The 126508-nt window shown below is 41.9% G+C and overlaps 1 protein-coding gene across 2 annotated transcripts; it reads right to left on the bottom strand.

Annotated features, from left to right (window-relative positions):
• Positions 1-63127: 63127 nt before the first annotated feature.
• epc2 (enhancer of polycomb homolog 2) lies at positions 63128-126026 on the bottom strand. Of its 2 annotated transcripts, none has more exons than XM_033024725.1 (14): positions 125465-126002; positions 95931-96090; positions 94692-94837; positions 92336-92542; positions 91095-91243; positions 90854-90989; positions 87402-87599; positions 84007-84096; positions 82490-82638; positions 78670-79010; positions 78106-78224; positions 75063-75222; positions 65468-65801; positions 63128-64050 (listed from the first exon to the last, which is right to left on the bottom strand). In XM_033024725.1, the coding sequence occupies exons 1-14, from the start codon at positions 125615-125617 to the stop codon at positions 63981-63983; spliced, it is 2412 nt and encodes an 803-aa protein (XP_032880616.1). In that variant the 5' UTR covers positions 125618-126002; the 3' UTR covers positions 63128-63980. The 2 variants fall into 2 exon arrangements, with proteins under 2 accessions (XP_032880616.1, XP_032880617.1); XM_033024726.1 differs by having other exon boundaries at positions 63546-64050; positions 87402-87596; positions 125465-126026.
• Positions 126027-126508: the final 482 nt, after the last annotated feature.

Here is a 126508-nt window from a genome sequence, read left to right as displayed (position 1 = left end):
TAACCATATATAACCATATAACAATTACAGCACGGAAACAGGCCATCTCGACCCTTCTAGTCCGTGCCGCACACGTATTCTCCCCTAGTCCCATATACCTGCGCTCAGACCATAACCCTCCATTCCTTTCCCGTCCATATAACTATCCAATTTATTTTTAAATGATAAAAACGAACCTGCCTCCACCACCTTCACTGGAAGCTCATTCCACACAGCCACCACACTCTGAGTAAAGAAGTTCCCCCTCATGTTACCCCTAAACTTCTGTCCCTTAATTCTCAAGTCATGTCCCCTTGTTTGAATCTTCCCTACTCTCAGTGGGAAAAGCTTATTCACGTCAACTCTGAGGCATAGTCTTAGAAGGCTTTTGATAAGGTTCCCCATAAGCGGTCCCTGTACAAGCTCAACCATGTAGGAATAGACAGCAACCTCTTAAAATGGATTGAGATCTTTTTGACAAGGAGACACCAGCGAGTTCTCTTGGAGGGGAGAGACGTCTATTGAAACTTCTGTGACATCAGGTGTACCACATAGACTGCCATGGGTCCATTGCTCTTCCTACTGTATTTCAATGACATCCCAAATGCAGTTTCGTCCAGAGTTCAACTCTTCGCAGATGATGCCGTAATTTATAGAGAGATTAAAACACCAGAAGACAGCTTGTCCTTACAGAAGGATTTGGATGCTCTCTGTGAGTGGGGAAAACCTGGCAGAGTTCAAGTTCAAGTGAGTTTATTGTCATTTGTCCCTATATAACCATATAACAATTACAGCACGGAAACAGGCCATCTCGACCCTTCTAGTCCGTGCCGAACACATAATCTCCCCTAGTCCCATATACCTGCGCTCAGACCATAACCCTCCATTCCTTTCCCATCCATATAACTATCCAATTTATTTTTAAATGATAAAAACGAACCTGCCTCCACCACCTTCACTGGAAGCTCATTCCACACAGCTACCACTCTCTGAGTAAAGACGTTCCCCCTCATGTTACCCCTAAACTTCAGTCCCTTAATTCTCAAGTCATGTCCCCTTGTTTGAATCTTCCCTACTCTCAGTGGGAAAAGCTTTTCCACGTCAACTCTGTCTATCCCTCTCATCATTTTAAAAACCTCTATCAAGTCCCCCCTTAACCTTCTGCGCTCCAGAGAATAAAGCCCTAACTTGTTCAACCTTTCTCTGTAACTTAGTGGCTGAAACCCAGGCAACATTCCAGTAAATCTCCTCTGTACTCTCTCTATTTTGTTGACATCCTTCCTATAATTAGGCGACCAAAATTGTACACCATACTCCAGAATTGGCCTCACCAATGCCTTGTACAATTTTAACATTACATCCCAACTTCTATACTCAATGCTCTGATTTATAAAGGCCAGCACACCAAAAGCTTTCTTTACCACCCTATCTACATGAGATTCCACTTTCAGGGAACTGTGCACAGTTATTCCCAGATCCCTCTGTTCACCTACATTCTTCAATTCCCTACCATTTACCATGTATGTCCTATTTTGATTTGTCCTGCCAAGATGTAGCACCTCACACTTATCAGCATTAAACTCCATCTGCCATCTTTCAGCCCACTCTTCCAACTGGCATAAATCTCTCTGTAGACTTTGAAACTCTACTTCATTACCCGCAACCCCACCTATCTTAGTATCATCTGCATACTTACTAATCCAATTTATCACACCATCGTCCAGATCATTGATGTACATGACAAACAACAGTGGACCCAACACAGATCCCTGTGGCACCCCACTCGTCACTGGCCTCCAACCTGACAAACAACCATCCACCATTACTCCCTGATAGGACAATGAAATTCTTGCTTTGCTTCAGCACACAGAACATAGTAGGCATTTACTACAAAACAGATAAGTGTGTCCATATCTTCGTATATATTACTAAAATTCTGTTCTTGACCAGTTTTGGCCATCTGTGCTGTGATTTCCAAGAGAACGCCGCCACCTACGGCCGTCATTTTTGGCCACCTTGCTCAAAGCCCCCCTCCGCCGTATGTGTGCTGAGGATTTTTCCCGTCGATGAAAAACGACAGAGATATTAATGTTTTTACAAAATGCCCCATTCTCTCTGCTGCCCTTGCTGGCGGCAGGGGGGAGGGACTATAAAACCAGGAAGTGGTGTGCCTCAATCAGTCTCTCCAAGTGGTGTGCCTCAATCAGTCTCTGCAAGTGGTGTGCCTCAATCAGAGCTATGAATAGCACTGAACAAATGTCTCCACAGCTGTGAGTACCCATTATGCGGTTTGAAAATGAAAATATGGTTAGTTTGAGGGAAAAAAAGCACTGCCTGCAAATGGTTGTTTGGGTTGAAGTAAAAAGGAACCCTCTCTCTCTCTCTCTCTCTCTCTCTCCCCCCCCCCCCACCCTCCCTCTCTCTCCCCTCCTCTCTCTCCCCACCTCTCTCCCTCTCCCTCTCCCTCTCTCTCTCTCCCTCTCTCTCTCTCTCTCTCCCTCTCTCTCTCTCCCTCTCTCTTTCTCTCTCTCTCTCTCTCCCCGTCTCTCTCCCTTTCTCTCTCTCTCTCCTCCTCTCTCCCCCCCCTCTCCCCATCCCCCCCTCCTCTCCCCCCCCCTCCTCTCTCCCCCCCTCCTCTCTCCCCCCCTCCTCTCTCCCCCCCCTCCTCTCTCCCCCCCTCCTCTCTCCCCCCCTCCTCTCTCCCCCCCTCCTCTCTCCTCCCCCCTCCTCTCTCCCCCCCCTCCTCTCTCCCCCCCTCCCCTCTCCCCCCCTCCCCTCTCCCCCCCTCCCTCCTCCCCCCCTCCTCCTCTCCCCCCTCTCCCCCTCTCCCCCTCTCCCCCATCTCCCCCTCTCCCCCCTCTCCCTCCTCTCCTCCTCATCCCCCTCGTCCCCCTCTCCTCCTCTCCCCCCCCCTCTCCCCCTCTCCTCTCCCCCCTCTCCTCTCCCCCCTCTCCTCTCCCCCCTCTCCTCTCCCCCCTCTCCTCTCCCCCCTCTCCTCTTCCCCCCTCTCCTCCCCCCCCTCTCCTCTCTCCCCTCTCCTCTCCCCCCTCTCCTCCTCCTCCTCCTCCCCCCCTCTCCTCCTCCTCACCCCCCTCTCCTCCTCCTCCTCCTCCCCCCCTCTCCTCCTCCTCCCCCCCCTCTCCTCCTCCTCTCCCCCCCTCTCCTCTCCCCCCTCCCCCTCTCTCTCTCCCCCCCTCCTCTCCTCTCCCCCCCTCCCCCTCTCTCGCCCCTCTTTTTCTCCCTCTCCTCCCCTCCATCCCCTCCCCCACCGTCCCTCCCCTAAACCCCCCTCCCCTCCACACACGCCTACCCACTTCCCTCCCCCTCCCTGCTCCCCACCTCTCCCCCTCACCCCCCTCTCAGCACCCCCTCTCTCTCCCCCTCACTCACCCTCTCTCTCTCCTCCCCCCCACCTTTCCCCCTTCACCCACCCTCCCCCCTTCACCCACCCTCCCTCTTCTCCTCCTCTCCAACCCCCATCCCTCTTGCCCCTCTCTGTGTCTCTGTCTTTCTCTCTGTCTCTGCCCCTTCTCTCAGCCCTCACTCTCTAACCCCCCCCCCCCCTCCCTCTCTAGATGTGACTGCAAGTTGGGGGCTATGCGTCAGTAGATAGGGTGGCTATGGGGTAAAAGGAGCAAATTAATAATATTAATATAATATCAAAGGGGGTAATTAGCGTGAGTGCAGGGGGGGGGGGGATAGTTAGTGTGTGTGATGCTGCATGCCGCCTCCCCCACCACAACCGCATGTGGGGGGAACAGACCCAACGGGTCTGCACTTGGTCTAGTACCATAATATAAATATATACACACATGGATAAATAAACTGATGTCATTCAATACAACCAAATGTCATACCATGCATGTCTCACACAAGATCAAACAACTTTTATTGGAATACTACATGGGTAGCCGTACATTGCTTGCTGTCAACCATCACCCATGTCTAGGAGTCGAATTAAGCAAAGATTTAAGTTGGGCGACGCATATTAATCAAGTGTCTAACAAGGCAAATAGAACTCTCGGCCTTCTCAAGATAAATTTTCACGCATGTAGTACATTTGTCAAAGAGAATGCATACAAGTCCTTGGTCAGGCCCAAATTGGAGTATTGTGGAGCCGTGTGGGATCCTTTCAACAACAACAACAAGATCACCCTGGAGAAAGTACAACGCCGTACAACGCCGAGCAGCCCGCTTTGTATGTAATGACTACAAGCGCAAATCAAGGGTGAATAATATACTGACTTCTCTCGGATGGGATACCCTAGAGCTCCGCAGAATCAGGCTAAGACATTGCAATTTACAAGGAGATTCACAAAATCACGCTATCAAATCTCCCGTCATCCTAGAGCTCCAACTGCATGGAGTCATAGAGACAGAGTCATAGAAACAATGAGGCATAGAGACATACGTTGTGTCATAGAGACATAGTCACAGAGATATACAGCATGGAACTAGGCCCTTCTGCCCAACCTGCCCACACCGGCCAACATGCCCATCGACACTAGTCCCACCTGCCTGCTTTTGGCCCATATCCCTTTGAACCTGTCCTATCCATGTACCTAAGATAGACACAAAATGCTGTAGTAACTCAGCGGGACAGGCACCATTTCTAGAGAGAAGGAATGGGTATTGTTTCGTCAAGACCCTTCTTCAGATTAGAGTAAGAGTCTTACAGCGTGGAAACAGGTTCTTCGACCCAACTTGCCATCACCGGCAAACATGTCCCATCTACGCTAGTCCCACCTGCCTACTTTTGGTCCATATCCCGCTAAACCTGTCCTACCCATGTACCTGTCCAATTGTTTCCAAAATGTTGCAATAGTACCTGTCTCAACTACCTCCCCTGGCAGCTCGTTTCATATACCCACCACCCTTTGTGTGAAAAAGTTAGCATCCAGATTCCTATTAAATCTTTCCCCCTTCACTTAAACCTATGTCCTCTAGTTCTCAATTACCCTACTCTGGACAAGAGACTCGTGCGTCTACCCAATTTATTTCTCTCATGATTTTATACACCTCTACAAGATCACTCCTCATCCTCCTGCATTCCACGGAATAGTGTCCCAGCCTGCTTAATCTATCCCTGCAGCTCAGACCCTCGGGTCCTGGCAACATCCTCGGAAATCTTCACTGTCCCCTTTCCAACTTGACAACATCCTTCCTATAGCATGGTGCCCAGAACTGAACACAATACTGTAAATGCGGGCTCACCAGCATCTTATATAACCACAACATGTCCTCCCAACTTCTATTCTCAATACTCTGAGCAATGAAGACCAATATGCAATGAAGACCAATACACTACCTTCAAGGAGCCATGCACTTGCATTCCTAAATCCCTCTGCTCTACAACACTCCCCAGAGCCCTGCCATTCACTGTGTAGGCCCTGCCCATGTTAGACTTTCCAAAATGCAACACCTCACATTTCTCTGTATTAAATTGCATCAACCATTCAACCCACTTGGCCAACCAATCAAGATTTTGCTGCAATTTTTGAGAACCATCTTCACTATCTGCAAAACCACCCACTTTTGGAGCAGCTAATCATCCCATGTGGCTGCAGAGCAAAGTCTGCAGAGGAGGAAGGCAAAGGGAAATGTTTGGCTGCTCTGAGAGTTTACTACTCCTCTCCTCTCACTCATCCTTCCCTACACCATTTCCTCCCCATCCCTTTTTCCACATTCTTAACCCAGCAATCCCTCCTCTCCCCCTTTTCTCCACCTTATCCCCTTCCTCCATCCTACCCTCTTCCTCCCGCCCTTTCTCCACCCCTCCTTCCTCCACCCTCCTCCCTTCCTCCATCCTGCCTCCTTTCTCCACCCTCTGCCCTTCCTCCCCCATCCTCCTTCCCTTCCCTCCTCCATCCTTCCTTCACCCTTTCTCATTCCATTACCCTTCCTCTCTCCACAACCCTTTCCTCCACTCTCCTCCCTTCCGCTAACTCCTCCCTCCCCCTTTCCTCCACCCCTCCTTCCATCTTCCCCTTCCTTTATCCCTGCCTCCTCCCCCTGACCATTTCTCCCTCCCTCCACCCCTCCTCCCTCCATATTCCCCAGCAAAACAATAAATTAGCAAATAATATTATAACGAACAATAGGACAACCTTCAGATAAACAGTTCCTTAGAGGTCGTGAACAAGGAATTAATAATAGAAAATAGAAAAATAGAAGAGATCCAATTAGTTTGCATTTATCTTCATGGTAGAAGACACTAAATGATTAATAATGATGATCCATGGACTTTGAGAAGGTACATACCTTGAACAATCCCTATCAGAGAAGAAACAAGATAGGCAAGGCTCTCGAACAGAACGCATAGAGTCAGAGGTATATGGTGCATGAAGGTTGGGTATGTATAGGTGTCACAATGCAGACAAGGTTCACCAGGTTGATGGATGACGGGGTTGACATGAAGACTTGCCAGGCCTAAACCCACTGGAATTTAAAAGGATGAGAGGTGATTTCAATGAAACATATGAGAAACTGATGGAGATGCTGAAAGAATGTTCCCTCTCCTGCAGATGTTCAGAACTTAGGAGGCATAGCTTCTGAATAAGGGGTCACATTTTAAGATGGATATGAGAAGGAATTTATTCTCTCAGGTGGCTGTGGTGCTTTGGAGCTGAGGAGACAGAGTGATAGAATGTACTGGACTCAAGGCAGCAATGAGCAGGCATTTGAACTGCAAGGGAGTTAAAGAGGTCGAGGAAAGAGCAGGACAGTGATGCTCAGCTAACCTGGTCACCCTGGCTCCGCAAGTCAATCCGTTCATCTCCAAAATCAGCCATGATCATACTGACTAGAGACAGACTCGGGCAGACCCCTGTTGCTGCCATTTCCATCTCTCCTTCCCTACCTTGTCCCTCCCAACCTCCATCCATCCATACTCATCTCTCCTCCCTAAGTCTGCAGCCTCAGATACTTGCAACATGAATCTGATGAATAATTCAGTGTCCTTCGCCTAATGCACGGCATTCATTGATGGGCATTTGAAAGTTCAAAGGCAGATGATGAAAGAATTACTTATTGCAACTCATTACCCTTAGCATTTCTAAGATTGAAAGGAACAGAATGGATTTGAAGGGATTTTTCATGTTGATGAACGTTGAATGTTCAATGCAAGAGCAGCAACATTGGCCTGGAATATTTCCCTTGGGTCCAACTGGACAGGTTGAAATTTGGCACATGCAATTTTGTGATGGGATACAATCAGGAAATGATATATGGGGCATACATGGGTAGGACAGGTTTGGAGGAAAGGTTTGGAGGGATATAGACCAAACGCAGGAAGGTGGGACTAGTGTAGCTGGTGTGAGCAAGTTGGGCTGAATGGCCTGTTTTCACTCTATGACTCTATGACTCTACCATTGTTAAGCTGACAGGGATCACTTTGGCCACACCTAGAGGCAGAGATAGGCCCAATCAAAATCCTAACAAGGGGCCCAATGCATGATTTAGGACCTAATTCATAAATTTATTGGCCTCTGATTGCAACAAACATTGAATTTGTCATGTTTTCACCCATATCAGGTCAACGTGTGGCCCAAGAGTAATTCTTGCAGAAGATAGGCACAAAATCAAGGGTTCAGGCAGCATCTCTGGAGAAAAGGAATAGGTGACATTTTTGGTCCAGACCCTTCTTCAGACTGAGAGTCAGGGGAAAGGGAAACTAGAGGTATGAAAAGGTTCAGGACAAATCAGAGCCATCATTGATGATAAAGGAAAGGTGGAGTTCCCAATGGTCCATTGTTGGCTGTGGAAGAAGTGATAACAAAGGGATATACTGTATTGATGCAAACAGTGGTACTGGCAGTTCGGCTAGGGTGGGGGAGGAACACAGAGAGAGGGAATGCAAGGGTTACTAGAAATTTGAGAAATCAATACTCATACTGATGGGTTGTAAGCTGCCCAAGCAAAATATGAGGTGCTGTTCCTCCAATTTGCATTTGACCTCACTCTGACCGTGGAGGAGGCCAGTGATTATTAAGAATCAGACCAATGATTGGCTTCAATTAAATAATTAAGTGTTAAAATATACTAGACCAAGTGGGACCCGTTGGGTCCCGTTCCACCAACGCAATATTCCACCACTCACCCATAGCCCCCAACTGTGCAGGCGCAGCTCATTTCCCCTCATCGCCCAGCACTCCCTCCCCCTCTTCTTCACTCTCCCTCTTCTTTCCCCTATCCTCCTCCCCTCCCCCTCTCCCTCCCACACCTCTCCCTCCCTCTCCTTTCCCCTAACCTCAGTCACTCCCTCTCTCCCTCCCTCCCTCCCTCCCTCCATCTTCCTGCTCCCCATTCCCTACCTCCCCCCTATCCCACTCCCCCACTAAACACAATGTTTAAATAATTCTCGCCCTTTCCTCTTCCTCCCTCCCTCTCCTTACAACAATGTAACAAAAGTCTCATTGCACTGGGAGTCTTGTCATTTGTTAACATTGTAATGGGCAGGGCAAGTATTTTATGTAAATGAGATTTGGGATCCCATTATGATGTCAAACGCTGATGTCATACGCATGGTACACAAAATTGCTGGAGGAACTCAGCGGGTGCAGCAGCATCTATGGAGCGAAGGAAATAGGCGACGTTTCGGGCCGAAACCCTTCTTCAGACTGATGGGGGGTGGGGAAAGAAAGAAGGAAAAAGGGAGGAGGAGGAGCCCGAGGGCGGGCGGATGGGAGGGTGGGAGGAGACAGCTAGAGGGTGAAGGAAGGGGAGGGGACAGCACAGGCTAGCCAAATTGGGGGAATTCAATGTTGATGCCATAAGGGCGCAAGGACCCCAGACGGAATATGAGGTGCTGTTCCTCCAATTTCCGCTGTTGCTCACTCTGGCAATGGAGGAGACCCAGGACAGAGAGGTCGGATTGGGAATGGGAGGGGGAGTTGAAGTGCTGAGCCACCGGGAGGTCAGGTAGGTTAAGGCGGACTGAGCGGAGGTGTTCGGCGAAACGGTCGCCCAACCTACGCTTGGTCTCACCGATGTAAATTAGCTGACATCTAGAGCAGCGGATGCAGTAGATGAGGTTGGAGGAGATACAGGTGAACCTTTGTCGCACCTGGAACGACTGCTTGGGACCTTGAATGGAGTCGAGGGGGGAGGTGAAGGGACAGGTGTTGCATTTCTTGCGGTTGCAACGGAAAGTGCCCGGGGAGGGGGTGGTGCGGGAGGGAAGGGAAGAATTGACGAGGGAGTTGCGGAGGGAGCGGTCTTTGCGGAAGGCAGACATGGGGGGAGATGGGAAGATGTGGCGAGTGGTGGGGTCACGTTGGAGGTGGCGGAAATGGCGGAGGATTATGTGATGTCATACGCATAACTGGCAGTGCAAGATTTTTGTCAAACTGGATTTTGTAAAGTTTAAAATGTGAATAACTTGTAAAATATACCATCAATCTGAACTAAACTTGATACCCCATGCCACAGGACAAAGGTGAGTAAGGTGGGCCAGAAATTGTACTGCTATTATGTACTGTTTTGGCATAATTTCAGGATCACACAGACAGACAGACAACATAACAAACAAGATGAAAGTTTTAGTAATATACTAGACCAAGTGCAGACCCGTTGGGTCACAGGAGGCGTGGTCCTACAACTCAAGCCATTCCCGAATGTAAGTGAAGCTGATCACTGCTAGCCGAGTCATTGTGATATCATCAGTTGAGGCTGGGTGTTTTAAATTCAGTCTTTTGATTTTTTTAAACTTTAATCAGTAATAAGTCGATAAATCAAGCATAAAATGTTCAGTGGTCTCTACCTAGAGGGGAAAAATGTGAATCAGAATATGTAAAAATCTTGTGAAAGTTGGTATTTTTAAAACCTTAATCGTGAATAACGTCAAATATAGGATGAAATCTTCAGTGAAGCTGATCACTGCTAGCCGAGCCATTGTGACGTCATCGGTTGAAGCTGGTCGTATTAAATTCAAAGTCTTTTGATTTTTTTAAACTTTTAATCAGTAATGTCGAGAATTAGTCGAGAAATAAAGCATTAAATGTTCAGTGAAGGTGATCTCTGCCTCGAGGGAAAAAATGTCAATCAACATATGCAAAAATGTAATTGTTACCACGTAGTGTTTTAGCAAAGTAAAGAAAACACATATACACACACATATACACATGTACAAGATCAGAATTTTATTAAGTATATGAAATGATAGATATATATGTGAAATTGTAGTTGAGAGAAGTGCTCCTCCTGGTCCACAATAGAGATGCAGGCTCTTGTGTGTCAGTAACCACTCAGTCCCCAATGCAATTACATTTCTTTCACCCCAAGGCTCAGGACTGATTACTGAGGGATACCCTGGAACTGGGTGCAAATTACACAGAGTCTCAATAGGAACAGGCCAGAGGTTCCTGTACTCCTGTCAGTATACACTAAGAGGTTGAAACCAGTACAAAATCCAACGTAACTCTAAGAATGAAAATTCACTGTAACATAAATATAAATAAATTTCACGTCTATATGTGCGGAGTGAGTGTGCGACATGGCATATACCATGCCTAATCAAGGTGAGCTACTTAAATGATGACATTTCGATTTATTTTTGGAAATATTTGGAGGACAGAAAATATGTTCCTATCTTTCCCAGCCACGTTTGCCCAAGTTTTATCCTCATTTCACTTTCTGTTCTTGGTTGGCATCCCACTAACTGGCAGGCTTCAGTTCACTAGTATGAAATTCATCAGTGAACCAGTTTTCAGTACCATTGGGTGCATTAATGACCCTGTCCCATGATGCGCGTTCATTCAAGAGCTCTCCCGAGTTTTAAAAAAATCAAACTCGTGGTACGCACGGAGAATGAACGTAGCGGGTACGTCTGAGCTCGGGTACGTCTCTTGGCGGCTTGTAACGCTGACGGCAGGTGCTCGGTAAAACTCGCTAGCAGCAGGTAAGCTCGGGAAGACTCGTGAAGATTTTTCAACATGTTGAAAAATGTCCACGAGAGCGCCGAGTACCGACGAGCGGCCATTACCGTAAATCTCCGAGTTCGAATCAGGGCAAACATGGGAGAACTCTTGAATTAGCTCGTACAGTGGGTCAGGGCTTTAAAGCTTTTCCTGTCCCCAAATCCATCCTCAGTTCAAGCTGGATTTACTTACATGGTCTTTGCCTGGTGGGGTAAAATATTGAAGTTTAACTCTCTTTTGCAAAGGTACCACAATTTATACTCTAAGTTTAGCAGATAAGCAGTACAAATAGGACCTTAAAATCAAATTGTTAATCTAAGCTACACTACAGCTAATGACTGTAATTTTATTTTCACCATTTTGTGCCTATTTGTCCACATGTTACATTTCATAATCATCAACATTAAATCTTATCCTCTTAAATCTGATTTTTGTATAAATGGAACAAATCCTTCATACATTTTTGATGCCTTTTTTTATCCCCTGCTCTCTTTATGTTGTCTGCATATTTATGCTCCACTCGTCACCATTAATGTGTGTGGCTTGACAGAGGCAGCAGGCTATACAAACCTATACCCTCACCTAATGTCTGCCCATATGCTGCACCTGTTGGTGTTGCTGGATGAGAAATGGAAATGTACTCTAGCCAAACTATCTTTGCCTCTTTTACAAGGCTACGCATATAGATCTCCAGCCAATTATCTGACTCAGCAGAAATAAGGGATCAAATCTTCGATCTTTCTGGACCCAGTCAGTCTCCTCTCAGCCAATCTATTCACTGAGTCATTAGGGAAGAGATACTGCCTTTCTCTTAGCCTTACTCAGCAGCATACCCCATCTTAGATTCACACGGCTTTCAGTTTAATCAGAAATCTTTCATGTGGAACTTTGCCAAAAAGCTTTCTGAAAAGTTTAACCAAACAATAACAAAACAAGTGTCCTTGGAACTACACATACAGTACTCAGAGAAGGTCTGGAAGCATTTCAGTCTGGGAATTTGATTATTGTGCACTAATTCCTTTTGCTGCAGCAACTCCTGTTGCAAACAAAAATGTTCCATGCGAACAAAAATGCTCCATGCCCAATGAATGCAAGGACAAGCAGATGCCATGTGAATGCTAAGGTACAAGCTTTAGAAGTAGGAACTGTTAGAAATATCATGCAAATCAGTAAGAACCTGCAGATATTGATCCACAGGCTTTGTTCGGAACACTGACTTCAAACTTTGACTTTTGTCTGAAGAAGGGTTTCGGCCCGAAACGTCGCCTATTTCCTTCGCTCCATAGATGCTGCTGCACCCGCTGAGTTTCCCCAGCAATTTTGTGTACCTTCGATATTCCAGCATCTGCAGTTCCCTTTTGAACACTTTGTCTACTCCACTGCGATATCTCCTCAAGGTATGCCTACTTTGAAGAAGTTCTCCTCCTCTCTCCGGAGACAGTTTCACAAAGAGTCTGAAGAAGGGTTTCGGCCCGAAACGTCGCCTATTTCCTTCGCTCCATAGATGCTGCTGCACCCGCTGAGTTTCCCCAGCAATTTTGTGTACCTTGACTTTTTTATATGTTTTTCAAACAAATTTTCCGTCAAGTATTCCACTTTTAATCCTTCAACTTTGGAGCCTCGTTACACAGTTCTGAGCTTGAATGCGATAACTTTTGGATATTGCAAATAGACACAAAATGCTGGAGTAACTCAGCAGGTCAGGCAACATCTACGGAGAAAAGGAATATATGATGTTTCGGACCAAGACCCTCTTCAAACTGAAGAAAGGTCTTGACCCAAAATGACACCTATTCCTTTTCTCCAGAGATGCTGCCTGTCCCGTTGAGTTACTCCAGCACATTTTTGTGTCTATCTTTGGTGAAAACCAGCATCTGCAGTTCCTTCCTACACAACTTTTGGATATTGTCTGCCAGTCCTCACCCTAATCCAGTTAAAAATACTCTTTCCATTTTATGAAACTCAAAAAACAGTTCCTTTAATTTTAAAGATGGTCTTAGCTAGATTTTTAGATAGTAAGTAATTGTGAGATATTGCATTATTTCAAGAAAGTGGCTTTGTGGTAGAAGTTTAACCCTTGTCTCTGCTCTTCCTACCTAAGCAAATTTTTTTTTTGTTTACCTTCAAATAATTCCAAAGTTAATGAACTCTCCAACCATCCCCTACCCCACTCATTCCTGATCTTGGTACATTTCAACATATATATAATTTGTTGTACTGACGTGTGATTACTCATTGTACATCTTTACTGTTGTTGGCAATGCTCTCGACTAGTCGGCCATTCTACCTTACAACTTTCTAAAAATTCTGCAACTTTCCTATTTATCTCTATTTTTACAATTTTCTTTCAGACTCCATGCTGTTCAACTGTCCTATGTAATCTTCTGCATTTCTGTCCCTCCATCAGGAATCTTTCTCTAGGAAATAAATATCCTACAATATTTGTTGGATGAAACATTTACCCCATTGTTCTATGACTAGCACGAAATTTATACAATGCTATCCCAAAATAACTAAAAGGTTTGGGTTTAGGTTTAGATTTTTTTATTGCCACAATGTACTGAGATACCATGAAAAGCTTTGTTTTAGATGTTATCCATTCAAATCAGATAAAACTGTACATAAATACAATCAAGCTAGCTCAAGTAAATCGGTAGAGCAAAGAGAAAGATACTGAGTACGGAATATAATTCTCAGCATTGTAGTACACCAGTCCTAAAGACAAATCCTGTGTCTGCAATAGGGTAGAGGCGTATCAGCTAGTCCCCCAAGTTTATTGAAGAACTGTTCAGAAACCTGATAACAGAGTGGAAGAAGCTGTTCCTGAGTCTGGCGGTAACTGCTTTCAAGCTTCTTTATCTTCTGCCTGACAGGAGCTCGGAGAAGAAGTAATCACTGGGAAGAGAATGGTGCTGTTGAAGTAATTGAAGGACTATTAATACAGAGGTCTGGGCTAAATATCCATAGCTCAAACCTCATCATATCTTCAGTTAAATTTAAATGTAATTGACTAAATAACCTTGAATTTAAAAAGAAGATTATTCTCAGAATTGGTGACTACAAAACCACTGATTTGTCATTAAACTCATCTGTTTTACTATTGTCCTTCAGAAAAGGAAATCTACTTCTTGACATGGACTGGCTTGTATGTCTAACAGGCCAATCAATTATATTAAAAGTGTTGCATGAAAATGTAATAAGAATAAAACCTAATAGACTGCCTGACATAGATCGAGGCACAGACATGACAAAGCCATTCCCAACCCAGCTAACCTGAAAAAGGAAGAACCAAATCCACCTGTTTAATGTTGGACAGGTTCCCCAAAGACAAACCAAACAACAGTGTGACGTAACTGTGTTCACTGAATTATATTTTGCAGCCAATGTACCAGACACTTTCATCACACTTCTGTATGTGTCCTCTCCGACATACTGGTTGGTCAGAGATGGCAACACAATATGTGGTCTGGAGGAAATGATTTTGGGAGTCTCCAACGCTGATTCCAAACTCTTTTATGACTTATGGCTTTCGGTCAAACGTGGACAAGGAAGATTGCTGATTAGCACCATCCCTCAGTTGATCAGCACTCCTCAATGTTGAATCATATTTGGAAAAACCATAGAAACAAACGGGAGCATAAATTATAATCTGGGTGGGAATTTCAAAATCCATTACCAAGAGTGGATCAACAGCAACACTGCAGAAGACACCAATTGAATTTTTCAGAATGTACCATAAGTGCTCTTAACAATCAATTTTCCATTTCAAACAATTGCTTACTACATAATCTAACATTTGATAGAATCTCCAACTCCAAAAGTACAGACAGGTTACAATCTTACATTTAGAAGATATCCAAGTGTACAAAAGAGGTTTCCGATCAAGATTCTAGCATCTGCAGTCTCTTGTATCTCGATTTCAAATGATCTCAGATCCCTTTTTTAATATTTTCCCTCTTATCTAAAATCTCCGCTCTCTAGTTTTGGACACATGTAGCCTGAGATAAAGACTACCCTACCTATACTCCTCATAACTTTACTAACCTCTATAAAGTCACTCTGCAGCCAAGTTTAACATAACATCCCAACTTGCATACACAATGTTTCAAATTACAAAGGCAAGCACACCCTAAGTTTTTTTTTACCAATCTGTCTACTTGTGTCATCAATTTTTGGTATCTATGTGCTTGTCTCTCAGGGTCTTGCTCGCCAAAAACACTCCTCGGGGCCTTGTCATTCCCTGTATATGTCCTAGCCTAGTACAACTTCCCAAAAAGCACCACTTCACACTTGCCTGAGTTAAATTCTATCAGCCATTTCCTTTTCCAATATCTCAGATGGTCTATATTTTGTTGTAATAGGCAATCTTCTTCATTGGCCACTATACCACCAATTTTGGTGTCAACTGCAAACTTACCATGTCATGTACGTTCTCTTTCAAATCATTAATATATATAATGAACAATAAAGCTCCCAGCACTAATTCCTGCAGCACACCACTTGTTACAGGTCTCCAATCTAAAAAGCAACCATCCACCACCACTGTTTGCCTCCTTCCACCAAGCCAATTTTGTGTCCAATTAACACCCAGGTATTCTAACCTCCCAGACCAGCCAAGCAAACAAGACCTTGCCAGAGGCCTTGCCAGAGACTGATGTCCATTGCCCCGCCCTTGTCAATCCTCTTGGTCATCTCCTCAAAAAATTCAACCAAATTTGTGGTAATGATCTCCCATGAACAAAGCATATACTGACTATCATTAATCAGTCTGTGTCATTCAAAATACAAATAAATCCTGTCCTTCAGAATCCTTTCCAATAACTGATGTCAGGCCTGTAGTTCCCTGGCTTGTCCTTGCAGTCTTTCTTAACTAAAGGCATAGTGTCGCAGCTGGCAGAACCACTGCCTTACAATGCCAGAGACCCAGTTACGATCCTGACCTCGGGTGACCACATGGGTTTTCTCTGGGTACGCCAGTTTTTTTTCCCACATCCCAATGATATGTGGATTTGTAGGTTAATTGGCCTCTGTAAAATTGGCCCAAATGTGCAGGGAGTGGATGTAAATGTGGGATAACAGAACTAGTGAGATTGGGTGATCAATGGTCAGCATGGACGTGATGGGCTGAAGGGCCTGTTTCCATGTGGTATTTTTAAACTAAAACTAAAACCCATCCTCCAGTCTTCTGGTACCTCACTCACACGGTTGAATAAGAATCGAGATCAGTGAAAACTTTTATTCCACCCTGGCATAATATTACCTACAATTACAATCCCTCTGCTGAAATTTGGCATGGACAGCCACAGTCACTTTCGACTCAAAGAAGAGGGAGAATTAAAATACAGATCCTTTTAGAAAACTGCAAATAGTTTCCTATTGTAATCAGAATACGAATTCCTCGTGGCAGCAACAACATCGGTAAATGAGAACCGAAGATGGTGGACATCAATCCAGACATCTGGGAATGAGCAGCAAGTCAGGACTACTAGACACAGACTGTTCAATAATGTAATTAGTTAAGTACATTTGGAATTACAAAGAAAATTAATAATAACAAAGCTAGTAATAATGCCACTTGATTGTTGTGTAAAAACCCACCCAGTTTTTCTCATGATGACTGAAGGAAATCTGCCGTCTTTATGGGCTTGTTCCACTTAGGCGTTTTTTAGGTGACTACAGGAGGCTATGCAGTCGCCACATGGTTACTACATGTTCGCGGGTAATTTCCGGGGAGTCGCCTTCATGGTCGTGAGTAGTTCCCGCATTCTCTGAACTAGTCGCAGCTTCATTCTGGTTGCCGCTAATTTTTCAACATGTTGAAAAATTAGCGGTGACCAGAATGAAGCTGCCATGGAGAGTAGCGAGAATTCTCGTGCCACAGGTGCAGTGATAGTGGGTTGCCAGGAGGTCGATGGTTGTCATAGGTTGTCATAAATTGTTGCTGGTGCTCACCGGTGAATTTCATTGGCTCATTGGGAAAAAAACGCAAACAGTAGTTTTCAGGACCAAGGATAACCGACCGGTAATGTTACACAGCTTCACAGTGTGTATCTCTGGCTTCTTAAAAGTTGTCGCCACTCCTTCTCCCCCCCTTCTACCCCTCCTCTCCCCCTCCCCCTTCTTTTAAAGGACTTATGTGACCCTTTCCGTACACTGTGCTTTCACCATCTTAATTACAGCGCCAACCTTCCTGATCATCGTGGTGTGTGTCTGTATCACATTGGCTTTGCACCGTGTGAATTTCACTCAGACAGCGCTCACCCCGCTTGCCCTGTCCCCCGCTTGCATAAATGGCTGGTGAAGGAAGCGATGTGTGTATGTTCCACTCTGACAGTCACTGTTCCAGTCGCTGGTTTTTCAGCAACCTGCTATGGTTGCCGGAAGTCGCCTGAAAAATCGCCTAAGTGGGACAGGCCCATTACTCAGTTCTGGCTAATATGTTTACGTTTTTACTGACCATCCCAATTCAGGTGCACTGCATGCCCTATCACTGACATTGACATCAATGAATTGAAATATTAGCAAAAATATCAAAAAGCAAAGGATACTTTTAAGGCAATCGGGAAAAGAACCGGAGGGAAATCAAATAATAAAGTTTCATACGATGCAAGCTGGTATGATCCGAAATGTGCAGCCTGTTAGGGATTGAATAATTAAGTGAAGAGGAAATATTTGCAGAGCCCCATGGGGTGGTGCAGGGAAGTGGAATTAGTAGGATTGTTCTTTCACACTGCCAGCAGAGACATGCTGCTGCAATTATGTCACATTGTCCAATAACTCTAAATTATTTAACTGAACTAGGCAGGTTGCAATGCCAATTCAGGAAATGGCATTTCCTTTAATAATGCACACTGATCGTGAATGCTAAAAACATGTTGAAGCAGCAATGGTAGCAATGTGGAAATGCATGCAAATAAAAAGCAGAAATTAAAGAGACATTTGGACAGGTAGTTTAGGTTGCGTATATGTGGAGGAAGGAACTGCAGATGCTGGTTTAAACTGAAGATGGACACAAATTTCTCGAGTAACTTGGCGGGACAAGCAGCATCTCTGGAGAGAAGGAATAGGTGATGTTTCAGGTCGAGAACCTTCTTCAGACCTGAAGAAAGGTCACAACCCGAAAAGTCACCCATTCCTTCTCTCCAGAGATGCTGCCTGTCCTGTTGAGTTACTCAGCACTTTGTGTCTATATTTAGTTTGTGTTTAGTTTAGTTTATTATCAGGTGTACCGAGGTACAGTAAAAAACTTTTGTCGCCTGCTAACCAGTCAGCGGTTAGACATGATTACAATCGAGCCATCCACAGTGTACAGATACATGATGAAGGAAATAACGTCTAGCGCAAGTTAAAGCCAGTAAAGTTTAATCAAAGATGGACTTTACATGGATACAAGGTTCATGGATAGGAACGGTTTAAAGGGTTATGGGCCAAGCGCGGGGCAGGTGGGACTAGTGTAGATGGGGCATGTTGGTCAGCATGGGCCGAAGATCCTGTTTCCACACAGTGTGACTTTAAGGCAGGACCACAACAGTAAATGGACATTTTACAACTAAGGACAATGTTGCCATGAGTCTGAAGAAAGGTTGCAACCCAAAATCTCATCTGTTCATTTCCGCTGCTGTTACCTCACCTGTTGAATCCCTCCAGCAGTTTGCATGTTGCTCTGGGTTCCAGTATCTGCAGACTCTTGTGGCTCCATGGATCATTGAGAGGATTGTTCTGCGGAGGCTCACTTCAGGGAGAAATATTGAGCTTTTGATCTTAAAGCCAATTTAATCCAAACAGAATTGAGAATCTGAAGAGAGGGTAATCTCACAATCCAACATCATAGACTAACCGATTGGCACTAAAACAGCTGGATTCACTGCACATAGCAATATCCCTTCATTGAAAGTCCTTGAGAATAGCGCAGGTGTTGTCAGTCCACGTGTTACTGCAGTAACTAAACCGTGCCACAGAACAAATCCCACTTGGCATGAAAATGGTACGAAGAGACACAGATGTCTCCCATTAGTGGGCTGAGACATCCAAAAGATGAAAAGCTCAGTAGGTCAGTACTTACTGAGATCTTCAGTGAGTATTGACTGACTGACTGAGTCATTACTTACTGAAATAAATGGGAAGGCTGCTTGAAGGATGGGCTCCACACCCTCTATTGAAACCACTGGCTCAATTAATGGTAGTAACCTACAGTGAAATATTGATTACAATGCAGCTTTTTATTGAAAATAACAGGAGCATGACTTCCAGAGATACACGTCTCTTTATTGTCAAAGGCAAAACCATTCACATCAAATACCTTTGTAAACTGCAAGAGTACCTGAAGCTTTAGTCTTGTTCACATAAAAATGGTTAAAAGTAACAAGCCATGATTGAGATTTGGAGGGAATTTAGGAGATCCAGGGTGAAATAGATTGGGCATAGAGTGGGAAGAAGTATGAGGAGAACAGTTCAAGGAGGTGATTGATAGTGTCCTTACCTGTTGCTCGGTCTCATTACAAATACAATTTGGTGATCTAGACCTGAATGTCTCTTCACTTAAAGTCATCGAGTCATACAGTACAGAAACTGACACTACAGCCCAACTCATCCATGCCGACCAATCTGCCCTACATAAGCTAGTCTTATTTGCCTGTGATGGCCCATATCCTTCAAAACCTTTCCTATCCATGTATGTGTCAAATTGCCTTTTAAATACTGTTATAGTATCTGCCTCAACTCCCTTCTGTGTCATCTCATTCAATACACCCACCATCCTCTGAATGAAAACGCAAAAAGAAAATAGTAATGTAATAATCAACAATTAAAATGATAACAATACTTTAGAAATTTGAAATAACTGTTGATGTTTGTACACAGAAGGTACACAAAAATGCTGGAGAAACTCAGCGGGTGCAGCAGCATCTATGGAGCGAAGGAAATATAACCATATAATAACCATATAACAATTACAGCACGGAAACAGGCCATCTCGACCCCTCTAGTCCGTGCCGAACACATAATCTCCCCTAGTCCCATATACCTGCGCTCAGACCATAACCCTCCATTCCTTTCCCATCCATATAACTATCCAATTTATTTTTAAATGATAAAAACGAACCTGCCTCCACCACCTTCACTGGAAGCTCATTCCACACAGCTACCACTCTCTGAGTAAAGAAGTTCCCCCTCATGTTACCCCTAAACTTCAGTCCCTTAATTCTCAAGTCATGTCCCCTTGTTTGAATCTTCCCTACTCTCAGTGGGAAAAGCTTTTCCACGTCAACTCTGTCTATCCCTCTCATCATTTTAAAAACCTCTATCAAGTCCCCCCTTAACCTTCTGCGCTCCAAAGAATAAAGCCCTAACTTGTTCAACCTTTCTCTGTAACTTAGTTGCTGAAACCCAGGCAACATTCTAGTAAATCTCCTCTGTACTCTCTCTATTTTGTTGACATCCTTCCTATAATTAGGCGACCAAAATTGTACACCATACTCCAGAATTGGCCTCACCAATGCCTTGTACAATTTTAACATTACATCCCAACTTCTATACTCAATGCTCTGATTTATAAAGGCCAGCACACCAAAAGCTTTCTTTACCACTAATAGGCAAAGTTTTGGGCCAAATCCCTTCTTCAGACTGAAGAAGGGTTTCGGCCCGAAACGTTGCCTATTTTCTTCGCTCCATAGGTGCTGCTGCACCCGCTGAGTTTCTCCAGCATTTTTGTGTACCTTCGATTTTCCAGCATCTGCAGTTCCTTCTTAAACACAGGTGTTTGTATACAAATAGGAAAGACTATCTGAATGTGACCTTTTAATCAGAACTGTTGCATGATATTTGAAAACAGCCCTGCAAGAGAAAATAAATGCAAATAAAACCAGTTTGTTTTCATTCCTGGAAGACATGAGTTTAAAATCTCATCATGCGAGGTAAAGTAAAATAATTAAATAAAGCTAGATTTAGTCTCAGTAAGTGATGGCCATGAAACTGTCAGATTGTTGTATATAGGAACTGCAGAAGCTGGAATCTTGAGCAAAACAGAGTGCTGGAGGAACTCAAGGAGCCAGGCAGCATCTGTGGAGGGAATGGGCAGATGATGTTTTGTGTCAGGACCTTTCTTCAGACCGTGTTCTCAAAGCACTATAAGTTTTGCTGCTGTAACATATATGTCTTGTTCACTAATGTTCTTCAGAGAATACAATTGTACATCCTGACCTGGTCTTAATGGTATGTGATTGACTCTTCTGTACTTTAAAGTGTGCTTAGGGACAAACATTGAATAATAAGACATACCGGCTTTTCCAGCATCATTCACAAACTACAGGGAACTTTTCTAATATAGTTTAGTTTAGTTTTGAGATACAGCATGGAAACAGGCCCTTCAGCCCATAACGACCAATGATAACCAGTTCACGCTAGTTCTGTGTTATCACATGTTCACATCCTACACACTAGTGGCAATTTACAGAAGCCAACTAACCTACGCGATCACAGGGAGAACGTACAAACTCTGTACATAAGCACCCGTAGTCAGAATCAAACCCATGTCTCTGGTGCTGTGAGGCAGCATCTCTACTGCTATGCCACTGTGCCACCCAGTAATGAATAAAGGGGTCACAGTTTAAGGATAAGGGGGAAATCTTTTAGGACCGAGATGAGGAAAACATTTTTCACACAGAGAGTGGTGAATCTCTGGAATTCTCTGACACAGAGGCCAGTTCATTGGCTATATTTAAGAGGGAGTTAGATGTGGCCCTTGTGGCTAAAGGGATCAGGGGGTATGGAGAGAAGGCAGGTACAGGATAGCCATGATCATATTGAATGGCAGTGCAGGCTCGAAGGGCCGAATGGCCTACTCCTGCACCTATTTTCTATGTTTCTATAAAAAATGAGACTCCTTTGTAACAAACTGATCGTGGATTGTGAATCCCCATTGGAAATTACTTTAACTTTGACATGTGGAAGAAGCAGTGTTTATCTCGGTGGAATGAAGGTTCGCAGGAGGAGGAGAGCATCCATTAACCATCGGTCTGCCATCCAGACTTACAGTATATACAGGAAGTGAATGGTGCTAACAGAAATCAACAGATTGTGCAATTATCTGGAAACCAAAACAGGAGCTATATAAACTGCCTCAGGCCATTCTCAGTGAAGGTAACCAAGGATTTTGTTTACTCATTGCCCTGTGGCATTCCGGATGCCAAAGGCAGCTGGTTATTAACACATTCACTAAATAGCCTGTGCATTATTCATCAGAGCCATCAATCCATCACTGCCATAGAACCAGAGCATCAGTAAGAAGATAAGACGCAAAGAGCAGGCGTAACTCGGCGGGTCAGACATCATCTCTGGAGAAAAAGGATGGGTGTCGTTTCGGGTCGGGCCCCTACTTGAGACTGAAAGTAGAGTTGATGAAACTGGAGAGAAGAAAAGGCCAGAACAAAGCAGGACCCCCAACAGTTGTCGAGGGCAGAGCCCACACTGGCCCATTGTTGGCTGGGAAAGAGGTGATAACGAATGGATACAAGGAAGCGAACAGTGGAACTAGTAGGATGACTAGGGTGGGGGACAGGGGGAGGGAGGGAGGGAATGCAAGGGTTACTTGAAATTAGAGAAATCAAGACCACTTGGTTGTCTTTGTATATCTGGGGAGGAGATGATAAGCATCCATTCTCTGCTCCTTCCTACCAAATGCGATGAGTTGCACTCAACTGCCTCATCTGCTGTCCCACCAGCAGCAATTATTGACACACCTGACAGCTGAATGCTATGAAGAAGTTCCTGAACTTGATGCAGTTATCAATCTTAGTCAATGTACTCCTCTGTTTACCATCAACCCCCCCCCCCCCCCCACCCCCCCCCCCCCCTGCCCCTCCCCTCGACTCAGCAACATTAAAAATATAAATTATTAATAAATGACACAAATTCTGCAAGTCAGTAAAAATAAACTATGCAAAAAAACAAGACATTAGTGCAAAGCACAATTAGAGATAGAAACAAGTCTATGGCAGTGCCAGAGATGGTTCATTGCGTTCGGTTGCCAATGTAGGATTAGAGTTGTCGATTCAAGAACATGCATGATAAATTGTGAAGTCCAGTAAATCTGGTAATTTGTGAGTTAGCGCAGTATGATCAAACATTAAATATCATCACTGTTGTTAGATTAATATCTTACAAGGAAGGGAATCTGCAACTTCGATATGTGTACAACTGCGTTATGTGTACAACATCCATCTAACACTACATGGTTGACCACTGTTAATTCAGGGTAAGGAAGACACAAGTGCTGCCGTCCAATGTTGTCCTTATCTCAAGAGATAATCTAACTTAAAAAAAGGCCCAGACAGTAATGGCATTGCAGGAAATTGTACGTATCACTTATGCTGCAACAATCAGATTGGGCGCACAGAGTCTCTTGCCCAGTAGGGGAATCGAGAACCAGAGGACATAGGTTTAAGGTGAAAGGGAAAATATTTAATAGGCATCTGAAAGGGTAACACTTTCACAGAAAGGTGGCGGGTATATGGAATAAGCTGCCAGAGGAGGTAGTTGAGGCAGGGACTATTGCACCATTTAAGCAACAATTAGACAGGTACATGGATAGGATAGGTTTGGAGCAATATTGACCAAATGCAGGCAGGTGAAACTAGTGTAGATGGGGCATGTTGGTCGGTGTGGGAAAGTTGAGCCAAGGGGTCTGTTTCCACGCTGTTTGACTATGTTTCTATGACTATGAATCATTTGGGCATCAAGAGGTGAAATTGCAACTAAATGCCCAGTTGATAGTTGTACAAGTAGCAGAATAAGACCAGATGTGCAGAAAAAAAACGATCTCTAAATACCCAAGGCTTAAAAAAGAATGCTCAAGATCCTTTTAAACCGTTGGTCTGTATGCAGATTGGGTATTGGAAGAACAAATAATCAATATAGCGTGCTTCCAGTTCAATTTATTATCAGATTCTCAACAGGCATTACTTCACTATGGGTGCGATAGGGAGTATTTCACTCTTGACTTCTCCTTTCTATTTATACAATGTATGCAGGGGCCTTAGTATTTGCCACGTTACTTCTGGAGAACAAAAGGCTTTCCAATTCTGGTTCACATTGTTCGTATCAAGCACCACAAGGTTAGGTGTGGATGGCCTGGTGCAAAATAAAATCCCAGGTATTCTGTTCAATTCTGTGCTTCATTGCCAAAATCAGACAATCGCCCAATCCATCTTTTTCTTGGTATTCCTTCCTTAGTCACTGCCCTTCATTGGGACTGTGAAATAATGTTATCTGGAAATAAAAACAGAAAATAGTAAATGAAGAGAGACATAGATGGAATAGCCAGTCGGAAAACCGTTTTCCCAGGATTGAAAAATCAAATACCAGAGGGAATAGCTTGAAGGTAAGAGGGGCAAAGTCTCAAAGGAGATGCTCAGGGCATATTTTTTTACCCAGAGGGTGGTGAGTGCGTGTAATGTGCTGCCAGGTGTGGTGGTTGCGGCAGATACGTTAGTGGCATTTAAGAGACTTTTGGATAGGCTTATAGATGTGCAGGGAATTGAGGGTATGAATTATGTGCAGGCAGATAAGATTTGGTCTTGGCATCTTGGGTACTAATTCTGGATGATCAGCCTTGATCATATTGAATGGCAGTGCTGGCTTGAAGGGCCGAATGGCCTACTCCTGCACCTATTTTCTATGTTACTATGTTTCTATGTTTCTATGTTCAGCACACATATGATGGGCCAAAGGGCCTTTTCTTTTGTTGTACGTTGCTCGATGTTGCCTATCCATTACATCAGGCAACAGGTTGATGACTGTTCATCGTTGACCTTAAACATTAATTCTATTTCCCTATCCATAAATACTGCTTAACCTGCTGATATTTTCAGCATTTTCTGTTTTTATTTCAGATATGCGGCATCTGAATGTTTCTTCTTTTCAGCAGTTGAATTAGGGCTATTCTATAGCTATTGGCCTGTGATCTTTAAGATGCCATTGAAAGCTGTTCAAAATGGCTTCTTCTTCAAAGAATCTTACACCCACAAACAGCTATGGCTTTGTTTCCATCAAACCTGGATGGATTATGAATCTATCCCCAGTGGTAAAGGGCACAACGCCTAATTCACCGCATTAAGGAATCTCACATTCCGATTGTTTATGTGATAATTGAAGAAGTGAAGCATAACCTTGTGGCACGGCTTCCATTTCACTGCCTTCAAAGTACCAGTGTCACATTTCATAAATTATGGACACCAAAGAGGCTGAAATTAAATCATTCTTCAATATGCTTGCCTCCTTTCTTCCAATTGCCATGACTTATCCTGCTCCGGTGCGAACAAAGGAAATAATTTTGTGCAACACTAAACACTGTCACCGCTGCTTATTGTATACTGTTTAAATGGAGTCCCACTCAGAAGATCTAAATATTTCTCTGCAGAGCTACTGTTCGCAGCTTATATAAACTCACGACTGGAGAGCATTGCCTACATACTCCGAGTTAATTAGGTAGTTTATAAGGATGACGCAGCCTAGCTGCTGTGCAGATACTAATTCCCAACTGCAGTCCTGTGCTCACAGAACCCAAATTAATATTTCAAAAGTAACAGCGGATGAAATGTCAAAGGTATTGTGCATTAATCAACCCTTTAATGACTACAGGGTATAAACCTGGAGGTTTCATTCTGGATTAGAACACCTGGAGTTAATTATAGTGCTTCCCTGTAATTCTAGGCTCTAATTCACCCTGTCTCTATTGCCAGCGTACAGACTTTGTACTTGTATCTTAAAGCCAACATACCCGATCCTGGTGTTTTTAGACCACGTGGATTTTGTGTTTTTTTTTGTTTCTTCTTAACCACACAATTTTGATGTTGCCAGACAGGAGACCTGCATTCAATGCAGTGATTGTTTGTTGCCAGAGCTACCAAGGGCCTTTGCTGCTTGCTGTCACTTAACGATCCATTTGGGATAATGATTTATTTCCATCCAGACGACACGCTCGTGAAACATATTTGCATCGGGTGAAGTCTCATAAGATTTTCCATTGACGTGACATCAGAACAATTCATTCCATCCAAATATTTATTTCAGAATGTGGAAATATCACATTCCCCGAGATATTGATTCCTGAAGAGTAAGAGATATAAATAAATAGATAAATAAATAATTGATATACATTATATTTCTCCAATCATAATTTTGCCTGAATTTCTTAAATACTGAAGGTAGAGACTATTTGGGACTCAAAACACACTGACACGGAAATTCAATTGTATGGCCATATTTGCAACAGCACAATGAAATTGATAATGTCTTTTTACCAGAATAAAAATCTATATTGATACTTCCTGGTCATTCATCGTTATTTCGAAGACTTGTCTGACCGATTCTAAGCAGATATTGTCGCTGTGCATCTGATACAATTTCAGCAACAGATGTTCATCCAGTAATGTGACTTTTTCTTTAGAGCAAGCCCAGGGAAATTAGGCCAAGTTCTGCTAGGAATGAGCATTGGCAACTGGCGGTCACTTCTGGGTCAACAGGTCGTTGTGTCATGCAGCATCGGCCTTGAAGTTTGCAGATATAATTCTTATACATATCTTCTACCCTTTACACAATTTACACCACAGGTTCCCTTACCCCCCCCCCCCCCCCCACCACCCCCCCACCCCCCCCCCCCCCACCCCCCCACCCCCCCCCCCCCCCCCCCCCCACCCCACAACCAACCCTCTGATTGACCCGAACCTCTAAAATCAGCTCAGTGCCTGGACAACCCATCCCCAAACACTGTGGTCCAAATCTCCTGGAGTCTTAATCTTCCAAATTCCTGAGGCCCTGATCCCAATTGCCAACGAGCCACAGCTCCAATCTTGATCACACTGCCTCAATCTTAATTTACTTGCTTTTGGCATCCTCTATAGTTTGCAGCTTTGGACTGAAGATCAAAATAGTCAATGGCACAGAGTGTAACAAACATGAAGTACAATACAATTAATACAATTGTATTATAACTGTATGGTTTAAATACATTTCCAGGTCATCTTCTTTTCCTTTCATGCAGGGTTTCCAATGGTTAAGATTCTGGGATAAAGGTTATAAAATAAAATTAGCAAGACTCTCACATCTAAAGAAAGAAGTAACATTGATAATTCTGGATTCAGGGACAAAAGGGTCGGCAGGGACCTTGGGACAAAGAGCCTTCTCCTCTGCTGTATACCTCTGTGATTCTATATGTTCAAGAAAGAAACTGAATGAATCCAACTCTCACCCACCACAGGAAGCAAACAAAAACTAGCAGGTACAGAATGAATCCCACATTCTCACACTACACCAGGGACTGGCAGGCACTGAATGTACCCTACATGCTCACACCAGACTGGAGACTGCCAGCTGGAAGAGTGCAAAGTGAATGCGACATTCCCAGAACATACTGGATCAAGAGTGAATCCCACACTCTGATATTCCCCCCCAAATGCTGGATACAGACAGAATTCCACACTGTCACACATTCCCAGATAATGTTAGACATGGAATGAATCCCACACTCTTGCACATTCTTGGAAAATCCCAGTTGTAGAGTGAAACGTACATTCGAATACGGATCACCAGCTGGAAAAGTACAGAGTGAACTACAGAGTGAACACTCCAGCAACTGATGGGTTCAGGATGAATACCACACGCTCATATTCTACCAGAGGTCTACACAAATTCCACTCCCACACTCAGGTACGGAACAAATCAGTTTTGCAGATAATTCTCAGTGACTGATGGGGAATGAGCCCCAGGCACATTCCCTACAAAGGCTGGGTAGACTGGGATTGTTTTCCCTGGAAATAAAGAAACAAAGAAACATAGAAAATAGATGCAGGCGTAGGCCATTCGGCCCTTCGAGCCAGCACCGTCATTCAATAGGATCATGGCTGATCATCCAAAATCAGTACCCTGTTCCTGCTTTCTCCCCATAATAGCTATATGGGGAGATTTCTTTCTTTCTTGTATACATCAAAGAGATTGAGGAGTGTTTTTAAAACCATGAGGGATGGTCACAGCCTTTTGTCCATGGTAACAGATTTCTAAAAGTAGAGGGAATTGGTTTAAGTTAAGAAGGGAAATGTTTTAAGTAGACCTGAGGAGCGAATTTTTCAAACAGCATATGGACATATGGAACAAGCTGCCAGAGGAAATGGTAGAGGTAGGTACAATTTTTCATAAGGAGCCTAAAAAGCAATCGTCAGTCCCAATAACGGCCTCTCTATATTCCAAACCTTGACAGCAGCAGCATTCACCACCAATTCACCTGTGTGATCATAATACAATGTATGAATCTCAAGGAAGGGTCAAGACCCGAAATGTCTATGTTCTCCAGAGATGCTGCCTGACTTGCAGAGTTGTTCCAGCCCTTTGTGCCCTGTTATGTATTTCCTATCATACATGATATTCATATCATCCTTTGATAAAATCTCAGTGGCTTGTTGTTTAAAAAAAACACACATATATATATATAATGTCAAGGGTTATGGGGAGAAGGCAGGATAATGGGATTAGGGGGGTGAGATAGATCAGCCATGATTGAATGGTGGAGAATGGGCAGAATTTTGCTCCTATCACTTATCACCTTTTGCCCTAATGATGTGTGTGTGTGTGTGTGTGTGTGTGTGTGTGTGTGTGTGTGTGTGTGTGTGTGTGTGTGTGTGTGTGTGTGTGTGTGTGTGTGTGTGTGTGTGTGTGTGTGTGTGTTTTTTATGTGTGTGTGTGTGTGTGTGTTTTATGTGTGTGTGTGTGTGTGTGTGTGTGTGTGTGCGCACGTGCACACGCGTGCGTGTGTTTACAGAGTACTATGTTTACATATCCGTTTTGCTACTGGAAGTAAGAATTTCATTGTTCCATTTCGGGACATATGACAATAATAGAAACATAGAAACATAGAAAATAGGTGCAGGAGGAGGCCATTCGGACCTTTGAGCCAGCACCGCCATTCATTGTGATCATGGCTGATCGTCCCCAATCAATAAACCGTGCCTGCCTTCTCCCCATATCCCTTGATTTCACTAGCCCCTAGAGATCTATCTAACTCTCTCTTAAATCCATCCAGTGATTTGGCCTCCACTGCCCTCTGTGGCAGGGAATTCCACAAATTCACAACTCTCTGGGTGAAAATGTTCTTCCTCACCTCAGTCTTAAATGGCCTCCCCTTTATTCTAAGACTGTGGCCTCTGGTTCTGGACTCGCCCAACATTGGGAACATTTTTCCTGCATCTAGCTTGTCCAGTCCTTTTATAATTTTATATTTCTGTAAGATCCCCCCTCATCCTAACCTCCAGTGAATACAAGCCTAGTCTTTTCAATCTTTCCTCAAATGACAGTCCCGCCATCTCAGGGATCAATCTCGTGAACCTACGCTGCACTGCCTCAATCACAAGGATGTCCTTCCTCAAATTAGGAGACCAAAACTGTACACAATAAAACTTGATTTGACTCTGAAAACAAAGTCTAGACTCTTGACTTTTGAACCCCATTGACTGCAACTAAAAGGAGCCATGAAAACAAAGACTGCATCCAAAAATGCTCCAATTAATATATTCCTGGCCATAAATATTATAAACCCTTATTAAATAAAATCAAATGCAAAGAACTACAATATATTTCAAAGGATTAGATTGTAATCTTATGTGTCACAAAGTCACAGACAGATACAGAGATAAATATGCATTAAAGATCTTGCTTCAATACAAATTAAATTACTTTAATATCAAAGTAATTACTTTATTTATTATTTATTTAATTCTTTATTTCGAAAAGAATAAAAGAATAAAAAGCAAGTGTGAACCAGCATACAAAAAAACAAAACAAGAATATTTATAACGTGTCATAAACAATATCTCTGGAATTCTCTGCCACAGAAGGTAGTTGAGGCCAGTTCATTGGCTATATTTAAGAGGGAGTTAGATGTGGCCCTTGTGGCTAAAGGTATCAGGGGTAATGGAGGGAAGGCAGGTACAGGATACTGAGTTGGATGATCAGCCATGATCATATTGAATGGCGGTGCAGGCTCGAAGGGCCGAATGGCCTACTCCTGCACCTATTTTCTATGTTTCTATGTAATATCTATAAATAAATGAAATCGGATGTGGCTGAAAAGGAGCAGGAAGAAGCCAAAGCTTATTAATTCCCACCCCTTATTCAACTGCTTATAATTATCTTATACAAATTTAGCAGCTATATGAACACCATATGTACACCAGCAGCTATATGTACACCAAATTATTTACATTTATACACTAATCAAATATTTACAAAGCCATACAAAAAAAGAGAGAAAAAAAGAAAAAAGAAAAGAAAAAACCCTTATACAGGTACTATACAGTATATCTTAGTCATATAAAAGTCATTTAATCATTTAACATAAACAAAATGTTCCAACATGACAGATCGACAGCAAGAAAGCCCATATTGTTTAGGTTTAAAGAATAGATGGAGAAGAGACCACTGAGTCGCAGCAGTAGCAGCTGAACCTGATCAAATGTTCAGGTAGCAGGGTAGAGGGATCAGAGCAAAAAGGTTACAGAGCAAAAAAAATTTAAATTGGCACCTCCAAATATGGAAAGATTCACATGAAAAGTCCACGTATTTTTGTTTGCACTATAATGAGAATTCTACAGGTGAAACATTTAACGCAGAAGATATTTAATGTAGTTGAATAATTTCTTTAAGAAATATTAAAGTCGCATTCATGTTTATTGAATAGATATGGTCATTGCCTGGATCTTTGAAGTAAGATTGAGTTACTTTTATTGTCACATGTGACAAGTCACAGTGAGATGCTTTGTTTTGCATACCTGGGCATACGAAGAGTGACCACATAAAGGGGGCCGACAAAGTTACAAAATATCCTTTTTTTGCCCCAATGGTCCCCCCCCCCCCCCCCCCCCCCCCTTAATTCTCTCCCCCCCCCCCCCCCCCCCCCCCCCCACCATTGCTTACAACCCATCACCCCATGACACCCCTCTTTCATGGACAAATGAAGAGCAGCCACAATGAAATAATTTTTAAAATCCCCAAGCATCCACCTAAATGGACACAACAGTGAAGTAGGTAAATTACTCAGTTATGTTATGGGAATCATCAAAATGTAGTGTGCATTATAATGCTTCTTGGATAACACGTTGAAAGTAATTTTGCTTCTAATGATTGCAAAGGAATGGGTCTGGAGTGTACATTTGAAAAACTTCATGGTGCCAATAACGTTTTGTGGAATGTTGGATTTTAGGCTCCTGCCCGTTCAGTGCCCCACAGGTGTAATTCTCGGCAGAGACGATCAAATAGACGATCGAACAAATTGATTTCTGCATATAACCAGCTGTGTGGAAAAACTACTATTATTTAAAACAATGCATCCCCTCCTAGTAAACCTGCTTTGCAATATGAAGCATTTTATTGTGCATATTTGTATTTTCCTGCCAAAAATAAACTAATCGTTAGGAAGTATTAGAAACATAGAAACGTAGAAAATAGGTGCAGGAGTAGGCCATTTGGTAATTTTAAGCCAGCAACGCCATTCAATATGATCATCTAAAATCAGTACCCCTGCTTTTTCCTCATATCCCTTGATTCTGTTAGCCCTAAGAGCTATATCTCTCTTGAAAACATCCAGTGAATTGGCCTCCTCTGCCTTCTGTGGCAGAGAATTCCACAAATTCACAGCTCTCTGGGTGAAAACGTTTTCCTCATCTCAGTCCTAAATGGCTTACCCCTTATTCTTAAACTGTAACCCCTGATTCTGGACTCCCCCAACATCAGGAACACTTTTCCTGCATCTAGCCTGTCCAATCCCTTAAGAAATTTATAAGTTTCTATAAGATAACCTCTCATCCTAAATTCCAGTGAATATGTCCAGTTGATCCATTCTTTGGAAAAAAACATATTGATTTGTTATGTTCAGAATTCTTCTAAAATCCTATAATTGTTAGTTTGAATAGCCAGGAGCATTACTCCCAAAAGCTGCACGGCCTTTTCTGGTGTGTGAATGACAAAGGTTATGTGAACTGTTCATAAATTCTCCGCTTACATGTGGTAAAAGAAAAGAAAATCTCATATTGAATAACAGGCAAGACACAGTTGGATGATGAAAGAGCCACTAAATGACTTAATGCTTCACTTGTGCACCTCTTTTATTTTCCTGACAGCATCGTTGCATAGAAACATCATTGAGCAATACAAATCATTATATGGCAGAATATTTTGCACAGGTAGCAAACCCAAAAGGTATATACATATTTCTGGAAAAACATGAAAAAAATAAGCAAGTGCGTGACATGAATGCAAGACACTATGTTTGAAAAAATATTAATCCATGAGTTTGACTTTGACAAGTGGAAATTATCTTCTTCTTGCTCCCTTTTTAGTTGAGTGATCATTGTTTTTGTACCTTTGTTATTACTTATTGGAAGTTTGCCACCTTTGTGGTAAAATAATAATAAATACTTTATTGATCCCCTCAGGGAAATTCAGATGTCCAGAAGCCCCCAACCAACAAACCCACAGATTCAAAACGAACGCAGACAGAAAATACATAGAATACAATGTGGACACCACCTGAGAGCAATAAATACTTAAAAAGACCAATAATTAACAATTAAAAATTAAAAATTGCAAAATGCATCCCCCTACAGCCTAGCGGTCCAAATTATAAAATCTAATGGCTGCAGGGGTGATGGAACTCCTGAACCGCTCCGTTCTACAGACCCTTCATAGCATTTAGATTAAACATATTCACATTGGGTTGTAGGGTACATCACCCACTGAACATAATATTCATCAATGATCACTGGATCACCTAGCCTGCACATTAGCTCAGTTCTCGGTGGGAAAACTGCAGCTCCCAGGAATAGATCTGGCTCATCATGACTTGTATTAGTGAGCCTACTGCCTGGCAAAACAGAGACAATCAAATTTAGCTATAAACTTTCCCAAGTTTAGATACACCCGACACATTCAAGTCTGGCACCTTAGAACTAAGAAACTTTTCTCAATCTTACAGATAAATTAAGGATTCTCAACAGATTTTAAATAAATCTAACATATATTTCTATTACTTTGCAAGGATTAATTGAGGAGCAGTGTCTTTCGTTTGGCCCAATCCAATTCCCTATTGAAGGTCCTGATTGATTCTGTTTCACCACCACCTCAGGCAGTACATTCCTGTTCCTAAATACTCTGAGTAGAAATAACTTTCCTTAGCCTCCTTTTATCCATTGCCCAAATTTTAATGCTAATGTCTTTGCTACTGGAAGCAGCTTTTTTTCTATTTACAACTTGCAAGTCATCTCTTAACCTTCTTTGTTCCAAGGAGAAAACTCCTGAAACTATTCAAGTAAATTTCCTTGCACCTTCTCTGGCATCCTGGCCAAAGTCTGTCAGCCAGAATTGGACACATATTTTTATTTGTGGTCTTTTCAGTGGTTTGTACTGTTTCAACAGTTTCCGTGAATATGTCTTCTATACCTCTATTTATGAACCCCAGTATCCCATACATCTCACTAACCATTTCAGAATGCCCCTCCATAAATATATACACACACACATACATATATGTGTGTAAAAAAAAAAAAATATATATATATCTATTATTATATAAAACTCTCGCCCCAGATTCCAAAACGGAACTCCGTCCGGCCGTCCGGCAGCCTGGCCCACTCCCTTTGCTGGCGCGCTCCCTTTGATTCTCCGCAACTCCAAAACCGGACGCAGGACCGCCCGCGTCTTTTCAACTTCGGCAGAGATTTCGCTTTTCTTTCTAAGTATGCGCTTCTCATTCCATTCCGTCGTGTTTAAGCGCACGTTTTAAATCAAAACCTTACCCACCCCCCCCCCCCCCCCCCCAAAAATCTCACAACTAAACTGGCTTCTCACCCACACAAGCCTCACCAGCACCAGCCCCTGCTGAACATTCCATCGTGTGATGTCACAATGCCCAATGCTCACAGATGACCAATCGGAATGGATCCATTTACATATGCCATCACCAGCCCCAGCCATTGGAGAACATTCCATCGTGTGATGTCACAATGCCCGATGCACACAGATGCCCAATCGGAATGGACCCATTTACATATGCCTATGCAGGAGCCCCAGCCAATGGTGAACGTTCCATCGTGTGATGTCACAATGCCCAGTGCTCATAGACATCGTTGCCATAGAGAGGGATTACAGAGAAGGTTCACCAGACTGATTCCTGGAATGTCAGAACTTTCATATGAAGAAAGACTGGATAGACTCGCCTTGTGCTCACTAGATTTTAGAAGATTTAGGGGGTATCTTATAGAAACGTACAAAATTCTTAAGGGGTTGGACGGGCTAGATGCAGAAAGATTGTTCCGGATGTTGGGGAAGACCAGAACAAGGGATCAAAGTTTAAGGATAAGGGGGAAATCCTTTAGGACCGAGATGAGAAAAACATTTTTCACACAGAGAGTGGTGAATCTCTGGAAATCTCTGCCACAGAAGGTAGTTGAGGCCAGTTCATTGGCTATATTTAAGAGGGAGTTAGATGTGGCCCTTGTGGCTAAAGGGATCAGGGGGTATGGAGAGAAGGCAGGTACAGGATACTGAGTTGGATGATCAGCCACGATCATATTGAATGGTGGTGCAGGCTCGAAGGGCCGAATGGCCTACTCCTGCACTTAATTTCAATGTTTCTGTTTCCCTCTCCTCACCCCTCTCCCCCACCCTCCTTCCCTCTCTACCACCACCCCCTTACCCCTACCCCTCTGTCCCTCTTTCACCACTCCCCCTACCCCTCCCTCACCACTCTTCCACTTCTATCCCCTTACCCGACGCCTATCCCTCCCCCACCCCTCTCTCTTCCGATCCCTTCCCCTCTCTCCACCACCCCTTCCCCTCTGTCCCTCTTCCACCACTCCCCCGTCCCTCTTCTACCACTCCCGCTACCCCTCTACCCTCCCTCCCTCCACACTCTTCCACTTCTCTCCCACTCTCTCCTCCCCCTCTCCTCACCCCTCTCCCATCCCTCTCTCCCCCACCCCCCTTCCCTCTCTCCCCCCACCGCCTTCCCCCTATCCCTCTGTCCCTCTTCCATCACTCCCGCTACCCCTCTCCTCCTCCCTCCCCACTCTTCCACTTCTCTCCCCCTTCCCCTCCACTCTCCCTCCCCACTCTTTCCCCTCTCCCCCCACCCCTCTTCCCATCCCTCCCTCCTCCCCTCCCTCCCCATCCCCCCTCCCCCACATCTCTCTCCCCATCTCACACCCCCTACCCCGCTCTCCTTTCCCTCGAAGTTAGACATAAAAAAACCTCGATAAACTCAGCGGGTGCGGCAGCATCTATGGAGCGAAACCCGGAAGAAGGGGTTTCGGCCAAAAACGTTGCCCTTTTCCTTCGGTCCATAGATGCTGCTGCACCCGCTGAGTTTATCCAGCATTTTTGTTGTTGTACCAGCCTCTCTCTCTCTCTGCCCTTCTCTCTTCTCTCAACTCATGCACGCCCGCTCGAACCCCTCCACCCCCCCCCCTTCACCTCTCTCCCCCATCCTCTCCCCCCCCCTCCCCTCCCCCTCTCCACCCTCCTCCTCCCCTTCCTCACACGATATTTTTTGTGGGGGCGGGTCCACAGTGTGTGTGACTGTTTGTGGAGGCAGCCACACGCTCTCCATTCAAGAAGACGCTCATCTGTTTGTGGAGGCGCGTGCTTAGTATGTGACCAAAGATCTTATAGCGGAGCTCTCCGCAACAAAATCTTTGTGTGTGACGACACACGCCCCCCCCCCCCCCCCCCTTTTGTGCAGGAGGCGCGCGCAGCATCTGAACGCTCAGCGATTATTCGAATTCTTCACTAACCGTCATTCTGACTTTGCTTGTGAAGAGAAAAGTCCTGAATTGCATTTGTCTGATGCAGGAAGATTGTTCCCGATGTTGGGGAAGTCCAGGACAAGCGGGACACAGTTTAAGTATACAGGGGAAATCCTTTAGTACTGAGATGAGGAAAACATTTTTCACACATATAGTGGTGAGTCTCTGGAACTCTCTGCCGCAGAAGGTAGTTGAGGCCAGTACATTTTTTATATTTAAGAGGGAGTTAGATGTGGCCCTTGAGACTAAAGGGATCAGGGGGTATGGAGAGAAGGCAGGTATAGGATACTGAGTTGAATGATCAGCCATGGTCATATTTAATGGTGGTGCAGGCTCGAAGGGCCGAATGGCCTACTCCTGCACTTGATTTCTATGTTTCTATGTTTCCCTCTTCACCCCTCTCCCTCTCCCACCCACCCCTCTCTCCCCCACCCCCCTTCCCTCTCTACCACCACCCCCTTCCCCCTTCCCCCTACCCCTCTGTCCCTCTTTCACCACTCACCCTACCCCTCCCTCCCCACTCATCCACTTCTATCCCCTTACCCCACGCCTCTCCCACCCCCACCCCTCTCTCTTCCTCTCCCTTCCCCTCTCTCCCCACCCCTTCCCCTACCCCTCTGTCCCTCTGCCACCACTCCCCCATCTCTCTTCAACCACTCCCGCAACCCCGCTACCCCTACCTCCCTCCCCACTCTACCACTTCTCTCCCCCTTCTGACCTCCCCCTCTCCCTCTCCTCACCCCTCTCCCATCCCTCTCTCCCCCACCCCCCTTCCCTCTCTACCCCACCCCCTTCCCTCTCTCCCCCTTGCCCCATCCCTCTTCCATCACTCCCGCTACCCCTCTCCTCCTCCCTCCCCACTTTGCCACTTCTCTCCCCCTTCCCCTCCACTCTCCCTCCCCACTCTTTCCCCTCTCTCCCCCCACCCCTCTCCCCATCCCTCCCTCCTCCCCATCCCCCCTCCCCCACATCTCTCTCCCCATCTCTCACCCCCTACCCTGCTCTCCTTTCGCTCTGGAATTCACTGGCACAGAAGGTAGTTGAGGCCTGTTCATTGGCTGTATTTAAGAGGGAGTTAGATGTGGTCCTTGTGGCTAAAGGGATCAGGGGGTATGGAGAGAAGGCAGGTACAGGATACTGAGTTGGATGATCAGCCACGATCATATTGAATGGTGGTGCAGGCTCGAAGGGCCGAATGGCCTACTCCTGCACTTAATTTCAATGGTTCTATGTTTCCCTCTCCGCACCCCTCTCCCACCCATCCCTCTCTCCCCCACCCCCCTTCCCTCTCTACGCCACCCCCTTCCTCCTACCCCTCTGTCCCTCTTCCATCACTCCCCCTACCCCTCTCCACCTCCCTCCCCACTCTTCCACCTCTCCCCCTTCCCCCTCCACTCTCCCTCCCCACTCTTTCCCCTCTCTCCCCCACCCCTCTCCCCCTCCCTCCCTCCTCCCCTACCTCCCCATCCTCCCCCTCCCCCACATCTCTCTCCCCATCCCCCTCTCTCACCCCCTACCCCGCTCTCCTCCCCCCCCCAAACCTGTCCCATTTCCTCCACCTCCTCTCCCCTCCCTCCCCTCTTCACATCCCCCCCCCCTCCCCCCACCTGTGTGTTTGGGGGTTGGTTAATATGAGTTTGATGCCGCAGCCCCCCCTCCCCCCCCCCTGCAAAACGCCGTTGGGGAAACAGACCCAACGGGTCTGCACTTGGTCTAGTATACCTATAAAAGTCTCATCTTGTATGTGTGTGTGTGTGAATGCGTTTTTATATTTTCACCAAAACGCCACGCGGTAACATTTGAATTTTTACATATTCTGACACATTTTCCCCATCTACGCAGTGATCAGATTCACTTAAGATTTGATGCTATATTTCACGACTTATTGGTGATTCAAGTTTAAAAAAAAGACAAAACTACCTTTCAAACCGACTTTCTTCAACCAGCTTCGAGTGATGTCAGGGGGAGGGCTGCATTTCCAGAACATTCCTCCAATGCTTCACCACTTCCCCAATGGTCAAGCTGCTTCATTCTGACTGCTTGATGCCCTCCCGCGGCCTTGCTCGGGTCCTCAGGTCCACGCCCGCACGCGGCCTCGCTCGGATCCTCAGGTCCATGCCCGCCCGTGGCCTCATCGGGTCCTTGAGTCCACGCCCACCCACGGCCTGCCTCCCTCACACAGCGCAGTGGTCCCTCCTCACCACCCCTCCCACCCTCCCACTGCACGGTGCTCCTACCTCAACCCCCCCCCCCCTCCCTCCCACACACTTCCCATCGCGGCCCAAATATGATTTGATAGTAATATGGCCAACTCTCAACACCGTGGAAAAGGAATTCAATGTCACTTACAGACCAGCTTCTAAAGTTTCTCAACGTCATTCTCCAACTTCACATTCCTGACAACAGCTCAGAAACAGCAGAGACTTCAATGCGCATAGTTCTGAAATTTGCTCTGAGCAAGAGAAGGACCAAAATTGTAAAGCCATAAAGTTATCCCTTCCAACCCCACACCTTCCTCACTTGGTCTAATGTGTGTGTGTGTGTGTGTGTGTGTGTGTGTGTGTGTGTGTGTGTGTGTGTGTGTGTGTGTGCGCGCGTGTGTGTGTGTGTGTGTGTGTGTGTGTGTGTGTGTGTGTGTGTGTGTGTGTGTGTGTGTGTGTGTGTGTGTGTGTGTGTGTGTGTGTGTGTGTGTGTCTGCGTCTGCATAGCCTTCAGAACTGTGACAGCATTTTATGTTGATTTCCATAATTTTTTTCTCCTATGCCAAATCATTTCACATTTCTCTGTATTAAACTTCATCTGCCAGTTCACTTCCCATTCAGCCAGATGATCAATCTTTCCTTACAGTCCATTACTACCTCCCATACTGTTTATCAAACTTTCAAGCGTTATGTCATCTGCAAATATGAACATTTTACCCTGCATGCCTATGTCTAATTCAATGATGTAGGTCGATAACGCAATAGTCCATGCACTTCTCCCTGGAGAACACTGGTGTTATGGAAGTTTACAAATGGGTGGGCAGTGGCTGCTACTGCTTTTAGATTGGCACACAATTACCATCAGGCCCATACAAAGCTTTTCAAAAAGGGGGGGTGGCATGACAGGATTACAAAATATTTCTGTGAAATAATGTGCGTGCAGCGCACATCATGAGCGTGAAGCTCGAAGACCCTCGCGGCCGGGGCCAGGGCCCTGGAAGCACTGGGGTTTTAGATGCTCTCTGGTGCATTCTGAGCCATCTTTAGGAGCATTTTTACACCAAATTTATGACCAATATTTCAGAAATAATTTTGGTTGAGTCAAGAGTAATGAGTGGGTGGATTGGGATGATTGGGATCATTGTTATATACAGTTTTTAAAATCAAGAATTGAAGTTGTCCTTGTTTTAATAATCAAGTTGTACTGTTGTAAAATGTTATATAAAATGTTATAAAGGAGCATGCAAAAACTGCAAATAAAATACTGTACGTTTTTGCAGTGAAGAAAGCCTTTTTTTAGAACATGTTTTGTGTGTTGATTTGATTGCCTGTTACTGTTCGACTGTGTTAGTGTGTGCAGTGCACCTCTAATGGTCCTCCTGACCTAACAACTTCACATCACATCAATTTCAACATGGAATAGTGATGTGAATACAACATTTAGTTCTACTTTAATTTCCATCATGAAAATTGAAGTCAAACTAAATGGTGCATTTCAAACTTTCAATCGCTTTCAAACGAATCTATTTTACTGTCATACTATTATAACAAATTCTAGTTCCATGATGACTCATAAACAAGATCACAAATCATATTTTGAATTCTCAAACACAGTGTGATTGTGAATAATTGCAGAGCTGCCAAGTTTCACCGAGCATTTCCGTATTTTGATGGCTGAAAATCAGTATTTTGTTGGGGAAATCGGTATTTCTCACATAAATGCAATAGAACATACTACACAGAAACTGGATTTTTGAAAATCAGTATTTGGCATGCATCCTCATGTATTCTCAAATATCAGTATGGAATACTGAAAATCAGTACTACTGAATTATAAAACCATTTTTGAAATGTGAATTAATAATTCTTGATTTTAATTCAATCATATAATTATTAAAAGTCTGATCTTGGATGTGTGTGTGTTTATTTGTGTGTGTGAGTGTTTGTTTGTTTGTGTATAATCACACCTTCTCGAAAAAACGACGCGCCAACGGTAACATTTTTACATATTCCGGTAGAGAGTCCAAAATCGCCTTGTCTGAAAATGTCATGCTTTATTTCTCGAGTTATTAATGAAAATCTTCAAAAATCTGACAAACTTTGAAGTCTGCGCCATCTTGCTCGCGCTGCGAGTGTTGTCACCCCCCAATCTCTCCCTCCTCCTTTAGTTAACGCCTGCTCCCCGCTGTTCTGCTCCCCGCTGTTCCTCTCCCCCCTCCTCTCCCCACCTTCCTCTCTCCCCTTCCTCTCCCCCCTACTCTCCCCTCCCCCCCCCCATCTCCCCTTCCCTCCTCTTCCCTCCCCTCCTCTCGCCCCCCTCATCTCCCCCCCTCCTCTCCCCTCACCTCTTCCCCCCTCCCCGGCCTCTCTCCTCTCCCCCCACCTCCTCTCCCCCCCCCCCAGTCGCAACATCAGCAGCATCCCAGAGTAACCACGGCAGCAGCGCCCGAGAAGCAGCAGCTGGTTGCCCCAAGGAGCCGCTCAAGCAGCGGGTTGGTGAAGGCGGATTGCGGCGCTCGCACTCCAACCTCAGCTGCCGCATCTCCCGAGCCTGCTCGGGCTTGGACAGTTTCTTTGAGAACTGTGGACTCGAGCCCGAGGTGATCGAGAACCTGGCCAGGGACAAGTTTGCCGCCGATGCCGCCTTTGAAAGCCTTGACCTCAAAGTTTCGAAGCGTGAGCTGGCCAGACTCGGAGAGCGACCCGTCTCGGCACAGCAGCAGTGATAGCAGCAACGAGCCGCTCCGGGGGGAGAACAAGCCCCCGCCCTCTGCCCTCTCGGTCATCGAACGCAACACCAGGGTTATCCAGTGGCTGTACGGCTGCAAGAAAGCCAAGGAGCCCAAAGGCAAGGCTTCCTGTGTCCTGGGTGTAGAATACAAAAATATTGCGCCCCAATTTTTTTTTTCACTCTGCAATCGCACCCCCCTTCAGATGGCCATGCACATACTCTGGCTACATGCTAAAATTTCAAAGACAACCATGTTCCTACAGTTTTAGCTCAGTTTGCCTCGCACCTCAACTTCATCAATTATCTCCAGTTAATCACAATTCAACGGGATTACCTATACTCCTTGAGCATTGTTCCACCTTCATCGCTAGTATCATCAAATTCTAATGCACTTCACCCACCTTTGCCTGTGTGTGAATGTGTGTGAGTGATTGGTGGGGGTCGGAGGGGCCGTAGGCGCAGATTAGCAGCCACGCTTCCGTCAGTCTGCCCCAGGGCAGCTGTAGCTACAGAAGTAGCTCACCACCACCGAGTGTGACTGAGGAGTGTATGAATAATGCGATGTAAAGCGCCTTGAGTATTCTAGAATATTCTTTTTTTTAAATTTCAGATTGCCAGCATTTTTGTCTTTGGCTTTCTGCTAATCAATATGTGTATAAAATCATGAGACGAATAGATTGGGTAGATGCACAGAGTCTCTTGCTCAGAGTAGGGGAATCAAGGACCAGAGGACATAGGTTCAAGGTGAAGGGGAAAAGGTTTAATAGGAATCTGAGGGGTAACATTTTCACACAAATGGTGGTGTGTGTATGGAACAAGTTGCCAGATGGGACAAGTTGAGGCTGGGGCTATCCCAATTTTTAAGGAACAGTTAGACAGGTACATGGATAGGACAGGTTTGGAGGGATATGGACCAAGCGCAGGCAGGTGGGACTAGTGTAGCTGGAACATGTTGACCGGTGTGGGCAAGTTGGGTCGAAGGGCCTGTTTCCACACTGTATCACTATGACTCTATGCCTCTGATGATTTGATGCAGTTTTGGGGAGGAAATGCTTGGCAACCATTTTAGCCAGCATTCATTTAGCAGTTTCCAATTTTATTTCAAAAGCTGATTGAATAGCATTTCGCTTTCCTTTAAAATTGCCCTGATATTCTTTTCTAAAACATGTCCAAATTGCACTATAATCATAGCTGCATTGGTACTGCCCTTTTGGCTTTGGCTCAGTATTTCACATTGATTTGGATTTTCTTTTGAATGTAATAAACTGCTGTTCATTCCTAGTTATGCTGAGACTCCATCTGGCCTAAGTGGGTGGATAAACTAGGGTTCTGTCAAATGTTTAGTTATGTTTTTAAAGCATATTTTGTTCATGTACATGAAATGGCAGATGATTATATATTGTGCAGCTTTGTGCATGACAGAAAAATCTTATGAAATAAAAGGTTTGGTATTTCTCAAGCTGAAATGAAACGTGGCATATCAGGAATGTGATAGCCATGTAATATTGTAATTCAAGAGAAGAATGAATTTACCCTTTCCTTTCAACATCCTTTGCAGGTTAAATTGGGATTTTATAACACTGGAATCTGCTTCACCAGCTAGAATTCTGAGGGTTGTTAATTTCTGCAAAACAGATACCCTTCAGATATCAGACACGAGAGACTGCAGATGCTGGAATCTGGAGCAAGAAATAAACTGCTGGAGGAACTCAGTGGGTCAGGCAGCATCTCTGAAGGCAAAGGGATGGTCGATGTTTCAGGTCGAGAGTGTAGAGGGAAGATAGTCAGTATGAAGAGGTGAGAGGTAGGAGCGTGACAGAGGCTGGGAGAGGACAGATGGAAGCAGATGAGGTGAGGGATGATGGGCAGATGAATCAGGTGGGAGAGGGGGAGAGAGGATGATTTGACAAACCGACCACAAGTCTCTGTCACATGGCAGAGGGTTATGGACGTAGCCCAGATCATCACACAAACCAATCTCCCTTCCATTGACTCCATCTGCACTTCACACTGCCTCGGCAAGGCCACCAGCACAATCAAAATTTACCAATCACCCTGGTCAAACCCTCTTCTCGCCTCTCCCATCAGGCAAGAGGTATAGAAGTTTGAAAACACATACCTCCTAATTCAGTGACAGTTTCTTCCCAGCTGTTATCAGGCAACTGAACCATCCTATCACCAGCTGGAGAGCAGTCCTCACCTCCCCACGACCTAATTGGAGACGGTCAAACTATCTTTTATCGAACTTTATCTTACACTAAACGTTATACCCTCTTTCCTGTATCTGTATACTGTGGACGGCTTGATTATAATTATGTATAGTCTTTTCGCTGACTAGATAGTACGCAAAAAATAGCTTATCACTGTACTCGCTAGAATTTAGAAGATTGAGGGGGGATCTTATAGAAACTTACAAAATTCTTAAGGGGTTGGACAGGCTAGATGCAGGAAGAATGTTCCTGATGTTGGGGAAGTCCAGAACAAGGGGGTCACAGTTTAAGGATAAGGGGGAAATCTTTTAGAACTGAGATGAGAAAAACATTTTTTACACAGAGAGTGGTGAATCTCTGGAATTCTCTGCCACAGAATGTAGTTGAGGCCAGTTCATTGGCTATATTTAAGAGGGAGTTAGATGTGGTCCTTGTGGCTAAAGGGATCAGGGGGTATGGAGAGAAAGCAGGTACAGGATACTGAGTTGGATGATCAGCCATGATCATATTGAATGGCGGTGCAGGCTCGAAGGGCCGAATGGCCTACTCCTGCACCTATTTTCTATGTTTCTATGCTTCTATGTACCTTGGCACATATGAAAGACTCATTGGATCGCCTTGTATTCACTATTATTACACATTTACTTTTATTCTACCCTATTTCTTTCCTCCGATTCTCCCTATTTGAGCTTTCATTTTGTTCATTACAGCTATTCCGCTAACTTCATTTTGCCAGACCCCATGTACCTCATTCATTAATAATTTCCTGGGATGTATGGTTTGTTATCTTCTTCTTCCTCTTGTACATATTATCCCTAAGCAGTCATTCAGGATGATCACCATTTCTCCATGTTCATTTGCAAACGTCGTTATCAATTTTAACAGTTCAAATCATTATTCTATCATGGCATTGACTCATAAATCATTGCTCCCATTCACCCTATTAACGTAGAACAGTACAGCATAAGAGCAAGCCCTTTGGGCCACAATGTCTGTGCCGAACACGATGCAAGTTATCTTAATCTTCTCTGCCTGCTCGTGATCCAAAATCCATCCATTCCCTGCATATCCATTTGCCTATCCAAAAGGTAAAATGTCATTGAAGTAACTGCCTCCATTTTGTGGTTCCTAATTGGCAAAGCCAATTAACCTACAAACCTGTACGTCTTTGGAGTGTGGGAGGAAGCCGGAACACCCAGAAAGAACCCACGCGGTCACAAGGGGAACGTGCAAACCCCATATGGACCGCACCCGTAGTCAGGATCAAACCCAGGTCCCTGGTGCTACGTCAGCAACGCTACCGCAGGGCAACTGCGCCACCCAAACATGTCAATCTGCGTATCGCAATCTCCGTGCGTCATAATTCACCTTTAACTTTGGCGTCGTTTTGCCTTTGATAACGGTAGTTCATTTCCATCTTGATGTATTGTGGCTTTTCATAGTTGCTATTAGAAAGCTCCCACAAAAGTCCAAATGTTTCTAATTGTTAATTCTACCTGTGACATCTCCATTGCTGGTTGGTACTGGACCCCAAAAAGTTAAGTTCAAGTTCAAGTTACATTTATTGTCACATGTACCAATTGGTACAGTGAGATTTGAGTTACCATAGAGCCATACAAATAAAAGGACACCGTACACAATAGGATTTAACATAAACATCCCCACACAGCGGAATCAAAGTTTCCACTGCCAGGGAAGGCAATAAAGTTCAGTCATCTTCTTCTTTGTTCACCCGAGGCCGGGGCCTTTGAGACCTCCGAAGTCGCCGCTACAGCGGCCCAATGTTCAGGCCCTCTCGCCAGGATGATCGGAATTTCGACGTCGGAACGGAAGAACAGTCTCAGCGGCTTTGAGTTTCCGAATCGGGCACTTCTTACCAGTGACCGCGGCTCCCGAAGTCCACAGGCCGAGCTGGGCGGAGATACATCACTGGTGACCCTCGGCAAAAGATCCCAGGACTCCGCGATGTTGTCAGCACCGCCCGCAGCTGGAAGCTCCGCAAACCACAGCTCCACGGTGTTAATCAGCAGGCCCAACACTCCGGAACTCCAACACGGCGATCCCCAGTAAGGCATCGCCCACTCCGCGATGGAATTCAGTGCTGCGCCGCTGCTGAAGCTCTGGCCGGTCTCCGGCAGGAAAGGCCGCGCCAACCCAGATTGTAGGCTAAGATGTGACTCGGAGAAAAGACACATCTCCGACCAGGATGACAAAAATGCTGGAGAAACTCAGTGGGTGAAGCAGCATCTATGGAGTGAAGGAAATAGGCAACGTTTCGGGTCGAGACCCTTCTTCAAACTGATGTGAGGGTGGGGGGCGGGGGGGGGGGGGGGGGGTAGGAAGTCAGCTTGGGGAAATCTTGCCTGACACATTTGCTGGAATTCTTTGAAGAAGTAAATAGCAGGAAAGACAAAGGAGAGTCAGTAGATGTTGTATACCTAGATTTTCAGAAAGCCTTTGATCAAGTGAAGTCAATCAAGTTTATTCGTCACATACACATACGAGATGTGCAGTGAAATGAAAAGTGGCAATGCTCGCAAATTGTGCATAAAACAAACAAACAAACTACAAACAGAATGGAACGGAATCACATATACACATATTACATATTTGTGGGAGGGTGGGAAGAAAAAGGAAAAAAACAGCAATTTTAAAAAGGCACCACACAACAGTAAAATAGTAGCAGTAACAGTAAAGTTAGCCCCTGGAGAGATAGGAGTTTACAGTCCTAATGGCCTCTGGGAAGAAACTCCTTCTCATCCTCTCAGTTCTCACAGCATGGCAACGGAGGCGTTTGCCTGACCGTAACAGCTGGAACAGTCCATTGCAGGGGTGGAAGGGGTCTCCCATGATCTTGTTGGCTCTGGAGTTGCACCTCCTGATGTATAGTTCCTGCAGGGGGGCGAGTGTAATTCCCATAGTGCGTTCGGCCGAACGGACTACTCTCTGCAGAGCCTTCTTATCCTGGGCAGAGCAGTTCCCAAATCAAATCGTGATATTGCCGGACAAGATGCTTTCCACAGCCGCTGAGTAGAAGCACTGGAGGATCCTCAGCGACACTCTAAATTTCCTCAATTGCCTGAGGTGGTAAAGGCGCTGCCTTGCCTTACTCACGAGTGCTGCAGCGTGTGATGTCCATGTCATATCCTCAGAGATGTGGACTACCAGGTATTTAAAACCGCTCACCCTATCCACAGTATCCCCATGGGTGCCACATGGGAGGCTGCTAAAGAAGAAGAGACCCCTTCACTTTTTACACATTTTGTTACATTACAGCCATATTTTTATATGGATTAAATTCAATTTTTCATCATCAATCTACACACAATACCCCGGAATGAAGAAGTGAAAACAGGAGTTTAGAAATTTTTGCGAAGTAATTAAAAATAAATAACTGAAATATCACATTTACATTAGTATTCAGACCCTTTGCCACGACACTCAAAATTGAGCTTAGGTTCATCCTGCTTCCATTGATTATCCTTGAAATGTTTCTACAACTTGCTTGGAGTCCACCAGTGGTAAATTAAATTGATTGGACATGATTTGGAAAGGCACACACCTGTCTGTATAAGGTCCCACAGTGACAGTGCATGTCAGAGCAAAAACCAATCCCTGAAGATGAAGGAATTGTCCGTAGACTTCTGAGACAGGATTGTGTCGAGACACAGATATGGGGAAGGGTATGAAACAATTTCTGCAGCATTGCCGGTCCGGAAGAGCACAGTGGCCTCCGTCATTCTTCAATGGAAGAACTTTGGAACCACCAGGATTCTTCATAGAGCTGGCCGCCCGGCCAAATTGAGCAATCGGGGGAGAAGGGCCTTGGTCAGGGAGGTGACCACTCTGGTCACTCTGACAGAACTCCAGAGTTCCTCTCTGGAGATGGGAGAAACTTCCAGAGGAAACAACTATACCTACAGCACTCCACAAATCAGGCCTTTCTGGTGGAGTGGCTAGACGGAAGCCACTCCTCAGTAAAAGGCACGAGAAACAAGATTCTCTGGTCTGATGAAACCAAGATTGAACTCTTTGGCCTGAATGCCAAGCGTCACGTCTGGAGGGAACCAGGCACTGCTCATCACCTGGCCAATACAATACATACGGTGAAGCATGGTGGTGGCAGCGTCATGCTGTGGGGATGTTTTTCAGCGGCAGGAACTGGGAGACTAGGCAGGTTAGAGGGAAAGATGAACAGAGCAAAGTACAGAGAGATCCTTGATGAAAACATGCTCCAGAGCGTTTTGCTTTTGTTTTAATTCTAGTTACTTCCATAATAGGCATAATTTGTGGCAGAAGGCAAAGGGTAAGCAAAGGAGAGCATCCGTTGTGTGTAAGGTTGTATGCGTGATGTTCCTTTAGACTCAGCCATCATTCCTTTGATTTTTGTACTGAACAAGAGTTGGACTATGATTAATATGTTTGCAGATTTTACTGAGATTATTGAATGGCTGTATAGTTAATGATAAGAACGAAACTTGTAGGCTGTAGGATGATATTAATGCATCGGCAAACTGTGTAAATTGGAATTCAATCCAGAGAAATGTAACAATATGCATTGTGAGAGGTCAATTCTGTTGAGGGAGTTTATTTATGAAGAGAGGTTGATTTATTTCAAACAAAGGAGACTGGTAGAGGTGGAACCAAGGTGCATGAAATTACGAGGCTCAGACAGTATGAACAGAAAGACCTATTTCCTTGGTAAGAAGGTCAATTGAAGAGACATATGTTCACAGTAATTAGCAAAGATTAGTAGGTAGCTGAAGAGATACTCTTGGCCCAGGGTATCTAGAATGGTTAATGGAAGCAAAATCCTTAAACATGATTAAATGTGACCTTTTGGGTTATTGCCTGAAAATTATGATCTGATCTTGTCCAATTAGTTCTATTCCTGTCCAATATGCACAGGATGGGCCAAATGGCCATCTTCTGCATCATAAATTTACGAGTCAATTTACGAGTTATTGGGCGGCATGGTGGCACAGTGGTAGAGTTGCTGCCTTACAGCGAATGCAACGCCGGAGACGCGGGTTCGATCCCAACTACGGGTGCTGTCTGCATGGTGTTTGGACATTCTCCCCGTGACCTGCGTCTCCATGATCTACAGTTTCCTCCCAAGACGTACAGGTATGTAGATGAATTGGCTTGGTAAAATGTAAAAATTGTCCCTAGTGGGTGTAGGATAGTGTTAATGTGCGGGGATTGCTGGTCGGCGCGGACCCAGTGAGTCGAAAGGGCCTGTTTCCACGCTGTATCTCTAAACTAAACTAAATTTGTTTTTCCTATAGTGATCTGCTCCCACATTTCCAAATTTAAATTCTTCTTGAGTAAAAGACAAATTGCTGGAGAAACTGAGCAGGGCATGAGGCAGGGTCTCGATCTAAAAAATATACGATTTATTTCCCTCTTCAGATGCTTCTCGACTCGCTAAGTTCCCCCAGCATTTGTTTTTGCTCCATATTACAGCATCTGTAGTTGTCTCCAAGTCACAGAGTCACCCAATGCAGAAGTAATTCAGATGCTCCATCAAAGCTAATGGATTAGATGGGGCACCTGATCCGCAGATGCCCCACCTAATGTTTTTTGTCCATATCCCTCTAAGCCTTTCCTATTCATATGCTTGTCCAAATGTCGTTTAAATGTTGTTATTATACTTGCTTCAGCCACTTCCTGCGGCAGCTTGTTCTAATTACCTACCAACCTCCATCTGAAAAGGTTGCCCCTCAAATTCCTATAGAATCTTGCACTAGAGCTTTCAAGCCTCTATATCTTCTCCTAGAAGGTAGATGAGAGAAAAGGGAATGGCCAGGGTGGCAGGCATCTTGGCGATACCTTCAGCAATCCTGATAATAATAATAATAATAATAATAATAATAATAATAATAATAATAATAATATCTTTTATTGTCATTGCACGTCAGTGCAATGAGATTTAGTATGCAGCTTCCAACCGATGTAAAAGAAAAGTAAAATAAATAAACAAGCTGTGTGATGTGACCATCCGAGGGAGACAGTCCAGAGGGGGTGGGGGGCACTCAGCAGGGCTGGTTCAGAGCCGCTATAGCTCTGGGAATAAAGCTGTTTCTGAGTCTGGAGGTTCGGGCGTAGAAGGCCTTGTAACGTCTGCCGGAGGGAAGTAGTTCGAACAGTCCGTTACAAGGGTGTGAGGAGTCTTTATGGATGCTGACGGCCTTCCTGAGGCACCGTGTGTGGTAGATGCCCTCCAAGGCTGGTAGCTGTGTCCCAATAATCCTCTGCGTTCTGTGGACGACGCGCTGAAGAGCTCTCCTCTCCGCCTCCGTGCAGTTCAGATACCACACAGAGATGCCATACGTTAATATGCTCTCTGTGGTGCAGCGGTAGAACGTTGTCAGCAGCTGTTGGGGCAGACCAGTCTTTTTTAATGTCCTCGTTGCTGTGCCTTCTTGACCAGCGCAGCGGTGTTGGTGGACCATGTGAGGTCCTCTGAAATGTGAGTGCCCAGAAACTTAAAGCTGGACACTCTCTCCACACTTGCCCCGTAAATGGAGATTGGGGCGTATTCTCCATTATGGGACCTCCTGAAGTCAATAATCAGCGCCTTGGTCTTGGAGGTGTTTAGTGACAAGTTGTTACGTGTGCACCAGTCCGCCAGGTTCTGCACCTCCGCTCTGTATTTTGTTTCATCACCATTGGTGATCAGCCCAATCACTGTTGTGTCGTCTGCAAACTTCACGATGGTGTTGGTGTCGAATGCAGGAACACAGTCGTGAGTGAAGAGGGAGTAGAGCATGGGGCTTAATACACAGCCCTGTGGTGTGCCGGTGCTCAGGATGATAGTGGAGGACAGGTGCAGGCCCAGTCTCACTGCCTGCGGTCGCTCTGTCAGAAAGTTCAGGATCCAATCGCATATCGGCGAGCTGAGGCCTAGCTGGTGGAGTTTGGTGGTGAGCTTGGTGGGGATGTCCGTATTGAATGCAGAGCTATAGTCAATGAAGAGCATCCTCACGTACGTGCCCTGTCTGTCCAGGTGAGTCAGGACAGTGTGAAGAGCCAGAGAGATGGCATCCTCTGTGGATCTATTTGCCCTGTATGCAAATTGATGAGAGTCCAGTGAGGCAGGGATGCTGGATTTGATGAGGGAGAAGACCAGTCTTTCGAAGCACTTCATGGGTATTGGAGTTAGGGCAACCAGACGGTAGTCGTTCAGGTTGGTGACTTTGGACTTTTTCGGCACCGGCACTATGGTGGCTGTCTTCAGGCACTTGGGGACCGTTGCCAGAGATAGAGATAGATTGAAGATTCTCGTGAATACCTCCGCCAGCTGTACAGCACAGTCCTTTAGTACCCTTCCCTGGACTCCATCCGGGCCTGCAGCCTTGCGTGGATTGATCCTACGCAGAGCGCACTGTACCTCATGAGTGCTCAGTGTTAAGGCCTGTCCCTCCGCCATGGCCGGGGTTATTCCACTCTTGGTGGTGTTGCCAGCTTCGAAGCGGGCAAAGAAGATGTTTAGTTCGTTGGCCAGTGTGATATCACCGTGGGGGCAGGCGGGGCTGCTCTTGGAGTCAGTGATGTCCCTGACACCCTGCCACATGCTACTGGTGTCCGCGGTATTAAAGTGGTCTTCCACCCTTTGCCTGTGGATGTCTTTGGCCTTTTTTTATGCCTTTGTTCAGGTTCGACCTGGCCGCACTGTATGCAGAAATGTCACTGGATTTAAAGGCTGGGTGAAATGAAATGATGAGCCTTTGATGGATTGGCCTGTGTTCACTACTCTCTACCACTCATCTGCAGTTTCTTCCTACACCTTCATCTCTGGAATACCTTTCCTGAACTATCTCATTCCTTACATCTCCTCCATAAAGATGCACCTTGAAAATTACCTTTCAGACTTAATTTTTGCTCACCAATCGCCTCACACGAATCTTTCAAATTTTGCTTGACAGCACTCCTGAACAACGCCTTGGCATGTTTAACAATGTGGAGGATGTGTTGCTAGGAATGTAAGGTGTTTACCTAATTTTCTATATTAATAACTGTTTCTGATTGAGCCACATGCAATTTATCAGATCAGTCCACAGTTAAAAGTAACTGTCACACCCTTGTTTTACATTGCTTAATAAAGTCCCCCCCGTTGGTAACATTTTCTTGTTCTATTCAGTTCTGTCAAAAACATAATTTTTTTTTCTGATTGCCACATTTTATTACCATGCACCTTGGAACAGTGACTCAGTAATTCTTCATCATGGTGTCATCACAGTGCCTGTAAATACAGATTGGCTTCAGGCAGCTAACTTCCTGGCTCTTGCTTACACATATCCTTCCTCTCCTGCAATGAATACGGTACTTTACCGTGCTTTGGGGAATGCCTGTTATTTGCTGCATTTTGCTCAAGCTACCCATTAATCCCATCTCGCAAAAGTAAAAGAACTACTTCACAATCTGACTGGGTTCCAATTAAAACAAACAAAAAATGCTGAAAACACCAGGTGCAAGGAGAATGCTATTGAGACATTCAGCAGCACAAAATAGTATTTTATTGGAATTAGTTTCATTGGTAGTGTATGATGTTCTGATCCTGACCTATCCATGTTCTCCAGAGATGTTGCCTGACATGCCGAGTTACTCCAGCACTTGGTGTTTTTTTTCTGCTGTAAAGCATATTTTGCACTACCAAACATAGACTGATGTACAAGGATCCCCCAGATCAACTTCTTGGAATATGTACTCACACAAAAGCAAAACCAAGCAGAAAACAGAAGCCTTACATCAGTGGTAATACTGGAGAAGATTCTTGCAGACAAAATGTACTCATATTGAGAAATTTAGGATTTATGAAGGAAAATCAGCATGGCTTTGTGTGGACATGATTCGGTCTTACAAATATGACTGCGTTTTTTGAGGAAGTGACAAAAATAATTGATGAAAGTGGGGCAATGGATATAGTGTACGTGGACTTTGGAAAAGCATTTGACTTTCCTTCATGGAAGGCTGGTCAGAAGATGAAGTCACATAATATACATGTTGAATTGGTATGTTGGATGCAAAATTGGCTTAGTCATAGACAGAGGGCTACGGTGGAGGGATGTTTTTCTGCTGACTGAATGTCTATGATTAGTGGTGTTCCTCAAGGATCAGTGCTGGGACCTTTTATGTATGTATGTGTATATATATATGGAGCTGTGGAAAATTAGGAAGGTTGTTGAAGGATACAGGTGGACCTTGATCAGATGAAAAATTTGGCTGGAGAAATTTCAGGTGGAGTTTAATCCAAACAAGAGTGAGCTGTTGCATTTTGAGATCAAATACAAGTGGAAATTATACAGTAAATGGCAGGACTGCATCAATATACAGCATTTGGGTGTGTCAATAATTCTCTGAGAGAGGCAACACAAGTAGATAGGGTTATTAAAAAAAGGCATAGAGCAGGCTTGCCTTCATCGGTCAGGATTTTGAGCATAGAAATCCAGAAGTGATATCACAGATGTATAAAATTTGGCAACGCCACATTTGGAATATTGTGTGCAGTCTGGTTTCCACACAACAGAAAGGATGTTGATGCTTTATAGAGGGTGCAAAAAGGTTGGCCAGAATGCTATCACATTGGAGAATACTAGCTAAATAGAGAGGTGGACAAACTTGGATTGTTTTCTCTGGAGCGTCAGAGGCTTAGAGGTGACCTGATGGAAGTATATAAAATTACGAGGCACAAGTAGGGTAAATAGTCAATGCCTTCTTCCCAGGAGGAAATGTCTAATATTATTATTATGGAGAATAGATTTAAGGTGAAAGGAGGGACATGTAATGGAGATTATCAAGACAAGGCCAGTGTGAGGCCTCTCTCTTCTTATTTATCTCAGCAATCAGAATCTTGGGTCCCTTTTACTGAATGCAAAAGCTCCATCTCTCTTATCTGCAACTATTTGCTCCTGCATGATGAATGTTGCTGCTACCATGAGGACTGTGCCTTTAAGGGTTGCTATTCTTTACAAATGGATATGCAATAAGAGTCTTGGGTCCATTGGAAACTACTTAGGTTCTATCTTAACTCATGGTACGAGATATATCACCATGATACATTTACTCACATTTTGATGGCCAATTTCACCGAAGGATATAACTCAATGTGGGCGCACATTTAGCACATGTAAAATGGATGAAATCCATATCTATCCAATAATGTTAAAGGGAATGTGACAATGTAGATAAGAAATTAGTAATGGGTGATTTTCACTTAGAATTAGTACAAATAGCCCATAGGACAAGTTCATTGTTATTGCGATATGCATGAGTACAGCTAGATACAGCTGCAACAAAAAATCTTGTTTGCGGCAGCATAGGGACTATTTTTCTTCTTGATACATTTGGACATACATCAATGATTTGGATGAAGGGATTATACATCAATGATTTGGATGAAGGGATTCACAGTAACATTATCAAATTTGCAAATGACACAAAGCTGGGTGGCAGTGTGAATTGTGAGGAGGATGCTATGAGAATGCAGGGTGACTTGGACAGGTTGGAGGAGTGGGCAGATGCATGGCAGATTAAGTTTAATGCGGATAAATGTGAGGTTATCCACTTTGGTAGCAAAAACAGGAAGGCAGATTACTATCTAAATGGCGCCAAGTTGGGAAAAGGGGAAGTACAACGGGATCTGGGGGTCCTTGTACATCAGTCTATAAAAGTAAACATGTAGGTACAGCAGGCAGTGAAGAAAGCGAATGGCATGTTGGCCTTTATAACAAGAGAAATCGAATATAGGAGCAAAGAGGTCCTTCTTTAGTTGTACAGAGCCCTAGTGACACCACACCTGGAGTATTGTGTGCAGTATTGGACCCCTAATTTGAGGAAGGACATTCTTGCTATTGAGGGAGTGCAGCGTAGATTTACAAGGTTAATTCCCGGGAAGGCGGGACTGTCATATGCTGAGAGAATGGAGCAGCTGGGCTTGTACACTCTGTAGTTTAGAAGGATGAGAGGATATCTCATTGAAACATAAGATTGTTAAGGGTTTGGACACGCTAGAGGCAGGAAACATGTTCCCGATGTTGGGGGAGTCCAGAACCAGGGGCCACAGTTTAAGAATAAGGAGTAAGCCATTTAGAACGGAGGCGAGGAAACACTTTTTCTCACTGAGAGTGGCGAGTCTGTGGAATTCTCTGCCTCAGAGGGTGGTGGAGGCGGGTTCTCTGGTTGCTTTCAAGAGAGAGCTAGAGGGCTCTTAAAAATATCGGAGTCAGGGGATATTGGGAGAAGGCAGGAACGGGGTACTGATTGGGGATGATCAGCCATGATCACATTGAATGGCGGTGCTGGCTCGAAGGGCTGAATGGCCTACTCCTGCACCTACTGTCTATTGACAAATTTAAAGCACACAATACCAAAACGTGCAAATGGTACACAAGAAGGAGAGCATCTCTCCATGAAGATCATGTATATTGTTCAATAACTGCACTCTTAATTATTTCTGCCAAACTATTTTCTCTCACTATTCGTCACATTAAGCTAAATCAATTTTATTTTTTCCACCAGAAAGACCACAAGAAATACATAATGGGTAATAGTTTGATCATTTTATGATCGTGATTATTTTTATGTCACCCATGTAAGTCCCGAACCTAGTTCCATATACTTGTACACTGAGAAGTTATGCTAATACAACTAGAAATTAATCATAATCATACTTTATTAGCCAAGTATGTTTTGCAACATACGAGGAATTTGATTTGCCAGTCATACCAGTAAAAGGCAACAACACACAAAACACATTTTAACATGAACATTATCCAGTGACTCCATATTCACCAATGTAATGGAAGGCGGAAAAAAAATTAAATCTCTTCACTTCTTTGTTCTCCCGCAGTCGGGGGCTTCAAGCCTTCCAATCTTGGCTCCCATAGCCGGCGGCGTTTGGGCCCTCGCATCAGGTCAATCAAGCTCCTGCATCGGGGGGGAATCTCATCTCCCCCGTGCCGGGCGATCTTCCCCTAGGTCGATTCTGGTCGAAACCTTCTGGCATCGTTTGGAGCTCCCGACATTGGGATGTTGATTTTAACTTGGCTTCACATACATTCAATGAACTCCAAAGAGAATGTGCTTTGGATGATTTTGTGAGATCTATCCTTTCACTACATATTGTCCTATTTCTAGCAATTTGTGAATCTAAAATGGAAGGAAACTGGAATGATTACACTCAATAAAATAATTAATTAAGAATTAAATGACAAAATGGAATGTGTAAAATCAAGGATATATTGCCAGTGCCAAATCCTGATCCAGGCACTTTATTTTATAGTTTAGTTTAATTTAGAGATACAGCGTGGAAACAGGCCTTTCAGCTCACCGAATCCACAACAGCCGTGATCGCTCATTCTATCCTGCACACGAGGAACAATTTACAGAAGCCAATTAAACTACAAACCTGCACATCTTTGGAATGTGGGAGGAAACCGGAGTACTCAGAGAAACCCACGCAGTCACAGGGAGAATATACAAACTCTGTACAGGCAGCACCCATAATCAGGACTGCACCTGGGTCTCTGGCACTGCAATGCAGCAACTCTACCTATTGCAACACTGTGCTACCCCTAAAATGTGCGCCCACAATGATAGAAAGTAAAATAAATGGCAATCAGAATCAGATAAGGCATTAGATGAAGGGCAAACTAATCATGAAGCCTGCTGAGTCTTTCTGAACAACATTGAGTGGTTAATTCTATGAACCTAGTTTTGTTTCAAAATGTCACTGGAATTGGACAAGTAGACACTTCAAATCTGGACAATACCTTGCAACAGCACAGGTAGATTAATAGATCGGACAGATTCATGGTAAAATGTATTGGCACCTTTTGTGAGACGATATATTTTGAGTTTTAAAAAAAATGCTACATGGCTGTTCTGATTTTAAAGAGCATCATTATAATAAAGCAATAATGGAAAGCACGGTTCCCCATAGAGAGAAAATACTTCACAACGGATTGTTCAAGGTGCTAAATTTCTCCATCTGCATAGCAATGGCTTCACTGAGCTGTGAAGTATATACTTAATTTACATTCATCACCATATATTTTCAACACATTGAAATGCACAAATATTCCTTTGCAGTACTTTTCTCCATCAAAGCAATTCCAAAAATATGTTTATGAACCATTCCACTATCCAGGCTATTGTGCAGTCATTTCAAACTCATCAATCCAGGAGATGCAGAAAACAAGTCACATTGCATTTAACCAAAAAACTGTGTATTAGAATCTGTCATTTTACCACTACAAATGGAAAGTAATTTCAGACAGGTTCTATTAATGTTGATACCAAGCTTCACCACCTCCACTCATTACAATTCCTGGAGTTATGGCATTACTTATTTGACCAAGCTAGTCTAATGGGTGATTATCTCTATAATCCACCCAATCTAACCTTGTTTCTTCACATCAAGTGCTCTCATCATGTATCTAATCTAATCACATTTCCTCCCATCATGTCCACCCTCTGAAGCTGCCCCTTTAAAGTGAGAGGGGCAAAGTTTAAAGATGCGTGGAGAAAATTATTTCCAGAGGTTGGTGAATGCATGGAACATGCTGCCATGGGTGGTGGTTGAGGCAGATACAATAGTGACATTTAAGAGACTTTTGGATAGGCATGTGGATATGGAGGAAGATGTGGAGGCGGATAAAAGTTGTTCTTGGAAATACGTCCGGCAGACATTGGGCCTGTTCCTGTGCTGTACTATGTTTTATGTTGTAATGCCTTAAGAGATGCAAGGAACTGCAGGTTCTGGAATGTTGAGTAAAACACAAAGTGATGGAGTAACTCAGTGGGTCCGGTAGCATTTGTGGAGGGAATGGATGGGCAATGTTTCAGTTTAGGACCCTTCTTCAGACGAAATCTGATTGATAATCATATAAAGAAAAAGGCAAACACTTCTCCCCATAAATCCATCCAAATGAATTGAGTCAGTATCACATCCCCCCTCACCCTATATTTACACAAAAAACCCAATGGCATATTCCTACCTCTCGTATAATTTTTGTAAAAAATCAAAATTGTTCTCTGCATAGTTAACAATAAATACAATCAATTGTCCTTGCTTTGATACTTGCTGTGACATGAAATTTCTACAAATCCTTCTGAGCTCTCATGGCACAGGTGAACTGACTGGAGCCAAAATCTAGACTTTTACCGCAATCAAATTATTTAAACTTTGGAATTGTCATGTCATTTTTATTCCATTGTTTTCCTCACTTATGGATGTTGCTCTGCCGATACATGGCATCGCTTCTGCTATGAAAAAGATATTTGCATAACTTACAGATTTGTTAATGGTTTGACTATCATGGGGGCTAGATTTTCCATTGACAAGAACTCTTCAGTCAAATCGTTTGAAGCAGATAATTTCTACCTTACAGGATATCAGAAGGTCAATGAAGCAGTGAAGAGATTTTCTAACCAGAAGTACTGGCTCTAGCCCGAATGCCAGGAATCGGAGTATTATATTTGCACAAAGTCCAGCAGAGAAACCCATTATAGTTTGTATTCTCTGCCAATATGATAGAGGAATTCCATTCAGATACTACATGAGATTAAGACCTGACCATGAGGCAGATCTTAATCTCATGTAGTCTATGAAGGGCATATTCATTATAATGGGTCTCACTGATCATTGTGTTGGCTCATTGAATGCTACTTAAACTGCTCCTGGAAAATCTTTCAAGGCAATATGGCCTCCGATATTGTTAGATTTTTCATTCTAACAATAGTCCATTCTGTAATAAGTCAAACATAAGACCGAGGATAAATAATCTTCAATTATGAGATCTCTCTACGAGCTTGTGCACTAAATTTAGAAATTGCATTGATTTTGAATATTGACATAAACATTGATTTTGTCATTAATTGGGTAATAACTAGTAACGTTCTTGGTCATAAAGCTTGGTCTAACACCTTATTTGTATGAACCTTTATATTATTGCAATTCTAACCCACTGTACATATTAGATTGCTATATAAAATATTTGAATGAAAGTACATTTGCAAATTACATTAGACAGGAAATTTCAAAATGTTAATCTATTGCCAATAAAACAAATGCTGACAATTGTCCAGTGAATCGATGTGCAAACTCAAGATCAGGATAATCCCAATTTGCATCTCTTGTCCTTCTCAATGATAGTGATTCCAGAAAAGCAAAGTGGAGTCTAATTAATGTTACATCTAGTGATGAAAAGAGTAGCAGATCAACCATTCCTACCTACCCCAATAGTATTGGGTTTGAATGTTTTTTTTTCTTATTTAAAAACTACTTGAAGAGATGGAATCTGCAGGATTATCAATCCAATGCTTGGTAGTGGGATAGATAAATCTTTCTCTAGTAAAACATTTGTTAATCCTAATATACAACTACCCTTTCTTTGCCTGGTGCTATCCATTTGAACATATTGTCTTTTAGGACATAAGCCACTTCTGACAGTATATTCAGTTTCTACAAAGAAGCAATGACTACTATACTTCCAAAATACTTTTAGAATTTAGAGATACAGCCCACAAACAGGCCCTTCAGCCCACTGAGTCCGCACCGACCAGCGATCACCTGTACTCTTAATACTATCCTACATATTAGGGCTAATTCTACAACTTATTAACCTGCACGTCTTTGGAGTCTAGCAGGAAACTGAAAGACCCAGAGAAAATCTACATGGTCACATGGGAAACATACAAACTCCATATAGACAACACCTATAGTCAGGATTGAACCCAGGACTTTGGCGCTGTAAGGCAGCAACTCTACATCTGCGCAACCCACTTGTGCTAAATAAAATGGCAAATTCTCATATTTATACGTTTTAATAGAAGTATCATTTTATTAACTATTGTGTTACTATCTACATACCTGCTGAGATCAATTATAGTTTGGAGTGCCATCTTGTGGCATTCTATTATCTAAAAGCAGAAATTAAAATGCAGGTTTGAAAATGTTACATATCTTTATGAGCTGACAAGCCTTGTGAGGAAAGGTTGGACAGACAAGGCTTGTATCTGGTGGTGCCTAAGAGTCAGAGATGACTTAATTGAAGACAGAATCCTGTGAGGATGCTTCCTCTTGTGTGAGAAAGAACATAAGGAGTAGCCTAGCTAATTAAATACTAGGCAAAAAACTTTTCTTGAAGGTCATGAATATGATGAAATCAGTCTTTTAATAACATTAGAGGCAAAATAGATATTTGATAAGCAAATGGGTGAAGGGAGTAGAGTGGAAATTGGACGATATTACAATCAGATTTAATATATGATGGAGCAAAACTTCGGTAGCAAAGTATTCTACTCCTGTTCCTAATTTGTATTATTTAAAAAACAAGATATTTCACCCACCTTCTGATTATAATCAGTTTCAATGATTTGGAATCAGTTATTATCAACAATGGGATACAGAATGTGAAACTAAATGGAGGTGGTAAAGAATTATTTTGCAATCTTTAGCAAGTTGCCTACCCAAACAAGTTGCAATGCTCCACTGTGCAGATTATTCTTGATTTGAGGCTATTCAGGGTAGAAACCTATTGGCAAGGTATTTGAGATACATATTTGAAATGCATCCTGTAAGGGAAGGCTGTATGAAAATCATTCCTATCATTGGAATTAATGACCATATTCATCTTCTTCCTCTTCTTGCATATGGCGTGCACAGCCTAAAGTTGTCGGACAACTTGTTCTATTTGATCGTGCACGCCGGGTTGATTGCATTCGTCGAAACAGGGCGGACCACGTGAAGGTTGCAATCTTCCACCCCCCCCCCCCCCATACTCATGATAAATCATAAACGAAAAAACACCTCCATTTACAATTTCGCAAACTCCAGGAAATATTACATGAACAGAATATCCAACTAGTTTCGAAAAATTCTGAGACATTCATCTTGTGCAAGATTTGCCCCATGATTACAAAAATTAAGTTCAGGCTAATGTAAAGGCCATGCAGCAGCCACATTGCTTACACAGCAGTGCGATTCTGACAACCATGAGCTGTGAATCATTGGCATGTTTTACTCTGGATATGTGCACAAAATTCATACTGAAAATTGCAATGTTAAACACAAGTGGCCTCAGTTTCTAGTTACAGGTAAATCAATTGGCACTCTAATAGAGCAGTGGATTAGAACCAGCATCTTGGTCAGCATTTATCCTCAAATATTACAAAAATATATGGCCATATATTGCCATTTGAAATGGCATTGCACAAATTCACTGCTTATTCTGCTATAATAGTGAGAACATTGCAAACGTCAATTACTGATGGTTGAGGAATATTAGGTAAATCATTGGTTGTTCCTAACAGTGGTAAATTTTAATAACACCTGGTAATTAAAAAACAGAATATGAAAATCTCTCTGGTCATTTCCAGCATAAAATGATGACCTCCTCGGTACTATACTAAAGTCAATCTAGATTATTTACTCAAACCTTCTCAAAGTAGGATTAAACAAATGTCAGTTGTTGGACCTCATTGTTGCAGGATCAAAAAAATCTCCAAACTATAAAGTGATTACCATTCCCTGACTTAAATGGGCACTCCGATGCCAACAGCTAATATTCTGCATTACAGTTTAGCTGTAATTTATAGAAAAAATAGAATTTTTATAGTATAAAGGAAAATCAACAGCATGAATCATTAACTACTAAAGTGAATCTATAGTCCCCAACATTAATACTGAAAAATGCCGTGCTGTGGCACACATTCAAGGATGCTTTTATCTTTAACAGAAATACGGCACATTCTTACCTGCACTGAGAGTTTTTTTTAACATATGCTGCTAGAATTATCATCACACAGTACTAAGTTGAAGAAGGTTTCAATTGCCGTACTGTTGGAACTACAAAATCCAATTAATTCGCTGGTGCCAATCTCATTCTACTTTTGCCCAGCAGCATAAAATCAACTTGCTGGAAATCTGTAATAACTCAGAAAATGCAGCGTCAGATTAGGATGCATGTACGAGTATAGACTTGCCGTCTATTTCTCTCTTCACTGATGCTCCCCGACACTGAATATTGTCCTGATCTAGTGCCAAATGTTTAAAAAACTGCCCATATTCTTTAAAGTGCAGATTTACATTCATGATTCAAAAATGGGAAGGATAATGATGAATGCCAAATTATTGATTTAAAAAAAATCATTGAGACATTCAATTTTACAAATAACTATAATGTGCCCCAAGTCAATATTTCAGTGCAGTCACAGAAATGGAAAACAATTTTATAGACCAGAGCCTGTCCCCTTGGATTTTTTGATGTATTCCAATATTAATGAAAATGACACTTTAAAAAAGCTGCAAATCTGAATTTTAAACAAATACATTTCATACAAGAAAGTGCTTCATAAATCATCCATAATTTGTTCCATAAATTTAAAAAATATGGCTTACACTTAAATTGTGTCAATAAATTAAAAGGAGTGTCTAGAAACAGGATAGGATAAAAGCATTTTTGATGAGCAACCATGTTGAGGCTGTCCAAGAAAGCATCAATGTAATCACAAAAGGCAACAAATGTACACATAAAAGTTCCAGCAGAAAGGTACATATGTGGTAAGAATCAAACAAAGTTACAGATGGTAGTATTTCAGATTGTGTAGTTATGAATGAATTTATAAAGATGCTGTAAAGGACAAAATCTCTTTGAAACAGGCTAGAATTCTCCAAAACAGATGCAAACCAACATATTAATTTGTTTAAGAAGGAACTGCAGATGCTGGAAAATCGAAGGTAGACAACATTAATTTACCAGTCACATAAAAAATGACATGCTGAATATTGCAGAGTTTTCAACAATGGAAGTTAGTTTCTAACCAGGAGGCAGAGCAGCAGCGGGCAAGTTTAAAGAGTGTTGTTTGATTGGATCATTGAGAGACACAGCAGCTAATAGGAAGTGATGCTTTAGCAGAGCTGCTGTTTTAGTAGAGATTGAGTTCTGAAGTTGAAGTACTGTTTTGAGTTGAGGCTTTGGCTTGAAAGGCTAAGTGTACCAGGAAGGGTAAAAGAAGTAGGCAGAGTGCAGGAATCCCTTGTGGCCACTCCCCTTGAAAACACATTATAATTAGTGCAGCATAGGAGATTCTGTGGCCACAAACAAGTCTACAGAATGGCGTGTTGCCTCTCTGGTGTCAGGATCCAGGATTTCTTGGAGCGGCTGGAACATTTTCAAAGGGACGGTAAGCAACCAGGAGTCAGCAGGGACAAACCTGGGGTCTACTGGCTGGTGAACCCGACATCTGTGGAGGGAAAGTTGTTGGAAGGGACTTTTGAAGACAAGATCTTAAGCATTTGGAAAGGGACAACTGATTAGGAAGAGTCTATTTCTGATGTGCTGACTCTTCCTAATCACAAATCTGATGAATTTTTTGAAGAGGTCACCAGGAGGAATGATGAGGGCAGGGTATTGTCTGTATGGACTTTAGCTAGGCTTTTGACCAGGTCCTACCTGGAATCACAGATGAGCTGGCCAATTGGATTCAAAATTGCCTTGGTGGAAGGAGGCAAAGCTTAGTTGTGGAAGTTTTTTTTCTCCCAAATTGAAGGCCTGAAGTGCCTTAAGAGATAGCACTGGGTCTACCGGCGTTTGTTAAATACATTACCGATTTGGATGACAATGTAATTAACGTTGTTTCTGTGTTGTACGACTATGATGCTCAGTTGCTACTGAATTTAGGATTTAGCCTAATGTTAGTCATTTATAGCATATTTGGACACAGATGTGGTCACTCATCTTCTGTACCAAACACAAAGCAATAAATTGCAGCGAATAAAAAGTCATTAAATCTCTTAACCGATATCTTGGTACTCGCATGCTTCAGCGATGGTACAAAATAGCTGGTTTGATTCAGAAAACAATGTGCTGATCCAATGGAAGTTTCATACTCAGGCATTTGATTTGCTGATGGTTTTGTCCAGAAAATGCCAGCAAATCCCAAGCAGCCATACCAACTGTACTCTATGAAAACCCACACTTTTATGCAAAATATCACCAACACAGGATTTGTTTCATCTAATATCCAGGACGAAATGCAAATTTCTTGCCAGCAATCTATTTGAAAGGGCCAAATCACATCAAAATCTTTCCTGAAAATCTGTAAATGTATTATACGAGATAGAGAATATTTACTTTCGGAATCAGTTGGATCAAAACCATTAAGACTTTTGAAACACGGTTCTTTACATCTGTCAGCTTGTAACGTGAATGTTTGCTTTGGGAAATAATGCTAGTCCAAACCGATATTCTGATATGTATGTTTAATTTCCCTGCATTTTTTTTCACTTAACAAGATCAAGTAACAAGGAAGTTGTCTGATGTAGTGCTGACACTAACATTCCAATACTAATACTGTTGAAAAGGCCTATGTAATAGTAATTGTATAAACTCATAAAAACACTATAGTCCAAACATAAAAGTCAGACAGTCTTTCTAACCTGTTACTTGCCTTGCAGCCACAGGGAAAGGAGCAAAATGGAAGTTGATCATCTTCAATTCTGTTTCACTACCCTCGCCCTCCAAAACAATAGAAAATACTATTTTTGTCTTGACTTAAATGTCTGATAAAGAAATGTCACTTAATATTTACCAAACATCCATCTATTCAATTTGAGAGAAAAAAAATTGAGTGAAAACTTTACAATGTACAAAAAATGACAAGGATTTACATGGCCTACCTAAATATCTTTAAATTTTTTTTTAAGCACAAAGTTGATTTGTACAAGTTACAAAATGTAAACATGGCAAAATAAATAGTTAAAACAAGTGACAAAAGGATCCCAATTTCATGCTCATGATCCCATAGATTTGTGTCATATTCATTCTGTTGTAATTTCAAGTGCAAAGCATGATGAATATCTAGTATTCAAGTAACAGAAATACATAAGATGATACAAATAAACTATTATACAAGGTAGTGATCACCTGAACTTTACAAAATTTACATTTATATATTGACAATTTTATTTTACAATTATGATATGACACCATTCAGGTCCACATTTAGCAACTGCAATCCATTGGATGCCTTATTCCAATTCAGTCTGGAATAAAAGATTTCCATCACTGTACATCTTGGATGAAGTGCTTTGGACGTCATTATGTCACCTCCATAGCAACCGTCTTGTCTGCAATACCGTTCAATAATCTCTCTGGTTCACTGCTCTCCCTACGAGAAAAGAAACCATCTTTAATATTTTTCAGAAGTGTCATCTGCTATAAGCACGTGTTTCCGTAACGTAAATTGAATATAACCATTGATGAATTAGGGGACACTATTTGTATCCTGAGGGCTGAATTGGTTAAAATACAAATTTAGTTGGGAACGAAAAAAGGAGCAAAATTAACTGGAAATTGTCAAGCAGAGGCGGAAAAACCCACTATCTTGCAAAAACAAATTTTTTCTTCTGTTTAACTCCCCCTAACCAGACACTATTATCTGTTAAGGACACAGTTGCAACTTTCACCATGGGGGGGGGGCTGAAATTAAGAAGGAATCTTCGAGTGACACTTGTATTAAACTACTAAACAATGAAACATACAGCCTTTAGGATTTTTACCGTGGTAAAAATAAACGTCTAGTTATTAAAAGCCTATATTTCTAAAAATCCTGCAAGGAAATGTAACTTTGTAATTGTGTGTTTGAAACTCTAATCACTAACCCCCTTTCCCCATTGACACAATTGTTTTTATAACCATTTTCTATAATGAGATTCCTTCGAAACTACTGTTTCGAAGCAGAAGTACCTACATTCCTTAAGATAAACACAATAGATCCAGTTTTAAAATAGTCCTACTGAATTATTGTCTATTTCTATTTAAATAATAATCAGCAATCAATATACCATAAATTAATACATAAAACAAATAAATGGATCAATTAAGGGGTGGCAAGCAAAACACAGTTGGTAGAAGTGTTGCCTCGCAGTGCCCAAGACCATCTTTTGATCCTGATCTCGGGAACTGTCCGTACGGAGTTTATACATTCTCCCTGTGACCTTGTAGGTTTTCGCTGGGTGCTCTGATTTCCTCCCACACTCCAAAGGCATACAGGTTTATAGATTAATTGGCTTTGTGAAGTTGTAAAATTGCGAAATATCAAACTTTAAACACTCTATTTAAATTAGAAATTTGTAGTTATGAATTTGTAGTTTTAATTTTAACATTTAATTTGTAGTTTTGAAATGACTACTTATTCCACAGATATTCAGTGGGATACTTAAGATAGTAAACAAGCTTTAAGCAACTGCTTTCTCCAATTGCATTCCTTGGATTTATTTCCACTGTTTGCCCTCTTATACAGCGAGTCTACCTAGTTTTGTGCCCTGGTGAGTGAAGGAAAGACCGGGGGGGGGGGGGGGGGGGGGGGTTGGAATTGGAGGGGACTTAGTGGGCTGAAGACCGTGCTTTTTTTTTTGCTGACATTACAGAACCCCCAGTCTCAAAGGAAACTTGACACCTACAAAAAGTAATCAAATATGCATGTTACAGAGGGCTCCTTAATCTATACACAAGAAAGAGCAGAGAAAGCAGTTCACTCTCAGAATCTAATCATACCCCAATTAATTGTGTATATTTTTACTTACCTAGCCAAGCTACTGATGGCACTACTGGGGGTCACCTTTGGCACCCTGTCAAGGCTAGTAGCAGCTGTGGCCAGCTTTAAGGCAGAAGGAGAAGGTGCTGAAGTCCTTGCAGTGAGATGCACATTGACAGGAGTAACCACATTCATACTGTTCAGACGCACAGCTGTACCTATACAGGAATTGTTCACAGGAAATGACTGGGGACTGCTTGTGCGTAATGCAGGGAACACATGATTTGCTGAGGTGCGATTGACAGTTCTTATAAGTTGTACAGTAGATAATCCTGGGCTGGAGGATGAAGTAACATTCGAAGGTTGAAGATTTCTATAGGTACCTGTGAAACAAAGCATGAAAGTCAATTAAAAGTAGATTCTTCACGTACAAACACTGATTCCCTTTATCATTCATCTGTTCACTGTGAAGGGCGATTGTAATCATGTATACTCTTTCCACTGACTGGTGAGCATGCAACAAAAGCGTTTCACTGTACCTTGGTACACATGACAATAAACTAAACCATTTTGCTCATACAAATGATGTGTGGAAATACTTTCAGAAACTCGCTATCTACAAATCAAGTAACTGGATTGTTTTTAGCATGACGGGAAGATCACTCAAAAGGTCCAGTGAGAGAAATACGGTTGCATGGGACAACACTATCAATCGTGCACTTATAAAATATGACTTGAGGGAATATTGGACTGATACCTGCCAAATTAGGCAGAAAGCCCAAATGAAGTACAGTACGAGTAGTTTACACCAATCTTTGCCAAAACAATGCTGTCAGAGTCCTGGGACAGGAGGATGTGGTTGAGATCTTGAATGGCACTAGAAAGAGATCGTGACATGGGATAGATTTTTTTTGTGTGGATTGATGAAAATATCCATGCTAACCTCTAAAGGCAAATCATGTCCAACCTGACAGGGGTTTTGATGAAGTTCAATGAGGTTTCAGATGAAATTTAATGCTGATAAGTGATAAGTGTGACTTTTAGGTAGGAAAAATGAAATAAGACAAAGAATGTTAGAGGGCACAACTCTAAAAAGGGTTATTAAAAGAGATCTGGAGGTATGTGTGAATTTTTCACCGAAAAGGGGTTAAAAAGATTAAGAGTTTAAGAGTACATGAGCAAAGACAAAACACAGATTTGGCCACAACTGTGCCCAGTTCTATACAATGCATTTTAGGATAGATGAAGGTTTTGGAAATTGCAGATTTATCAAAATAATACTAAGGGGGAGAGACTTTAGAATTTTTATCCTTGGAGCGGCGGAGGTTGGGAAGAGATTTGATAGACATTTTAATTCATGAAGAGCAGGCAGTCGATAGAAACTTCTCTCAATGGCATGAATCATAATCATAATCATATCTGAAGAAGGGTTTCGGCCCGAAACGTTGCCTATTTCCTTTGTTCCATAGATGCTGCCTCACCCGCTGAGTTTCCCCAGCACGTTTGTCTCCCTTCGATTTTCCAGCATCTGCAGTTCCTTCTTGATCATATTTTATTAGCCAAGTATGTATGAAAGGAATTTGATTTGCCACAGTCATACCAGCTTAAACTAAATAGTGGGGGGGGGGCGCGGTGCGAGGAGGTAAGTGAATACGGAGATCAAAATCCTGTATATGAATGCGCGAAGTATAAGGAATAAAGTGGACGAGCTTGAAGCTCAGTTAGAAACTGGCAAGTATGATGTTGTGGGAATTACTGAGACATGGCTGCAAGAGGGCCAGGGCTGGGAACTGAATATTCAAGGGTATACAGGTGGGCAGAGGGGGTGGGGTTGCCCTGTTGGTGAGGAATGAAATTCAGTCCCTTGCAAGAGGTGACATTGAAACAGGAGATGTGGAGTCAGCATGTATAGAACTAAGGAATTGTAAGGGTAAAAAAACCCTAATTGGACTAATCTACAGGCCCCCAAACAGTAGCCTGGACATAGGGCGCAAGTTGAATCAGGAGTTAAAATTGGCATGTAGTAAAAGTAATGCTGTGGTCGTTATGGGAGATTTCAACATGCAGGTAGACTGGGAAAATCAGGTTGGTACTGGACCCCAAGAAAGGGACTTTGTAGAGTGCCTTCGTGATGGATTCTTAGAACAGCTTGTATTGGAGCCCACCAGAGAGAAGGCAATACTGGATTTAGTGTTATGTAATGAACCGGATTTGAAAAAGGACCTCGAGGTTAATGAACCATTAGGAGGTAATGACCATAACATGGTCAGGTTTAATAAACAATTCGAGAGGCAGAAGAGTAGATCGGAGGTGTCAGTGTTGCAGTTGAATAAAGGGGACTATGGGGCCATGAGGGAGGAGTTGGCCAAAGTTGACTGGAAAGATACACTAGCAGGGATGACAGTGGAACAAAAATGGCAGGTGCTTCTAGGAATAATACAGAAGGTGCAGGATCAGTTCATTCCTAGGAGGAAGAAAGATTCCAAGGGGAGAAAGGGACGACCATGGCTGACAAGGGACGTCAGGGACAGTATAAAAATTAAAGCGAAGAAGTACAATGCAGCAAAGATGAGCGGGAAGCAAGAGGATTGGGTAATGTTTAAAGAACAACAGAAGATAACCAAAAAGACAATACGGGAAGAAAAGATGAGGTACGAAGGTAAGCTAGCCAAGAATATAAAGCAGGATAGTAAAAGCTTCTTTAGGTATGTGAAGAGGAAAAAATTAGTTAAGACCAAAGTTGGACCCTTGAAGACTGAAAAAGATGAATTTATTATGGGGAACAAGGAAATGGCAGATGAGTTGAACAGGTACTTTGGATCGGTCTTCACTAAGGAGAACACAAACAATTTTCCTGATATCGTACTGGCCAGAGGATCTGGCGTGACGGAGGAACTGAAGGAAATCTACATTAGGCAGGAAATGGTGTTGGATAGACTGATGGGACTGAAGGCTGATAAATCTCCAGGGCCTGATGGTCTGCATCCCAGGGTACTTAAGTGGCTCTAGAATTTGTGGATGCATTGGTGATAATTTTCCAATGTTCTATGGACTCAGGATCAGTTCCTGTGGATTGGATGGTAGCTAATGTTATCCCATTTTTTAAGAAAGGCGGGAGAGAGAAAGCAGGGAATTATAGACCAGTTAGCCTGACATGGGTGGTGGGGAAGATGCTGGAGTCAATTATAAAATATGAGATAGCCGAACATTTGGATAGCAGTAACAGGATCGGTCCAAGTCAGCATGGATTTACGAAGGGGAAATCATGCTTGACTAATCTTCTGGAATTTTTTGAAGATGTAACTAGGAAAATGGACAAGGGAGAGCCAGTGGATGTAGTGTACCTAGACTTTCCGAAAGCATTTGATAAGGTCCCACATAGGAGATTAGTGGGCAAAATTAGGGCACATGGTATTGGGGGTAGAGTGCTGACATGGATAGAGAAGTGGTTGGCAGACAGGAAACAAAGAGTAGGGATTAACGTGTCCCTTTCAGAACAGCAGACAGTGACTAGTGGGGTACCGCAAGGCTCGGTGCTGGGACCGCAGCTATTTATAATATACATCAATGATTTGGATGAAGGGATTCACAGTAACATTAGCAAATTTGCAGATAACACAAAGCTGGGTGGCAGTGTGAACTGTGAGGAGGATGCTATGAGAATGCAGGGTGACTTGGACAGGTTGGGGGAGTGGGCAGATGAAGTTTAAAACGGATAAATGTGAGGTTATCCACTTTGGTAGCAAAAACAGGAAGGCAGATTACTATCTAAATGGCGCCAAGTTGGGAAAAGGGGAAGTACAACGGGATCTGGGGGGTCCTTGTACATCAGTCTATGAAAGTAAGCATGTAGGTACAGCAGGCAGTGAAGAAAGCGAATGGCATGTTGGCTTTTATAACAAGAGAAACCGAATATAGGAGCAAAGAGGTCCTTCTTTAGTTGTACAGAGCCCCAGTGACACCACACCTGGAGTATTGTGTGCAGTTTTGGTCCCCTAATTTGAGGAAAGGCATTCTTGCTATTATGGGAGTGCAGCGTAGGTTTACAATTCCTGGGATGGCGGGACTGTCATATGCTGAGAGAATGGAACAGCTGGGCTTGTACACTCTGGAGTTTAGAAGGATGAGAGGGAATCTCATTGAAACATACAAGATTGTTAAGGGTTTGGACACGCTAGAGGCAGGAAGCGTGTTCCCGATGTTGGGGAGTCCAGAACCAGGGGCCACAGTTTAAGATTAAGGAATAAGCCATTTAGAATGGAGATGAGGAAACACTTTTTCTCACAGAGAGTGGCAAGTCTGTGGAATTCTCTGCCTCAGAGGACGGTGGCGGCAGGTTCTCTGGATGCTTTCAAGAGAGAGCTGGATAGGGCTCTTAAAAATAGTGGAGTCAGGGAATATGGGGAGAAGGGAGGAACGGGGTTCTGATTGGGGATGATCAGCCATGATCACATTGAATGGCGGTGCTGGCTCGAAGGGCCGAATGGCCTACTCCTGCACCTATTGTCTTTTGTCAATAAGGCACAGAATGAAGGAGGAAAGAACCAAAAACAGTAGAAGAAAAAACGTTTAAAATACTGAGTACCAAGGGCTTGCAATGCACTGTCAAGGTAGAAATAAAGGCAAATTCAATTGCAATACTTTAAAGGGAGTTGTTAAGTATCTGAAAAAATTAGCAGGGCTACAGGGAGAGAACTTAATTGGATTGCTCCTACTTATGGGCGGTAGGAATATAACAGGCTTTTTGTTACCACATAGGATGAAGCTATTTGCAGCATACCTTATAAAACTGTGATGCGTATCTGCACTAGCTCCATTTGTCTGCATTAGGCCGACATCCATCTGCACCTTAACTAACTACCTGTCCAAATGCCCTTTAAATGTTGTAATTGTATCTGCATCTACCACCTCTTCTGACAATTCCAGATAAGAAATTATAATTTTGTACCAAGAACAAGTTCAGTTTCTCCTGTCTAAATCTTAAAATCTGAGTTGGATGATCAGCCATGATCATATCGAATGGTGGTGCAGGCTCGAAGGGCAGAATGGCCTACACCTGTACCTATTTTCTATGTTTCTATGTTAAAGCTATAGACCCTCTTTTCTGAAACCATCCAAGTAAATTTTGTGGAGGAAACAAAAATATAAATTAGTCAACTTCAAAAGCTATATAAACAAAGAAAATCAAACTCTTCTGCATAAAGCTGTGGTTTATGCTACAATTACTAAAAATGATAAATTACTTAATTCAAAGAGACTAGTTCTAAGTTTCTGCTACAAACCATGAAAAAAAGTGACTATTTTGAAAAAAGATGGAATTGTTTAGATGAAAACAAGTTCCACTTTCTAGAATGAAAACTTGTCCAATGTCACCATTGTTAAACAACACAGGAGTCAAGGGTGTTTCATTATCATATGTCCCAAAATGGAACAATGGAATTCTTACTTGCAGCAGGACAGCAGGTATGCAAACTTGATACCCAGTAGATACCATAATAAACCAAAAGTTCATATATTTAAAAACCTACATAGAACATTACAGCCAAGAACAAGCTGTTCATCCCATGATGTCTGTACCGAACATGATGCCAAGACCAACTCTTACTTATTTCTTAAATAATCAATATCCCTCCAGATCCATGCACCTATCCAAAAGTCTCTTAAATGCTACTATCGTATCTACCTCTACCACCAACCCCTACCAGGCACTCACGGCCCATCAATTTTGCAAATTATGTGCAGAATAGCATGGATTTATGGTTATCAACTATGTCACTGTGGAAACAAGGAATTGCACATGCTAGATTACAAAAGACACAAACTGCTGGAGTAACTAACAGGGTCAGGCAGCATCTGTCTCACTGTAGCAGGGTATCCCATCCATTCTTGTCTCCTTCCTGCATTTATCTGGTGTTTTTTTTTTTTTAATAGAAAATTCACTTATAAAATATCTTTTCAGGGTTAAAAAAAAACCTTGATTCATTCATATCCTTTCGACTTTGCCCTATTCATCTTAAACCTCTGGTCTCTGGTTATTTGATATTTCCATCCGAGGAAGAGGGATTTGACTGTCAATCTATCTCGCTCATAATTTTATATATTTCTATCAGGTCTACCCTCAAACTCCAGCGTTCCGGAGAAAACAATCCAAGTCATTGTTAAAAAAATCCCCTAATCCAGGCATCATATTGGCAAACCTTGCTTTGGAAAGCTTCAAATTCACGTGAAAAAATTATAATTATTGGTTTCAACCTTTTGTTTTGGATGAAAGGATTTAAAAAAAAAAATTATTGTGCAAATTAATTGAATCATGAGCTGATCTCGCTATTTTTTCATCCAATCATTTTCTTTATCCACCATTCTTATATTTTAAACTGATAACATTCAAAATCAATTAAATACTAAATAACGTTACACTGGCATTGCGTCACTATTGTACCATCCACATACTATTTTATCATTCGAGAACTCATCAGGCAATTTGCAAAATGGATATCAAGCATTTCCCAAAATGTATTCCAAGGTGGTGAACAAAGATCATAACCGTGCAACAACATTGCACAAAATCATAGCGTGATTGCAGTTGGTAGGGGTGAGCCAAACTACTGTATTCAGTATTGTCAACAAGTGTCTGAAATTGGATCACTATCACCCAAGAAGATGCGCAGAGGTCACAAAAAGACTACTCCAAGAGATGAGGCCTTGCTCATTCAGGAAAGTAAGGAGGATCTGAGAAAGACAAGCGATGCCCTGAAGATAGATTTGGAGGCAACAGGAGTCTCAATAAGCTTATGTACCATGCGCTGCCACCTCCTTGGATTTGGTCGTATATTCAAAGACTGGTGGAGAAACAACTTTTAACTGCTACAATGTAGAAGAAATAATACCAGTGGGCCATAAAATATAAAGATTAGAAACAGAGAAAATAGGTGCAGGAGTAGGCCATTCTGCCTTTCGAGCCGGCACCGCCATTCAATATGATCATGGCTGATCATCCAAAATCAGTACCGAGTTCCTGTTTTCTCCCCATATCCCTTGATTCCGTTAGCCCTAAGAGCTATATCTAACTCTCTCGAATAGATCCAGTGATTTGGCCACTGCCTTCTGTGGCAGAGAATTCCAGATTCACAATTCTCTGGACGAAAACGTTTTTCCTCATCTCAGTCCTAAATGGCCTACCATTATTCTTAAACTGTGACCTCTGGTTCTGGACTCCCCCAACATCGGGAACATTTTTCCTGCATCTGACCTATCCAATCCCTTAAGAATTTTATATGTTTCTATAAGATTCCCTCTCATCCTTCTAAATTGCAGTGAATATAAGCCCAGTTGATCCATTCTTTCATTATCTGTCAGTCCTGCCATCCTGGGGATTAACCTGGTGAACCTACACTGCACTCTCTCAATAGCAAGAATGCCCTTCCACATATTAGGAGACCAAAATTACATACAATACCAGGTGTGGTCTCACCAGGGCCCTGTACAACTGCAGTAGGACCACCTTGCTCCTACTTGGAGATGTTACATTTAATTCCTTCGTCTAAATCGTTAATATATATTGTAAATAACTGGGTCGCAGCATTGAGCCTTGCGGCACCCCACTAGTCACTGCCTGCCATTCTGAAAACAGGCATGATATTTACCTCCAGAAAAAAAGTAGGAAGTATTGGCCGGGGGTCGAGGAGGACGGTTAGGCCCCCCCACCCAGTGGAGGTTCAGGAGGCTCCTGCATTTTCAATAAATTGAAAGCTTTCTGCTGGTAGTTTACATAAGAGAAGCTTTGAATTTTTCTAACACATAACCAGTAAAATAACCCCCAAAAGATAAATATTTCATGAAATAAACGACTCCATACAGCTAAAAAAATCTTTGCAAAAAATGTTACCTGAAATGTCTCTTTGCCTAGCACTGTGTGCAAACAGCAGAGAAAAAGTGTTGGCTGCAGCCATCTTCTGCTTCAATAACGGAAGTTGGCCGCAACGCCCCTCGGAGATTGCGTCTGATTGACCGGCACATTATGTGATTGGACACAATGCCCTTGGAGGCAGCGGCTGATTGGACGGGAAGAGATCGATTTTTTGATTGGATAGGTATTTTAAGGGAAGCAGGTCAGTTATTGGACGCAACTCCCTTAGAGATTGCAGCTGATTGTCCGCCAAATAAGGACCCATTAATTCCTACTCTTTGCTTCCTGTCTGCAAACCAGTTCTCCATCATGTCAATACCCTACCCCCAATACCATGTGCACTGATTTTGCACACTAATCTAGTGTGGGACCTTGTCAAATGCTTTTTCAAAGTCCAGATACACCACATCCACTGACTCTCCCTTATCCTTTCTACTTGTTACATCCTCAAATAATTCCAGAAGATTAGCCAAGCATGATTTCCCCTTCATAAATCCACGCTGATTTTGACCGATCCCGACACCGGTTTCCAAATGCACTGCTATTATATCTTTAATAATCGACTCAAGCATCTTCCCCACTACCGATATCAGGCTAACTGGTCTATAATTCCGTTTTCCCTCTCCCTCCTATCTTAAAAAATTGAGTTACGTTAACCACCCTAGTACCCAATTGGATTGTGCGAACCGGAGAAAGGAGTTATGCAGTGATGAAAGCCATTTCCTGCTTCAGTTGGACATCTGGTGAGAAATTGCCACATTGACCACAGACAATAGGTGCAGGAGTCGGCCATTCGGCCCTTCAATGTGACCATGGCTGATCATTCAAAATCAATACCTCGTTCCTGCTTATTCCGTTAGCGCTAAGAGCTAAATCTGTCTCTTGAAACATCCTGAAATGATGTTGTACTGGGGTTATTTCAGCTGCTATGGTGTTGATCCACTGCATCCAATTGGCAGAACGATGAGATCATCTCAATATATTGCATTGAAAAGCGGTGTCAGAGACGGCAAATACTTTTCCAGATGGATCTGCACTGTGCCTTGCATCAAAGATGGTGCCCTGATTTTTCCCAGCATCGGGGGGATGTGTGTCTTGGACTGACCCAAATCCAATTGAGAATTTGTGGTCAATTATCAATGAGAAACTGAAAGGAAACGATGTGCCATGAGACAGAGGCTCACTGAAGCAACATTTCAGCGATGTTATCAAGCTAAAAACTCTTTGGAAAATATCTGAATTTGGTCGATTCCATGCCAAAGCATGTCAAAAACGATAAATGACCATGGCGGACTTGTAATGTACTAAAGACATAATGGTGCAATGATAATGAATAAAAGGTAGCCCTGTGACATGTATATTCTCTTGTAATATTTGAATGTGTGCGTGATTCAATTAATTTGCACGGCACAAGGATGTATTGGCTATCTGCAGCATTCACAATGGTCAATAAGTAATGAATTCAAAACGCTTCCAAAACTGTAGCTGCTTACATGCAATTTTTGGTACATCAGTACCATCACTGAAAGGATCATTGAATAAATCTCTAAAGAAGCTATGAAATACATAATAATACCAGTCAACTGATAGTCTGCTTTAATTAGTAACATTTCTGACACATCGCAAGGTATTCACAATTTCTAAGTTTTTGGATTACCCCAGAGAAATATGAGAATTATTTTCTCCTAAATGCATTCATATTTATCACAGATTTCCAGACAAAGCATTTTTGTCTCACCTGCAGATTGGACAACACCATTGACGTTTGTAGTCTGACCTGCAGCATCCTTGGAAACCTCTGCCTGACTTGGTCCAGGAGCACTGACAACAGCTGACGCTGCAAAGTGCGCACTAGCTGAATCTAGCGTTTTCGAAGAGCTGTCAGATATCCTGGATCCCTGAAAAGATAATTCATAATTGAATAAGCCCCCAGATAAATGCAGGAAGGGGACAGGAGGGGATACCCTGCTACAGTAAAATAATTGACAGCCATAAATCAATAGTATTCAACATATCTTGTAATATTGATAATTTGATACATTATTAAAAAAAAACAAGACCTAATAGAGGGAGAGGCTTCTTTACGCCATACTTCCCTCCTTCCAAAATCCAACCCTAACCATAATCTTTCCAATTGTGTCCTGGTTGCATTTAGTTTTCAGCAAACTATTCCAGTTACCGTATTTCCCGGAAATGAAGGCGCACCTGCGTCGAAGGCACACCCCATTTTGAGTTGCTAAATTTTGCAAAAAGGCTGGCGGGACATAGAATTTCTCACAATCAGAAAAATGAAAGATATATGGGATGAAAGTTTACAACATATACATCAATGCTCGTTAAATGCCAGAGACTGCACTATTCTAAAACAAAATTAAACAGAATTTTTCCAAATGTCTCTCCTATCTGTGACAAATGTCAATACTTAGAAGCTAATCATACTTTTGTAAACTGCATAAAAATTAAAAATTTTGGACGGATATTTTAAAAGTTATTTCTGAAGTTGTTAATATCCAAATGGATCCCGATTCAAAACTAATATTAGGAATATCAGAACAAAGCATAAAACTTACAATAAATCAAAGAAATTTCCTTGATTATAGTATAATAATTGGGGAAAAAAGTTATATTAAAATTTTGGGAAAATCCAACAACCCCACAATTAAAATTACAGAAATGTCTGAGACCTTATGCTTGGAAAAAATTAGACTTATCTTAATTGACAAATCAGAGCTATTTGCTAGAATATGGTCTCCATTTATTGATTTTCTAAAGGGGTAAATTGGTTCAACACGGAAGCTGGACTGAAACATGAATCCAGGACTGGATGAATAAATTACACTCTATAATCTACGGACCTATCTCCAAAATTGTGTTATTGGTAATCTTTTTTTTTCTCCCTCCCCTTTCTATTAGCTTATAGTTTCCTTTTTCTCTTCCCTTATTTCTTTTCCCTCTATAGCTCTATCTTTCAAAAAAAATAATTAAAAAAAATAGCTGTGTTAATATATAACTGGTAAACAAACCATGTTTTGGTTATATGTATATGCTTCTAATAAAAATATATTTTTTTTAAATAAAAAATTCAAAAGCATGATAATTTGATAAGCCAAAAAATAAACTTGGAACTTCTTGCAGCAAAAATAAATAAATAAATAAATAAATAGACAGAGAAATAAATAAATAGAGTGACAATTCAATTTGCCCAAGGCTTCCAGATCTCCTCCATTCTGAATGACTGAGGGGTGGAGGGTGACGGCAGGTGGAGAGATGGTGGGAAAAACGGGAGCACACCGGGACAAGTTGAATCAGTTGTGATCTTATTGAATGACAATAACAATTGAGGTTACTCGCAGGGACACAGGAGTAAGCTCCACCGCCTGCTGTCATGTTATCCATCGCCCGCTGACCCGCTCCGCTCTATTATTGCTCTTGAGCTGGTCCCCTCACTGTCCTGTCTACAATGAAAGACACGGACCAGACAGTGAATGCCATACAGTGTCACCCAGTGCAGCAAGTGAGGCCATGTCCTGCTCCCGGCAGCAGTCGGAATTTAAGGATTTGCGGGAAGGAGCTGACATGAGCGAGACCGGCAAGCGGCAGGAGAGAGGTATTCAGACGGAGAGCACTGCCAGAGGTGAGCAGGCTGGCAGAAGGTGGCGGCTACTTCCCTCCCCGGCCACAATGCGGTGGCTCCGCACCCGGAGCGCCACAGCAGCGGTGAGTGAGTTGCTGGCATGATCCCCGACCCCCTCCTTCTCAACGCTCCTGGCCATGCTGACCCAGGTCAGACTCCCCTCATTCTTGATGTTGCTGTACTGAGGGATAGCCAAGTCTATCTTTCTTTGCTAACAACCTAACCTTCAGCCTCCAAGACGAAGGTAAATTTTCATGCCTTATTTTTAGGTTAAAAAATAGCGTCTTCATTGCTGGGAAATACGGTAATTACACACTAAAAAGCTTTGATTTTTAAATGTAATTTAATTACACACTAAAAAAGCTGATGCTTTTCCCTTCAATAGTATAGATAATCAACCAATCTACAGAAAAAAATTCTACGAGTTCATGTCTGTTACTTGGTTAAAATGCTTGAAAAGTCAAGTGATACCATATTAAATATTTACAATACTTGTTTAAAAAATTGCAAAATAATTTGCAATTAAAGTTTTCATGGAGATTTAAGAAGTTGCTCTTGTACAACAGCAGAGAGGTAAGGTACTCGATTATCAAAACAGAAGAACTCAGTGGATTAACCAGCATCCATGGAGGCAAAAGTAGTAATGTGATGTTTTGGACATGAAATAACCTGAATACAAAGAACCATTTAGAGTACAGAAGCAAATATCTGAAATTATATTAACAAACATGGAAGCTTTATCGTGTACCTGTACACTGTGGATGACTTGATTGTTAATCATGTATATTCACTGACTGGATAGCACGCAACAAAAATCTTTTCACTGTACCTCGGTACACGTGACAGTCAACTAAAATAAACGTTCTTTGATAAATTTTAAGCTTGGTTATGTTCCATACCAGGCAATGGCATTCCCAAGATGTAACAAAGGCGGTGTGATAATCCCTGATGAATGATGTCCATTTGAACCTATTGTGCTGAAGAAGTTATAGGCAATCACATTTGACCGGTACCAGTGTCAGTGCCAGATCTAAAGAAACACTGGATTCGCAACATCCCATTCCCCAGCTCAAACACTCTTCCTGTTACTCGGAGTAGCATTGCGTATAAAAGCCACGGTCGAATTTGCTACACAAGCCTATATTACCTGTGAACTTCCTTGCGAGACGTTTGAGGAATGTTGTCGTTGCATCTGTGCTAACTGCTGCCTTTGCATCTGAACAAGCTGTTGTTGATGGGTGTGGTACTGCTCTTCCGTTATGCCACCTATGAAGAAAATATCTTAATATCATTGTTGAATATCAGCTGAACAGTAAATAACCTTAAATTGTCAGCCTGCGTAGTGGACCTTAGAATTTCATTTCTTCCCCCATCTGGATGACCATTCTATATTTCTGAAATTAAGCACATATATTCTTGCTTGCATGTAGATCATAAAACACAAGTCCTACATTCAATGAAGCAGTTTAGAGAGATCAACAGCTGGGTGTCATTATGAGGCAATGTAATATGTCTATGGTTTGCAGTTAAAGGTTTAATAGAGGTTTAAAGGTTTATGAAAACAGTTACAATAACATCTAATTAAATAGCATAGCCAATATAGCAAGAACCGCCCAAGCATTACCAAACAGAAAATAAATGCACCAGGTCACACAATGGGACAATGGGATATTTGGGGCAGATGACAAAGACGAATAAATAAAAATCTTACCAGATATCCTATTCCTGCTGGTGATCATGGTACTTGATGATAAAATAGAAGACATTGGAATTCTTCTTTTATTCACATTCTGTCCTAATTTTTTGGAAGTACAGCGATTATCACTGTCCTGAAGCTGGGTTATCCGAGGCTGGAAGTGCCGTAATCGGCAAGCTTTAATATTGCTTAGTATTTCACTAAGTGACAGTCTATTTGTAAAGTCTTTATTGGAAGAAATGGTCCATGAGTCGTCAGATGAAAAAGCAGCTGGGGAGCTGGGAGATGACAGCATTTCTGGGTCAATTTGCCGTAAAATGTGATCATGGTCTGTGGATGCGCGATCTAGCAAATACCTAAAACGAGAAAGATCGTAGAGAATAATACATATTTTACATTTGCTATTGATGATATAATCACAATATCAGCAAATTAACATACAAATCCTGTTCCACTTTGCTTTCACATTCTTGATTTTAGCACTTCTGACGCATCAAATTTTGATTTTCCTTAGCAACACAATTTATAATTCATCCAATTTTTTTCCTCATAATAATCATTCATGTATAATTGATTTGAGCTTCATGCACGGGACAAAAATTGAACACCATTTGGACAAGTGCAAACATCACCAATTTTAATAGCAAATTCAGCTGTGTCGTTTGAGCCTAGCAAAAGCTAGCATGAAAATATTTTCTGTGCGGTAGATTATCTTTGGTATTTCTGCAATCTCAGCAATAGTGCTTGTTAGTTGCAATTATACTGCCCTGTATTATAATAGTGAGGAGTCAAGACCTAATACACAAAACCAGTGTAGTATGAGGGAAAGATCTGGAATTTTAAGAGAAAGTAGCTGAATGATCAACGGTCTTGGTGATCTGTCTGTTATTGTAGGGGAGTGGTGGGAAAGGAGAGAGTAGGGGATAGCAGCACATAGCTACAAAGTTGCAAAAAAATAGCTTAATGAGTCGTAGGCTTGGAGAACGTTTTGAGAGGGAACATATTGAAGCCATTGAGGGATTGCGAACCAATCAGGGCAGCAAACAAGAAAATTGGACAAACAAAAGTCGATATGCTAAAACATGGGCAATTTAAATAACTTCACTTAATAGAGAGCAAAAGACAAGAGCGGCATATAGAGCAATTACAAAAGTGTACGGAGAAGAGGTCCAGCCACAAATGGTCTGAAGTAACCTGGAAATCGTCACTGCTACACGAGTAGAAATTGAAGATTTTTGCCATCAAATAAAAGATTATGTTGAGGTTATATGGGACACAGAGGTTATAACTTTTCTAGATAGAACTTTACCCTGCAGCCCACAATGCTCAGATGTGTAATCTGCTCACAGCAGAGAGAGAACAAATCAAATAAATCCAAGCAAAAAAGGTTTTCAGTCCTTAACACTGCTATCTATCTTTATCTATCTATCTTTATCTATCTATCTATCTTTATCTATCTATCTATCTATCTTTATCTATCTATCTATCTATCTTTATCTATCTATCTATCTTTATCTATCTATCTATCTATCTTTATCTCTTTATCTCTCTTTATCTCTCTTTATCTATCTATCTATCTATCTATCTATCTATCTATCTATCTATCTATCTATCTATCTATCTATCTATCTATCTATCTATCTCTCTATCTCTCTATCTCTCTATCTCTCTCTATCTCTATCTATCTATCTCTATCTCTCTATCATTATATAAAAGTCTGTGGCTGCCGCCTGCCGTCCGTCCGGCTGCCTTTCTTCCTTTTGATTCGTTCCATCGTGTGATGTCACAATGCCCAATGTTCACATATGTCCAATCGGAATGGATCCATTTACATATGCCTTTGCAGGAGCCCCAGCCCATGGTGAACGTTCCATTGTGTGACGTCACAATGCCCAATGCTCAAAGACATTCTTGCCATAGAGGGAGTACAGAGAAGGTTCACCAGACTGATTCCTGAGATGTCAGGACTTTCATATGAAGAAAGACTGGATAGACTCGGCTTGTACTCGCTAGATTTTAGAAGATTGAGGGGGGATCTTATAGAAACCGATGTTGGGGAAGTCCAGAACAAGGGGTCACAGTTTAAGGATAAGGGGGAAATCTTCTAGGACCGAGATGAGAAAAACATTTTTCACACAGAGAGTGGTGAATCTCTGGAATTCACTGTCACAGAAGGTAGTTGAGGCCTGTTCATTGGCTATATTTAAGAGGGAGTTAGATGTGGCCCTTGTGGCTAAAGGGATCAGGGGGTGTGGAGAGAAGGCAGGTACAGGATACTGAGTTGGATGATCAGCCATGATCATATTGACTGGAGGTGCAGGCTCGAAGGGCCGAATGGCCTACTCCTGCACCTAATTTCTATGTTTCTAAGTTTCCCTCTTCTCACCCCTCTCCCTCTCCCACCCATCCCTCTCTCCCCACCCCCCTTCACTCTCTACCCTATCTCCTTCCCTCTCTCCCCCCCGCCCCCTTCCCTCTTCCACCACTCCCCCTACCCCTCCCTCCCCACTCTTCCACTTCTCTCCCTCACCCCACCCCTTTCCCTCCCCCTCCCTCCCCTCTCTCCCCCTCCCTCCCCTCTCTCTCCCCCCACACCCTTCCCCCTACCCCTCTGACCCTCCCCACTCTTCCACCTCTCCCCCCTCCCCTATCCTCCCCACTCTCCCCCGCCCTGCCACTCTTTCCCCCTCCCTCCACACTATTACCCTCCCTCCTCCTCTCTCCGTCCCCATTCCCTCCCCCCCACATCTCTCTCCCCTCCCCATCCCTCTCATCCTCCCTCTCTCCACTTCACTTCTCTCCCCCCTTCCCCTCCACTCTCCCTCCCCACTCTTTCCCCTCTCTCCATCAACCCCTCTCCCCTTCCCTCCCTCCTCCCCCTCCCCCCCCCTCACCCACATCTCTCTCCCCATCCCCCTCTCTCCCCTCCCAAATCTGTCCCGTTTTCTCCTCCTCCTTTCCCCTCCCTCCCCTCTTCTCACCCCCCCTCCCCCCACCTGTGTGTTTGGGGGGTGGTTAATGTGAGTGTGATGCCTCAGCCCCCCCCCCCGCAAACGCCGTTGGGGAAACAGACCCAACGGGTCTGCACTTGGTCTAGTATCTCATAAAAGACAGCAAGATGCAAAACAAAACTGCACTGAGCGACCAAGTCTGCCTCCTCGAAAGTCTAAACTTACAACCAATAAAAAGAAGAAATATTCAGGTCATACATTTCCAATTTTTTTTTTGTCATGATTGAGATTTCTACAATATACAGTGTTTTGCTTTTATTATTGTTAAATTAAATAGAACATTGAACAGTACAATGTTTGTGCTGAACATGATATCAAGTTAAACTGATCTCATCCACCTGCACATGATCCATATCCCTCTATTCCCTGTACTTCAATTTGCCTAAAAGCCTCTGAAACGCCACTATCGTATCTGCCTCCACCACCACACCTGGCAATGTGTTCCATGTTACCATAGCCATCTGTGTCAAAACTTGCCTCGCACATCCCCATTAAACTTTCCCCCTCATCTTATCCCTATGCCCTCTGGTGTTGGACATTCCCATTCTGGGAGAAAGGTTCTGACTGTCTACCCCAACGATGCCTCTCAGAAATTTATATACTTCTATCTAGTCTCCCCTCAACCTGACATTTCTCTAATCCATGCAGCATTCTAGTAAACCTCCTCCACTCCACTGGTAAACCTCCAAAGGTCTTCCTATTATAGAAGAACAGCATTTCACAATTGCAGTTTTGTTGCACTATATTACAAAGTCGCTCAGTGCGCAATTCTTAAAATTCATTTCTGTTTTAACTAGTAACATCCACAAAGATTAATTACATACCTTCCCCCACGTCCTACTCGTCTTCGTGCTAAACCTATGCACCTTCTCGGAACAGTGAGTGTGGTCAAGCAATATCTATAACGTGAATCACTTAACCCAGCTGGTTCTGTAGTCTGCCATGGACAGGAACTCATCTGATCCACATTAGGCTATAAACAGACAAAAGATGTATGTATTAAATCGTTACTTAAGAATGGTTATTTGATTTATCATTTCTGCCATGGCTCGAAAAAGGCTTCTTATGACCTTAAAATATCTGGTATGATCCGGTCAAGATTAAGTCAAGGTAAGAAACTGTCAAGATTCAGCTAATGCAGAACTGTTTTGAATTCAGTTAAAGACTTCACTGACAAAATTTGAAACGATAATAACTACACCAATTATCCAAGAATCCCAAATTGCCTCTTAGGAATTTTTCAAGTTTTTCATATTTTATTATTCTGTTATTTAATCCCATGCAAGCTCTCATTAAACCATCAAACCATTGTTATTTTGCTCGGGATTCTTCAGGCGCTATGCGCTGGAGAAGTTGCAGAGCAATTCACCAGGTTGCTGTTCAAGAATCTGATATTTGTAAGTAGTAGCTGTTCCTGAATCTGGTGGTTTAAGACTTCGACTTCTGAACCTCCTACCTATGGTAGCATAGAAACAAGGGCATGACAGGGATGGAAGGAATCCTTGATGCCAGTTGTCTTTTAGCAGTATCTCATGTAGATAATTTTGATGGTGGGAAGGGCTGTACCTATTATGGAGCAGACACCACTCTCTACAAGTATTCCTACGTATTGGAATTGCCAGACCACGCAATGATGTCAGGGTATTTTCTGAAGTGCACCTGTAGAAGTATGTTCGAGTATTCAGTGATATGCTGAATCTCTTTAAACTTCTAAGAAAGTAGAAGCACTGGCACACTTTTTTCACGATTATATCTAGGTTCTAGGCTCAGGACAGGTCACTCAAAAATGTCAATGCCAGAAATTTGAAGTTGCCAGCTCTCTCCACCTCCAACCTACCAATTAAAACTGGTGCATGGTCTCCTAACTTCCCTTTTCTGAAGTTACTGATTAGTTCTTTGATTTTGTTGATGTTCCGCGAGAGGTTGTTGCGATGCCACTCCACCAGGTGTTCTCTCTCACTACTATACACTAACTCCTCACTGCTTGCGAGTCGGCCGATAACAGTGGTGTCACAATGAACTCGCATATGGAATTGGAGCTATGCTTAACCACACAATCATGGATGTAAAGAGAGCAGAACAGGGGGATTAGCATGCAGACTTGAGGTGAACCCGTGTTGATGGTCTATGAAGAGGCGTCTGCCGTCAAGAAAGCTGCAGCGGTACAGCAATACAGCAATGCAATACAGCAACTGTACTCACATTTAATTTGTTTATCCATGTAAATGCTTCAATACAAGTATATATATTAAAATGGCACTTTAAAAATTCAAATGATAAAAATACCATGTTCCAAACTACTACTTTATACTCAGAAGTTGCGTATTGCATATTTACTTACAGCGTAGTACTGGCAACCAGCTTTCCTTTTGAAAGCAAAGAGCCCATCAGGGTCACTGTCTTCCTCAGGTTCTGATATTGGAGAAGGAACCTAGCAAAACCAAAACATTTCAGTGAATTATTAACATTAATATATGGAAATGTTTAGGATAATTTCAGAATCAAAGTTTTCTCTTCAGAAACTGAGGTACTGTCGATTAGAAGATTAAAATTTAGCAGTGCATTGCTCCCCACTTTTACAAGCTAGGGAATTCCCTCAGTCAGTTATTGTTATTGAAAGTTATAAAATATTGGGGGCAAAAACGAATACATGTCTGGGTGTGAAGGGGCGATGGGGAGGGAACCAGACATTCCGAAAACATTTGAACAGTGTCCAGTTCTGGTCTCCACATTATAGGAATGATACAACTGCACTGTAGAGTGTACAGAAGAGACTCATCAGGATGTTGCTTGGAATGGAATGTTTTATTTATGAGCAGAGACTGGATAGCCTGGGTTTGTTTTCCTTAGTGCAGAAGCACCAAATAGAGGTCCACAGTTATGAGAGACACAAGTTGAAAAGACAATAAGAAACATTTTTGCCTTGGCATTGCTTTAAGGAGAGGATTAAGAGCTTGAGAGGGGATCCAAGGAAGAATTTTGTTCACCCAAGGCCTTAATTATCTTACTGCCCGAGAAAGTGGACGCAGGTACTCTCAAATATTTCAGCAGCATCTGGACAAACACTTCAATTGCCACGGGAGAGTAGCACAGGAGGTCATTCAACACATCACATCCACTGCATGGGAGTAACTCATAAATAAAATTAGAGCTTAGTCCTTCCTCAAGCACAAATTTTATTTTTTAGTGCATGTGCACTTGGAAACATAATGCTGGCCATGGCTATAATGATATGGGAAGCATCTCCTGCCAGTAGCGATGCTGCATCATCTTCATGAGTGGTGGATAAATTTTAACAATTATAAATATGCACACAAAAAGTTAAAGCACCAATTAGTCAGAGAATTCTCTCTGTAGCTATTTAGGTCAAAATATTATTGCTCACAGCTTCTCAATTTCAAATATAGGTATAATTTCCCCACTGTCAGTTGTTTGATGCAAAATAAACATTGCAAAATGGAAATGAAGTTTCAGCAAGGATTATTTTCTGATTCATACTGACATGAGTAAGAAGTGCCTGCATGAGCAGATGCAAATCTGCAACAATATTTCATCCAAAATTCATGCTGGAATTTATAAAACACCTTTTGAATTTCTAAGTGTAAACATCATACAAATTATAAATGTTTGCAGCATTCACTGCTGAACTAAATAAATGTTTGTTTTATGTCAGTATTTTGTCCCAGATTTAATTCTGAAATTTTCTAATTAACGAAGATGAAGAAAATGTTCAAACTGAAACACCTTTTTTCTTTACGACCTCTCTCAACACCACATGTTTGGTTAAGGCATTTGCAGATATACTTAACCATATCTTGATTTGCAGATTAAAAATTAAGAAAATATTCATCCAATAAGACAAGTCATTTTTAATTTGAATGTTTGCAAAGGTTATTAAATCAGCTTTTCATGCACAGAACAAGTCACGACGGTAGATGAAACCCTACTTTCCCAATAATCCACATTGGTCAAGGCCCATAAATTGAGTCCCAAATAATCAATGCAGGAATTTCACAGGCAGCATTTTTGACCCAATATCAGGCACCCTCAGGAAATATCATTTTTCCTCAAAGCCTTCTCACAAATTCCTTCATGCCTTTCATCTCTCCAACCCAAAACTGAGCTACAAACCAAAGGCCTATGTTTGGTAAATTGCTAAAACACCACGATTAATGGTTTTACATTATTGACCTTATTCCGAACAATTACTAACCTGTAAGGCTTTTTCCCAGTGGTGAATGAATCCAATATTCCAAGACAAAATAAGTCACTGGAACTTCCTGAACCTACAATACACCCCATATACCCAGAGAATTTACCGAAAATCCAATTATATTTGCCGTTATAAAATGCACTGACGTGGCAATGTAAAATAAAATTACTTGGCCTTTTATGCTAATATCAATGAGGAAACCCATTTCTCACCGTATCTCGAAATGATTGTTGAAAATAATGGAAATTGTGAATAAAATCCTATAACGTTATCTATCTATCTATCTATACATAACTAAAACTGATCTTGTTATCTTCTGGTTTGGCAGTCATTCTATTTGCGCAAAAACGGTACGCAATAGCACTACGATTCTTCGCCAGCTTACTCACCGTTCTCCTGTGCTGCGATTGCACCACTTTTCGTTCCGATCGGTGGAAGCTGGTAAGAGTTATTGTTTTAAAATCTTTAAAACCTCGCGTGCGCAGATCGATTGCCACTCCTGCCATTCAGCACCGTGCGGATTGGTCCCTTCTAGTATCACTCCGCGGGACGGTCCGCCCCGTCCTGCGCCATCACGTCTTTACTGCAGCTGCAGGAGGCTCTGGATGACAGGCGGAGGTCTCCAACCGGACAAAAATTTTGGAGGGAGGGACCGGAAACGATCCGGCGGAGATGCTGATCCCGGCGGAGAATGACCAGCGAAGCAACCAGCGCCAGTTGTGAGTCCCCATCGCACCAGCAACTCCTTCCCCTCGCTGGCTCCTGCCCTGCTCCCCTGTGATACCGCACTCTTCCCCCGGCTTTTCTCCGTGCTCTCCCCCCCCTGCCCAGCCGCCCCCCCACCACTCCCCCCAACACAACACCCCCTCCCCCCAAACAACCCGGCCCCCACACAACACCCCCGCCCCCCACACACACCCCACCCCCCACACACACACCCCCGCCCACACAACCACTCTGCCCACACATCCCCCCATCCCATACACCTCCCCCCCACTGCCCACACACCCTCTCCCACATCCCCCCCTTCCCCCCACAACGCCACACCCCACCGCCCGCACCCCTCTTCCCCACATCCCTCCCCCCCCCCCACACTCCCCTCCCCACCCACAAACCCCTCCTCCACAGCACCCCCTGCCCACACATACCCCTCCCCCAAACGACCCCCTCTCCCCTTCCACATCCTCCCCCCCACACATACCCCCCTCCCCCACACCCTGCACACATAACCCCCTCCCCCACACACCTCCCTCCCCCGCCCCCCCCCCCACATCCCTCCTCCCCTCCTCCTCCTCGCAAACCCCTCCCGCCCACATACACACCTCCCCTCCCACCCACACCCCCGTGGTGACTGGGGCCCAATGGGTCCCACTTAGTCTAGTCAATATTAAAATAATAGATGCTAGCAAGACAACATTATCCTACTCAGTTCGAACAGGTTACTAAACTTGAAGCAGAATATCATATTGCTACAATAACATGTTGAACCTAATGTTAATTTGCTTACTGAAAAAACTGGGTACCTGTGTGTAAGATTCTTCATCAGAACTGAGGAAGTCATACTGCTTAATATCCCTCAAGGGTGGTTGCGATTCTGTGCTAGGCTGAGGGTGCAAAACAATACACTCTGAAGTTTTATGTTTCTTCTTCACATATTTCTTCTTTACTCGAACAACATCAGTCACCTCCTCTTTAAGTGATATCAGGTGTGGAGTCTGCTGCTTTAAAAGCAAGCAAAACAAAACTAAATTAGATAGATTACTTCCAGGTGAACAAGTCAAACACCCTCAAATATAACAGGTCTTTTTGGAATATTACATTCTTGCCAATAGACCATCTTTAACATAAATATCAGGATGATCAGTTCAAGAAAGGCCTCAACCGGAAACATCGTCTGTCCATTTCTGGCATAGATGCTGCATGATCGTTGAGGTGTTCCAGCACTTCATTTTTTTACTTAAGATTCTAATATCTGCAGTCTCTTGTGCCTCCAATATCACAGTGGCTGCCTTTTCTTACAACAATTCAAAGCAAATATTTCCCTTTCTTACTCCCTGTAATCCTGCTAACATTTTTTGAAATAAATAACTTCTACTTCATCCATTTTATGTGGCAAAAGTGCCAAGCACCAACTTAGTTAATGAACCACTTCCACATTCTTAAATTGAAGATAAAACGGCACTAACTTTCTGATTAAAGTTCCAGTGAAAAATATTGTTGTAGTATTATTCTAAGGAATTAAAGTTGTTAAATACTTTTGTTCATTTGAGGTTGTTTCTAACCTTAAACATTAATTTTAATTATCCAAAATTAGTCAAATTAAGAAATTTAAATATAACATGGGGATCCTGGGACTGTTTCAATTTGAATTACAGTTCATATCACATCTGGATGATTTCCTCTATACTCAAATTTGTGCTTTGTGCAGCTCTTTATCACCACAATCAAATTTAAAATATATTTGGGGATTTAAAAAAACAATATACTTATAACCCAAGTACACAAGTTATATAAAGTTAATGGGAGTCATAATCAAACTGCAGTCCTTTTTACAACTTAATCACCCATCAATTCCGCTAACTGAGACAGACAAAAAAAAACATTAAATGGAGAATACAGCAAAACTGTTCAACAATGTCAAAGGGCTGAATTATGGGGAATGCTAGAATAAAAGTAGATTGCTGAACCTTGGATAAGACTGAATACGCAAGTTTAAAAGTAGGTATAATATTTCATTGAATAGTACGTGTGTGGTAAAAATGAGATGCTGATATTGAAGCAGTGGCAAAGTTTGTTGATGAATTTAGAGTTAATGGCTATTGAAAATTTATCTGTAGAACAGGTGTATAACACTGATGAGACCACCATGTATTGGTATTGCATTCTTCAAAAAACCCTTCCTCAGAATATTGAGGAGCACCTAAATGGAGATAAAAATTCCAAACATAAGATCACAATTCTTGGCTACAGCAATGCAGTCAATCCACACAGTGCAACCTCATGTTAATGATTAAAAGGTGCATGCAAGGGCCTTTAAAGGGGTGACAATATTTTGTGTAATCTACCATGGTGACAAGAAACAGTGGATACAATGCAATTATGTCTGGATGGTTTAAAAGTTAATTGCTATGGCAAACAAGAACGCACTGCCACTCTGTGGGCTTCAATTCAAAGTGTAAAAAATATTCTTGTTTTTAGATAACTGTTCAGCCCACCCTAAAGCAGAATATTAAGTCAAAGATATTTATAGTGGACTGTGGAATTCTCTGCCTCAGAGGGCGGTGGAGGCAGGTTCTCTGGATGCTTTCAAGAGAGAGCTAGATAGGGCTCTTAAAAATAGGGGATATGGGAAGAAGGCAGGAACGGGGTATTGATTGGGGATGATCAGTCTTGATCACATTGCTGGCTCGAAGGGCCGAATGGCCTACTCCTGCACCTATTGTCTATTGGACTGTTTCATTCTCCTATCTATACCCCCTTTATTCAGCCCAGTGACCAGTACATATTGCATTCACAGAAATATTAATAGACCCAGTTCATGCATCCCTTTTCATTATAGTGAATAATGGGAAGCTTGTTGCATCATTCACATGCCTGTAAAGCTGTAGCAAGTAAGAATGGCCTTGTTCCATTCCCGATACATATGGTAAGTAAGCATTCTTGATGTTCATACATGAATTTAACCTAAAGAGTGTCATGTGATCACTCTTTTCAGCCTGGGATGAAGCTGATAATGTGTGTAGGAGAGAACTGCAGATGCTAGTTTAAATCGAAGATGTTGGAGTAACTCAGCGGGACAGGCAGCATCTCTGGAGAGAAGGAACGGTTGACATTTTGGGTTGAGACCCTCATGAAGCTGATAATGGTCCATTGCAGCAAGGCTGACACAAATTGTGGTTAACATTAACAGTTTGAGAAAGAGAAAGATAAAGATCTTAACTGGTTTTAGAGTTTCTAATTGAATGAAAACTATCCGAGAATTCAAGTATGCAAAAGATGCGACTCAAAATGTCTTGAAGTAAACAAAGGTATGACAAAGGAAAATCTGGAGGTGTGTGAATTATATTGCTTATCAACCCGCTAAGAGATTATGGACATGGTTCAAGATGACTAGAAGCAACAAGTAGATGAGGAAGTAGGTACAGAAGAAAAGGAAGTTGAAGAAAGAATTGTTATTGATACATGCATCAAGCTTGAAATTTAATTGCAGGACAAAAACAAAAAACTTTACAAAAAAAATGTCTGCTTATTTGATTCAAACAAATGTAAAGAGAAAACCTAGTACATGAAGAAAGCTACTTTGGAACAGTGGGGAATTCTTTTGAGACATTTGAGAAGATTAGTGAGAAATAATCTAGTGTAGATAATCCACTTCCTTCTACCTCTGATGAACAAGTACTTCCGACCCTGGTGTAATCTGAGCTACCATTAATTATAACGCATTTGAGATGGATGTATGGTGCAATTAAAGGATACTATTCCGCTTTCAAGTTTATTGTATATGTGTGCTTCAACAACATTAAGCATAAATGACAAATCAGTACTGCTTTTTCAATTATAGGCTGCATATAATATTTCATGATTTCTGGCAGCATTCATGATAGTTCACTTTTCTATTGCAAGCTACATTTTGCTTTTTATGATATAGCAATATATATATGCCGTCAACTGGTCAGCTTTGGGGTTATGCTTATCTTTACATAGGGATGTTCTAGTGGTGATTTTTGTGCCTTGTTAGGTCCCAACAGTGACGCACTAGAATGTTTCATCGTGAATTTCAATTTTCTGTGCAGGTTAAACTAACTTTGAAAAAGGATGTCATGCTGATCCCAAACTCAATCAGCTTCAAGTTAAGAATTGTCTTAAATTTTGATAACCAACCTGATTAACAGAATATTAAAAAAAATACTGCAAACTTAACACCAATTATTTCAATATCAATTACATATATTGAATGAGCTTTTTTGTTTCTTACCTTAACAGTTTTGTTTTCTGGTGCTTTGTAATGATTGCCATTGTGAAGAGATACTGGAGTGTTGGAGACTGCCTTTTCTTGTCTTTGAGTCCTCAGCTCACACATAACTTCACCACCAAAGTCGCCCATGTGGTACCTATTTAAACAGTATAGCTTCAGCTTTTGTGCAGTAATACTAATCAGAATTCAAATTAGATAGCGAAGAAGGCAATATTTACAGTTCAAATAGTTATGGTCATACCTTTTCTCGACCACACCTAATGTAAGATGAAGCAAATCCCTTTTGGTTTTTTCCCGCCTCTTAATCATTTCTAGGATGGTAACTGCTCGACTAAATTCTCTACGCAGCTTCAACATTTTCTCATATGAAGCTTCATCGTTTTTCCGATTCTGTGAAAAAACCCCATTATGCTTTATTCGAAATATACCCATTAGAAATAGACAATAGACAATAGGTGCAGGAGTAGGCCATTCGACCCTTTGAGCCCTTTGAGCCATGGCTGATCATCCCCAATCAGTACCCCGTTCCTGCCTTCTCCCCATATCTCCTGACTCCGCTATTTTTAAGAGCCCTATCTAGCTCTCTTGAAAGCATATAGCAAATAAAAGCACAGAGAGCATAATAGACAGAGTGCACAGATAATCATATTTTCCCCATTCAAATATAATGTATTGCATAATGTAATATGCACCCATGAATTGTGGCTTAAGAAAACGCATCCAGGTAGAACAATTCTGTGGCATCTTCATACTGTTATCAAGCATTCACACACATTGAATAATGATTTATTTGTACTGTTCTGACCTGCTAGCAATTCAACAACTCTGAACACCTTAACAGACATATTCATGTGCATATGAGGGTAACAGTCCCTCAATTTTGCCCCACTTCACAACTAGTTATTTTCTGTGCTCCTTAATAACTAGTTATTTCACTTGTCCATCAACTGCATTCTGAAGGTCATAGTCACAGTACAGCACAGAAACAGAACCCGCAGCTAACCAAGTCCATGCAGACCTTTGTAGTCAACCTTCTTGCAATTATCTAGATGCTTCTTAAAAGTTGTTAGAGCAGCTGCCTCAACCACTTCCTCGGCAATGTATTACAGATTTCATTAATTTTCCGTGCAAGAAAACCTTTCAACATCCTCTCTCACTTTGTGCCGATGTGCTCATTCCAATTTCCCTCTTTGACGGAAAAAATATTCTTACTATCTATCCTTTTCTTTCAGATCACCCCTCCTTCAGGGAAAACAAACACTGCAGTAATACAGCCGAGATTTAGGTTGCATCATGGCCTAGAACCCCGAGGAACGAAGGAGGTCACATAAAGTGGTGGACGTTGCCTATGTTAGCTATCGAACACTGTGTTTGCAGACCTGTTTTGCTGCTGCAAGTAAGAATTTCATTGTTCAATTTCGGTGCATATGACAATGAAACACTCTTGACCTTTGCATGCAAGCAGCATAACAGAATGCTCACCTTTCTAGTCTGCATCTTCTCAGTTCTCCTTCGAAAAGCAACATATGGATCGTTGTTAGTAGAACCATCTCTTTTCTCCTGTTTGACCAAGGGTATGAGGGAGGGTGCCCTACAGTTTTTGCGTTTCCTTGCCCAGTAATCGTGGACTGCTTTTATCAGGTAGTCATCTTCTTTCAAAAGCAGTTTGGCCTCTTGAATAGATACAAGCTGAAAAATAAGATGCCACAGGATAGAGGCAATGATTTGGTAATAGGAAAAATTGCTAAGATTATAGTTCACTCTTCTTTTGGGACACGTCAATATTAAACTTTAAGTTACCTCCACTTTGTATTAACAATGCATTTAAATTCCATCCACAAATACCAGACTCCCATTGCACTAGACTTCCATTTTACAACTTTCATACCAGCCATCATCATAGTCTGTAGACCTGTGGCAGTTAGTGACAATATTATGATCAACTCGTATCTTTAAGAGAAAAGTTTCAACAAATCAAATTCTTCTATATAAGCAGGATCTTTTTTACCAACTCTGACATTCATAGTTTTTTTAAAATCACATAATTGGGAATAATAGCACATTTGAGCCCATCAAGTAGAGCCAACAAAGTGGCATTTCAACTCATACTGCTACCAAATGTCATTATTAATAGTTTGAAGAATTTTTCTGCCTTACTTTAGAGTTCCGATTTTTACATTTAGGCCAAGTCAGAAATTAATACAACAGATTTTACAGTGTGTAGTAGTTTAGCATAAGAGTTATTTATCAGAATGCATCTGTAACATTGCTGAACACTCACTCTCCAGATTGTTTAATGCAGCAATGTTTTGTTTTTAATCGAATACATAGAAGATAAATACAAATCAGACCAAGTGAGGAAATAGTATATAATAGAACCGCTCGGATAGTGACTTTTATATAAGCTAGGTAATTTGCAAGAGAAAAGCTTAAGGGTTTCAGTAACACATGTCTCCTAAAGAAATAAAGTACAAAGAAACACAAACAGGGAACAGATGAATCAAAACATAGAAACGCTAATCTGAACCTGCATAGCTTAGTTTATTACTTTGAGGCAATTATAACGCTGGAGGAAATTATATTTGATATAGTTTTGTGTTGAAGAATGGATAGCTGAATGGGGGCTCTTCTTAGGCCAGGGGCCATCTGCTCTTTCTCTATGGCACATTCCTGAGCTCTGAGTGTGGCATAAAGATGAAATGTTATGGCTGATTATGCTGAGTTCGAGACAGAATTCAAGGCTGAGAGATAATAAACTCTGTGGTTAGCTTTGACTATGTTAAATTATAATAAGGTTGAGATAAGGGATTGATGCTTGGAGAGGAAAGAATCAGATTGATGGATTTGTGACATTCCTTCTGTTTATAGAAAGTCGAAGAAGCAGATGTACTTTTGAGGTAATGGTCTGAAGTTGTAAATTTATCCTTTGTTCTGTAATATTTGTAAAAGGCCTTGCAGATGAGGTCGGAAATTCATCTGCAAGTTAGAATGAAGCTGCATCCTGGCATAAAACACATATCATCAATTGTTGACAGATTTACGACCCATGTATGCTTGGAGTTGGGAGGTGTGTGTGGGTTTTGAATTTAACTTAGAAGTTGTGTAATTCGGTGAACTCATATAATTAATGTTTTTAATACATAGGTAATAGTATTTTAAACTGTGTAAAATTGTAGTTAAACCATTTATGAAACGCATTGTGTCTAAGTAGGATTGTAAACATTAGACTTTGTTTAGATTTATAGAAATATCTTTCTTCTTGGTATGGAAAATGTGTATTGTTTGTATGACTTGTGTGATCATTGTATTACATATGTATCTTATATTTTGATGAGTGGTCATTGATAATTGAGCCTATTGGGGTTTTGCTGTGTTGAAATAAAATAATTCTAAACAAAGTTAAACCACAGGCAAACGAATGTTGTAAAATGAGGCCAGAGAAGGGGGGGGGGGGGGGGAGATGTGACTGCTGTTGTAAATCACCAGAAGGACTCAGATGATTGGTTACTAGTTTGTCATACCCTCTGTATCTGAAATGTCTAATACCTATATAATGCAATGAGTTTGTATCAAAGTAACTAATTCTTTGGAGCTGCCCCGGAGCTTTTAGCGCTGTCGGAAAGTTCAAAGAATTGTCTCAGTACTGAATAAAGAATCGATTTCAACAGCTACAAGCATTTGAGTCAAGTTTTCTTTACTTTAGATTGATAAAATAACTCAGTTTAACACAAGGAAGCACCAAGAAATTAAGTCTACTGTAGGGCATAGCACTAAATAATTTCTCAAGATATTACAAATTCTGCACTATTACATAATAATAAATGTTGCAGCACAGTACCTGATTTCCACTAGCCTTTTCTAATCGGTCAAACATTTCTTCGAACTGCAATGGTTTAATTTCCACCTTTCTATTTAGACGATTGAATAAGATTTCATCTTCAGAATCCATGTCATAATCAGGCTGTTCACTATCTAAATTAATAGCTGAAGAAAAGGAATGATTTTAAAAAAAATCTCCATACTATTTAAAATAATACTTTTAAAAATCAGTGCTGACAAGACATTTAACACAATCCAATCTTTGCTAAAAAAAATGTACACGAACCAGCTAATTTTATAACATATGTAAATTAACATAAAGGTGCAAAATTATTCCTTAAAGGTGCAAAATTATTTAAATCAACAGTCCAATTACGTTTATCAGTTTTACATTTTTAAATTGCACGAGAATATAGCACAATGTAGGAATAGGCACTTCAGCCCACAATGTCTGTGCCAAGTTTATTTCCTCTACCTGCACATGATCCATATCCCTCAATTTCCCGACTATTTAAGTAGCTATCTTAAAGCCTCTTAAATACCACTATCCTATCTGCACTGTATAACCCCTTTCTAAAACCAAATGTAGAAACATTCAATGCTATTGAACACTGTTGAAATCTTTGGAGCGTCACATGACATTTTCACAATTATATGTTTGAACATATTCTAGTGAAGAGTTGAAGTGAAATAAAACTTTGTAATGCAACTGTGGTCTTTAAGAGGCTTTGAGTCAACAAATATGCAGGGCTGGAGGGATATGTACATCCAGGCAAAAGGGATTAGTTTAAGTATGCATTATGTTTGCACAGAAATTGGGGCCCAAATGGCCTGTTCCTGTGCTGCACTATTCTATGTTCTAAACAGTACAAGCCCAACTAAACTTTGGTTTGCCACAGTATACCTAGAAAAATGAAAATACAATTTGAAGCCAACAATAAGTTTAACAATTTATCTTAGTTTGGTGCAATTCAAATCCCAAATTAAAGAAACAAAACTTTCTGAATGTTCAAACACATTAAGGAATATACATGACAAAATTAATAAAAACATGAACTTGATTAAGTGAGCAATTACGTGATTTAAACGCATACAAATATATCATATTCATTAGAATCTCATTAAACATTATAATGGAATGTGATCACTGGAAAAAAAAATGACTCCCACATATAAGAATTATCTTTAAACTGTTCCAAAGCTACAAACTGGTGAGATTGCTTTCACCTAGAAAATAATCAGATAGTTGCTAACTTACGTTGAATATGAATGAGTTGTTTAGGAACCTTGAATTCTCCCCTGTATAGACGATCATAGTAAGAAACATTACTCTCTGCCTCAGGCACTGGAATAACCATATTCTCCCTTTTTTCTCTGAAGACCTGCTGGGCTGAAATTGCTCTCTGCAAATGATGTTCCTGAAAAGGAAAATACATTATTTTATAGCAAGAAAAATAAAAATAAATTCAGGGTTACCAGAAGATTGAGCTAAAATAAAATTGAACCCTGGCTTATAGCAATGTTCATGAATTTTAAAAGGGCACAAAAATAAGCAAACATTTTCTAGCTACGAATGCAGAGGGGAGAAAAAACCTCAATCACTACTTTCTGCAAATTGAACATGCAGACACCTGCAGCGGTGAGGATTTGGAATTATCATGATACGCTATCACAGAACAGCCAGATAACATTCCGGGCATATTCCCAACAAGCAAATACCGCTGAAGAATGGTGTAGTCTTTGTAAACAAGTCACTTTCAGAAGGGGAAGAAATTTGAATTTTCTACTATATATCCAACATAAGCTTTTCAAAATGGAGACTCATACTATTAAGTAGCATTCAAGTACAGCTCAGTTTGCAACTGAGTCGAATGCTATCCGTTTTCATTCAAGACAGCCAAATCACCTGTCATGACATTTTCTTAATGGCTTCGTTTACGCAAGGTGCCTGCTTACTGCCTGCGAGTATTGTGAAAAATGCGTTATAGAGTTAGAATTCAAAGGAATAGATAAGATTCCAAAACACTATGTCGACAATAGAAATGTGTGATAAAAGACAAAGTCCCTTAGATACCCCTTTTTATATCTAAGGTTAGAATTGCTAAGGACCAGCTAGCCAAGAGAGCAGTGGGGCACGAAGCACCGGGAATGCTGATCTAAAAATGATTCCAGTCAAGCCTGATTGTACAGGATTCCCAGTTGGTGGTTGAAGACGATGTTGGTTGAGTCATATCACTGATGAAAACATGATAAGAGGTTATGATCGCTGAAGAGAGCAAGAAGAGAATGGATCATCCTTTTGAAACGCTTGGCAGAGGTGGGGCCAAAATGAAGTATTTCCAATAGTTGATCTGAGCTAAAAGCATTAGGAAATAACTATTCCACCTGCAGTGACAAATAAAGAATACCTAATGGGGCATAAAAGATGCATCACATAATCTAAATCAGTGCATGGAAGTTGTTCTTAATCAACATCTATTCCCCCACCACCACCTCCAAATAAAGCATATGTAACTATAAATTTGGTTATTTAGTCATCTACTTCATTGGTATTAATGGGTCTAAGACTGCCTTGGGTATTATTAGAGGGACTGCTGACAACCTCAATGATGAAACTTCAAAGCTATTTAACTATCCGAAGTATTTAGGAGCATTTTATTGCTACATCGTTTCCTTTCTAGCCTATTAGTCATATCCAAATTCTTCCAAGCATTATATAAATCTAGTGATTCAAGGTATGGAAACTCTGACACACTAAGGTCAGGAATAAGTCATCTAAATCTGATCAAATTTGCTGCTTCATGCAGGTGGGAGCTATAATTAATAGCATGTTTTTTAATTTGGTAAATATTTACATCATTGGAAATCTTGCTAATGACTCTTCCCCACAACATCCTACCACTCATCTCAACCTCTAGTAAACAGCATTGTGTCTAATTCAATCAGTATCTTTGCTTATGGCAGTAATTTGCCAAACAGGATAATTTTAATAGGGAGTCTATATTTTTGGGTTTCAAGTGTACCTGAAATTTGAAAGGTGTTTCCTAGCTCGTGTGCTGTCAAGGGATTGGCTTGAAAGCAGCTCAAAGCACCAGAGCACCAAAAGGTCCCACATAATTGCCTTTTATAATATAAACTGAACAGCCCTGCAAAATGGGAAGTAAACAGGCAGAGTGAATTAATACAAGGTTGCAGCCCAAATGTGAAGTCGTAAAGGTTTTGCATCTAATGTGTACCCATAGCATCCCAGAATGTAGCCTCAGAAATTCACAAAATATACTTCAACCTCAAGGTAAAGCATTTTAATATTCTATTCACAAGATAGGATATCATTTTTGTTAACCTTTTACATCCAAGATGGTCTATTTATTTCTACCACAGGACATGATCATAGATATTTATTGTTAAGAATATCTACCAAGGGCTTGCTAGGGACATTGTTCAAGATATAGAACCCTAACCTTACTCTTGGGCTTAAGGCATTTCCATGGACAGAGGCAGCATGGGGCAAGAGCAAAAAGAGGGGAGATAAAAGAAATAAGTGGGAAAGAACATGGGACAGAAATCAGTGAGGAAAATCAAGTAAAAGAGTAAGGACCGAGAGGAAAAGTAATAAAACAAGTTAATTTGCATCCTTCTCTAGAATTACAATACCACGTTAGCACACCACAACTCTTTACAAATGGGTAATTGCCTGGAATTATACACACAAAGATGATCGTATTTTGTTCGTCGGTTTCAAAAGTAGGCAGAAAGCCGTGCGACAACGAAGCTTCGCCTTGTGTACAAGACTTTTCACATAGTTGTAAATGAGAACCACATTGTGTGATGTGCTCCTGCAAAACTACAATAGCTAGTGCAAATAGTGATTAAAAAGCTAATTTACTTTCCTTTGGGTTTTTATTCCCATTAGCCTTGTTTAAAAATCATATTCCACACTTAATATTTAATACCCTTTTCAGCTTGAGGAAACATTGCCATACCTTTTTATGAACACATTCTCTTTGTACAGGCAATCCTTCTAATACTTACTCCAAATCTCTTCTGTAGTTTTTATTTTAATTTCAGCGAGTGTTCAAAATTCTGCATAGCCCAATCAACATCTGAACTTCCTCTTTCCACATTCATAGTTCACATTACTTGCTTCTTAATATGGCTTTTGCACCATTATGCATATTAACATTCTCAACTCCTTGACTCCATTCAAAAATAAGGTACATTTCCATTTCTTCCTGATTCTTTCCCCTTATTCCCCATATCAACCCACACCATGTAAAAGTTGTGAAATGGCAAGCAATAAAGTATCAGTTAAAGATTTTATAAAAGGGTGAAAACGTTTAAATACCAGAGGTTGAAAATTCATAATATAGTACAACAATTTTGTGCTTTAAACACAGATCTCAAAGTCCAACTTTGTGTGTCACGCATGTGTTGTCATTTAAAAAAATTGTATTTAGTCCTCCATTTGCATGTCAAATTTACACAGCCGCCAAAGGGCACACTCAATGAGTACAATTTGTGTTTTGACATTATACACACAAAATACACATGCACACGCAGGGTCCAAAAACAGCACGCCTTAATTGGAGCTTGGATCCCTGCCCCTGCATGAAGCCAGGCATCATATATCAGCAATGGACCGAGACTGAGCCAACCTCTGTCAGTTCCTGGTGCCTTTAACAAAATATTCCAGCATCTCCAGCTCCTCAGCATCTAACCTCTGCCAGTGGCTAGTTGAATTTTTACCAGGCTCTAAACTCAACATTCTCCTATGCTGGTGACATTATCATGTGTGCAATTGATACTCGTCATCACCCCTCCCCAAACTTTCAAAGGCCTTGCCCTTGATAGAAACATAGAAACATAGAAAGTAGGTGCGAGAGTAGACCACCAGGTCCGTCGAGCCCGCACCGCCATTCGCTCATGGCTGAACACTAAACAGACACACTTACCCACAAACAGTAGACACAAGACACAGAACACAAGACACTACCCTCCCCTTTATACCGCTATCACCCCTCTCCACCCCAAGAACCTCGCGATCTCCTGGGGGAGGCAAAAAACCGGATAAAAACCCAGGAGAACCTCGCGATCTCCTGGGGGAGGCAAAAAACCGGATAAAAACCCAGTGTTCATAATTCAAGTCTAACCCTCTTAACCACACCTCCAAACTAATGATCACTGGTTTACCCGATTTCCTTTATTGGATCTGCTATTCCAGGACTAGTGCGGAAAAAAATTCTATTAGCATTATGTGGAAGGCTGGTCTATCATAGAAACATAGAAAATAGGTGCAGGAGGTGACCATTCGACCCTTCGAGCCAGCACCGCCATTCATTGTGATCATGGCTGATCGTCCCCAATCAATAACCCGTGCCTGCCTTCTCGCCATATCTCTTGATTCCACTAGCCCCTGGAGCTCCATCTAACTCTCTTAAATCCATCCAGTGACTTGGCCTCCACTGCCCTCTGTGGCAGGGAATTCCACAAATTCACAACTCTATGGGTGAAAAAGTTTTTTCTCACCTTAGTCTTAAATGGCTTCGCCTTTATTCTATGGCTGTGGCCCCTGGTTCTGGACTCGCCCCACATTGGGAACATTTTTCCTGCATCTAACTTGTCCAGTCCTTTTATAATTGTATATGTTTCTATGAGACCCCCCCCTTGAAAAAGTTACTTTTATAACTACTAAACCAGGTTCGCTTCTTAATAAACAGACACCACACAAACTGTTTGGTAGACCAGTTCAAAACTTTACTTAACATCGGCCGATGGAAGGGAGGGAGAACTCCAGTCAAGTGACCATTACAGACACTTGACCGTCCTCCGTCCACCACACTGAACAACAGAATTACATTGCCTTAAATAGGGTTTTTTTGTCCCTTTAGCACATTTCACAGACATTAGTCATGGTCAGAGGTACAGGAAAAGGTTTCCACAGAATGCATCACATCAAAGGCCTTTTGTTTACATAGTACAAGATAACATTGGCCATTTGGTTTACGACATTTTATCTTCACAGAGATCACCCTAGCTCTTTCGCTGCTTCCTCTCTGTCATTTGGTCCTTCATAAACATTGGCCATTTGGTTTACGACATTTTATCTTCAAAGATGTGACTAGCTGCTTCTTTCTCTGTCACTTCCTCACTTGGGAGACAATGTTATAGGATTTGTTATCCCACACACCGCAACCCAAGGCAAGCCTAATTTGAGACTAAATATAAGCTGTAAGCTAGCCCAGAAGCCAATTTAATATCTTCTTATATTTTAACTAAAATTCAGCTTCATCACCCTGCCTCTCATCCTTCTAAACTCCAGTGAATATATGCCTAGTTTTTTCAATCTTTCCTCATATGACAGTTCCGCCATCCCAGGGATCAATCTCGTGAATCTATGCTGCACTGCCTCAATCACAAGGATGTCATCCCTCAAATTAGTACACAATACTCCAGATGAGATCTCACCAGAGCCCTATACAACTGCAGAAGTATAATCATGAATAATACTTTTGGCCTGCTGTTCAACAAAACTTAGCTCCTGGCGGTAGGCGGGTGTTAGTTTTGTTCTGGTTTAATGTACTGTTTCAGGCACTAAATAATTTCTAGACCTAAGGCTAAATAGAAAAATAGGGAAATCCTGTGGACAATGATGGAATTGCAGAGGTAGTGAAATAAAACAAAAGTTCAAGTTTTCCCACCCGAGTATCACTTTGCTGTGGATATGTCCAGCACTTTAGACTATACAAAAAAAGGAAGAATTTTGACTCAAAACAAAAGTCTGATGGTAAGTGTGAATAAGATTAAGAAACAGAAAAGAGTTGAAAACATTGGGAGTTGTACACATGCCCTCATGCAAAGTTGATAATGCTATCCATGATATGAATTAGGAAATCAGAAATGCATGCAACAAGAATAATAATTGGAGGGCTTTAATCTTCATATGGATAAAACAAGCCATATTAGCCATAATATTGTGGAGGATACATTAATGAAAAGTACACACTGATTTTCTACAATTGTTGAGAACCAATTGTGGAAACTAACTACTTTGTGTCCAGGATTATATACTGAGAAAGTAAGGTATCTGCTCGTTAAGTGGCATTAAGGGAGATGTTACCATAATAATGATAGAATTTTATATCGTAAAAGATTTTTGCTTAGTCTGAAGCTAAAGTCTTGAATCTGAATAAAATAAACTATGATGGTATAAGGCACAAGTGTCTTATGGTAGGTTGGGAAACAATAAGTGGTTTTAAAATAAAAATGCAATGGTAAATCCTTAAGAGTTAATACAGTTCACAAATACGGACAAGTACAAAACGAACAAGTGTTTTCGCCGTAGCTATTGAAAGGAAGTTAAAGGCAGTATTATATCAACAGAGGCAAAATAGTTAGCACGTGAAATGGAAAAATTCAGTGTTTTGCATAGGACCAGTGTAAAAGTAGATACAAGAGCAGGCTCACAAGAAATAGCAACGCAAACTTTATTGATAGAAAAAAGATTAGCTTAAGTTAAACTGTGGGTTCCCTATATAATCAGACAAGCGAAATATTACATAATAAGGAAATTGTAAGGAAATTAGACAAATATTCTGCGTCTGGATTGACAAAAAATTACAGAAAAATCATGAATGACAGGTGTCGAGAAAACAGAGCTAAAGAAATTGAGCATTTGTAAAATATTACTGTAATAAAACACGACGATTCATAAATACTTGAACCTCACCCTAACGAATAAAAAATATCAAATTGTGCATATCCTACAAGGCAGGATTTAATATTTAGAAAAGTAACAACTCCATGCACAGATCAATAGAAGAAGGGATGCCTGCATATTAAGGAATTAACATGTCACAACTAACCATTCACCTCAGTCAAAGATGGTGGCATTGCGTTATTAAATCCATACAAGCTATATAGGCCAAGACGATTCAAAAGTGGTCTCAGACCATGCACACCAAGAAAACTCATCAGTGAAATCAAATGAAAGAGGCAACTCAATTTGGCCAGTTATTAAATGGGTACCTAAATATGATATCCCACTGTAAACATTATCATGTGAAAGTTGGCTTAGTGAATATGGATAGTCAAAACAACCAATTATTTTGGAAATCCATAGTCACTGTGCCAGTTTTCATATGACAGAGCAACGAATTTTGGCAAAATTAATAAGAAAAATAAGAAAAAATCGTTTTAATCATTCATCTTTGTATCTCTCCTTGCAGACAGGCTCTCCAGGGCTTCTTCTTTCACCCAGGTAGTCTTTTCCGTATCCTTGCTAAGACTAGGCATGGTTTGCATGAAGAGGTTTCTTATCTGTACTAAATGACATGACCCTTATTCAGAAACTGCGACCCTTGGTTCTCGACTCCTCGGACAGGGTAAATATTAAGTCCATCAAGCCAAGTCAGAATTACTCAATTACATCTCATCTAATTCCAGAAAATACAGGTTTAATCTTCTCACTCTTGCTGATAAGACACCACACCATGTGGGACGTATCACTGATGGAGATGAGTCAGAGTATAGAAGTGAGATCGATCGTCTGGCCAAATGGTGCCAGCACAATAACCTGGCTCTCAACACCAGCAAAACCAAGGAACTGATTGTGGATTTTGGAAGTGGTAGGAAGGGGACCCATAATCCGGTTTATATCAACGGGTCGATGGTGGAGAGGGTCAAGAGCTTCAAATTCCCAGGCATGCACATCTCTGAAGATCTCTCCTGGTTCGAGAACAAGGATGCAATTATAAAGAAAGCACATCAGCGCCTCTACTTCCTGAGAAGATTACGGAGAGTCGGTATGTCAAGGAGGACTCTCTCATACTTCTACAGGTGCACAGTAGAGAGTATGCTGACCGGTTGCATCGTGGCTTGATTCACCAACTTGAGCGCCCAGGAGCAGAAAAGACTACAAAAAGTTGTAAACGCTGCCCAGTCCATCATCGGCACTGATCTCCCTACCATCGTGGGGATCTACCGCAGTCGCTGCCTCAAAAAGGCTGCCAGCATCATCAAGGACCCACACCATCCTGGCCACTCACTCATCTCCCCGCTGCCCTCAGGTAGAAGGTACAGGAGCCTGAAATCTGCAACATCCAGGTTCAGGAATAGCTGCTTCCCCACAGCCATCAGGCGATTAAACTCAACTCATACTAAACTCTGAACATTAATAGCCCATTCAACTTTATCTGTTTATTTATGTATGTGTGTGTATATATCCCCCCCCCCCCCACACACACACACACATATAAATATATATTCAATGGTATATGGACCCACTGATCTGTATTTATGCCTATTATCTTCTGTGCTGAAGCAAAGCAAGAATTTCATTGTCCTATCTGGGACACACGACAATAAACTCTCTTGAATCTTGAAGCCCACCACCCCTGGAACCAGTTCAAGCCAACATCTAGAGTATATCTACCTCTATATTAAAAATAATTTAAAGAATCAGACTCCAGCAATTTGAAAGTGTTCCAAATACTCATGACCCTCAGAAAAAGAAATCTCATTTCAATAAAGCAACCCTTTATTTTTAAAACTGAGACCCCAATTCCAGAATTTCCATAAAGAATATTCTCTGTGGGATGGCTGCAGTGTGCAGAATCAACATTTAGTAACTGACCCAGCAAAGCCCCAGCTGAATAAGGGTCATGTCATTTAGTACAGATAAGAAACCTCTTCATGCAAACCATGCCTAGTCTTAGCAAGGATACAACAGCTAAAACACATTACTCAGATTATAATTTATTTTCTGCATGATATCAAGGCCCTGGAGAGGTTACAGAACTCTGGCAACACAGGGTAGTGAATAAGATGTTTGACACGCTTGCTTTCATTGGTCAGGGCATGCAATCTCGCCAGATCTCAACTCTGCAGTGGATCACTTGGTAAATACAGTGCCCTCCGTAATGTTTGGGACAAAGGCCCATCATTTATTTATCTGAACATTATGGTGCCCTGAAATGGGGGGGGGGGGGGGGGGGTGGGGGGACGACGACTATGTATAAACACAGCTGTAATTACTACATGGTGAAACCAAAATGCATAATAATACCCTTTAATAAAATCTGAATGTGCACTTTAACCACATGTGATATATTTGTATTACAAATCTCTAATTGTGGAGCAAATGATGGGTCTTTCTCCCAAACATTATGGAGGGCACTGTAAGAACAATGGCAGGCTGTTGTTCGTCAATTACAGCTCAGCGTTCCACGCCATCATTCGCGCCACACGTGTTGCCAAACTCAGAGAACAGGATCTCTAATAATAATAATAATGGATGGGATTTATATAGCGCCTTTCTAATACTCAAGGCGCTTTACATCGCATTATTCATTCACTCCTCAGTCACACTCGGTGGTGGTAAGCTACTTCTGTAGCCACAGCTGCCCTGGGGCAGACTGACGGAAGCGTGGCTGCCAATCTGCGCCTACGGCCCCTCCGACCACCACCAATCACTCACACACATTCACACACAGGCAAAGGTGGGTGAAGTGTCTTGCCCAAGGACACAACGACAGTATGCACTCCAAGCGGGATTCGAACCGGCTACCTTCCGGTTGTCAGCCGAACACTTAGCCCATTGTGCCATCTGTCGTCCCTGCCCATCCCCATGCAACTGGATCAACAATTTACACATTGGCAGAGCACAATCAGTATGAATTGGCAACAGCACCCCCTCCTCGATAACCATGAGCACAAGAGTACATCAGGGTTGTGTGCTTGTATGCCTGGTCCAGTCACTCTATAATCCACGACTGTGTAGCTCACAGTCCAACATCTTTAAATTTGACAATACATTGTTGTTGGACGAATAACTGATAATGATGAATCAGAGTTTAGGAGGGATATTGAAAAAATGATTTAATGGTCCAAAACAACAGACGGACGAATCCACTGATATTGCGAATTTTGCAAATCTTTTGGTGTTCATTTGGTATGAAAAAGACCAAAAACTTCACGACAACCTTTTATTTTGCCAACCTTTGCTAGAACATACAACTGGAGAAGAAATCTAACATTATGGATGAATTTATGAAACCAAACAAACTTGATTAGAAGCGTTGCGTTGGAATAAGCACAGACTAGCGTTGTTACAAAACTTAATCAGTGGGGCTGCAGATCTGCCTGCTACCTGTGCGTGTGATTCCAGAGACTTTTGTGGGGGTGGGAGATTAAAATACAGGTTTGTATTGGTTGTCGGAGAGGAATTTTCTCGGACTGCTAGCTGATGAAGAAAATCCGTTCTGCGATCCCGCTCCCGTTTAAAAAAAAAGTTGCTGGTCGATCGCATCGCTGGATTGAAATTAAACGCGACTAAAAACGCCTTCAACATCACCGATCGCAAGTGCAGGACAAAACAAAAAGTATATCGTTTATTTAACGTATTATCTTGCTTTTGTGTGTCTTCATTTTAATCTGCTGATGCAAAAAAAATGTTATTTAGGCCCCGATACGAATCTGCTGATAGGGGCTTAAATCATGGCAGCGGCAACAATCCAATCGATCACATTCCAGAAACATCCACTCAAGAAAATCAATTTTTTTTTTTTGCACAATCATGTCATAACATCTAAATTATCTATATTTTGTGTTGTTGTCTATCCATTATCAATATTTTCATACTAAATATCCACAGTACAGTTTTAGTCAGATGTATTGTGCAAAAAAATGATGATTTTGATTATCTTAAGAGTGGTTGTTTCTGGATTAATTTATGGGGATTCCTTCCAATTGGCATAGAAATTCATGACAAAGTGAGATTTAAAAATCATGTTATATTGTGAATTCTTGTGTGAATGGGATCAGTTTGTTATTTGGATACTTTGGCTATTTAAAAAAAAAAAAACTTTTCTTAACAATGGGATAGATCTAGTAATTGAATTTAGATGAATTTAATTGATTTAATGACACCGATAAATATGAATTTTTTGTTGGGTATTTACTATTTGTTTTAAAGTTACAATAATATTAAAGTTCTGATCCTGAAAATATCACATTTTTGAATTTTCAAGGCAGTCTGGGTGTTTATTACTATTTCCGTCACAACAGTCAATTTTGTAATTATCTGAAATTAGGTAACTAACTAATTATATGCTTTAATTTCAGGTCATCCAAGTAAGATGTATCATATTTGTTTCAGAATGCTTCAATCTATAATAACTGAAAATTTCATTCAGTCCTCTTATTTTTTAAGAAAGTTATGGGCTTTAATGTCAATTGACTGTCCTCGATCACAGCTTTTGTGTTAAGTTAATGGAAAAGCAATAGGGAACAAGATGCTAATTTCTGAGTATGAAAATGACCATAATGTTTTTTAATACTTAAGATATAGAAAGTGAAATTAATTATCAAATGAAAGTTAATTTTATGCTTTATCTGATGGGATAAATTACAGGCTTGATTTTTAAAATCTCAAAATTTTGTAACATTCCTACAGACGGCAAAGGCCATGGTTGGATCTAAAAAAGGGCTCGTTTCAAGGATTAAAACTTTTGCACTAGATGCAAAAACGACACATTGTTGCATACACAGAGAGCTTTTGGCAACACATATCTCTGCAAACCAAAAAAAAGTTCCAGACGAAGCAGTGAAAATCATAAATTATGTAGGGGGGTTGCATGGCAGTCGAGGTCACGACCCGTGACCCGTACTGTTGCCACGCAACGCCTTCTGGAGTACGTGGTGAACGTCCGGCAAGCACTTACTATGGCTGCAAGTGCAGCAGGGCCAGTCTTCTGTCCCAGCATCCGGACTCCACGCTGACTGGGGAGGGTGAATCACCTGGTGTGTGGGTCGGGGGGGGGATGATCAGTGTGGGTGTCGGGGGATGAATCATCCCGTGTGTGGGTGTGGGTGGTTTAAATCACCCCGGTGTGGGGGTCAGGTGCCGGTGCAGCACGCTCAGTGTCTCTGGGTGGGCGGAGGGACCAGACTTTCCCCAACTATGCTGCAGCTGACGGGGACGTTGACATGTTTATGGCCCCGTGTGTCCGCAGCCCGGAGCCGCGGCACTGCTCCACCTGGCCCTGTGTGTGGGCACTGCTGACCCACAGCCCATCACAATGCAGCCCACGGGGGGGAGACGAGGCGGAGGGCGATCTTCACCGGACAGCTCTGACCCCGGGGGGAGAGTGGAGGCTGTCCCGAGGGATGCGCTCCTTTGACCGCTTACGCTTTGGTGCTCGGGTTCAGAGCGATCAGTCACCCTCCAGCCTCGGGCGGTCGTGGGCCGGGACTTGCCCTCAATCCGCCGGCATGCTGCTCTTTCACTAGTCTGTGCGCAGCAGTGATTTTGGCGGTTTCCTCTCACGGTTACCCCCTTTTCCACAATTTTTTACAGTGCAAAAATTGATCATTTTGCCGCTTTTTTAACAAGTAAGAACGTACGTGTTGCGTGTGTTACTAGTGTATGCCGGAAGCTGCCTTGTACTCCAAAAGGATTGAGCTACTCCGTGCATCACGCCCTTTGACCCTGATGACCTTACGTGCAACCTCCCTATTAAAGGACATCTGTTAAATGCCTGGCTTTTCTCACAACTATGCGAATAAATAGGTAGTAACCATACCCAACTTCTTTTCCATACCGAGGTTCATTGGCTTTCTCGTAGAAAAGTGTTGACTCGTTTATTTAACTACTGGTTTTTCTTAATGAAAGCTTTGAATTGAAAGGATGTTTACAAGACTGGAGATGGCTCTGTCAATTAGCATATCTGGCAGGCATGTTTTCAGTTTTAAATAGTCTTAATTTGTCCTTACAAGGCAAGGAAATGTCTATATTTCACGTTCAAGATAAGGTGAGCGCCACAGTCGTAAATTGAAGTTGTGACAAAAGAGAGTTGTTAAATGGAGAAGTGGACTCTTTTCCATCTCTTCATGGATTACAGACAAGTTCGAGGGAACAAATTGAAGACGGTTTGATGATTATTATAATAAAGCATTTACAGAGTTTACAGATGAATATAGAAAAGTATTTCCCTGAATTCGACATATTGTGGATAAGATACCAATTCAACATCAATCAATCAGTGCCAAAAAGTCTGTCACAAACAGAAGAACAACAACTTTTGGAACTAGCTTACGATGGATTCTTAAAAAACAAATTGTCAGATAAAGCCCTAAAGTTCATTTTTCCATTTCCAAGCTCATACCAGTGAAGTTGGATTTTTGGCCCTTGTGAACATTAAGACGAAGAAGAGGAACTGCATATTAGATATTGAAACGCAACCGAGGTTGAAATTAACAACAGAGCCAAATTTTGCTAAAATATTTTTCCAACATAAGCAATTTCATCCTTCACATTGATGATAAATTATTTTAATAAAAACATATTTAATGGATACTTCCATGATACTTCAATAATTTTATTCTAGTAATTATACATATTATAGAAAAATTTTGTTTGCATGCAAACCTTAATCCAAAATAAAAATGTATGCAATTTTTATCGACTTTTATAATGAAATACGATTGTTTTTAACGAGGGGTACAAGATGGTTACGAAAAGGTACATGGGTATCAAAATCTTGGGAATCACTGCCTTAGAAGATTGGAGGGATGTCGACAAATACTCTCTTGAACTTCTACAGGTCTATGATAGCGAATGCATTGGTTGGTTGCATCATGGCCTGGTTCGGCAATTCGAATGCCCATGAACAAAGAAGGGGTCAATAGGAGACCCTACATCAAAAGGGCAGCTAACATCATCACAGACCCTGGCTATGCTTTCATTTCACAATCAGCATTGGGAAGAAGGGAAATGGTTGAAAATCAAGACCACCAGGTTCAAGAATAGCTTCTTCCCAGCAACTATCTACTGTGGACTGCTTTTGGTGGCATTAAGAATTTTGGGAGATTTTTTTGCACTGGTATTGAGGTTATTAATTTATTATTTCTTTATTATATATTAATAAGGGTATTGTGTTTACAGGCCTGTTATGCTGGGTTTGTCCAATCTCTTCGTATTGTTAACATTCTCTACACAATTCAACAGTCTGTTGAACCTTTTCTGCACTTTCAAAATCTCCAGATCCTTCCTATAGTGTGATGTTCAGAACAGCACAGAAAACTCCAAATGTGATCAAATCATAGATTATAAAGCTGCAAACAGTGTTTCGCACTTGTACATTCAAAATGATTAAATGTTCCAATATTTCGCCAAACCCTCTTTACTAACTCACATTCCATGTACAATCTTACTCCCAATTTCTCATCATGTGCTGATAACATGGCGAGACTTAATTCACGTACAGAACAAATATAACTGGAATACAGAATTGCAAACGTTTCCAGAAAGATCCTGTGGACGTGCACGAGAATAAATATCCCACAGTCCAATTTTCATCCCATAGCTATTTCAATAGTTGTACCATTAACTTTCATATAGTATGTGATCTCAATCTGCCAACCAAACCATGCAACTTTCAAAGCTCATAAGCACCTAATGTAGCACATTTCCATGGATATTTTAAATAATTAATAATTTGCCCGATGCTTTCCATCCCAATTAATCACTTTCAATACCTCACAATGTTAAATTGCATCACCAACAGGGCTCGAAATTAACGGTTGCCCGGGTGCCATTGACCACTCAAAGCGCCGCCGGGCAACTAAACACAGAGTCATTTTGCCCGGCTTGGCAACCAGATACTGGTTTGTACCGAAGACAGACACAAAAAACTGGAGTAACTCCGCGGGTCAGGCAGCATCTACGGAGAAAAGGAACGCGACGTTTGTGTCGGTGGTGACGGCGGTATTGTGTGAGAAAGATACTAGATGCGTGGTGACGAAGGGTTGGAGCGAATGACGGGCCCCAAACAGCAGCAGCGTCTACAGCGGCTCCATCTCTTCCTCTGCTCGCCCCCCCCCGATAGCGGCCGCTGCTTGCAAATCCGCTAATGGTGTTTAAAAAAAATAAAACTCCCGCACGCCGAGGCCGGGAGGAGGGAGGGAGGGGGAGGCCTCGGCGTGCGGGAGGGTTTGTTTTGAAAGCGGTTATCGCCGTTAGCGGGTTTGCAAGCAGCGGCCGCTATCAGGGAGGAGGAGGAGATGGAGCCGCTATCGCGGCCACAGCTGTGCGGGATCCGTCATTCGCTCCGACACTTCTGAAGCAGCTGCACCAAAGATACTATAGCTATAGGATCTTTGAGCTGCACCGCTCGGCCCCGCACCTTGCTGTTGGCTGGCGGAGGAGGGAGGCGGTGGCGAGGAATTCCTAACGGCTTAGGCAGCGAGCGATGTTGTCCGAGGAGTGCTGACCCTCCTTCCTCCCCACCCTTCGCTCTCTCTCTCTCTCTATCTCACGCCCCCTCCACCCCCCCCCCCTTATCCTGGGACCCCTCCTCTACATCCCGCACTGATCCCCATTCCCGCCTCTATTCAGTCCTCACTGACATCTCCTGTGCTCCCCTCCCCATCCCCCCCAAATCTATTCATCCTGCGCTGATCACCCTATCCACCTCGCATTAGTTCTCCTGCCGCCATAGCCCCCCCCCCCATCCATCCTACACTGGTTCCCCAATTCACCCTGCACTTACCCCTTTCCCATCCATCCTGCACCTCCTCCATCTATCCTGTACTGATCCCCCATCCATCCTGTACTAATCCACGCATTCATCCCGTACTGACCAACCCTCCATTTACCCTGTACCTTCCCCTCATTCATCCTGTAGAGATCTCCCATTCATCCTGCACAGACCCTCCGATCCACACTGTACTGACTCCCCCCCCCCCCCCCCCCCCATTCATCCTGCGCTGATCTCCCCCCCCCCCCATCCATCCTGTACTGATCCTCCCATTCAAGAAGAATGGGGGAAACAGTCTGAAGGTCTCGACCCGAAACGTAGCCTATTTCCTTCGCTCCATAGATGCTGCCTCACCCGCTGAGTTTCTCCAGCACTTTTGTCTACCCCCATCCATCCCGTACTGAACCCCCCATTCACACCACTGACATCCCCCGTGCTCTCCCCTCACAATTTTACCTACTCCAACCAACACGTACTAATTCACCTGCCTCAATCCATCCATTCTGCACCGACTGCCTTCTAACCACCCCCTCCGCCATCCATCCACCCCGCACTGATTCACACACACCCCCTTCCCTGACCCTATTGCCCTGGAAATGTCTTCAGAGCGAATATTGACTATGTTTGATAATGGAATGCAATCAAATGTGTTTTAATTCCCAATGTTATTATTTGTTTTAATCCATAAAGATGGATTAATTAAATTGTGAACACGTGAAACATTAAAACCGCAGTGTTCGATTGTCACTGCTACTGTTGACACGTTATTACAGAATTCATTTTATCGGCAAATCAATGCTCTTAATATGGAGTATCAGTACTGTAGTTATTTAATGAGCAACATTCACAACTATACGTACGTATATATGTTACCATGGTCCAGGATTTATTGACACGGGTTGATCATACGCTGAATAATCCAACCACATTTTTGTTTGGAAGTGGAAAGAACTAATAGAAATTGCATTAATTGCAATGTGTAAAAAGAGTTGAGATACTGTCTCATAATTTTGCTGCATGTCATTGTGGGATATATCATGTCTTGATTGGTGAATGCTTAGTTTGTGACTTTATTTGAAGCAGAAATAATATGAGAATGCTTCATTGAGTATAATTCAGACTGGTAACTACGCGCTTCGTCCGAGCACATTATCGCACGCGTCATGCAAGTCATCTTAAATGACCACCTAAACTGTCATTTGGCAACCTAAAAAGCTGCCACGGTTGCCCGGCTGGCAACAGGGAAAAAAAAGTTAAGCGAGAGCCCTGACCAATGTACATTTTTAACATTGTGTCTCAGTATTTAGTTAAAAATGCAATTATAATTCTGATTGCTAATAAGGAGAGTGACAACAGGACATAATTTAAACCATTCATTTCTGTACCATGTAATGAAACAAACTAAATCATACAACAACATTCAACACAATCAATTCTTAATTTAAATTTAACAGCAAGGAAATCTAAATAGCCATCACACTGAAAATGTCATAACCACAAACAATGATTACAAGTATTACTTATTACTCAATTACTTCTTTTTTCAATACTGACTTGAACCGATACTGAATAACTCAGCTGATAAAACACTATACACCCTTCTTACCCTTGTTTTGGTCATGTCATTAGTCTGCATTTAAAACTTTCAGATTGTAAGTGAGTAATCCTCACATTTTAGTACACTATGACGATGATAATACAACCTCTCAAATGAACAAGCTTACAAATTTGCTCGACGATGCAATCAAGTTTCTTTTTTGTTGCATTCACTCACAAAATAGATAAAAACCATAACAGGGAAGGTACTCCATAACCAGCCAGAGGTCAAATACATTTCCCACAGTGTGGATTATACCCATCTTGAGCCACAGACATATTCTGCAAAGCGTAACTCCAAGAGAAATGCAGGAAGAAGCAGCATCAACCACTAAAGATGGTCTTTTCAGAATCCACAAATATATTTGAAACCCATATATCAAGGGATATTGTGAAGCAAGGTTGTCTCTATCTTGCACCTGCTTCACTGATGACATACAAATCATGATCTTAACCAACAGTCCCGAGAACACCTAATCGACTGCACTGATCGCTGTCATGCGAGGCCGTCTCATCGGCCCAAAGTTTTTTCAAATTCTTTTTGTGCAGTGCTAGTTCGCAAATCCCACAAGCGGCCTTTTGGTATGGAGCCCCTTGAGAAAGAACAGTTATTCACTGCCCTGCCTCCACTGCAAAACCAAGGTCATCCCAATTTCAGTCGAGTCTTTTCCGGCTTTGCCAACTGATTCGCTAAAAAAAATATACAAATGAATGCTCCCTACAAAAATGCAAGTCTCCCAACCTACAAGACTCCCCTCTGACAACAGTGCATACAAATTCCCTGGAAAACATGGAACACATTGTGAGACTCAGGGCATGTAGGCACCAATAATTAAATTCATTTCAACCTTCAGTAAACCAGCAAAGCCTTATATCATCTGAGGAACATCAAAAGCTCAAATCTGGCACAATGCCCATTGTTTACTGGGTAACCGCGACCTCTGCCCTAAAGTACGCTTCTGAGACATGGTCCACCTGCAACAGGCACCTCAAAGTACTGAAAAGACAACAGCAAGGCTATTCTGAAAAATCCACCATAAACACGAGCGGGGTTAACAAGCCAACATCGCATTCAAGTGAGTTCTGACAGACTTCATCATTCACATATCTGATATGGGCAAGAGATTACTAAGTAGAGAAGGAAAAGATTCAAGAATGTGCACAACGATTTCTGGAAAAAGTAAGACAGCCCCATTGTATCACAGGCTCAAAATGATTCAAAATAAAGAAGATGGCATTGAAAACCAAATCCAGAAAACCAAGCCCAGCGTAACCAGGAGCTCACCACCTGCCTGGCCTTTCAAGCACCTCCTGGCCTGCTGATACCAAGGTCACGGGTCCCACATTGACTCCCCCACAGCCACACAAAATTCCTCAACTATGCCTTTTAGAAACAGAATACATTACAAATGTTAACTAATGCACTACAATGTTTCTACATATCCAGAGGAAGTTTACAGCCAAACTAATTTGGAAACTTTCTATCCAACATTTGTTTTTGTGGTCTTACATTCGTCATTTCCAGACAGCAACGTAAGAAAATGAAGGCAATATTATTACATCTTCAAATAGAGTTAGATTTAGCTCTTGGAGCTAAAGGGATATGGGGGGGGGGGGAAGCAGAACGGGGTACTGATTTTAGATGATCAACCATGATCATATTGAATGGCGGTGCTGGTTCGAAGGGCTGAATGGCCTAATCCTGCACCTATTTTTCTATGTTTATAATTAGGGGCAAATTATCAGAAACTGACATAATGCAACTTAAAAAGACAAACGTTTTCTTAATTACTCTCATAATTTTCTGCAAATTTCTATTATTTTCCCCAAACATGTTAATATCTGTGACAGTTCATATTAAAAAAGCTTTTATAGCTGAGATTATAATGAATATGAACAAGGTAAAAATATATATTTTGTATCCACTACAAAGATGCCAATCAATAGACAAAAGACAATAGATGCAGGAGTAGGCCATTTGGCCCTTCGAGCCAGCATCGCCATTCAATGTGATCATGGCTGATCAACCCCAATCGGAACAATACACTGAAATAATTTCTCCTGATTTTTACCCATTTTCTTTGTTTAGGACATCTGCAAAATATGAAGAGCAACAATATGAAATCTACGACATAATAATATAAATATTTATTTAAAAGGACCACAGGATGCTTATTGTAACTACATGAGCTTTGACAACTTTATGAAAATAGTTAAGAAAAAATTTGGCTGCTTAAACTACATTACTCCCTTTTCAGATAATTCACTAATTTTATTGGAAGGTGTAATAAAATCAGAAATAGTATTGTTTTTCTATTTACATATAATTAATAGGCAATCTCCCATTCATTGTAACTTCAAGTGTAAAATGACGATTAGACCACCAAAAGAGCGATTTTGCTAATTTCTCTGGGCTACATTGATGGCGATTAAATCAAAGATAGACACAAAATGAGTCTGATGAAGGGTCTCGGCCCGAAACATCACCCATTCCTTCTTTCCAGAGATGCTGCCTGTCACTCTGTTACTCCAGCATTTTGTATCTATCTTCAATAATCCTCAATGTTGCTTTGGAAGCAGCCATGTAGATATATACAACTAAATCTTCAATGAGAACTACCAATTTTGAAACCAACTGAGTTCAAAATATAAAAGGATAGCCAGCTATTTAGCTTACATAACAAAACAGTTCTTCATCAATTTGTGTAGTCTGTGTGACTTTGTGTACAAAGCTGAAATAGGCAAGATGATTGATATAGGCAAGTTAAAAAAAAATAAAAAATCACATTCACAGCATTACATATAATTTCAGCAGACCAAAATATTCGAACTGGTTAGTGTTTGCAAAATTCTGAAAAAACACGACAGCTGTATAAAGATTCATTGGACTGCATTCTGGATAGGAAGGAGAAATTACACCATAGATTCTTACAAGAATCCAGCATCTACCGTTTCTTATGTCTGATTTACATTCAGCATCTTATGCGGTGCTTTAGGGAAGATTTGTTGGTTACTTTAATGCTGTGGGATCTTTTAAACCAGTGCTTCTGAAGAAGGGTTTCGGCCCGGAACGTTGCCTATTTCCTTCGCTCCATAGATGCTGCTGCACCCGCTGAGTTTCTCCAGCACTTTTGTCTTCCTTCGATTGTCCAGCATCTGCAGTTCCTTCTTAAACACTTAGAAACATAGAAATTAGGTGCAGGAGTAGGCCATTCGGCCCTTCGAGCCTGCACCGCCATTCAATATGATCATGGCTGATCATCCAACTCAGTATCCCGTACCTGCCTTCTCTCCATACCCTCTGATCCCCTTAGCCACAAGGGCCACATCTAACTCCCTCTTAAATATAGCCAATGAACTGGCCTCGACTACCCTCTGTGGCAGAGAGTTCCAGAGATTCACCACTCTCTGTGTGAAAAAGGTTCTTCTCATCTCGGTTTTAAAGGATTTCCCCCCTTGTCCTGGACTTCCCCAACATCGGGAGCAATCTTCCTGCATCTAGCCTGTCCAACCCCTTAAGAATTTTATAAGTTTCTATAAGATCCCCTCTCAATCTCCTAAATATGGCCTCTGGATGTCCTCACACATGTCCCACAAGCTTATTTCCTGGCCCATTTCAAAAATGTCAACACTTTTGCAAGGACCAGATTTTACTTTGGGCACCTCTGACAAAACTAAGTTAAAAGGGCAGCCCTGTTATAGTTCTCTTCAGACATCCACACATAAGCACGTTGAACTAAATTAAGAAAACATGCTCGCCTAAAGTTAACAGTCCAAGACTCAGACGATATGCAGTTTGAGGCATAATTTAATTCTAGAAGTTCAGATTTTTTAATTTGGAAACTCCCACAAAATGATGGCGGTTTTGTTGCAATGAGATAATTAACTGACCAATATATCAGAACAAATTGATGTCCAGAATGAAGATGAGAAGTTGGGACCAATTGTAATTTAGTAACTTTTCAGAAACTTAACACACATTCCCTTAAGAAATGCCACCACAAAAACTGATAAGTAAATGACGATATTTTGCTAATCTTTTCATTAAAATTGGATCTGTACCTGCAAATGTTTTACACCACAAATCAGGATCTGGCATAATAAAATAAGAGAATAATTTAAAAAAATAGAAATTCTTAGTTTGGTTTCCAGTGCCTGCTAATTTTCCCCCAGATACATAGTTGCAAATGTGCTGTATAAAAAATGTAATCCTTTTCTAAATGATGAGTTGCATCATTATTTAATAAAGAAACAAATACAATTAGTTCAAATATAATCCAGAGAGAAGGGGTAGAAGTGACGTGATTTTAGAAAAAGCAAATAAAAATTAGCACACTTTACACATTTAGTTTGCGTGGGGTGATTTTTTTCCAATCAATTATGGGGTTTTTTTCCAATCAACGATGTTCGTTGGATTAAATACCAAGATTTAGGATAATATATTTCAATAATAAATGCGTGCAAATGATGCTGGCATATCAATGTCACCCAAAATTCCCCTGAAATAAAACATTTCACGTGACTGCCTTCAGAATGATTTCAGATCGTCAACATGACAGTTCCTACATAAAAATCGCATACTACCCAAGCATTATGTTTATTTTTTAATAGTGCATCAATCTCACCTTGGAATTAAATATCACCTTGGAATTTTGTGTACATTTTGTCAAAGGGATTGAAACCACCAACATCTGACAAAATGCCTATGCAGGAAATTGAGCTAATCTTTCTGATCAAAAATATATGTAAATCAGCCATGAATCACCACTGATAAGTATATAGTATTGTCATGCAGGTACCTGCTCAGCAAAGTATAGCAACTAAAAAAAGTTTGCAATTTCTTTGTGGAATATCAGCCACAAAGCAGGAAAGATTCCGATTTTTATTGAAGTACTGGATCAGATAAGTAATTTATTAAAGAACTAGACACAATATGGAAAGTAATCCAAAACCAGCAATTTATAAATGTTGAAACAAAGAACTGCAGATGCTGGTTTGCAAAAAAGGACAAAGTGCTGGAACAACTCAGAGGGTCAGACAGCATCTCCGGAGAACAAGGATATGTGACGTTTCGGGTTGGGACCCTTCCTCAGAATGCCTTGCTTACATTGTTACCAAAATGTGCATGCGACACACCTCTCTTTTATTCAAGCTGGACTAAAAACTATTGTGTGGTTTATTTTGTATGTAGTAATTGCTTCCTGTGTTGTCAGTTTGAGTTCAATTGAGTTTAATTTATTGTCACATATAGTTCAGTACTTGCTTTTTGAAAGTGTAAACATTGCTTCTGGCAATATTTTCTTTGTGTTGTTGTACACACCCTTTGTTAATTAATGTTTATTCGCTGACCTTTAATGAGCAGCGCAATTTGTTTCTATAAATTGTATGCTGAAGGCTAGTTGCTTACTTGTGTAATTCATATATTTTTATTCACCACGGTCATAAGTGCATATCCATATTGGTCAGGAATATGCCACCAAAATAATACATTTATTGCAGTGGTAGTCTTGTGATATTTTAAACATAACAAATCAGTTTATTGCTTGGAGAAACTTTTGGTCACAGTTAAAATGCATTTCAATTCTTAGGTGGTTGTTAATGATGCAATTCTTAATAATATGGAAAGCAGTTAGGATTTGCATTGGTATTTAATCATCATGTGGATGCAATGAAATTTAAATATTATTATAGGGATGAGTATGTTCAGTTAAAGGATGTATGCTGAAGAGCGATAGTCCTAAATTTCAGAATATGGAACAATACAGCAAAGGGACACCATTCTTTGGTCCACTATGTCTATGCCGACTGTGATACCAGACAAAACTTATCCCATCTGCAGGACTTGGTCCATGTCCTCCATACTTTGCATGTTTATTTATCTGTTTAAAAGCTGCTTGAACATGGTTATCCTATCTGTGTCTTCCAATTCCTCAAGTAGCACGTTCTGCACCCTCACCAAAGCATCCACATACCTCATGTAATGTACCGACCAAAACTGCATGCAATACTCCAAATGTGGCAGATCCCAAGATTTATACGGCTGCAACATGACTTGCTAACATTCGCACTCAACGCCCCGATTGCTGAATGCAAACATGTCATGCACCTTCTTTACCACCAAATCCAGTTGTTCCAAACAGCAATGTTCCGAAGTACCCTGCTATTTACCATATAATTTCATCTTGTACTTAATTTCCCATGTATGCATCATCTCATACTGGTCTGGATTAAACTTCATCTCTCATTTCTCCTCAAAAATGTATAACGTATCTACATTACATTTATCTATCCGTTAACAATCTTTCTAATTATCTGGAAAGTAGTGATTCAAACTGTTAAGCCTTTGTATGAAAGTTGCAGAAGTTGATATTATTTTCATGAGGAGGGCAAGTGCCGCAAATATCAACCACCAGTCTTTGATGCTTGATAAGTTCCTGGATCATTGACAAAATGTTGCATTTGCAGCTTGCCTTTATCTTGGCAGCCAAATTTTTCGTATGATTTTTCTTGGGTAAATTAATACAGGTCCACTGCTGATTTTCTGGCATCCGTGGTGGATTATCCAGAGCCTTGCTGGATTATCCATTTTGCCGGCCTAACAGAGGTCAGGACCTACGAGAGGAGACAAACAGTACCAGGATGGTCTGCCTAGGGACGAGATACTAGCCCGCAAAGCTGGGCGCAGAAGTCGGTTATGAGAATGGACCTGCCGGCTCCCGTCAGGTTCCAGAGACCAGGCAGCAGTGGGCAAATTCAGTCTACCGATTGGCCACGGAAGTCCCGATGAGTTTGAGCTCGCCCGCTTTAGCCAGCCTTGGCACATTTTCAGGATGCGCGGGAGGGGGGGGGGGTCCTGTACTGCATTTACACTTGAAATCTATGGCTTCTATAACAATCATAGAAGCTTAAGGTTATACAGGGGAAGATTATACAGGGCAAAGCGTGCAGTGGGCCAACAAACAGAACACTGGACGAACTTAAGATAGACATAAAATACTGGAGTTAGTCAGCGGGGCAGACAGCATCTCTGGAAAGAAGGAATGGGTGACATTTCAGGGGAAGAGAAACGAGAGATAAAGACAGTGATGTAGAGAGATATAGAACAAATGAAATATATATTTTTACAATACTGGAGCGATTTCGAGGAACAAGATTATTATTCCGTTTTTTACACCAATACACTGTTCTTAACAAAAATCTACCCAGCATGTGAAACCTTATAAATAACAGATATGAATTAGATAACTTCAAGACCAAAAGTCAAAAACTTTGTTCATGACAGACACATTTTCATCGTTTTACCACCAAATTGGACACCAAAAATGTGACATTAAAAACGGCCACATTTAGTCATGAATATTTAATTCATAAACTTCATATGGCTCCTCATACATATACGTTTTGATAATGATCTAGGGAAATATCTTCATCAATACCAGGAGAAAAATACAGTAACATGTTTGGTATTCTGCCCAAAGGGGGGGGAGGGGGAGGGGGAGGGGGAGGGGGAGAGGGAGAGAGAGAGAGAGAAAGAAAAAAGTTGCTCAACAAATAATTTGAGGAAATCACAAGAAAGAAACTGGAGAGATATATGTGTGTGTGTGTGTATATCTATCTATATATATCTATATATATCTATATATATATATATATATATATATATATATATATATATATATATATATATATATATCTATATCTATATCTATATCTATATCTATATATATATATATATCTATATATATATCTATATATCTATATATATATATACACACACACACACACACACACACACTTCTCTATCTTTCTTGTGATTTCCTCTAATTATTTGTTGAGCAACTCTTTTCTTTCAATCTCTCTATGAAATCCTAATATTGTGAATAAAATATCCATGAACACATGCCAAGATATTTTTTCATTCTATATTAGTGTAATAAAATGTAGCGTATACATGCCTACACTGATACAAGTGCTAGCCTTAGACATGAATAATGTACATTGCTACCATAGTTTAGTTTTGAATTTAACATGCATCATGATCTTGATATTTTGAAGAACCATTAAATCATTTAAATGGTGACTAAATTATGCTTGAGGAAGTTTTAAAATTTAAATTGTATTTTTCCATTTATTGTTTGATTCACAAAATTAAATAACAACATTATATGTTCTAAATCTTAAGTGAGAAGTAGATGAGAACTTATTCCGTGTTCATTTTCACAATTGGCCATTTCGTTACTTAATGTGTGCAATATCTAAATAAATTACCTGCTTCTTAATTACTTTTTAATATGTGAATAAACATTAATGAGTAAATGCAAGCACCCAAGGACAGATTGGGGAAACGTCCCACATTTACGCTCCCAGAGTGCGTGCATTTTTCACTGCAATCCCATTCAAAAAAGTTTGCACAAGGAATTGAATGGACCAAACTTGGGAGAAGTCACTTCCTAGGAGATAACACGGTAAGTTCACGGAGCTAGGAACGCTGTTGCTGTGGTGCAAGCTGACTCGAATGGCTTAATCATGGCTGCAGACTAAATATAGAAAATAGGTGCAGGAGTAGACCATTCGGCCCTTCGAGCCTGCACCGCCATTCAATATGATCATGGCTGATCATCCAACTCAGCATCCCATACCTGCCTTCTCTCCATACCCCCTGATCCCTTTAGCCACAAGGGCCACATCTAACTCCCTCTTAAATATAGCCAATGAACTGGCCTAAAAGGGGCCCCCCCATTAATGAGCCTTCATATAATAACATTAATGTGCGGCACTGGCATGACTAATGTGGCGCTGCATACTCTGTACTTGCAGGCAAAGATACTGGAGCATGACGGTAATCGTGAAGCCGTTTCCAAAGATGCCGCTAAAAATTACCCATGACCTACAAGGGCATTTTTGCCGAGTGGACCATCTTTATCAAATTGCCTCTATGATCTTTGGTGGAAAAGGTGTTTGCAATGTTATTGTTCCATGTGGTATTCATAAACATAGAAAGGAATAAGAAATACGTACATTTACTGTGCCAACCAGGTCACTGGTGGACACCACATGACAACCGTTTCACAAAATGTATTTGTGTATTCTGATGCCATTTTTGGAAACTTGCCATCAACATGGTATCTTTTCTTATGTCTTTTGTTGATACTATGTTAGCCATGAACCCAATAAAGTGCTTGTCAACGTTTTTGAATGAATTTGAAATTTGACTCCCTTTGTCACATTATTGTGTGCCAGTATTGTAAAAAGACACATATGCAAAAAAGTTATGATTATAAAGGAAACAGGCCATTGTTAACTGTTTGCTAGGTGTAAACAGGAACCTAGTGTGACTTGGGTGAGGGAGGGATGGAGAGGGGGTGCAGAGGTTATTTGAAGTTAGAGAAATCAATAAAGCTGCCCAAGCAAAATATGAGAGGCTGTTCCTCCAATTTGCGATTAGCCTCACTCTGACAATCAACGAGGCCTAGGACAGAAAGGTCTATGTTTCTATGTTTCAATGTCAGTGGGAATGGGGAGGGGAATTAAAGTGTTGAAGAATGGGAAGGAGAATTAAATAACTTGGTAGACTAAGCAGCCTTCCCTATCCATGTATATGTAAAGTGTCCATTAAATGTTGTAATTATACCCATCTCTGTCACTTTCACTGGTAGCTCATTTAGCCATCACCGATTTCATCAAACGTATCCACGGCTGTATTCCAACAATGATGGAAGTGTTGGATGTTGACCTTACAAAGCAGGGATGTGAACATCGCCTCGTCCTTATCAACAAAATAGCTGTCGAGGATTCTCTCAAACTTCTACCGATGGTTTACAGAAAGCATTTTGACGGGAGGCATCCCAGTTTGGTATCCAACTGCTCTGCCCACGACCGCACGCGTTTACCCTGCAGAATGATGAATGCAACTCAGTCCATCACATGCTCATCACTTTCTTCTATCCAATTAATTTTCAGCTGAATTGGATCAAGATCTAACTATTTTCAGATTCATGCCACCCTTTTTTCCCCTCTTCTACTTTCCAAGAGAAGATATGCGAGCTTGATAGCACAGATGTCCAGACGAAAGAATGGCTTCTTTCCCACAGTTACCAGGTTCGCACCGTACTTATTTATTACTCTACCCACTCAGTTATTTTGTTATTGTACTTCAGGGTTTTTTGTGATATGTCAGATTGCATTACAATCTTTACACCATTATGTTGTTTTGCATTTGTTGCTTTATTTATTATTGTAAATATTGTATTGTTTACTCCATGAGCTTCATGTAAACTAAGAATTTCATTACATTCTGGTGTTTTTTAGAATAAACAAATCTGAATCTGAATATAGAACACATCAGCAGAGCAGAGCCGGAGCTCCTAGCTCTTGGTTTACTGTGCTTTAAAATTACAAATAATACCCGAATTTCATGGGTGTTCCATAGCAAGTTGGAAGCCCAGGAAACTTTTTTCATGTGCACTTATTCGTCTTTGCAAATCCTTGTAAATTCCCTTTCAAACATTCAACATTGCCCTCAATGGCCAAAAATGTTAGTTTTTGTTAGTAATTTGCCAAATCCAAGAACTTTCAAACACACCTGCTACAGATTTGAAAAATGTGCACATATGCAAATGAAAGAATTGTAATTTTGCTCAGTACCCCATTCCAACATCTCTCCGCTATCTGTACCCAGATTAGTATACAGTGCCGCTTAAAGTCATGCTTTATCAAATTGCCTCATGTCGTGAATAACAAAGCCAATTTGAAAGGCATGCAGTGTTTACTCTGGAAAAAGGCATCACTATTAGTCTAAGGTAGACAAAAATGCTGGAGAAACTCAGCGGGTGAGGCAGCATCCATGGAGCGAAGGAAATAGGCGACGTTTCGGGTCGAGACCTTTCTTCAGACTGATGTGAGGATGGGGGGGGAGGGGGGAGAAGAAAGCACTAGGCGGAGACAGTGGGAGAGCTTGGAAGGGGAGGAGAAAGCAGGGACTACCCAAAATTGGAGAAGTCACTGTTCATACCACTGGGGTGTAAACTGCCCAAGCGAAATATGAGGTGCCGCTCAATTATTAGTCTGTCAATGGATAAAACTATAAAATAATCACTAACTAATAAGTGTCAATGGATAAAACTATAAAATAATCACTAACTAATAAAATAATCAGGCAGCTTCTGGAGGATATGGACAGGTAATTTTTCAGGTTGGGACCCTTCTGCAGACTGATTGTAGTCTAATCCTGCAATTAGCCTGAAGAAGGATCCTGACCCAAGGCCTACAGTCTGAAAAAGCATCCCAACACAAAATGTAATCTATTCATGTTCTCCAGATATGCTGTCTGAACTGCTGAGCATCTGTAGCTTCTTGTTTCTACATGTTCCTTCAGTTACCAGTGACCTACTCCACCAGAGTTTGTTTTGAGCTAACCAACATTTGTAGTTCCCCGTGTCTCAATATCAATTGTAAACCATATTTTGCATTTGCATTTAACCAAAAGTACAAAGAATACAAGAAAATATTAAGATTTCCAAGATTGTTGCCAGGTCTCAAGGGTCTGAACGACAGGGAGAGGATGAGTACACTGGGACTTTATTCTTTGGAGCACAGGAGAGGAGAGATCTTACAGAGGTGTATAAAATCATGAGGAATAGATCGGGTGGATCCACACTTTCTCTTGCTCAGAGTAGGGCAATGAAGGGGACATAGGTTTAAAGTGAAGGGAAAAAGATTTAATAGAAATCTGAGCAGTAACCTTTTCATAGAAAAAGTGGTGGAATGTGTGCCTGTCTTCCTGCACTGCTGCACTTGACTGGGTCGCGGCCGGCAGGTGTATGGAATAAGCTGCCAGAGAAGGTAGTTCAAGCAGGGACTATCGCAACATTTAAGAAAGAATTGGACAGCTACGTGGATAAGGCAGATTTAGAGGGAAATTGGCTAAACGCAGGCAGGTGGAACTAGTGGAGCTAGTACATGTTGGCCGGTATGGGCAAGTTGTGCTGAAGGGCCTGTTTCCACACTGTATGAATCCAAGGGGCACTGAAGGGTATTTTTCTCAAATAAATCAAGAACAACTAGCAACAGCGTAATGTTTCTTCTGTATCTGTAAAACTACTCGAAGAAATAAGGGCAATTCATCCTTTGGTTGCCCCCTAGGTGCACATGCAATGAATGGTGTCAGCTGGCGAGAGACTTGTCAAGTCAGAGCCCATGCAACTTGTGTTTATCACAGCGCCGGCACCGCTGGAACTCCGCCCCATGGGCAGCCACCCAATCAGCGGCGGGTAGCCGGCCAGCAATCCGTGATTGACAGGGCGAGCAGCCAATCGGGCGGAGGGAGAGGCGGGACATCGGCCTCCCTCAACCCAAAGCCGTCAAGAGCAGCAGCAGATGCAAACTTAAAAAAAAATTGTTATTAACCCCTCTGAAAACAAAAAGTTGCCTCCCGCACGAGCAGAACATCTACACCGTCTCAGTCCATTCTCTTCGCCCGTGGAGGGATTTTGTTAGGATGAGGAGAGTTGGGTTCGTTTTCAAATTTCCGCGCCAATTCACTGGGAATGACAACAATGGCGGCCGGCCGGCGGGCGGAGGCCTCGGCTTGCGCAGTGAGTGGAGCGCCAGCGGCCGCTCTCCCCTCCCTCCCTTCCTCCAACCCGCGCTGTCTCACACTCACCGACTCCTCTTCTTTTTCCATCCCGGTGGGCATCTGCGGCACGGCCCTGTTGATGGACACGCAGTCCTGGAGGTCCGGCAGATCCTTCGCCCGGTAAATGGGCAGCGGCTTGGCGGCGTCCAAGGCCCGCGCTCGGAAGGAGAGTTTACTCATTGTTGGTGGTGGTGTTGTTGTTGTTGTGCGAGGGGAGGGGAGGGGGGAAAGAGGGAAGGGAGGGTGGGAGGGGGAGGGAGGGGAGGGGGGGAGGAAAAAGAAGGCGATATCCCTCCCCGGGTTTATCGCTGCGAGGTTACACACACATACACAAAAAAAAAGCGGACCTCACTGGCACAAAGATGGCGCTTCAAAAGCAGTCTTAAATCGGCGGCCGGGCGCCCGGAGCCGCTCATGGATGCGAGTTAAGGAGTCCGTCCGCGGGATCGGTCGGTCGCGACACAAAATGCCCCTCATGCCGACCGAGCGGAGCCGGAGAAACCGAAATTTGGCCGTCGGTCCGCGACATGCGCCACGGCAAACATGGCGGACATTAAAGCAGCGATCCCAGGGAGCCGCGCGCGCGCCTCCGGCAACGTGGGGGGAGGGGTGCGCGCGCACCCGCCAGCCAGCCGCGACCCAGTCAAGTGCAGCAGTGCAGGAAGACAGGCGTGCAAATGACGGAGCACATGTGGATGGATGATAAGATGCGGGAGTAACTGAGAGAGTCAGGCAACATCTCTGGAGAACGTGGATGGATGGATGACAGACGCACGCACGCACAATGCTGGAGTAACTCGGAGGGTAAGAAGGCGGCATCTCCGGAGAAGATCATGGTTGCATGGATGACAGACACTCAAATGGCCAGGCAGCATCTCTGGAAAAGAACGTGGATGGGCAAATGATCCATGCCTGAGTAACTCAGAGGGTCGGGCAGCATCTCCGGAGAAGAACGTGGATAGATGATAGACACTCAAATGCTGGAGTAACTCAGAGGGTAAGGCAGCATCTCCGGAGAAGAACGTGGATAGATGATAGACACTCAAATGCTGGAGTAACTCAGAGGGTAAG

Source organism: Amblyraja radiata, chromosome 7 (genome assembly GCF_010909765.2).
Source record: "Amblyraja radiata isolate CabotCenter1 chromosome 7, sAmbRad1.1.pri, whole genome shotgun sequence".
Classification (NCBI taxonomy): domain Eukaryota; kingdom Metazoa; phylum Chordata; class Chondrichthyes; order Rajiformes; family Rajidae; genus Amblyraja; species Amblyraja radiata.
Note: the sequence above shows the minus strand (reverse complement) of the source record. Positions and strands in the feature narration are given on the sequence as shown.

What these genes read in the sequence shown, in the direction of transcription:
- epc2 (XM_033024725.1), bottom strand. Translation starts at nt 125,617, where the DNA reads ATGAGTAAACTCTCCTTCCGAGCGCGGGCCTTGGACGCCGCCAAGCCG. An exon ending in ACAACTCATTCATATTCAAC is followed by an intron (nt 94,838 to 95,930) that starts GTAAGTTAGCAA and finishes CCTTTTCTTCAG; the next exon opens with CTATTAATTTAGATAGTGAA. An exon ending in AGAAGATGCAGACTAGAAAG is followed by an intron (nt 91,244 to 92,335) that starts GTGAGCATTCTG and finishes GTTTTTTCACAG; the next exon opens with AATCGGAAAAACGATGAAGC.